Source organism: Homalodisca vitripennis, chromosome 4, assembly GCF_021130785.1.
Source record: "Homalodisca vitripennis isolate AUS2020 chromosome 4, UT_GWSS_2.1, whole genome shotgun sequence".
In the NCBI taxonomy this organism is placed as follows: Eukaryota; Metazoa; Arthropoda; class Insecta; order Hemiptera; family Cicadellidae; genus Homalodisca; species Homalodisca vitripennis.
In genome coordinates, this window is record NC_060210.1 from 130170808 (window position 1) to 130299507 (window position 128700).

A 128700-nucleotide genomic window follows, 5' to 3' on the forward strand; every position below is an offset into this window, starting at 1 on the left:
CTTTGTAAGTTAAATTGGTGAAACAATTCAAAAGATCGTGAAGAAATGAAAGAAACAACAGGAACACAAGCATTTTTAATTAAGATGCTTCAAGATACTTTGCTCGTACTTTCTTTTGATAATGTGGAGGTAAATTAAATTACATTAAAATACATTGGACAAACAAGAAGAAAAATTCATACACGATATAAAGAACATTGCTCCCACATTAAATTCAACAGAAAAGAAAAATCTGCCGTCGCACACCACTGCATCAATACCGGACATACTATATCACAGAAAAACTTAAAACTATTAAAACATGTTAACACTCCAAAATATTTAAATGCATGGGAGTCATATTACATAAATCAAACAAACACAGAAGATCTATTAAATCAAGAAGATGGACCAATTCAAAATTCAATATTACTAAAACGAAAATTACAAAAATAACATTCAAAATTTATATAGTATAATACCAGTAATAATTTAATTATATTTACACACTACGCCACCCAAGACAAATTATTATTAAATCACATATGTTAACTATTATTAATAATCAAATTTACTTTTTGTATTTATTTTGTGATGTGTCTGATGAAGGTATCTTGGATATCGAAAGGCCTCACAATAATATGTATTAAATATTGGTTTTGTATTTTAATGTAATTTAACAGTGACCAATATAAGCTCCATCTACAGCATTTCAATGTGGAGGTAGTTTCCTTTTCGTTTTTTGTATACTCTTGCGTTCACCGCTCTTATAATATAAAATACAATTATAATTCGAGATTTACTCCAAGATAAGTTTTAGAGAAATGTTGCTGAAAGTTTATTATAATCGTGGGTTAAAACTTACTGTGTTAGTTGTCGGTTAACATAATTACATGATCCGCCAAACATAAAACCTTCTTCTCTCATTTTCTGGATGACTAATCTCATAATTTCTATTATAACTAATAAAATACAATTTACATAAACTTTTTAAATTTATGTCTAAATTTATAGTTTTGAATCATATTAAAAAAATAGCGTACGTAAGTTTTACTGTACAATAAAAAGTACTTAGGTTTAATTTATTTTTATGAAAAAATTAAGGCTTTGATAGGAAGTTGACTGAAGAAGGGAAACAAATTTTGGAAAAGTAATAACATAACTTCAATTCAAGACTCAATATATAAATTGAGAACGTTATTTTAAAGGACTGAATTGAGAAGTGAGGTTTAATTTTATAATGCGTGCATACTCAATTTTTGTTAAAATAATTTTAAACGAAATGTATGTTTAATTGACTGGAAAATTTACCTTCAGGACGATGTAGTCTTATTTAAGTTTTTTTATTTATTTGTGTTTAGGTCAACCAACGCAGACCAGAAATTCGTTACAAGAAAATTCATTATAAAATTAACGTGGTTTGCTCAAGTACAAGTTTTGTTAATACGTCATTTATAAAATTTACACTACAAGCTATTATTTGCTCTAATGATTTATTATTCGTATTGAGATACTTAGGGATCCTGCTTTAGGAAGTAACTACCTTTTGGTAGTATAGGTATACTAAGTCACCATAACATTCAAATTGTTATTTTATGCATTACTGTTTTGTTTTGCATAATGTGTTAAATTTCTACATTGCACGGTTATTACTCTGAACTGAACTACAGACTGACATACACTGAGCAAAGACAACGACAGGACATTGACAGCCCTTCTAAGGAACCTCACTCCTTACACTTATAAAATGTATAACATATTAAAAATCAAAATGGTATTCATGCCGTCATAAAATTTGAAGAAAAAACTTTTTGCGACTAAAAGGTTACTACAATAACTTGGTGCCTTCACCGAATCCATAGTTTTTCTGCTATCTGAAAGCCGTGTCATAAGATAGATCACTGAAATTGTGATCGGCACCTATCTGAAGAGATGCAGTAAGATCGAAAAACGGAGTACAAGTAAGTGAACAATCTTGTCACTTCTCACAAGATTTTTCATTCCGAGCGGATTCAGTGCCTTATGGAATGGAAATAATGGTTACCACTCCATCATACTGTAAAATCAGGACAGCCAGTCGGCGTTCAACGCTCAGCGTACTCTTCGCAACACAACAAGCACATTCGGCTACTTCTTGAGTGTGATTCATATTTTAGTATTACACTTACAAAGTTGAAGCATAGTGGAATATTACTTGCTTTGGTTGCTCTTCACTGCATTCTAATGAACCGAAAAATCATTGCGACTATTGAATGATACGATTCCACTTTGTAAGTTTGGAGTCTACTGGCTTTTGAGAACTTATAAAGTAGGGAATTAACTTGGTGGTCAAAACCTGACAGTCTGAAATTAAGAATAAACGCTGATTGGTTGAGCTTTACACAAGTACAAGGTACGCTCCACCTCTTTCCATTCACCTTATAAGCGGATATGCATTGCTAATAGTACTGCCAGTTTCGGCTTAATATTTTTTGATGTATGTCTCTCCACTGCGAGGCTAAATATTCCAATATTTTAATTGCATTGGCACTTTTTCGACTAACGTGGATCGAAAACTAAAGTTAAAATTTACGTATAAATTCAAAATTTCGTCAGATAATAGTTAAAACAATAATAATAAAATGTCCTTTTTGTTAAAAGAAATTTTATTTTTAACACAATACACACGCTTGCTATACACGATATATAAGTGCAATGAAAAACGAGTTTAATATTTTATTTATTATATTAATTATATACTTCCATTTTAAGCTTAATGGTAATAATCTAAGTTAATTAACTTCAGCTTTAAAATCGCTTTTTTGTTTTGAGAATGTATAAACCGAACATGTAGTTTTTTCAAGGTTTTTGTCGTTTTATTTATGTTTATTGCCTCAAAGTGACGGTAGTTGATGCAATAATGGTAGTTGATTAACGGTTGTTGTTAACGGTGGTTGATTGCAACTACAAGAGTAGTGTTGTATGCAAAAATGTATATGCTGAACCACATTTCCTTTTTAACCACATGTTTTAAATGAGTAACTTAGTAAGTCTTTATCACCAGCCACTGTCGTTAGGACCCAGTATTTTTATGCAAGATTCAACATTTAGTTAGTACACGTGTTTAATTTATTCCTTTTAATACGTACTTACTCATTGTGTTATAAAACTGTATTGTCTCGATAGCATGAAATAAAAGCATTGCTTTTTTGTAATACAAATTAGTGAAGGAATTGAGCAAAGCTTTTTGTTGATACTTCAGCGGGTTACCGTGGATATAATATTTTGTTGACAGAGAAATATAAGCGCGGCCTCCGTGTCGCGTCGCTTCGAGGGCTCAAACAAAACAAGTGTTGTTGATTTTAATTAGAAACCTGATAAAAAAATACCGAAGAAGTTTGTGTTTTCTTCTTAGGCTCTGAATAAAACTTGTTTAGTTTACAAATAAAACATAAATTGAATTTTTATTGTCAAAGGTTCGTCTAGACAGAATGTTTTTTAAACTATATTTTTATTAATTTTGTACTTACTTTTAATTATTTATATTTCTGTATTTATTAACATAGTACTTATTGAAATTCATTTCTGTACACAATAAAATTGCAGGAAAAAGTGGACCTAGGTTAAAAGCGGAATTAACTGGTTGAAATAATATAAAATAACAAAATTGAAAAATCCTAGGAAGGCTACTAGTAACAATTAGGAATATTTAAAGGTGGTGCAATACGATATTTGTTGGTAAAATACGTTTTATAATAAACTCATAGCTTCTTCAGCTTTATCAGGGAAGATAAAGAAAAGTAGAATTGTTTATCACTACACGTGAAATTACAGGCAAGTAAAGTACTCCATTTTGTAATCAAGCCCAAACAAAAACGACTGAAAATAAAATTAGGTATGTTTTTAGTCTGTAGATGAGATATAGCTATTCAGTAAGTGATGTTTTATATTCGTTTACGACTTTTATGTTTTAATTAATTAAAATTGAAGTAAATGACATTTATTCCTTATTTTTTATTAACGATATTACCCTTTTATACTAAATGCTACTCCCTGGTGCTGTAACTCATGTAGCCTACATTCTGTAAACATTTCACATCTTTAATTGAGCCTGATTGCAAATGTGTTATTTTATCACATGTTTGAATCTCTTATATGTGTATAAAGTTTTATTATACATTTATTTATTCTATTTTCTCGTTGCCATCATGGGTTACCATAAAGCAATGCAAATATAATCGCTTACGCTCAGCCAAATCCAATGGAGTAACATACACGATCATAGAACTCAGTTTTAGATATCGTGTGGTGACATTGAAACTTCAATATTCATTTGATGAGAGTTGGATCATTTTTACTTACATCTAAAGTTGGTTCACGTAACTTGGCCGAGTTGTTCCGAAATGTCCTTAAAATTACCCAAACAACAAAGTTTGACACGTCAAAACTGCCTTTGTGCATACGAAAGTTCCTGGAATTCATTATTAATATCTGTGTTTCGGCTTTTTCCGTAAAAGGCTTAAAATATAGCGTCATAAAGTTCGAATTTACCTTCTAGAGTAACCAATATTTTCACGCTACCGTATACTTTCTTTCAGAATGTTAACTTTACAGGCATTTTCGTATTGAAATAGTAGTTGATTTGCAAAGCAGACAAAACTGTTAAGATATTAAAAATAATTTTGTATAAACCAAGCAAACCGTCTATAGAGAAATGCAACGAAGTGTAGTTTAAAAAGTTGAAAGATGTAAAACAATCGTTTTATGTAGCAAAAGTTTTTCTAGCTGCTTTCTAAAGTATTTTGTTATCTTTATGTTATGTACTCGTGCTTGATACAGATCATCCGTTCACGAAGATCCTGTTCAGTATAAAATACATTGATTTAATACCGTGCAATATAATTATGTTTTAATATTAAATTTGACTAAGTTTACACCGATTTAAAAAAAAAGATCTGTTGAGTTGAAAATTATCATATTCTTACTACGGTCAACGACTTTTATTATTCTATCGTTACACATCATATGTTAGTCAAACTAAATACTTGATAATTTTCATATTCATTTAAGAAAGAATATTCAGCCACATTATTTCTCTAAATATTAATCGGAGAGTATCCAACGAGACAAGAATTTCCAAATATTTTTTGGAACAAAATTCCCTCCTCTTTGCACTTAAATTCCACTGTCACTCACATAACTAATAGTTTTGTAAGTGTCAAATTTCATTACAAACTCTAAAAGTCTCCACTTTCGGTTAAAACGCCTGTCTTTATACTGTTCGTTGAATCCGATTATACTTCATAAAATTAATTTCTAAATTCATTTCATAAAAAACTAAGCTGTGTACGTTTACTAGTACAATGTACATTTTCTCTCAGCCCTATACTATTATTCTTTAGTAATTGTTAAGAAATCTATATTCAGACAACCAAAATTATTACAGAATCGGATGTGTTACGTCGGAACCCATGAAACATCTACCTTTTACTCAAACTACACCATTAAAATATAAGTAGTCTTAAAAGAAAACACTGGAATACTGCATATCCTTGAAGTACTTATCCTTGATCCTTGAATATTTTACAAACTGTATCAGTTAAAAATAAACCTAAATCCTATTATGGGTTAAGGTAACAATTTTTAGTGCTCTGTCTAACAAAGAAGTAAATATATGTACACTGTAACAGTTGGTCAATTACCAAGTGTTTCTCTATCTATTGGTCTGCATTGACAGCGAACTAAATATCCCGTAAACTACTTTAATCATTTTACAATATTAAGTGGTCAGATAATAAGAGAATTGTGACTCCGAAATAGACAAATGGTGTACGTGTATTACAAACGAGAAATGAGTCTGTAAAGCCAAGTTTTTTAGATTCTCTTGAGCTGTCAGATCAATAAAGAAACAAAATTAGTGAACCTAAATAATGAGTTAACATTTAAAAATCTGACGCTTTGTTCTCATATACTGCATGTATTTCCCATCAACGACTTCATCTATTTCCTTCCCAGGAATGAAAACTTTTGATGCAGTACGCAAAACGATACTAAGAAAAGTGGTGTAGAATTTGCAGGTTTCAATCCTTACAAAATCATTGAAAGCCACCTTCGTGAATTGATTCAAAACACCGTGAAAGTCATGAAATTAACAACTGACAAGCAAGCATTCTTTATTAAGATGTTTCAAGATACCTTTCTCTTAGTTTCTTTTAATAATGTCGAGGTGGTTTCCTTCTCGTTCTTTTGATGTTGATGCTTTCAACTGCTGGTATAATATACAATAATGTTTCGAAAGTTTGCTCCTAGAGAAATTTTTGAGAAATGTTAACTAAATTTAATTATAATCAAGAGGTAAATTATACTAAGTTGGATGTCGTTGAACATAATTACATGATACGTCACACATAATTTCTTCTCAAACTTGTTGAATGAGTAAGCTCATCATTACCATCCTAACTAAAAAAAACTTACACAACTTTAATAATTTATAAATAAAGTATGAGTTTTGTTTTTTGTATTAAAAAATAGCGTACGTAAGTTTTTTCTAATAAAATATACTTAGGTTCAGTTAAGGAATCATTCATGTTTATTAATACATATTATATACATGTAATATGATGTATACAATGTATATATACATTATATACATGATATATATATATATATATCAAATATAACATGTATATAATATGTATTAATAAACATGGATGATTCCTTAACTGAACCTATATATTTATATGATTCTCAGTCCTACATATGCATATATCGTATATACTAAATATTATATAATATGATTATCTTTTGTATTTATATTTCTCATCTAGACTAGGCAAACTCAGCTGTGGTGCTGGTAATGTAATCATTCATTTGAATAAGAATTTCTCATATTTGCGCTACATCTTATATAAGACTCAGTCCCTTACACTCTGATCGTCTTAACCATGAACACTCAAATAATACTTACCTGATGTATTCTTACTAACGCTAAAAACTATATAGGACTCCAATTATCTTACATCATAAATGTTTTATCTCACTAGGCTAATGACTTTAATTTTTGTTTAATTGTGCAAAGCCAAGGGTTGCAGCTAATTGTTATAAAAATATACACGGTTTTTCGAATAGTGGATTTGTAAATAATTTGTTGAAGTAACTGCTTCTTTTGTTGGGTTATAAATGTATGTTTTGCTCGGGGAAATCTTTTGTTTCGCGTCACGTATGTTTATGTTTCGCCTGCTTTCAAAGTAGAACGACAGCTTTATCGAAACGTAAACAAACAGCTATATAAAAGCCTGCTCTAAACTAACAAAATGTTAAGTTAGTAAAAATTTGTCGGGAGAGATTAATAGGCAAGTATAATCCAAAATAAAATACAACATTATATATTATAAGGAAAATAATGAAACTCTTTTCTAATCTAGTAGTTATTTAAAATGATTTTTTTCTAATTGTTCTATCAACTTACTTATATTATTATTGACGTAAATTTTGTCCGAAATACCACATCGTCTGGATCTATCCCTGCTTCTGCGGACTTTCCTTGGTTATAGAATTGTTCACGTTAGCATAACCAATTCGTCAAAATTTAGAAAATCAATTCATAATCTGCTATTAGTAGTTATGTTGACTCTATCACACTAAAAACTTCCAACGCCAAACAATTGTTGCAAAGAGACGAATATTTAAGGTAAAATACTGGTTTGAACAAATATACGAACTACTAATTTGTTTATTAATTAATCTAACGTAAAATTGATTAACTTTCTGCATCATTTAATAGCAGTATTTAAAGCTTAACGGATTGTAAATTGAATTTCAGGCCGGTAAACATTAATTCCTATTCCAGTTTACTACAAGTTCCGTCCTGAAGGGATTAAAGAAGGATTAACAATAAATTGATTAGATTAGTTTTTTCTAGCTAACAAAGCCGTAGTATGATTTAATCCAGGAAAATGGATTTGAAATCCATAAATAAGTCTTCCTGTTGATTACCATTATATGTATTTAATTAAATTGGACCTTACCTTACATTCACTAAAAATAAATTACGTAAAAACAAATTTTATAACAATTTTTCTGAGCAAACGTCCAAAAAATTAATTGACTTTTTAAAAAATAAATAAAACTTAACAATGGTAAACGAATAGATATTATATTGTTGGACTTGTAGAATGAGCTCCCACATTTCGCATAACTTTGTGAAACGCCCTGCATATGAAATGTAAAACATATTTTAAAATGTGTTTAAAATTAATGGTAGATGTTAAACACTTTTTTATGTTAAAGTGTTTAGTGTCTCGTATTATTTTAAAATATAGAAAATAACCATTTATTAAATTACGAAAAGTACTTTTTCATGATATGTATTTTACTTTACTGCCTGTTATTTAAAAGTAGTCACTTCTGTTAGTCAGTCCCACGACTTTTTATAATGACTCAGATTATTTATTGACAAACACCTTAGTGGATAGGATGCCCTAGGAAGCAACATGCCTGCCCAGATTTTGTTGGTGGTGGTACGAAAAGTAACCTTACATTTCAAATAAAAAAACTATTACTATAGCCCAAAGTATCAACAGTGTAAAACGGGTGTAAAGCTAAGGTGGGGAAACTGTCCCTTTATTTAATGTGGCCTTGCATCACTAAAAATTAAGAATTTGAATTTTGGTATAAAGAGATTTTTGTAACAAATATATCCAAAGTATGGTTATATATAAAAATATAGTTTTTAAATGTTACTTCTTGTGTTTAATTACAACAGCAAACTGGTATTACAGATATACAGGTATACAAACCAATTATACAGATATCAAATTTATTATTTACCACTAATGTTGACATAAGTTTGTTTGTATGATAATGATAACATTATGGTATTCAGTTAAGTGTACATTAATCTCTTAAAAACAAGAGCTGTTACGGTGTAGAGATCTCCTACTTAAGATGGGTGGCAGGATTGAGGAGTTAGAGGTTGTAGAGGAGGGGGTGGAGGGAAGGGGTGTATGAATATCAAGTGGAGTCAAGGGTGTGTTAATAAGTCCACAGGCGAAGGTTCCTGCCTTGTCGTCTTAACCCCCACCTTGACTTAATGATCAGCTGATAGACGGTAGAACTGCTACAAGATTTCTAAATATACACCACCTCGTTGTGTAGTTCTCTCTTTTATATTTTCTATTGAAATGTGTATATAAAAAAGTACTACTCAGATTAAATTACAGTATTAAGTGTTTCATTTTCATTTATTAAAAACCTTATTTTTAGTAATAAAAAGATATTTACTGTACATTATTATTTTACTTATACTAAATTATTTATTTAAAACTATTCTAGAAAATAACGAATACTTCTGATAGGAAATTTGAGAACACTTTAAATGTTATTACAGTGGTTTAATACTACCTTGTATACTGTAGTATTTGTATTAATACTTACAAATTCTGTTACACTAAGAGTTAAAATACACATGGCATTAATTCAAAATAAAACCTCTTAGTTTTTTAAACATTTCAAACAATAGAAGGGTCAACTAAGTAATCAGAATAAATATGATTTGCGCAATGATAATTTCTTTCAAAAATCTTAAACACAGATCTTTTAAACATAACGTAGCTATGGTGGGAAGTGTTGGTTCAATGTGAATGTTGGGTTTAACTCCAGTTCGTGTTCGTCTTAGTGAAGCTTCTGGAATCTGTGGACCTGATGAGACAATAAGAATAACTGTTCACCTAGATTACACTATGTTTTGTAGTCTAAGTGTCTATGATGTCGAAACAATGTATAGAGTTCATTTTGGACTTACGGCTTATTTTTTATATGTTCAGAGGAATATGAAAACATATTCAAAGTCAGGTTTGTGACAGCGTCAGATTCCAGAGGCTGAACTAAAAGTAAACTGGAGCTAAACTCAACATTCACATTGGACTTTCTTTTAACGTGCTATTAGGTTGTAAAGTTTAAACTTCACTGAAAATTATCATAAGAATCATAATTGTTATTCCTGTACCATATTATGGCCTGGGTGGTGCGTGCCACCAACCATGGATGTTTAGGGGTGTGATACCACGACAGAATACTTTCTCATACTTGCATGGAGGCTTATATGCCATAAAATGAACCTGACCTTGGCACAACATCACCGTCTGCATTTCCTGTTAAAAAAATGTTTGTCACAGAGCGTTGAAGTGTAGATTATGGCGGTACGTTAAATATGAGTAGAACATTAATAGAAGTCATCATTTGGACAAAGTCTTAATTTACTATTTAACTATGTGTATAACTTAATTACTATTTATTCAATAAAAATTTTTCATAATAATTACGAGTACACTACGGTTTGTGCTGGGTAATGAAGACAGACTATATTCCGGTTTACAAATATGTTGTTGCATGAGATGATACACGTCAAGTTCCAGTCTATCAGATATTCTTTGTTTTGAGTTTGTTATTGACGATGGAAGGTTTGACAGGATATCAGGATTTAGTAGGACATTTTTCATCGTTATGGGTACAAAAGGAAAAACACAACGTTTCGAGGATTGGAATATATCCTCTTTGTCAGGTTAGCAAGGTATTTATACATAAAATAAAGAACACAAGTAAGAAGAGAAGGAAAATAAAAGGGTTTAAATGCTTTAATCGGCACCATGTTAATCTGAAACAATGGTACAAGAAGGCGACGGCCATGAGGGGGAAGGGAAAAACCTTCCCCCACCTGACGAAGAGAATAGATTTCAATCCTCGAAACGTTGTTTTATACCTTTTGTAACATATAACGATGGCATCGTCCGAAATCCTGTTATCCTATCAGATATTCTTATCCAGGAAAGTTTAGTAGAAGAGTTTAGTCTCCCGCACTGTCTGTGATGGTACTCAAAAAGAGAGTGAAGCTCTCGATTGTAAACTGAGTACGCTGTGACACAGTTACAGCTGATATATGATGTCTACATGTGTCTGAAGAACCGAAACAACGTTAAAACAGTTTCAATAGGCAGATGATATACTCCTTTGCTCAACCGAGTTTCCCAAGGTAGCCAAAGTTGGATGTACCACATTAGCATAGCAAATGTGTGGTACCCACTATGGCGTAACAGCCAACTAATTGGTACCTGGCATAGTTTTTAAAGGAGACACTCCTAGAACTTGACCGGCAAGGAAGTTGAGGATGTTTCATGACCTCCTTCCCGCGGTAGCATGAGCTACTGGTGCTTGAGGGAAGTGCTGACAAAGTGTACCGCACTAATGTACTTGTGAAATTCCAGGATTACAACTGTCTCGATCTGTAGATAAATTCAAGAAATCAATAATTACCTGAAATTCGTGGAGCACGGCTGTTACTCCGTCAAGTCAAAAAGTGAGAAATTCCCAGAAGAACAAACGTTACGTTCCAGGTACTACTCACTCGCTATGCAACTTCGACTCTCTTGGGACACCTCGGTTGAGCAAAACATTAGATATCCCCTTAGTGAAGCTGTTCTGACTTTGTTTCGTCGTTCAGTTACAAATAGATACCAGATTTCAGCTGTCAATGTCTTACAGTGCACTCATGTTGTTCCAGCTAGACTGCAAAGTGTTCTTGACAGAACGAAAGATATTCTTGAATACTTTCACACAAAGCTTAGCTGTTATCGCCGCCTTATCTCCTAACATACAAATGACATTATCAATGCCATTTGTTTGTTCAACAGTCCATTAGTTCTAAAACATCATTGCTTTTTTATTATCATTATTAATATAAATTTACATTTAATCAGTATAATCCAAATTATTCTACTGTTACCTATACTCGTATAGAACACCTCACGGTGTATTAATTGTTTTTGGTTAAGAGGGTCTTAATACTTCACTGGCAGATGAACATTATGTTTCTGACAACAGTTTAAAGACAATACAAAAATATGTTTTCGATATTCCACATGTCACCTAAATAATAGGAAATATGAATGATCATTTATTTTGAACATGGTTTACAACATGTATTATTTGTACGCATTTCTGAACCTTTAGGCGTAATAAACAAATTTTACATACTGATATAATCGATCATACTGGATTCCATGTTCAAAAATATACGTTTCCATTTCAAACAAGGCTCACGTATATTTTTGTAGAATTAATGTGTATAAGCTTAAATTCGATTAAAGCAGCTGGTTGGATACCATTATATGAGTCTATTGGATGGTACAATAGTATGTAAACAATTACATATAAAATATTGATTATGCTCTTTCTTTTATTTCTAACATAACGACGGCTGGAAATCTGAGCAATGAGCAACGACGTAAGATCCTGAATTACTGGAAGTACGAAAATGCTGAGGAAGTGCGTAGGGTGTGGGTAAAGAATTTCATTTACCGCGCCGTCACGTCTTACGATTTCCCGCATCGGAGACAAGTTTGAGTCCACGAGTTCTATAGCCAATGCAAGTCTAGACGACCGTGTAAGACGTTCACAGAGGGAAATGAAAAAAGAGCTCTCACGTCAAAAAACAGTCCAAAGACCTCCACGTGTCCTTTATCTTCGAAACAGGTTGTAACGAGGTTATCATTACAAAACAGAACTGTAGTACACGGTCCGGTTGTCCTCCAAAAGAGCATGCAATACACAGCTACAAGTAAACCTTACGGCCGCAGGATGTTGCATGCTCTTCTGGAGGACAACCCAGACCGTGGACTACAGTTCTGTTAGATAATGCGCAGTCAACTGACTGAACAATCAGATCTGCTTTGTATTGATTAACACATGTTGTTATTGACAATCTCATTGAATAGGATGCCACGTAGGGATCCTGATCTAAGAAGCAATGCCTGGGCAGCTTTTGTTAATGGATATACGAAAAGTCAGCTTAAAATTCAAAGCTACAGCTCTTTGACCATAGTTAAACGCATCAACAGAATAAAGTTACGTGACAAACTAGTAAGTATACACATTTCACAATTAAAAACATGGCTAGTAGAAACATAAGTTAACATAAGAAACATAAGTAAACTATATTTTGTTCATCCAAAATCCTTAAATTAATTTATAATTATTCATGCTTTAATTGAATTTTACATTACATTTTATCAGTAATTTTGTTTTATACTCGTATTAGGTAAACGTTGTAGGTAAGAAAGTATCTGAAGGAAACACAGTTCCAAATAAATCGCAACACAGCGTTGAGCTCGAAATAAAATTCTATTGGACATTGAGAAGCTTTCAGGAAATTTGAAGGAAAGGGATTAGGATATACCTTGAAAAGACACAGTATTTTGTCAAAGGAATAAAGAAAAACTTTCGAGAGAGGGCTTGAAGCCTTCCTATTCACCAGTTGTTATTGAACTCTCGGTTAAGTACACGATTCAACTTGTCTACTCGTAGCAAAGCTTTTATAGAGACGTTATGATTTTATGTTTATCTAGTATTGTTCCTTGATAAATTAGATTTTACGCATGATTTTCAGTTACAATTTAAAAGGTTTGAAATAAATGAGTCTGAGTTTTGTAAGCTAATACAGAATTGCAATAAGAATTAAATGGAGATCTTCCGGTTGTATTCAAACATGTGATTTCTATAATAAAATTTTGCCTATTCTATAAATTGTGCACGTTATTATACTTAAAAAATTTATTTCCCATTGAAATTTCACTAAAATAGATATGCACAAGTATATGTTTAATATGCTTAATATTATAATATATATGCTTAATATGTTTAATATAATAATATGTTATATATGTTTAAGTATATCTTAAAACATAGTGTTTTATATTTTAACTTGTTCAATGTCTTGTCACTCGTAATTGCATTGTAAAAAAACACTACATTGAAGTTGAACGCAGGTTGTATATAGTTCGTTGTTAGAATCACCCGTTATAATGGAATATCGAAAGACCTGACAGAACGTTTCTAGTATCTTAACAATGTTTATCGAGTATGCGAAAAAGATGGACAGAAAGAGAAATGTATTATTGCAAGTAAGACTTGTCCTTTATAAAGAACTCTACGCCATCCATTCTGTCCTGTACAATTCGGCAAATAAGTACATTTCACTAAGGAAGAAAACTATGAAAGTTTGTATAGGAAGTAAGCAATCTGTGTAAAAAATATTTTGCAACCTTCTACTGATCCGCAATGGCCAAATCAGACATTTATCTGCTACCTGCTGACTAACATAGTTTGAAAAATACAAAAGTGTAACAAGTGTTGGAGTATTCTGGAAGTCAAATAGGCACGGGATTATACTTTTCACACAATGCTACAGGGAGACCTATACCAAGCCTGCAATAAATAATGGTATATAAGTTACGAGTTTATTATTACAGTTTTTAAACTACATTAAATAGTTACTAAAGTATTTAATAAAGCATATTCGAAATTTGATCATATTAAATTTAATTTAATTTAATACACCAAAGAAAAGTAAGTTTATTAAAATCAAATATGATTTAATAAAACTGTATTTTCATTTTTAATAGCATGCGCTAGTAATGACAGGTGTGGTGCGGCAGCATTACGACAAAACGGCACTTATTTTCCGGATCAACTATATTTAGACCGTGACATTAAACTGGGGCACTCAACTGCATATGTGCTAGGAATATCTTTCTGTGTTGTTCATACCTATTTTAGTGAAACTTCAATTCGAAAACAAGTTATTAAATAGATAAACATTCACAATTTATATTACAGGCAAACTTTTATTGTGGAAATAACATTTTTAAATATATTTTAATTTTGCATACAGTAATGTACAACGTCATTCTAAACGGAAAATTCAATTTTTTGTGACATTTCTGTATAAGCTTATATAACTTTTAACTTCATTTATTTCAAGCTTCTTACATTGTGACTGAGGAGCATATATAATTTATTAATAATATATAAAAATATATGCATAGCTTATTTATAAAGTCATAAGTAAGACAAGTTACATCTTTTACTTAACATAGAATTCAATAACAGCAGGTAAATACGAAGGCTTCAAGCCCTCTCTCGGGAGCCTTTATTTATTCCTTTCACAAAATACTCTTTTCGAGATGTATCCTAATCCCTTTCCTTCACATTTCCTGAAAGCTTCTCAATGTCCAACGTTATAATAAAACTTGTTCAGTAATTAAATTTTTACTATCAAAGGTTCGTTTAGACGATTATTTTTATTTCACATTTTATTTTTATTAATGTTTTGCTTACTTTTAGTCATTTATTTTTTATGTATTCGTTAAAATAATCTTTTTGGAAATGAAATATTTATAAATAATAATGTTGCAGAAAAATATAGTTTTTATTGCGTTCTTAAAACAAGAGGGGAATTGACTGGTTAAAATGTAAAAAAACAAGGCCACTAGTAACCATGTTAAATCTTTTAAGGTAGGCTATTTCAAGTTGTTTCTTAAATACAGATAAGTAATAAAAACTGTGATCACTCCAAGGGAAATTACATAAATTTAAATAAACAATATAGACCAATTTACATAGTTTTGTAATAAATCCCGAATAAAAATATCTGATAATAAATATGTGAAATGCATACAGTGTGCGCATGAGATGTAGCTTTCCAGTGAGAGGCGTTTTTTGTTTAGACCCTAAAAAAAATATCCTTTGTAATTTAATAAAATTGAAGAAACTACAATTTTTCATATAGCTTCCCATCGACGTACGTACATACTTTATGTATAAGTTATTTTATTTTTGTATATAGCCACGTTAGTGCAAGACTAGTGCTGCAAGCCATTAACAAATTCCTCTGATAAATTCATATAGTTATGGATATTGGATTTTAATATTCTGGCTCAAAGTGATCTCAAGCTCTATTACCTATTTAATATATGTAGGTATTGTGTGATGTACGTTTACAACATTTCTCAATGCATTAGTTGTGAAGCTACGGATTAGACAACAAATACACTTCATAGAAACTTAAATAATATTCAGTTTTAATTGCTACTGATGTAATTCTAGTTACATTATTTCTTTACCGAGAGTTTTAATAATATTAAGATCAGTTCTTTAGGTGTAAGAATAAAGTACTAAAGTCTGTTATTTTGAATTACAGTTTTTGAATACTAAACTACAATAATATTTTACATTCCATAGCAATAACCCTTTATTATTCTTTCCCAGAATCAGATGTAAATGAAACTAGTCTATTTCGTCAATCTAAAGAATTGGTGGGGTTGTTTTTCTTACAAACGTCTCTATTTCTCCATTAACGCGTTTAGAATTATTCTATACTCAAAAAGAGGTTCTTCTTTTGAAGCAACGAGACCTTTCCATTACTCTTTCGATTTCTCTTTTTTATTGAATACTTTATTGTGATATTTAACTTTTCAATACTCTACATTGTTTATTTGAAATTTAGTTATCATACGGTGACATTGAAATTTTACTATTCATTTGATAAAGGTTTTATCACCTTTACTTATATCTAAAGTTGTTTCACGTAACTTGGTCGAGGTGTTGTTCCGAAGTGTCCTTAAACTATCTGAAAAACAAAGTTTGACACGTCAAGATTGCCTTTGTGCATACGAAAGTTCTCCCCTCGTCCTGAAAGTTATTAGTAATATCTGTGTTTCGGCTCTTTCCATATTGCTTCATAAAGTCTAGAGTAAGCAATATATACTTTCTTTCAAATTTTTCACTTTACAAACATGTCCGAGTTGAATTAGTAGCTAATTTGAAAAGCAAGCTATTGGTAATAGTTGGAATAGCAATAGCTGGTTTTGTTTGCTCTCTCTTATTAGTAACCAGTTAGAATGTGAGACACATTTCAGACAACTGGATTGTGTCAAAGTGAACTGAATGTGTCTAACACATTCTTTGTTTAGTTTGTTATTTGTGATGAATGGTTTGAAGTCTAACAATATTTCGGACATTTGCTATCGTAAAATAAACATATATTTTATTTTGTTTATAGGTTTTATTTAGGATGAAATAATGTTAAAAGGAACATTTAACTAATTAAAAAATTAAACTTTAAAACGTTTTAGTAGTATTTACAAAAAGTGTATTAATTATCTTTATGTTTAGGCCAACGCAGAACAGAATTTCGTTGCAAGAGGATGTATTATAAAAATAATGTGTTTTTTCCGAATCAAAGTTTTGTAAATATTTGATTTTCAACATTTTCGGTACAAGGCAACGTTTTTTTTCTTTTTTACTTTTAGGTTTCCTATACAATGTTACTTTTTCAATATTATTTCTAAAGTTTGCATAATTAAATATGGAAACAAACGTCAAGAATTATTAAATCGGGCATTTCCACAAAATTATAAGCAACTATACCAAGTGTTACAGGAAAATAATGTTTTTCATTTATTGGTTTAGAATGTCTCACTTTGATTTTTTTAAATCTTTTAACTTACTTATAGTGGTCTTCTTCACGGTTGCCTATGAGCAAAATTGTCAATTACTTCATTAAGATCTCTACTGTTTGTAATGTATGATTCAATGTAAAATACTACCGCATAAGCAGATCAAACGTAAGTACAGTATTATATACGCGCGCGCGCGCGCGCGCGCGCGTGTGTGTGTGTGTGTGTGTGTGTGTGTGTGTGTGTGTGTGTGTGTGTGTGTGTGTGTGTGTGTGTGTGTGTGTGTGTGTGTGTGTGTGTGTGTGTGTGTGTGTGTGTGTTCAAGTTCAAGTTCAAAAGATCTTTATTCAGAGAATAACAAAGTTGAATACATGCAAAAAATTAACAGTACATGAAGTTTATACATCTGTCGTTACATTTATTTGTAACCGTACACTCCCAATGCCCCTATAATGGCGCGTGCGGGAAGTAAAGTTGGCTTACTAAAGTACATTGCTTATTTTACTTATTTTGACAGTCATTGCTTTACTTTTAGTTAGTTATTTCTGATCTTCTCCATGCACAAGTTATTTAACATTATTCCAATCAAACACTAAAAATATATATTTAAGACAAATGCATTCTTCCATTATATAAATATGTTTAGATATAATATGTTTAAATTTTACTATAGTAAATTTATTATGACATAAATTAATTGATTGAGCCCACCATGTTCTCCAATTTGCTACTGCTAACAACACGCACGAATACATACTATCTATCAATAACAACGTTTGTATATATGCATGTAAATCTACATACATATAGGCCACACACCTACATACACATATATGTATATAAATAACAACAGGTAAATAATATAATATAACAATATAAGCAAGTAACAAGGTATAAACATAGAAACAAATCAACAAGTAACAACAATAAATTAACATAACAACAATAACAGTACATATAATTTTATCAATAAATAAATAAATAAATATATCAACAACAAAGACAGAAAACAGGTCAAATTCCAGCCTTATTCCTGATACGAACTTTATACATTTTCCTTTATAAATGTTAAACATTTCATCTTAAATTTAGGCTTTCGTTCAAAATATATACCATTGCCATATCTCTCAACCAACTTATTAAACATCTTTGGGCCAACATAGGAAAACCGATGTCTGGCAATTTCTTTAAAATAATTTGGTACATCGAGAAATGTCAATTGAGCAGCTCTTGTTTCCCTGTACGTCATTTTAATGGGATAATCCTGCAAGTGCTTATAAACATACATCAATACGTTAGACTCATACACTTGTTTGAAAGTTTGTGTGTGTGTGTGTGTGTGTGTGTGTGTGTGTGTGTGTGTGTGTGTGTGTGTGTGTGTGTGTGTGTGTGTGTGTGTGTGTGTGTGTGTGTGTGTGTGTGTGTGTGTGTAAACATTTTAAAACGTTTTCTTTGCAGGCTGTTCATTTAAAACCTAAAACTGCTGGTCCAAATCCTCGTGGTCAATGGTAAAATACATTAGAACAACAGTTACTAAGATTAATTATGGCTATTTAATAGATTAAATTGAATACGATGCATTTTGGCTGAGAGAGGGAGTCTACTGACTGCATTATGTACAGGGTGAAAATAAGTTGGCTAGTCCAATGGTACCAACTGCACAGTAAGTAATGTCATTCCCTCTGTGTCTTACTTATATAAATAAAATTGAGATTTAGCTACTTGTACAGTAAACAGCTTTTTATATAATTTTGTAACTTAAATACTGAAAACTAAACCGCTATTGTTTATAAATTATTTGTTTTATATGACTAAACGCAGAAGTATACACGCTAAATTTTAATGTTACTCTTTTTATTTAATATGTTCTAGTTAGTTCATAGTTAATGCACAAACTGGGGTAAATACATTTTTTCATCCAAACGTACTAGGGTAGATGACCCGGCGGCGGTTCCCTTTAGAACATGTTGATATACACAAATCTAAGTACGTTATGGGTGCGTTTCCATAATTCATAAGTTTCACTCTGCCCTTTGCAAGACTACAGTAAAGCACGTTCCTAAATACGGCATGTATGTATTGTATTATATACATATACATATGAACTGAGAAATCACAAAACGGTAACACAAATTTATAGACAAGACCGTTTTAGAAAACTATCTTGCCATTGTAACAATATTGTAACACAATACTTTGTTGCTACTTATGTGCATAAATTCCTTGAAGACAGACTGCACTAAGTTTTTATCGTGCAGTAATAACAGGTACTTACTCTCTACGGAATTGTATAGGAAATTAAATCTCAATCAAGACAGTCATACCAGTAATATGCTTTAGTGTGATACCACTCGTCATACCACATATCGTTTAGGAGATCACGAGACAGAGTATCCACTTAGTGGCCGGTTAATGGAAATCTGTGGCCATCCTGTGACATGTCGTAATTAGATTGACGAGGTGGATACTGGTTTTAATTTCGTATATCAGCTCACGTCGACTACGTAACAGTTAATGTAATTTTTATACATATTATTGTTTCAGACCATTTGTTGCTAAGACTTTAACTGCTTATTTTGCATTGGAATAAAATTTAATTTGAAATTATTTAAAGTAAGTTATTATAATAGTGAGGTTTTATTATACTAAGCGAAAGATATTTATTGGATTTTATTCAAACAAATGCATTCATTACTACGTCAGTAGAAGGTTTTGGTTAAAATAGACTGTATATTTGAATTATATTTTGGATTGCAATATAATATGAAGTAAATATATGCCTATAAACTACATGTAAATTACTAGCCAAAGATTACTATTTACTTAAGGGTGAACTCGCTTAATCGTAACGAGCCCAAGGGAGAAATACGTATTTCTTATTTTCCCATTTCCCAAGTACTCAGTTCTTTTTTCTACTTCTATCTCAATTTTTTTCAATCTTAACGGAACAATAATGATCCGTGGGCAATGTGAAGAAACATTTACATTAATAACAACATTTAATGTAATTTAAAACTAATATGTTTGTTTATAAGACCATACTTTACTTTTAAACATGAATTTTTAAATTTCTTCTGTTGCCTTCCTTTTTTCCTTTTTGTTTTCAAATATTCATCCAGTTGTATACATTTGTCTAAGTAAAATAACAAAACAACGTTTAGTCATAACTGTTGGATTAGCACGCACTTTTCATAAAAAAACAAGAATATGGTTAGTACTTAAGTAATTAAAGACTAAACTACATTCTGATTTTCAATTCTGTGTTTTTCTAAACATCATAAATTAACTATGTATAATGTAAGTAATACTTTAATTGAGCTTTTCGTTAAGTGTTATCAGTAAATTTGTTTTTAAATGATGTACACTTTGTAAGTAAGAGAGCATCTGGAGGAAACACAGTTTTCAATAAAACGCAACACAGCGTTGAGCAGGAAATACATTTCTATTTGGCATTGAGAAGCTTTCAGGAAAAGTGAAGGAAAGGGATTAGGATATACCTTGAAAAGACAGTATTTTGTCAAAGGAATAAAGAAAGGCTCCCGAGAGAGGGCTTGAAGCCTTCGTATTCACAAGCTGTTATTGAATTCTCTGTTAAGTAAACGATTCAACTTGTCTTACTTACGACTTTATAAATACGTTACGTTATGCATTGACGTAAGCAATATTAAAATCTATTCAAACGTTCAAAGTTGTAATAATAAGAGTTTGCCTGTAACAAAAATTGTGAATGTTTATCTATTTAATAAATTGCTTTCGCATTGAAGTTTCACTAAAATAGGTATGAACAACACAGAAAGATATTCCTATCACATATGCAGTTGAGTGTCCCAGTTTAATGTCACGGTCTAAATACAGTGCATCCGGAAAATAAATGCCGTTTTGTCGTAATGCTGCAGCACCACACCTGTCATTACTACAGTTTTACTAAATCGTATTTGATTTTAATAAACTTACTTTCCTTTGTTATATTAAAGTAATTAATTAAATATAATTGAAGGTTTAAATATGCCTTATGAAATCCTTTAGGAACTATTAAATTTAGCTTGAAAAGTGTAATAATAAACTAGTGACTTATATAAAAGTATTTATTGCAGGCTTGGTATAGGTCTCACTGTACTACTCTGTGAAAAGTGTTACCATGTGCCTATTTCACTTCTAGAATTCTCCAAAAGTTGTGTTTTGTATTTTTCAAACTATGTTAGACAGAAATTTTTGCCAAAAACAGTAGAGGATTACAAAAACATTCTTTGTACGGATTGCCTGGTCCAATACAACTTTCATGCATATATTTCTTCCTTAATGAAAAATGGTTATTTCTTGGATTGTACGGGACAGAATGGATGAGGTGTCTTTATAAAGGAAGAGTCTTTCTTACAATAATATATTTCTCTTTCTGTCCATCTGTATGTCCGCATATGCAATAAAAATTCTTGATCTAAATGTATTAGAGACTTGAAACTCGTACATAATTTAACTATTGGTCCAAGAATAAAGTATTGATTTTGGGTTCAAAAATCAAAACAAAGAGTACTAATGTGGGAGCAACCTTGCCTCTCATAGATTTCGTTGTTCACTCTCATTATAGAATTTCTTGGAGGATTTTTAGATTTTCACCTCCATAATCTAAATCCACCATAATCTGAAAATGTTATATGCATACATTTATGTACTTTATGTTGAGGTTAAGTGGTAGAGAGGACTATATAGTCCTAACTTCGCCTCTAATAAAGTCATTTTTCATTTCATTTCATTTACTTATACAATATAACTTGTGAACACGATAACTGCCAATATTTTTTAAATATCCAAACTTAACGTTATTCCAAAGCAGTACTTGCACACAGCTTGCATAAGTTCGTTAGTCAGTCTTAACCACGGAAAATTTTCACGTTAGCGGCCATTCCTATTCAAGCAAAATGTTTAACAATTTATATATAATTATTAATATATAAATTTTTAATATGTATTATATATATATATATATACATATAATATAATACATCATTATTGATAATCATATGGAGTATTATATATATATATATATATATATATATATATATATATATATATATATATATATATATATATATATATATATATATAATTGGAAATTATCTGATAGTTTTAAAACACTTTTCTGTTTTGTGCTATAATGCGTTATAACGGATTTATACTCATTCTTTTTCCAACCTTTTAATATACGCCATCTTGAAACCAGAAGAGATATAAAAAATTATAGTTGTTTATAATTATTTATTATAGTACTAAATGTACCTATTTTGTTTTATATTACAATTGAAGTTAAAAAATTTGCCTGAATAGGAATGGCCACTAACATAAAAATTTTCCTTGGTTACAGCTGACTAACTAACTTATCCAAGCTATGTGCACGTACTGCTTTGGAACAAAGTTAAGTCGAGATATTTGCCCGGTAGCTTGGGAAACAAAGCGGCACCGGTCAGGCATTTAAATTTAGCCTAAATGTAGAATTGCCTTCAGGCGTTTTGTAGTCGTTACACGAACTAAGCTATAAATCAGGTATTTAGTATACCAAGAAATGAGCTTCACTTTGTATGATCTATGCATACTCAGTGTTCTCTTTTGTTTTTTATTAAGGTATTTAGGTTAGTGGAGTGGACACATAACATGGTGGTTGTGAATTTGTACTTATGCGTGTCACAACACTCCATCGATGTACTGGATGGCTGACTAAAGGCGCGGAAACGCCACAAAAACGTTCCGCCGGCCACTGCCTCCTCCCCCACCACCGTGTAGGCAAGAAGACGCGCCTACCCTCTGTTTACACACATTTGCTGCACATCTGTTTTCTAGTTTACAGTTGTTTGGCAGGTACTATTTCAAGGTCCCCTACTTGAAACGTGTTAATTTACTTTTGATGCCATGAGCATTAGAAAGCAGGTTTTATATGACCACAATGAGGGTTTTCTAGTTTACAGTTGTTTGGCAGTTATTGTTTCAAGGTCCCCTACTTGAAACGTGTTAATTTAGTTTTGATGCCATGAGCATTAGAAAGCGGTTTTATATGACCACAATGAGGGTTTTCTAGTTTACAGTTGTTTGGCAGTTATTGTTTCAAGGTCCCCTACTTGAAACGTGTTAATTTAGTTTTGATGCCATGAGCATTAGAAAGCGGTTTTATATGACCACAATGAGGGTTTTCTAGTTTACAGTTGTTTGGCAGTTATTGTTTCAAGGTCCCCTACTTGATACGTGTTAATTTAGTTTTGATGCCATGAGCATTAGAAAGCAGGTTTTATATGACCACAATGAGGGTTTTCTAGTTTACAGTTGTTTGGCAGTTATTGTTTCAAGGTCCCCTACTTGAAACGTGTTAATTTACTTTTGATGCCATGAGCATTAGAAAGCAGGTTTTATATGACCACAATGAGGGTTTTCTAGTTTACAGTTGTTTGGCAGTTATTGTTTCAAGGTCCCCTACTTGAAACGTGTTAATTTAGTTTTGATGCCATGAGCATTAGAAAGCAGGTTTTATATGACCACAATGAGGGTTTTCTAGTTTACAGTTGTTTGGCAGTTATTGTTTCAAGGTCCCCTACTTGAAACGTGTAAATTTAGTTTTGATGCCATGAGCATTAGAAAGCAGGTTTTATATGACCACAATGAGGGTTTTCTAGTTTACAGTTGTTTGGCAGTTATTGTTTCAAGGTCCCCTACTTGAAACGTGTTAATTTAGTTTTGATGCCATGAGCATTAGAAAGCAGGTTTTATATGACCACAATGAGGGTTTTCTAGTTTACAGTTGTTTGGCAGTTATTGTTTCAAGGTCCCCTACTTGAAACGTGTTAATTTACTTTTGATGCCATGAGCATTAGAAAGCAGGTTTTATATGACCACAATGAGGGTTTTCTAGTTTACAGTTGTTTGGCAGTTATTGTTTCAAGGTCCCCTACTTGAAACGTGTTAATTTACTTTTGATGCCATGAGCATTAGAAAGCAGGTTTTATATGACCACAATGAGGGTTTTCTAGTTTACAGTTGTTTGGCAGTTATTGTTTCAAGGTCCCCTACTTGAAACGTGTTAATTTAGTTTTGATGCCATGAGCATTAGAAAGCGGTTTTATATGACCACAATGAGGGTTTTCTAGTTTACAGTTGTTTGGCAGTTATTGTTTCAAGGTCCCCTACTTGAAACGTGTTAATTTAGTTTTGATGCCATGAGCATTAGAAAGCAGGTTTTATATGACCACAATGAGGGTTTTCTAGTTTACAGTTGTTTGGCAGTTATTGTTTCAAGGTCCCCTACTTGAAACGTGTTAATTTACTTTTGATGCCATGAGCATTAGAAAGCAGGTTTTATATGACCACAATGAGGGTTTTCTAGTTTACAGTTGTTTGGCAGTTATTGTTTCAAGGTCCCCTACTTGAAACGTGTTAATTTACTTTTGATGCCATGAGCATTAGAAAGCAGGTTTTATATGACCACAATGAGGGTTTTCTAGTTTACAGTTGTTTGGCAGTTATTGTTTCAAGGTCCCCTACTTGAAACGTGTAAATTTAGTTTTGATGCCATGAGCATTAGAAAGCAGGTTTTACATGACCACAATGAGGGCAAATATTGTGGTTATGTCACATTGGACAATAATGTGCAAATAGATTCACCTGAGACACTGGCTATTGAGCCACTTGTGTTTCAAGTTGTTTCATTTACAGGTAATTTTAAGTGTGGAGTAGGCTATTTTTATATTGATAAAATAAGCTCAAGTTCTCTCCAAACTAATAAAAAATGTGTATTTTAAAACTGTATGCTGCACGTATTTATGTAGAAAATGTAACATTTGATGGTACATGTACGAACATATCTGCTGTAGAAAAGCTTGGTTGTAAATTACCAGGCAAACCATTTCACATTTTTAAAACTGACAATATTCACAGGAAAGCATGTACTATCTTAGACGTATGCTACATGTTACAATTAACAAGAAACACACTAGCAGAAAAGGGAAAAATACAATCTGTAGATGGCAACGTTCATTTTTAATTTATTCACAGACTTAATACCTTACAAATAAAACAGGGATTAAAATTTGCAAATAAATTGACAAATAAACACATTAAGTTTACCAATTCAAAAATGAATTTAAAAATTGCAGCTCAGACTTTAAGTTCGGGCGTAGCTGAAGCTATTGACTCTCTCTAAAAGGATCCAGACTTTGTAAGGAGCTGAGGCCACAGTAAAGTTTATCAGGGTTATAGACAGACTATTTGATGTTTTAATTCCAGAAACCCTTATGGTAAAAACCATAAGAGACCACTAAGAAAGAACAATTTGAATGTCTGCATAAACATGCTAAATGATGGTATTAACGATTTATGTAATTTGATGATTGATGGTATATTTATTTTAAAAGACCCAAGAAAGACATTTGCTATTGTATTCATAACAAACATAAACGCAATTAAATTTTAGCTAACAGATTATTGTATTAGTCCATTTAGATTTTAGGTATATTCCAACATACAAGTTTTCTCAAGATTACTCGAACTGCTTTTTTCTTGTATTGGGTATCGAGGAGGTAATAATAATAATCCTAATGTTAAGCAATTCCAGTGAAGAAACTTATGTTTAGTGTACAAATCTCTGAAATTAGTAATTGTTTATAAATTTTTATGACGTCAGTCAAAGTTCTCTAATGAGCTTTGCTCAAATTTAGAATATAAGTACAATTGAACACAGTGGAGACGTAGAATAGATAGACAAAGTTAAAAGCTTAATCGGAAATAATGTTGTTCATATTACAAAAATAATATCCTGTGTTACATTCGTGGATTTATAGTAAACATTTTCTACAATTAAATTTGAAGAATGTTGTAACTTGCTAATGGAGAAAAGTATGTTAGATTTAAGCTCTTACACTCATTTATCTGATTGTGTATCTAAAGGAAAATTAATTACAGTCCCTTCTGATGTTATGAAAATTTTAAAATATGTGTACACCATTCTGACATGTAATGAACAACAGGATAAACTACACACTAAACGTTTAACAATATTAGCCAGTAGAACGCTAGCTGAAATTTATTTTAAAGTCGTTCTAGTTGCTATAATTATAGTGAAGTTAGTCACGAAATGGTGCTAGTAAAATTAATTGCCAGGTTATTTTTCAAAATAGTGTGTTTTGCATTTAGCTAAAGAAAAACATCAGGAGCTGTATTCGCCAGTCATGGCATTTGCCAAAAACTAAACAAATTTGTTTTGTTTAGAAATGTATAAATAATTAACAGGCTTTAAGTACATAGTTTTTATTTACGTTTGTAATATTAATTGCTAATAAATAAGTTTTGAATTCACTGTGTTACAATATTTTACCTTATATTTTACGTTTCTAATAAGACAGATCCATGCGATGTTATAGTTCCCGTTTAATAGTATTAAAATTACCCTACATCCAATTAGGTCAAAACTGTTCTATAAATTATTGCAATAATTGTAATTATGGTCTACAGACGAAGCAAAATAATAAGCTTAGTGGTTTAGGATTTTATACTAAAGCTTCTTAAAGAAAAAACAACTTTATACGCATGAAAACCCCTATAAAACGGACGGAGTGCGAGACAAATGCCATAAGACGCTATGCCTACACCGGGCTCTGTTGCCTACAGGTGGCAGGGGAGCGGCGCGGAGGAGCGGCGCGGAGGAGCACCTGGACCGCTTTACAGTACACGCAGTGCCTCATACAGTTCTATTATACATCGACGCAACACTCTGGTATGATTTGTTTATTTTAACTTAGATTGTAGTTGTGTGTTAGTACAGCTGGTCGGTGTTCAACGCTCATTGTAGTCTTCGCAACACAACAAGCACTTTCGGTGACTGCCTGAGCGTAATTCACTTTGTAGTATTACACTTGCAGTGAATCATGAACAGTGATTCGTTATTGAAATATAACTTGCTATGATTGCTCTTCACTAATTAATTACATTGTAAGAGGTGGCTTCGATTTTTACTGCAGTTACTGCAGCTGTAGGGGTCAGTCTGAATTAGAGTACAAAACTGAACACCTTTACGAAAAATATCAGCCTTTCTTACATAACTTAGTTGTTTAATTATATTCCATACTCACAAAATCAAGCATGTAACATCATAAAACTAAATAATTGAATTTGCAAAAATTCTACACTGTAGTGCTAGGATTATAAGACAAGTGTAAGAAATTATAAAGAAAGGAAATACTTGATTGTCAAAAGCTGACAGCCTGCAATTAAGAGGATACTCTGATTAGTTGAGTTTTACACTAGTACAAGTAAGCTCCGCCCCTTCCTACTCACCTTATAAGCGGATATGCATTACTACTGTTTCTGCCAGTTTCTGTTTAATGTTTGTTGACTAGATGTGACTCCCCACTGCGAGACCAAAATATTGCAAGATTTTAGTTGTGAAAGCAATGTATCGACTTGCGTGAAACTGGAATACTAAAAATAAGTTTAAATGTACGTAGTATTTCACATTTTCATTAGATTATAATTAAACTGATAATACAAAATTTACCTTGTAACAGTTAATACACATTCAAACACGTTTTGCTATTTTTAGAAGAATCTAAGGAGGAGCAAGGACTTTTTGTGATTTAATGTTTATTTAAATTAAATTCCTCTATGGTTGTTTATACATATATATATATATATATATATATATATATATATATATATATATATATATATTTATATATATATATATTTACGAGTATATAATACAAATCAAAATTTTAGTCTGTGTTCTGTTTATTAAACAACAAATGCGTTTCCGTTTTCAGCATAATACTATGCAGAGTTGATTAACTTGGGTTTTATAATTGCAGCTTTATTTTGAGAATCTGTAACACCAAACATATCATTTGTGCATGTTTATTCATTTATTGTAAATGCCATAAACTTTTACAATAGTAGTAGATTTCTAAACAACTATTTCATTCTTTAAAGAGTAGTGAGAAAATTAGTATACTTAACCATAATTGTTTATGTTTTAAACTTATAATTTTTATTTTTATTAACAGTAACTCTCACTGTCACTGTTTACCCGCTTTAACTCATATCGTTAAATAATAGTGAATAAAACCTCATTGTGCTTATAGTTTGACATTGTTTTTCGTATCACAAAATTAGCGAAGGAATTGAGCGAAGCGTTTTGTTGGTACTTCAGCGGGTTGCCACGAATAAAATATTTATATTTTGTTGACAGAGAAATATAAAAGCGACCTCAGCGTCTCGTCGCTAAGTGGGCTTGTTGACAAAACACGTGTTGTTGATTTCATTTAGAAACCTGATAGAACAATACTGAAAGAGTTTGTTTTTACTTCTCAGGCTCTGAATAAAACTTGTTCAGTAATTGAATTTTTACTATCAAAAGGTTCGTCGAGACGATTTTTTAAAATCCCAGACTGTTGTCATTAATGTTGTGCTCGCTTTAATTATTTATTTTTTTGTTTCATAACAAAGCAGTTATTGAAATTTAATTCTTTTGTATATATAAATGCAGACAAATATAGTTTTTATAACATACAAAGAAAGTGGAATTTACTGGTTACAATGATGTAAACATAAACATTGAAAACACCCATGAAGGCCGCAAGTAACCATGCAATAATTTAAGCTGGTGCACTCAATTTTGGGTTGCAAAATATGTTTTACGATAAAGTTAAAGATTCTCCTGGATATATAAAAGTATAAAAGTTTTATGATAACTCCGCATGGAATTACAGACATTTAAACTAAGCAATTTAAATCATATTGTAATCAAGCCGGAATAAAAACAACTAAAAATTAAAATGTGAAATGTTTACGGCATGTACATGAGATATAGCTTTCCAGTGAGTGACGTTTTTCATTCGTCTAGGACCTGACAAATGATGTTTTATTATTTAAATACAACTGAAGAAATTTACATTTTTTACAATAGCTTTCAATTGATATACATAACTTGAAATTTTAATTCTATTATGTTATTAACAACATCATTTTCCTAAGTGTCCTTAAACTATCTAAACAACTACGTTTGACACGTCAAGATTGCCTTTGTGTATGCGAAAGTTCTGCCCTCGTCCTGGAACTTATTAGTAATATATGTTCTTTCGGCTCTTTCCGTCGTCATAAAGTGCAAATTTATATTATAGTCTAAGCTATATTTTCATGTGACTGTATACTTTCTTTCAAATTCATGTTATAAGCATGATCGTATTGAATTATTATTTGATTTGTAAATTTTTTAACTAATTTAGAGGAGCAAGAAAAGCCTAGTTGAATTAAAAAAATGTCTAAAGTATATTTTAAATCTATATGCCATGTATATAGAACAATATACATACTACCCATTCACGAGATTCCTATTCGGTATTAGGTTGTTGGATTTATATAATACGTTAGCAAAACTTTATGTTTCACATATTTGTATACTGTCATAATCTAGAAGTCGAGAAGAATTTTTATTGTACAAGTACAAAACTCAATTTTTAATGAAATCCATACAGGATTTTGCATTAAAAAAGAATTGTCAGCCACATTTTTTTTGTGAGAAATCAAAATTTATAGAGCATCAAAACAGAGTAACACTTTATAATCGTTAAGTTATAACCCTTGAACTGTGTCAATTGAGAATAAACCTCTATCCTAATATGAGTTAAGGAAACAATAATTTTGAGCGGTTTCCTCTGTCTAACAAATAAGTAAATATGTGTACACTGTAACAGTTGGTCAATCGCCAAGTGTGCCGGTCTATTGGAGCTGTTGACAGAGAACTGAATATTCCCAACCTACTTTAATCATTGTACAGTATTATTGGTCTCTATTTCTATCAAGACAAATAAGAACAGACGACGGTTCGATTTTAAGTTTGACCTGTTTGGTCCTTCATAATACATTACTCCCGTGATTCATGCACATGAAATAAATATTCTAGGTTTAGTTTTTGCTTTGTACGGATGGATTTCAGTTTCTCTGCGTTACCATGCATAGTGTAATCGAAATTTAAATTAATGTAACATTCTACAAGAAAAATATCAAGTTGTAGTCCAAATTTCTTGAGTATTAAGCTTACGCTAGATGCTATCTATAATTAAATTGGTCAACGATTTGAGCTACACGTCCAGGCCAAAAATAGTTTCAAAACTGTAAAATAAGTTAGTTTGTTGACCATTATCAGGCCAAGATATGTATCAGGGGCGGAATTCAACAGTTCAAGAGAGCTTCAGTGGCTTCTTCTATAAAGATGATGTAATTCTTTGTTTAGTTTGTTATTGGCAATGGATGAACAATTTGAAAGGATAGTATTATTTTAGAAATTTTCCATTGCTGTACTTCCACAATAGAACACTACCTTGCCATAATTGAACTCTTCAGTATATTTAAAAATATCTAGAGGCATATGGTTAATCATAGATAAACATTCTAGTACATATGTAGTGTTGAACTCAACGAATTCTTGGATAACAACTGTAAACATTGTACGTCAATAAACGCAAGCACACATCTGAAGGTCAAAAGGTGTTCAGTGACTGGAACAACCATGTCACTGAACAGAACAAGCGCACTAAATAAATCTGTAATACAGGTATAACACGTCCGTAAGACACCAGTGACAGTAAAGGACTGGTGATGTAATACTGGCCAATTTGTGAACGTCGTGAACTATTATAGATACCCAATAACTCTCAGATCCACAAGAGGGAGAGTATCAATAATGCGACCACATGTTAGTATCGAGTTTAAGATGCACTTGAGAGTCTTGTCACTTAAGTACTGGTACACAACGGGTACATTCTAATTCTAGTGAACCTGTAACAAAAATTATTGAATACTGCGTAAAGGTCTTGTCTTATCCATGATGACTCAACTAATACTTGATAACTGCAGACACAAAGTGACAAAATATTAATCAAGCCATCTGACCATTGTGAACTCTCCTAAATGTAATATTGCTTATTAGCAAATAATATTTTTAAACACAATTGTTTATTAATACATGTTACAATATTTATTTGATAAATATTTTAATATATTTCACTTTTATCATAATATGAAAGCACTACGTATTTAAAACTTTGTGTTCCCTGTTTTTCCTAACCAATAAATAAACTGTTTGATAATTATACCTCTGTACTATAGCCTCGATATCAATTAACCTATTTAGGGAAGGTAAATATATTAGTAATTAGAGTTTCTTGAATGCCATTACTAAATAGTTTAATTGATAATTTCACTCAATTTCAACCATAAATGCAATATTTATTTCTAGCTTGGTAAAGTAAATTTTGAAATAATATTTATATTTTTTCAATTATGAAAACAATACATAATGTTTTAAGAAGATTTATTAGGTCATAGAAAAATTATTAAAACAGAAGATTATTTCGTGTATATAGCAATATTTATTAAAATAAGCATCCGCAACCCCCTTAGTAGTGTGAGATGAATAACAAAATCAAGATTATTCAACATAAATAATAAGCTAACATTTAAAAAATTTCCGTTTGATTATCTTATATTGGGTATTCGACGTCAACTATATCAATCTTTTTCTCCTAATTGAAAATTTTAATGCAACACTCAAATAGATACCATAAATCTAAAATAGAACTTGCTTGTTTGAATAGTAAGAAACTTATTAAATGCTACAATGGTGAAGCAATCCAAAACACCGTGAAGTAATGAAAGCAACAACTGACAAGCAAGCATTTTTAATTAAGATGTTTCAAGATACCTTTTCATACTTTCTTTTGATAATATCGAGGTGGTTTCCTTCTCGCTCTTTGTATGCTGTTGCTTTCACCGCTGGTGTAATATACAATTACGTTTCAAGATTTGCCCAAAGAGATATTTTATAGAAATGCTGAAAAAATATAATTATAATTAAGAGGTAAAAATTAAACTACTTAGGTGTCGGTGGACATAATTACATGATCCGCTAAACATACAACTTTCTTGTGTCTCTTGCTGGATTAGCAAGCTCATATATTCCATTGTAAATGGAAAATAAAATTTAAATCATCTTTAATAAATTATAATTAAATTAATCGAGATTATATTTTTTATTTTAAAATAGTTTACATACGTTTTATTCTTCAGTAAAAAAATACTTTTAATATAGCAACTATGCATGTTAATAGTATGAATATGGGATAAATATATTTATCATTAATAATAGACTCAATATGTATTGATCTACTACAGAAAACTAATTTTAATTCTCTCAACGTGAGATGTTGATGGAAAGTTGACTGTAGAAATAGGAAAAGGACTTAGGAAAAAGTAAAAACATAAGTGTTATACAAGACTTAATATATAAATTGAGGAATTTCTTTTAGAATTCAATTAAGAAGTATGGTTTAGTTATATTGTTTAGAAGCTCCATTTTCAGCTCAATAATTTCAAAATAAATATTTAATTTGCTAATGTCTTAAATTTAAGTAAAGATTTCTCTTGGTCGATTTAGTCGTATTTATAGAAGTTTATTTGATTTATTGCTATTTGGATTAACCAATACAGGCCAGAATTTCTTTACGAGAGAATTTATAATAACAATAACGCGTTTTATTTCAAATACAGGTTTTGTAAATAATTGGTTTTTTTATTTACGCTAGAAGGCAATGTTTTTTATAATGATTCAGAGTCTTTAGTAACAAGCTACTTGGATAAGATGCTACTTAGGCATCCTCCCCTAGTAAGCGACATTTTTGCCTGAATTTGGTGGTGCAGTCACCAGGTACCAAGTCACCTTAAAATTAAAAATCATTACACTATGACTATGATACAACATATTATCAGTACGTAGGTATAAATACCATAGATAAGTATGAATAAACAGTACCTTAGTTGGGTGTTAATCTAAGGTGTATAAAATATCACTTTATTTGTTAAAGCCTTTCATAACTAAAACTAGAAATCTGAATTTTGAGCTAAGGAAGCTTTAAAAACAAATTAGATCTAGAAAAAAGTGCTGACATGTCATTTCTTGTGTTACTTCAATGAGAAAGTAATTATAACTAATATATCAGCACACTGGTTTACCCTATTACAGATATCATGTTTACAGACATAGTGTTTACCACTAATGTTGACAGAAAGTAAATTGTATGCTAACAATGATAGCATTATGGTACTCAGTTAGTGTACATTCTAAAAATAACAGCCGTTACGGTGTAGTGATCTCCTACTTAAGATGGGTGGCAGGATTGAGGAGTTAGGGGTTGTAGAGGAGGGGGTGTATGAATATCAAGTGGAGTCAAGGGTGTGTTAATAAGTCCACAGGCGAAGGCTCCTGCCCTGTCGTCTTAACCCTCACCCTGACTTAATGATCAGCTGATAGACGGTAGAACTGCTACAAGATTTCTAAATATACACCACTTCGTTATATAGTTCTCTCTGTTTTATATTTTCTATTGGAAATGTTTATATAAAAATATTCCTTCCTGTTCAGTTGGAAGAAAGATCGATTTTATGAGGCCGCCATCTCTAAAATGTCAAATTGAAGAAGCATTATTATTTTTAATTTGCACAACATTGTTGGGACAAAAACTTTCGATGTTTCAATGTTAATATAATGATACAGGTTTAAAACTCAATATATAAACTCAATAATTATGATACCTTACAAGACTAAGGTAAATTTATTTGTAAAAAGTGGAGTTGATTGTGTTACAACTATTTTAAAATTATATTTAAAAATATTCTCTCATAACATTCCAATTTTATACTTCTATTACTCAGAATGACCACCATCTTGAAATCTCAAGAGTTGTAGCAAAATAAATCATTATAAATGTTGATTACAATTTTTTGAAATCTTTGAGAAACGTGTCAATTTTGATATATGTTGTGAAACACACACGATCAAACTGTTGCCTAAATGCGAATCTTGAATACTTTTATTGGTTATGAATGGTTAACAAACTCGACTAAGCTACATACATACATTGCATTTGTACATAATTTAGTACATATCTACTAAGCCTACATCACTTATTTCGTTCACAATTATTCCTGTACCACTTCTTGACATTTATCAGCCTGCTAACTGGAAATCTTGCGAGATATAAACAAAATATGTAAGAGCAAACATTATTTTAAATTATGAGAATTAAAAAATCTAAAACACTTTTTGGTTTTGCACTATAGTTCGCTAAAACTGACTAACGAACTCATGCAAGTTATCTACAAGACAGTATTGTCATTGTACTAAGTTTGGTCTGACTTTATTAAGAATGACGGTCTTCAAAGAACAACAGTTACGCGCGACTGACAAGAGACGGACATCTCAACACCAATCAAGGATTCCTCGAACTGGCATCCCATCTTCGACTTGACGGAGTAACATCCAAGTCCCATTAATGTCAGACAATTATTGAAAATTAAAAATGGAAATTCTGAACTCTCACAAGTACATCAGTGTGATACACTTTTTCAGAACATGCCGACGTGATCCAGCATCCTTATGCTAACGCGGCTTTCAGAGGTCATAAAACTTCTTTGCCAGTAAAGCTCCAGGATTGCTTCCTTTTAAACCTATGCCCGGTACCAATTAGTTGGCTGTCAAGGCATAGTGGGTACCAGTCACTTTTGCTATGTAACATCGGTTCCCTTGGGCAAATTCGGTTTAGTAAAAGATTAAATACACGTAGTGAAGCTGTTTCGACGTTGTTTCGTCTCTTCAGACAAAAATAGACAGCGGATTTCTGAAGTCACTGTTTTACAGCGTATTCTTGTTGTTGCCGCTAGACATCTAAGCTAAGTTCAGCTATTATCACCGTATTATCTTCTTGCTTAAAAAATATATTATTAATGTCATATTGTCATATTAAATTCATGAACATAATTTTCCTTTAGTTCAAAAATATTTTTATTTTGTTCTAACTATTGTTAAAAATTTACATTTGTCCAGTTTAATACACATTATCCTACTAGTACCTATATAGGTCACCTCGAGTTTGGTATGAGAGTCACAATACCTTTCACAGATTTGCAATATAATTTAAATTAGGAGTTTAAGCACGATTTAGAAAAAAAATCGTTTATTTTGTTCAAAACTACGTTAACAGTTACATATTAATGATTTACTGTGACCTTTCGTTTTTAGGATGAAAGATGGCTGAAAATCTGGTGGACGGAGGATCCAGAATTACAGAGGCGGTGCGTAGGGTGTGAGAAGAGGAATTTAATTTGTCGCGCCATCACGTCTTACGATTTACCACGTCAGAGACAAGTTTGAGTCCACAAGTTCCATCACCAATACTCCAAGTCTGGACAACCGAGTAGACGTTGACAGAGGTAACTGACGTACAGGGACACCTCACATTGTAAACAGTGCAAAGAACTCAACATAACGTGTCTCTTCGTAGTTAGACATACCGAGGATATCATTACTACTTTTATACACTAGCTAAACATTGAGTCTTACCGCCCCAAGCTGTTGCGAGGTCTTCTGGAGGACGATGGTGGGCTACAGTTCTGTGAGATATTGCGAAGTCAACTGACTGAACAACCTTGCTTTTAAATATCGTGTGAGCAGTAAATTATCTCGACAAGTCATTATACACAACTATGTATACTGATTACTGAGCCAATGAAAACCTACACAAGCCATTAACGGCAAAGCATTGAATCACCAGGCATCACATAGACATATCCTGCGATTGTCTCATGTGTCCTGTCTTTTTCGATGGAACCGTTGATAATCGAGTACCTGGATATATCGACCGATGCGACGTAGTGAGGCCACAACTAGAAACACTGCCACAATTTCCCGACTTCACGGAATTTTTTCAGCGTAACGTTGAGCCCCACGTGAACGAGGCATTCTCATTAATCACAGAAATTCGTTTTGAAATGCAAGAACATTGAGTGGCCGCCACGTCTTAACTTTCCTGGTTAAAGTTTATTAAGAAACAGGTTTTCTTAATAAGCATAGCTGAAGAATTTCGTCGGTGATACCTTTAATGATTTATTGTTACATGGAATTATTATAATTTGTATATTATTATAGCCTAGCTATTCATATATTATAAACATATAATACTCGTACATAAGAGAGCTAAATTGCACTGATAGTCAGTCGCTTAGCATACTGGGTTTCATTTTAATTCTGTTATTTAAAACATTTTCTGCAGAATTTTGTAAATTTTTTATTTAAAAATGTGATATTTTTACAGAGATATATTGACGTGACAACGTCTTAAATTAGGTTGCGGCTCGGAGTCACTCATGAAAAAGTGTAACGCCCGGTAACGTTACGATGCCCGTCCAGTGGGTCCGCCGCACGGGATCCGCACGGGATAAAGCAGATAACTGTGGGTCCGCCGCACGGGATAAAGCAGATAACTATGTTTATTCGTGAAAATGTGGAGTGCTTAGATTCGTCATTTACAACAACTACAACAATAAAGGTAAATAATTGTACACTGATATTTCATTATCGTAAACTATGATTGATTGATTAATTGTTAGATTGACACAAAAGTTGAGAAACTGAGTTTATAGGTTATGTCATACTATTGACAAATGTTGATAGTGTTAAGTAAATTATTAGTTTAAATCACTCTGCAATCAATCGTAATTCAGTCGATTGAGAAGAAACAGCGCGTATTGCTAGTCAAACATTTAAAATAACAAATTATAACCTCTAACCTGTCATAACAGTGCGACCAAACAAACGAACTAAACCGACCAATCACCACGCGCGAAGTTAGAATTTAACTGTGTTTAGCAAGAATTTCAAATTCCAATTTTAGTAAATGTTTTATTCAACTTTACCATTTACAATAACAAATTTTAATTAATTTCAAATTATGTACAATGTTTTAGTAAACACAATATATTTCTATAGTTAAAATTTGTGCAATTCTTATTTTCATTCAATTCCTTGTTCCTATTGTGCAATTTAATAATATTCATATCAATAAATATTCTACCGAGAAAAAGACGTTGTCACGTAAAGTCTTCGCCCGTAAAACCGACTTTACAGGCAACCATAATTTTTTTTTAGATTTTTAAATATAAATTTGGCCATCGTGATAGAAAAATATCGGACTGTTTTGTAGATACTAAAAAACATTTACAAAAATGTATTTAAAATTAATGCTTTTTTAAATCCTTGAGGAAGCAAGACAAATAATATTATGTAACGTATTGTATTATATACATTGTAAACTGTGAAATCACAAAACGTTGATACAAACTTATGGACCAGACTCTTTTGGAAAACTATGTTGTCATGGTAACAATTGTGGAACACAATGATTTGTTGCTACCTCTGTGTACATATTTCTTAAAGACAAATGCTGCTCTATTTAAATACTTGCCGTGAAGCAATAATATTTAATTACACTCTACGAAATTATGTAACAAAATAAATTATAATGAGGACTCTCAAACAAGGAAACTAATATGCTTTAGTGTGGTACCACTCGTCATGTCGGAACCGCATATCGTTTAGGAGATAACGAGACAGAGTATCCACTTAGTGGCCGGTTAATGGAAATCTGTGGCCACCCATTGACATTTGGTAATTAGACTGACGAGGTGGATACGTTATAGTTGATCAATACGTTGTACCATGGATTCCCTCTTCATGCGTGAAATAAACATTCTTTAGGAAATGAACAGTATAGTATCCAGTGAAAGGCCGGTTAATGGAAATCTGTGGCCACCCATTGACATTTGGTAATTAGACTGACGAGGTGGATACGTTATAGTTGATCAATACGTTGTAGCATGGATTCCCTCTTCATGCGTGAAATAAATATTCTTTAGGAAATGAACAGTATAGTATCCAGTGAAAGGCCGGTTAATGGAAATCTGTGGCCACCCATTGACGTTTGGTAATTAGACTGACGAGGTGGATACGTTATAGTTGATCAATACGTTGTAGCATGGATTCCCTCTTCATGCGTGAAATAAATATTCTTTAGGAAATGAACAGTATAGTATCCAGTGAAAGGCCGGTTAATGGAAATCTGTGGCCACCCATTGACGTTTGGTAATTAGACTGACGAGGTGGATACGTTATCAATACGTTGTAGCATGGATTCCCTCTTCATGCGTGAAATAAATATTCTTTAGGAAATGAACAGTATAGTATCCAGTGAAAGGCCGATTAATGGAAATCTGTGGCCACCCATTGACGTTTGGTAATTAGACTGACGAGGTGGATACGTTATCAATACGTTGTAGCATGGATTCCCTCTTCATGCGTGAAATAAATATTCTTTAGGAAATAAAACAGTATAGTATCCAGTGAAAGGCCGGTTAATGGAAATCTATGGCCACCCATTGACATTTGGTAATTAGACTGACGAGGTGGATACGTTATAGTTGATCAATACGTTGTAGCATGGATTCCCTCTTCATGCGTGAAATAAACATTCTTTAGGAAATGAACAGTATAGTATCCAGTGAAAGGCCGGTTAATGGAAATCTGTGGCCACCCATTGACATTTGGTAATAATACTGACGAGGTGGATACGTTATAGTTGATCAATACGTTGTAGCATGGATTCCCTCTTCATGCGTGAAATAAATATTCTTTAGGAAATGAACAGTATAGTATCCAGTGAAAGGCCGGTTAATGGAAATCTGTGGCCACCCATTGACATTTGGTAATTAGACTGACGAGGTGGATACGTTATCAATACGTTGTAGCATGGATTCCCTCTTCATGCGTGAAATAAATATTCTTTAGGAAATGAACAGTATAGTATCCAGTGAAAGGCCGGTTAATGGAAATCTGTGGCCACCCATTGACATTTGGTAATTAGACTGACGAGGTGGATACGTTATAGTTGATCAATACGTTGTAGCATGGATTCCCTCTTCATGCGTGAAATAAATATTCTTTAGGAAATGAACAGTATAGTATCCAGTGAAAGGCCGGTTAATGGAAATCTATGGCCACCCATTGACATTTGGTAATTAGACTGACGAGGTGGATACGTTATAGTTGATCAATACGTTGTAGCATGGATTCCCTCTTCATGCGTGAAATAAATATTCTTTAGGAAATGAACAGTATAGTATCCAGTGAAAGGCCGGTTAATGGAAATCTGTGGCCACCCATTGACATTTGGTAATTAGACTGACGAGGTGGATACGTTATAGTTGATCAATACGTTGTAGCATGGATTCCCTCTTCATGCGTGAAATAAACATTCTTTAGGAAATGAATAGTATAGTATCCAGTGAAAGGCCGGTTAATGGAAATCTGTGGCCACCCATTGACATTTGGTAATAATACTGACGAGGTGGATACGTTATAGTTGATCAATACGTTGTAGCATGGATTCCCTCTTCATGCGTGAAATAAATATTCTTTGGGAAATGAACAGTATAGTATCCAGTGAAAGGCCGGTTAATGGAAATCTGTGGCCACCCATTGACATTTGGTAATTAGACTGACGAGGTGGATACGTTATAGTTGATCAATACGTTGTAGCATGGATTCCCTCTTCATGCGTGAAATAAATATTCTTTAGGAAATGAACAGTATAGTATCCACTTGTGGCCGGTTAATGGAAATCTGTGGCCACCCATTGACGTTTGGTAATTAGACTGACGAGGTGGATACGTTTATAGTAGATCAATACGTTGTAGCATGGATTCCCTCTTCATGCGTGAAATAAATATTCTTTAGGAAATGAACAGTATAGTATCCAGTGAAAGGCCGGTTAATAGTATCCTTATTTGTGACATTTGATAATGAGAGGGTTGATAGGCAAGAATAATTTAGTTTATATTATAGTTAATTTTATCAGTGCTCTTATTTTACTGAAAAATTCATAAATATTTTTGTTTCAGACCGTTTGTTGCTGAGACTTTAATTGTGTATCATGACAGGATAATAGGACTTCGGACATTTTCCATCGTTATATGTTACAAAAGATATAACACAACGTTTCGAGGATTGGAATCTATCCTCTTCGTCAGGTGGAGGAGGTATTAGTACGTACAACAACAAAAAAACAGAAAGAAGAAAAGCAGGTAATAACATACCTGCTTATTATGTACGTATATGAAGTAGGTTGTTAAAATAGCGACATTGTATTGTAATTGATACTACATTTTATTCCAACAACTAATACATTCTGCATTATGTAAACAGAGGATTTTTGTCAATTAAAGACTGGGCTGTTTCTTTAAATAGCCTATTGTATTTGGGACTGAAATTAAATGTATAGTAAATGAGTGCCTAGGAACTCATTAAAGGGTGTAAGAAAAAGGTTAAGCTGGCTATGAATTTTCAGATTCTATGTGTTATTCTACGCTAAAAATGAGGAAATGTTTGGTTCCCAATTTCCACTTCATTTAGCAGCTATATGCCTATTTTTATTAAAACACTTTTATATTTGTTGTTATTTTTATGACTTGGTAAACTGTTCCCTTTCACAAGGTATGTTATCGCTAAAATATATTTTTTTATCAGTTTTAATATTTTCAAAATGGCGACCATTTAATTTTTGTTTTACGCAATATCTAATAAACCGCTGTTTTTATCAAAATGTAAAAAACAGAACAACGTTTTCAAATAACGTTTCCTTTTAAAGAATATCTTATTTGTAAAATTTATTAAGAAATAACTATTTCATTGGAGACTTTGTATAATCATGAAAACTAAATGGCCCATAATTTGACAATAATATGACAACATAAGCAAACATACAACCTGAGTCGCCAAATGCCAAAACAAGCTAAATCCACTCTGCAAGTTTTTTAGATAAATGCCAAAAACTGATTGCTTTTCTCACATCCATTACATTTTTATGATTTTTGTTTAAAAAAAAGGTTAAAAAATTAGTTATATTGTTTTAAAATTGCTAAAAAATGGTACAAAAGTTATAATTACTGCAGCCGATTAAATATATGGCATAGCTTGTTTTTGGAACAGTAACTATGATTTAGCTGCTTTTGGAAACTTACTCTCCGCCATTTGCTTTTTTAACTTTGGTTCCAAAACCAGTTAAATTGCGCTTACCATTCCAAAATAAGTTAAAAAACAGAACCTTATATTATTAAATCCTTTTTTTCTCAAAACATTGTAGCCTATATTGTTAGGTAAAGTTAGGTTAGGATTAATGAACACAATCGTATTCATTTTTCAATACAAAACCATGAATTTATTTATCTACAGAGTTTATAAAATAAATGTGTCGTTTATTAAAAAATATTTTCACTCAATCATAGGCTCATCCTCTTCATTTATTTCAAAAATCATCATCATCATCTTCTTCGCCTTGATTGGTGGTAGGTAGCTGGAATAAGTCCTTGAAAAACTTCAACTTTGGCTCCCGTTGCCAGTCATTTCCATAGTGGAGATTTAGCAAGCATTTCACATCATTGATTTTTACTTGTTTCACTGGGTGTCCTTCTTGTATCACTCTCAAAACTGCATTGTCAAAATTTTTCCCCCCTTTTCATTACTGACTTACTCTCGCCGATTTCAAATACATAGTTTGCTTCTCCTTGTACCAGGATGGAGTTTGGATTACTTTTACTTCTTGAAAAGATAAATTTCTTGGCCTTTTTGAAATTGAAAATGCCATTGTCCTGGTTTTTTTAGAACAGCATCGGTTAGAGTTTTCCAATCACTCACAGGGCAATCCGTCCCAAGTTTCACAACAGTACAGTGCTTTTCAATTATTTCAGTGTACTCATTGGGATTGTTGATTACACTCAGATCTTAAAATTTCCTTTCAAGTACTCCAAACACTCTATCAGGGGGAATGAAAGAATGGCCGACTACCGGAAAGAGTAGTACAACTTTAGTAACATGTTTAGGTGCATCTTTCAGGAGCCAATGAGCAATCATACCGACAACAGTTGTGTTCTTGTTTTGGCCACCACAAGCCGTCAGAGAAAAGTTTGACTGTGGTGACATTTTCCATGTTAGCGCTTGTTAACCTGTGGTAAACAGCAGATGCAATTTGACTGGACCCTTTTTGCATACTGGTTTTCAGTCCAGAGGTAAGAAAAGGTGTTTTCTGAAATTCAAGAGGACTTTAGAATGTCCCTCACAAATCACAAAATTATATAGATATAGCTGGCGCTTATAGTATGCGGCTTGGTCCGGTATTTTAGGAAGGAAGGACAAGATTTTTCTGACAATCATAGCTCAGAATAAGCTCTTTATCATTATTTTCTTGCAAAAGTTTGTAGAATTTGTCTGCACGGACTTTGTGGGCTTTTAGGTTTAGCTTTAGTGTTTCAACGCTTGCCTGCATCTTTTTCTGTGGCTAGTTCACACTCAAGCCTTGTGCAGGTTGAACACTTATCAGTGTACGGAGCGTCAAAACCAATGTTAAAGTTCTCAGAAAAAACCAGCCTGAAAAGTCATACTCACACTTTAATTCTTCAGTTGGATGCTGCTCAATATACATTTTCCACATTTTTGTAATGTTAAGCTCACTTGGAAGGTATTGCCTATGCTTTTTTTTCGCTCTGCAATAGTGTTTTTGTACTGGAATAAATGTTTTAATAAAAGATTTGATGCTGTCTTTCTTTATATTATATTTATCAACTTGGCGTGCTCCTCCACGAGTCTCCAAAGGTACGACGCCTGTTTCCAGGTACTTTTTGCAAATCAATTGCACTCGGTTTTTACTCTCTTGCAAAATTGTAAGTAGTGCTGCCCGACATACTTTAACATTCTCAGTTTTTTGTTGTTCCTCATTTTAGGTAAGAAAAAGTCAGTACTTACATTTCTTTTTGATTTGATACCTTCTGGAAGACGAGTCCTTTTTGCTGAGGAAACAATGACGTGCTGAAGAATAAAATTCTTCTTTGATTGAAGGTCAGCGTCTTTATAGTATTGCTGATGTATCTTTCTAACATCCTGCAGGGAAAGTTCTGCGCAGCGGTACTTACTTTTGGCCGAATGTTTTACAACTAGGCATCTGTGGAAATCCCTTCGGGCGGTGTCTAAAACAAAATAGGGATTATTAGTTTCTCCTATACCTTTAAAAAAATACTAACCTGTAATAAAAACAAATTATAGATCGCAAACGTTGTCAAAAACTGTTGTAGTTAAGTTAGGGCCTAAGCCTGAATTACTTTAGGCTGGTTGAGATTAAGTAGTTTAGTTGCGGTTATAGGTTAGTTTAGTTGAGGTTAGGTTAGCTTAGTTGAGGTTAGGTTAGGTTATTTTAGTTCAAATGAGTGTTACAAGATTAGGCTAGTTTAGTTTTCTTTACCAAATGTTGTTAACTTAGCTAGCAACTTTTGCAACAGTTTTCTTCCATGCTCTTTCGTTTTTCTTCCTTTTCTTTGCCAAAGGGCCAGGCATCTCTTCTACCAACTCTACTTGTTCCACATTTTTGGAGTTTCCACTGTTATGTCCATTATATTGACATTTTCTTGTTGAACAATTACAACTTCAGCATTTATAATATCAATACCAAACGCCTTCACTACCTTCTAAAATACCTCCTGTATGTTTCAGCCTCCATGTTTATGACACACAACAAATCAGGAGCTTTTAAAATAATGTTAAATAATTGAGTGCTATTGCTTCTTATAACACTATTTTAGCCTTTTGAAATTTTAAAATTAGCCAACAAAATAAACAATTAATTCAGAAGGAAAATGATCAGCAGTTTCCCTATAGGAAAAGTCTTTTGGGATTTTAACTTATTTTGACACAGAAACATGAAACATGTAAGTTATTGTAGTTTGATATAGCTGGTTTTGGAACATTGTCATCTGTGCAGATATGACTGTTTTTGGAACCGAATGGCTATAGGATATAACTGATTTTGGAACAACCTTCACTTTTAAATATTAATTTTTTAAACAGTTTTTAACTGGTTTTGGAACATTTTGAAGTGACAAATCTGTAGCCTAGGTAATACAGAACTCAATGTCATCAATATCTCAACTTTTTAAATTTTGGATTTAGCCTGTTTTGGCATTTGGCGACTCAACTAAACATAACCAAATTAACACGCTTATCAGACCAGTTTGCAATTTTGTTATGTATAAATTTATTAGATTTTGAAGGTTCAATATACAGTTTCAGTGTTTCATTTTAACTACAGTAACAGCTGGTTTAAATAAAATGTGTTCAAATATGTCAAATTATGGGCAAATTTTTGTATGTGTGATACGAAACCTTCCTTAAAACAGTTATTTCTTACCCTATTTTTATAAATGATGAATTTTTAAGACTAAGATGTTTTTAAAACCTTTTTTGTGTCATACATTTTTGATCATAACAGTGGTTTATTAAATATTTTATAAAACAAAAATTAAATGGCCGCCATTTTAAAAATATTAAAAATTATTTTAAAATATTTTTCTGATATAATGACTTCTGAAATGGACCCGTTTACCAAGTTTAGTAACAATCGTAAAGATAGCAACAAAGATAAAATGTTTTTAATGAAAAAAAATAAAATAACATATAGCTGCTAAGCAAATTAGAAAAATATTATTCCTCATTTTTTTGCTACGAATCACACATAGAACATGAAAATGCATAGCCAGTCTAACATTTTAGTTACACCCTGTATATGTAAAATTGGCTGCAACAAATTAAAAATTGCTTGTAATTGTGAAATCGCTAATAAGCGATTAGCCTTACTAATTAGTTATTAAAGGGCCAAAATACGTATTTCTTATTTACCCATTTCTCAACTGTTCAGTTCTTTTCTCTTATTAATGGCTAAATCAAAGTGTTCTAACTTAAGTTAAAAATTATGACCTATGGACAATGTGAAAAACCGTTTACATAAGTAACAATATACAATGCAATTTAAAACTCAGTAATAAACTAATAGTGTTTGTTTATGTCTGTGTACCCTGTACTTCTATTTTTAAACATAAATACTGTTATTCTTTCTTTCTATTTATTTTTATTTTATAAAATATTCATCCGAATTAATTACTTAGCCTCCGTATAATAATATAACATTATTTTGTTTTTTAACACTGTTGAATTAGTACGCAATTTCAAAAGAAACAAAACATGGTTAGTAGAGAATTAAGTAAATAGTAAACTACGTTCCGTTTATCCAAAATCCCTAAGTTAACTACAAACACTTATGGTTAGTCATCCTTTAATTAAGCTTTCAATTAAGTTTTATCAATAATTTTGTTTTTATATTAGGTACAATTCGTAAGTAAAAAAAAGTATCTGAAGGAAACAACATTTCAAAAAAACGCAACACAGCGTTGAGCTGGAAATAAATTTCTATTGGACATTGAGAAGCTTTCAGGAAATGTGAAGGAAAGGGATTAGGATATACCTTGAAAAGACACAGTATTTTGTCAAAGGAATAAAGAAAGGCTTTCGAGAGAGGGCTTGAAGCCTCCGTATTCACCAGCTGTTATTGAATTCTCTGTTAAGTACACGATTCATGTCTTACTCGTAGCATGGATTTTATAAAGGTGTCATGTTTTTATTTTTATCTAGTAGTAATCATTGATAAATTAAATTTTATCTATGTTCCTCAGTTACAATGTAATAGGCTTCAAATAAATGAGTATCATCGTATTTGAATTTAATAAACTTATTTTTCTTTGTTATATTAAATTAAATTGACATACATATATTGCCCCTGTAAATAGTTTAGTATATGTCTATTAAGTCTATGGTACTTATCTTGTTCAAAATTATTCCAGTAACACTACTTAAAGTTTATTAGCCTGCTAACTGAAAATCTTGCGAGATACAAAAAATATGTAAGAGCAAACATTATTTTAAATTATAACACAAAACTAAAACACTTTTTGATTGCAATAAAGTGCATAATAGCCACCATTAAGGCCACTATCTTAAGAGATATTGTAAAGAGTGAAAAATAAAAGTTATTTATAATTACATAGTTTGTGTATTTGCTTGAATGCGAATGCATGCCGTATTTAAACTATTATTCGCTAAAACTGACTAACGACTTCATGCAAGTTATCTACAAGACAGTATTGTCATTGTACTAAGTTTGGTCTGACTTTATTAAGAATGACGGTCTTTAAAGAACAACAGTTACGCGCGACTGATAAGAGACGGACATCTCAACACGAATCAAGGATTCCTCGAACTGACATCCCATCTTGGACTTTCCGACATTTAGACTTGAGAGAGTAACAGCCAAGTTCCTTGAATGTCAGACAAATATTGACAATTGAAAATTTGTCAGTACTGGAAGGTGCGCTTGTTTTAATATTTCAACTTCACAATAATGCCATTATAGTTGATAGGTCTTATGGTTAGTGTTGATTTGTGTTATCTGCAGCAGTATAAAACATGCATTATAAACCTTGTCTATACCATTTGTTATAAGAATATTTTGGCGAGATAGTTGTCTAGTAAATTTTTAAAGAAGTGTAGGCCTAATAATAATTATGTCATAATACTACAAATAACAAACTGGATAGATGATAAAGCACAAACCGGGAGCCCCAAGAGTGAGAGGTATCAGTTGATTGTTGCGCCTGGCTTGTGCAAGCGTATCTTTATGTTGTCTTGCTCCCTTATGCGTTGGCGGATTTCGTTGGAAAATGAACTGTTGGATTCGGTATAACAATCTTAAAATATTTAGTATCTTTTAAAATTATTATGTAAAACAGATGATGCCTATCATAAGGCAAAATATTTACTGCTACAGGATTGTGCAAGCGTATCTTTTAAGTGGTCGTGCTCCCTTATGCATTGGCGGATTTCGTTGAAACAAGAACTGTTTAAATTGTAATAAAATTGCTTAAATAGTTGGTGTTATGTAACGTTTTATAAATATAATGTATTTTTGTTATTTAACTTTAAACATTTTCAATAGACACCCTTTTATTAATATTACAGAAAACAACACAGTTATTTGTTTTTATTTTTCTCATATTTATTCAAACCTACAAATTTTGTTTCCGCTAGCTCATCGACACATTTTTCGAGTTATATTTTATTCGAATAGTTTTTGTTTGAAATGATTAATACTATCATCTAAAGAATATTGTGATACACGTTTGTGAACACACTGTATATTACTGCTCTCAAAAATATTGTTCGTACTGTTAAGTGCAAAAAACTGATCATTTTTTTTTCAACAAACCCGTATCCAGAAAGCAACGAATCTAAGTTTTGTATGTTGACAGTGTATGTATTTTAGAGAAATATTCTTACCGAATATGGCACAAAATTTGAAAAATACATTTGTGGTGATATTTTATTTTTTTTTAACCAACAGAGTGCAGAAATCCAGAGTATTGTTATTGTAAAGTCGTCGTCGATCGCTTTTCATTTCCCGTTGTGACACTGTTTCCCTAGCGACAGCATAGTGTGGGCTAGATTTTCCAGTCTGCAGCCACCACACCACATGCCAATGATAAATATTCATGAATCTATCACTTTGAACCAACAAAACTTCGTTAACTTTTCGGAATGACTAGGGAAACTTTAAGAGGTTGTAAATGTTATAAGAGGTTCCCCCTTAAATGCCTTTATGTCATGATTTTATGTGATCTTAAACATGATAATACGTCCACATATTGATTTATTTTATCAGACATAAGGTTTTATTAAACTTGTATTTTACGAATATGTATCTTACTTAGGTTACCTTTTTTTATAGATACCGTATCGATAAATAATTTGAAGCATATGGAATAACGTGTGTGTGTTGAACTTTAGTTTGGTATATTTGATTTTGTAAATCCATATTGTTGTATATAGTAAATATGTGGTATTTGATTGGTAAACCTGTATCACCGTTGGCAATGTTTAAATTCTAATTTTTTATAATTAAGGGTTCTTCTTCTTAATACGGTTCAATAGTTGTTGAATTACATATTATTGTCATATTTAATTTTCCTATAGCACATGTGCCTTATTCAAGGGCCAAAAGACATTAAAAAAGGTAATAGATCAAACAAACTTACACATTGATATCTTTTGCAGAATTTTCATTTTCTCTTCCATTTAGTTATGAAAGTAATTTATTTTAAAATGGTATTAATACATAATTTTTGTTATACGTTTACATCTTTTGGATTTAGCCTCTTATTTATGTTGCTTTAAACCAGCCAACAAACAAGATAACAACTAGGATGACAATAAAAATAGTAATTAAGATAACTCAATTGCTTCATATGAGTTGAAAAACAAGTTTATTGCTTACTCTTTGGTTCAAATATTCTGTTAAGATTTTCGGGAGTTTTAACGATTTCATTTATGTGTTTTTGTACGGTTTGACAATCGATTGTGAACAGTCACATTGCATAGCGTTATCGATTCTGATTCTGTAGATTATTTCATACTATAGGCTACCCGAGGTTTCACACGCAATTTCTTACCGAAAAACAGGAACGCCATGGTTGTCTTCATGTTAAATGACATTTTAAGCGCTCCTGGCATAAGTGATAGTCAATGAAACGTATCCCAATCTAATAATCCATTTTAGAATGAAGTTTAAAGAGCAATGTTTTGAGCCACGCAGTCTGAGAGTGAAACAGTTTTACAGTACCCCTGTGTAATAATTCGAATTTTTCTCCAATACTCCATGATATTGAATTGAATATTTGGTTTCAGTAACAATTAAATTATTTTAAGACATTGTGGAGCTTCTACAACTATCAAATAGTCAAAGTGCTTAGCATTTCAGTTAACATACTTATGATGTAATAAATAAATAGTTTTGGAATTCAAAAGGCTTATTTTAAGCGCGTTTTCGTGGCTAAGAGCTTCAGGGAGTAGGCGAAATTGGGGATTAGCTTTTATTGTAGGATTTACGCGTGTATATTTCAGAAATGATCTATATTTCAGATGCCATGGTTCAATTTGCCTTGTAGCTCTGGAAATAGGAAGGATACATATATATATATATATATATATATATATATATATATATATATATATATATATATAAAATTTTGTAAAAAGAATGTATCCTTTCTATTTCCAGATTCCATATATATATATATATATATATATATATATATATATATATATATATATATATATATGTATATATATATATATATATATATATATATATATACATGTTGATTGATTTACGATACAGTAACTGGTTTTAAATATTCTTTACGATTTATGAATTGTAGATAAGAAAACATGTATCCAGTTAGGCATAGATATTATTGTATGCTAATATTTAATTTTAGTTTGGAATTAAAGTTTATCTATATTCAAAAACCAAATAACATAGATAAACTAGGACAGGTAGGACAGGTCAATTTCCATGTGACTTTAAAGTAAAATAGTACCACTTCAAGGTCGGAGAAAATATATGGTAACTCTATTTTTCCAAGCAAGAAGTGACGCTTATTTGTTCTCTTGGAATGATAAAAATGTATTCTGATTCAAATAAAAATATATCGGAAACAGCATATAATTTCTAACAATCGTCAATAATGTTCAGGAATACTATAGAATATGAGTTTAGATCGACATCGCAGAATTGTAGGAAGAGAGCAGCACCGGAAGTGCCGCAAATCACGTGACTGGTGACATCATTACCGGTACGAGTTATCTCCCTTCACGTTCACTACGGACATTTGTCTTGTTACCTCTGTGTGAAAATTTTCACAGGCGACTGTGCATCAGTTTTTCTAGAAAGAATATTTAGAATATTGCCTGAAAGATAACAACATCAAATATGATGAATTCAGTTAAATTAGTGCTTAAGTGGTATAATGGTTAGAAGACTCGCCCATAAGTGTGAGATCTTAAATATATATAACAAAAATTCAACATTTACATTGATGGAAATTTTTTCTTTGAAATATTTATGTCTACAATACCATGCAAAATCACTTTTACTGGTATGATTTATAAATAATACTACAAAGAAAATTGCCGGGTATTCCATACTACCCACTATAGGTACAGATGTTTAGTAATACTGGAATACAAATTTTATAGGAATACTAAAACCATGATCACCTCATAATTTAAATTACGTTACCGTATTTTATTGAGATATATTCAATACGATACGTAAACCTTAGACCATTTAGTTGACTGGTGTCGAAGCTGGGTCCGGGGGTAAATAAACAAATAAATAAATATTGGCGACTAAATGCACATTTTGCATGTTTGCATAAAGGAAACAGTGGTGAAAATTTCAACTTCATCTTTGGCTTTTTCAATACAATGCACGTTATTGTCTACTGTAATACATATATTGGAATTATACTCAAATCAGAAAGTATAAAAGCATTATCCAAACTTTTTATTTGAATAACACATTTTCTGGGAATGAAGAATTCAAAATTACCATAGCTTTAAATGGTTTAAATTACTTCATATACTGACATAATATGTGACCTATTTGACTGAAAGTGATCAATTTTTCATCCCTTAATAACTCATATTTTAGAGCCATATTCTGCTTAAATACTACCTTGTCTTTCACGGATATTTTGGACTTTTACAAGTTAAAGCAATTGATATCCTAGCTTAGTCATTCCTTAATAGACCACATTTTTAATTCAGTGGCTAAATTTAACCTAAAGAAACTCAAATTAAATAAATGTTTCTTAAAAATAGATCGAATATTATTCACTGTTTTATAACTAACGATTTCAGTGTTTCAGGGTATTCTAGGTCTACGTACACCATCGGTAGCAAGCTTTAACTATATTCTGTACATCGAATGATCATACAATATAATGAAAATCGTCTCCTCTTTCACAGAAGCTATCAAGCTTGCAGTGACGTCACCCATTCGTTTCCGCATTCCCTGGTCACGGCGGTACAATAGTTTTTCCAATAGGGTAGTACTTTAATTTTGAAAGTGCTCTTTGCTATAATTTCTGTGAAGAAACAAAAAAAGTAAAAATGACTTTTTATCCCTACACAAAAAAGTTATGGGTGATCAAAATTACTTTAGTGAAATGTTGTGGCATAGCCAAGATAAAAACGGTTGCCCTACATTAAATGTATGTAACCCCTCAAGGAGAGATCAAAACCCTTTTCTACTTGTTCTGTCTTCCTTCAAATTATCTTAAAGGGCTATGCATTTAAAATAGTAACGTTTTTTCTAACTACAAAAATCGGACCACCTTAAAGCATTATGACGCAATATGGCAGTAGAGGGACAAGGTTGTATCGTACGTACAGTCAACGTATGAACAAATGTGAAAATGAGACGGATGATATATAGAGGTCAGAAAAAATAATTATGGACCTAAGGATGAAACTTTTAGTATTCCATGAGTACAGGAAACTATGGAGGTTTTTTATTTATACCAAAACACAATGAATTACCTTTTAAAAAATACGTCACCTGTGTTACAAACAAACCCATGATAATAAATAAATACAATTCTAGCTTTTTAGTTAGTCTAGGATGTTATAAAAATATAAGAGTGCGAGAACTTTAAAATAAAGCAAAATTAAGTTTTGCGCAATTGTGGACATTTTGGTGACGCGATCAACATTTCTGATGACAAAAGCCGAGTGTAAAGGTGGGGCAGGCGACCGTTGCTGGCTCGGGCCCAGGCTAAAGTTAGCCTAGAGTCTGCGGCCTGAGGCCTGAGGCCAGTGAGTGGCAGTGAGTGTCATGTGGTGGATGTTGTTAGGCCTACTGGCCTACGGCCTTGCCGTGTCACCCGTGGCTGGAGTTAAGCAGCGAGCTAACTACCAAAGGCTCAAGGATGACTTTACCATCGGTAGGTAATCAGCCCATTACACGTATATTTGTTTGTAATGTAGCAACGATGCCAATATGGACTATGCCAAAGTGCATGGTGTTGTGATGGTATTTTTAAACAAGAATGGTGGGAGTCTGCATCAATGAACTTAGACAAGCATCAGAAGTGTTTATTTAAATTATTTTAAAATTAATATTTTTCACTTAATTTATACCTCGTTTACAACAAGATCATTCAGAATGGTTTATAATTTGGAGTACTCAAAATATTGATACATGTAAATTATTTCTTGACAATCTTATTATGTATATCATATACCTTATTTTCTTTCCATGGAATAATTAATTGTTAAAATATTATTGAATGGATTACAAAATACACACACACAATGTGTGCATGGTGTTTTTGTACCTGCACTCTTTATTGTACCTGTACTAAAGTTCGAAAAACAACCAACCTATGTAAAAATTAATGTGTGACACACTAATTTAATTTTAACGATAACAATTTTAAATCGTATATTATTCCATTGCTTAGGAATTAAAGGAAAGTTTATGTAATATAAGCTGAAATTTTATTTACAACTTGCGACCAATTTTAACTGAAAAGTTCTCTACTTGCAGCTTACTTTATTTACAGGCATCTCTCAGCAGTTCTACATAACGCATGGGTTTATATTATATAAGATTTTGCATAAACTTTCTCATAATATTTTTTTATTTAAGACTATCGTAAATTATCAGCTGAATCAATTTGAAAATCAATTTATTTGTGCCTCACACATATAGTCTTTACCTCAACTCAATAAGCTGCTACTGCATTGTGTAGGCCAGCCTTATTTCTGATTTATCTACTTACTGCCACATTTTTGTAGCCTCGGTGTGGCCTATTCTAGAACATTCCCGCTAGGCGTCACTCTTTCTATTCCCGGCGATTTAAATTTACAGATGTTTACATTGTGGTGAGCATATAATTATTATTTACACACGTTTCCCATTCTCTACTACTATGGTGCTTACACTTTTGATTTTGTAACAGTCAATGACAATATTATACTGTATCCACTTTGAATATTATTCCACTCGAAACGTCATGGTTGCTCGATATCTATAAATAAACGAAAGAATTAGTGATTGCAAAATTTGTTGCAGGAAAGTATAAAACATGATGTATATTTACAAATCGCCACGAACTAGCTTACTACATCATGCCACACAATAATCATATAGAAACAAGGTCTATTCAAATTTAGAGTGAAAGCCTTCTTCACCGACTGATAATATAGTCAAGGGCTTAAGTTTTTCATATAATAATAATGCTTTATTGCAGAAAGTCTTGTCGTTTTTATGATATGATTTCAGTTCATATAAAGAATTTAAACTATGTGTAAATTTATTAACTATTTGTCAATGTTTTGAAAATTGATGTAATGTTTTTATCGAAAATAGCCATAAGCTAATAAACAAACATACGTTTGTGATACTTAAAAACCTAATTAATTATATAAATATATATGAGATAAATAACATCAAAGGCAATACTTAACCAAAATTGCAGTTAGCACAATATTCATTTTTGCAGTTAGCACAATATTCATTTTTGCAGTAGGTGATTTAATTAGAATCTTCCACATCTATTCAATAATAAGGTAATTCAGAACACTTTCTGGGGGGTTCCACAAATTCTGCAAAGGAACATTAATTCACAGATCCAATGCCGATACGAAAATGAAAACAATAAGAATTCAAAGATAACAACGTTATCGTCTGAGCTCTGAACACCATTCATCATATTTTTCACAGTTTATTAGTCCGTTGTTTTGTCTAAAAGTAGACTAATGCTTTCAACGGGATATTTTTGTGCCACCCGTTTTCTGGCAAAGACCGCTTCCCCAGCGCCGTTGTCACATTCCACGTTTACTAACAACAGAATAGCCTGGATCTTCTATCATTTCTAAAATAATAATTAATAATTATTCATTCTATTTTTAATTTTTCTTATTGCTTGAATATGAGGGTCTAAATAGTCATTTAAAAATATTTAGTAATGTATATGTTTTTAACTTGTTTACAATCAACTTGTATTAACATTTACTGTTTCCTACACATAACATAGCTATCGTAGGAAAGGTTGATTCAATTTTAATGTTGTTTTAGCTCTAGTTCACCTTCCTTTTATTACATCTGAGGCTGCCTTAGACCTGAGTCCTGGAATTTGGAGTCATGTTCGTCTGAAGAGATCCAAGGAAAGTCGGTGACAAATAAGATAACAGCAAACTTTTACATCGCTTCGACATCAGACACACCTATAAATAGGTGAAGTGGCAGACTCATTGTCTCATTAGGAGCACAATTGAGTGCACTACGATGTTTCAGACACGTTCCTGAGCACAGTGGAGCAACTCAGTTTTCTGCATATAACTCAGCTATGGTAGGAAAGGTAGATTCAATTTTAATGTTGAATTTAGTTCCAATTAACTTTCCTTTCATTGCAGCATCTGCTATCTGACGCTGTCTCATACACGACCCCTGGAAATTGAATGCACTCAATTGCGCACCTGATGACGATCATTTCACCTATTTATAGGTGTCTGTTATGACGAAACGATGTAAATGTTCGTTTTTGACCGTCTTCATCGCCGATTTCTTTGTATCTCTTCAGATAAACATTACTCTCAATTCCAGCACTCAAAATTTTCTTTATACATTTTATATAAATTATTATCACAGCTGAAAGATTCTACATGCAATTGTTTCACTCAACGATGGGGAACGAATAAATAAGAAAAGGTATAGGCATGACAATAACTTATTCGTAAACACATAAATGTATTATGCTTCGTTAATTGTTAAGGTTATATTTACAATTACTAAAACCTTGCGTACATATTCTCTGCCAAAAGTTATTTTAAAAACAACAAACAATTAAGATTGTTGTGAGGTTATTCCTAATCGGTTGTGACAGTCATTAAAGTACTTTTTTAACATAATGGGTGATTTTTCTCCTGTTATAAAGTATAAAGTGCCATAAAGTGGACTTAATAACCCTATACAAAGCTCATAACCACCGCCTATTCCTTAATTAAAAGCTGCGTTATAAGGTAGATAGCGTGCGTGACATTGTTATAAGGACATTTTAACTTGCTTTCCTGCTGTTATGATTCTAAACTGTAAAATTACGTTTTGCATCTTTTTGCCGTGAAATATTATTCAAAACGTATTACACTATTAATTTTTCACTTCTTTCCTTAATAAACAAGCAGGTCAGAGAAGCCAACTTTTGTCAAAAGACAACTAAGATGGGTATTATGACAGTCTTCTAGTAGTCTACATAGTAACTTTGTGTTTGATTTATTTTTTATTTATTTATTTATTTACAATCATTGTTACAGGTACAAAGACCTATGCATTATAATAATAAAAGAACTTTATACTTCCTAAAATCTACAGTTAAAAGTATATTTTTCTCATAATTTTAATTTTCTTATCTGGACATTGATTTACTTTGTGCCTAATAGTAGTTTCAAAAAGAAGAGTTGTTACCATTAAACTAACCCTATGCTTTCAAGACTCTAAATGCAAATAAATTGAAAATTCTAATCAAGTTAAACCAAAATATTATTGTGCTTTCATAAAATAAAGGTAACATAAAACAGTTGATTACATTTAAAATGTTCTTTCAATTAATAATATTTGTTTGCTGTAATGCAACTTTAAGAGACCAAGATGATAATTTTCGCTACTTAAGAGACCATTGGCGTATAGCTCTGAGGGCTTTTCTAAATAAGAATATTCTAATTCATGTCAGGGACCCTAAGAATGTCCATGTAAAATTTCAGTACAATCAGTTGAATGCTTTATGCGTGAAAGAGTAGCAAGCAAACAATGTCAATTTCACGTTTATAAATAGATTAGGATTAGTGATGAAAAGGGTCCATTCACTGATAAATAATAATTACCTACATCATACAGTAAAAGGAACATTTTAGGTTTGAATTTGTATGTCGATCAGTTCTGCTTTGAATAATATTCAAAATGTTGAGTCATTATTTCTCAAACGAGGTGCTCAAAAATCTAAGTAATCAGGTAATAACGCATTATTACGTACTATATTTTGTACCACTTTCTTAATTTCCTTTATAAATGTTCCAAAACTAAAATTTGAAAATTTGAAAGCTAAAAAAATAAGTAAATTACATTTTAGAATTTTGGAAAAGGTAAACTATGTGTTTAGAATTTTAAACACTTTACAATGAATCCTTGTTAAGAATATTCAACCTTTCGTAAAGGGGAATACAATTTTGGTTACCTCATTGGAGTAGTCCACATATATTTTAACTGGAGGGTTATCCTGTATTTTATTTTAAACGTATAACCTGCTTACCTTAGCCTAAATAATAGGTTTAAATAGTAATGTTTTTCTTTAAGAAATGTCGATTTTGATATTTAGACAGCTATTCTGAATAGATGTTTTGAGGTGGTTTATCTTGGCATGCCTTCCCTTCGAGAAACATTATATAATGAATATTGAATAGTCAATATTTTAATCCTATTTGCATGGACATAATCTTTCCCATATCAAATTGTGTATAAACTATTGTCTACAAATTAAAATGGGTGGTAGTTTTATCATTGTTTGCATATCATAACCTTTAGGTACAAAATTTACTATTAAATAATTTTTTTAAAGTTGGATATTGTCTTATAATTTCCTTTTTCGAATATAACGGAAACAAATGAGACATAACTGAGTTTTTAGCTAACCGATAGTAACGTTTATCTATCACTCTTGGCGCTGCAAACATTTCAGAGACTGTTTGTCTGTCTGTCCAAACGATGTCTCGAAACTAAACTGTCCAATAGACATAAAATTTTGTCTTAAAATGCACGAAAGCTTCATATCTACGCAGTAAACGCTGAGTTTGATGAGGGTGGATGTCACCGAGGGATTTGGCTGAGCGTTACGGAATATTTAACAGTAGTATTATGGGTAATCATGATGGCAACGATATAAATCAAAATAAATAAATTTTTAAACAAACTGAATGTAATTATTTTAGATTTCTAAATGTGATTTTTATTCATAGAGAAAAATAAAAAAGAGTGGAAAGTCAACTACTTCACGATTTATTTTCAGCGGACCCTTGCAGTGTAGTATCCTCCTTACGTCACCAAAACTTTTATTATTTGAACACTGCTATGATACCTAATTTAATGAACAAACTTGGAATGTAATATGTGGCAAGGTACCTCAAGAATATTTCAATTGTTGAATAATTTCCGTGACATTTTGTTTCTACATAAACAAGGAGGTTTCCTGTGATGGTCCAATTCAAACTACGGATGGCTGAGCGTCATTGAAGGTTATGAATCAGTAGGCTGACACAGTTTCCTGCCGTAAGGGATGTAAAAATTTCTGTATCACTGCCCGTCTGTCTATCTATCCAGAGGACATGTTGAGAATGAAATTAGCCATAAATTTTAAATCTTGCATGCAATGATTGCAAGCAAAGCCTGTTATGCAACACGTAGTGTGTAGAATTCCTTCCTTGCTTATTTTAAAAAGTTTTAAAAATAGGAGTACAATCAAATTGGGATATAATAAATGGATGCCCTGAATAAACCAAATACATCGATGATACTCGTATATATTTAATTAAAAACTCATTTTTATCCAAACAAATAAAATTAAATTAAAAATATTCCCAGAGTTCAGCAGGAAACTGCCGATTAAACTTGGTGAGAGCTGAGACAGTGTACCTTCGCTTGTGGACTTATTAACTCATCCTTGACTCCATTTGATATTCATGTAAACCCCGCACCACCCCTCCTCAGCAACAACCCCCACCCACACTTCCACCCACCACACCTCAGAAAACTGCCGCCTTTGTTAAGTGGCGGGATCATTACGTAGTGGAAGCACTTCTTATGAGGACTTAGTTCTTACTTCAAGAATAAACTTTTTAACTGCTTCTCTGCTACTTATGTTCTCTCTTTCAGGGTAAAAATACATCAGACATGACACGGTAATAACATTAATGTCAAACCCATTTGCCATTGTATAATTCTATACATACCACATATTTAGATAAATCTTCGTTGTTTTTCTACTTTGCGGAATTTTATTCGAGTTCACTTATGTACATGGGCCGAATATTTAGCATTAAAAACTCAGGGTTCTTTCAAATCTCAACAATTTGCACAATTATTCTACGATAATCTTTAATAACTAAGATTTTAATATATTTGTATCTATAAACTTAACTAAATTTAATCCAGGAAAATGTAAAAAAATATAAGAATATAAATATTTTTTGTGAAGTATTGATTTGGTGAGTAATCAATGTGAAATAACATTTTTATATTGCTTCAATGTTATTGTATAGTTTTGGTGTTTAATGAAGTCTCATCTCTATTATGTCCGCTGTTAAAAGGATACATTTATCATTGGAAAAAATGCTGTTCTTCTCACCCTATCCTGTCTGGTGACACACCGACAGCCGAGTGGTCTAAAAAGTCAGGCTTCGGATCTGAGCGATATCACAGTTTCATATCCTGTCTGTGATTGTAGCACTTTTTATCAGTACCATCGACCTTGTACTGTATCGACTCTGCCCCTTAAAGCAGAATGCTACCTACAAACATGGGAACAGGGAATAAAAACCTTATTCTGCACTTCATCTTTTCCCTTAGAGAAAGATCGCTAAAGGTATCCACGTAGTCTCCACCACAAGTGAACATTCTAGAAAAAATATTACATTTTCATCAAATCCAGAAATGATCGTTTCGTCGAAACTTTCGGCCCTGCAACTTATCCTGTTTCACTGTATTTTCTCTGACAATTGTTATGTGGGCTGAAACCATAATGTCACACGAAATACTATTATGAGTGGAAACGAGAAGTTCGCAAGAGCCACCATAATATTTCGTCATTATTGGAAGAATGTGCCTTATTTCATGAAATCTAGGACACGGCTTTCAATCAGCAGCGTGTCATCGGAAACCTGTTTTGTTCTCTTTGGACGAGAAGATTAGAACTTGCACCGAGTTCTAAAAGAACTTTTGCGCTACTTCCGGAGTAACAGGATAATCTGGACGGATAAAGCAAGCTTCTACTGTACCCAGGTTGACTGGAAAATACAAACGAGCCCGAAGTGGACTCTCCTGAGGCAACGGGAAACCTGTACATAAACGTCATAAGTCTGTCATCTTCTTTGACATCTGAAAAATACTTCATGCTAAAGATTATGACTTGTATTATAGTGGGTGTACTCATGCTTTAACAATCCAAATATGTTGTCAGAAATATAAATAACATTTATGTTTCGGTAAGTTATGTTTTTAATTGTGGAAGTATTATTATATGCCATTTTTAAAACAGTAAAACGTAAAATAGTTTTAGTTTATCTACCTAAATTCACATTACATAATATCATTATTGTTACTTAGATATAATAGTTCCATATATCGATAAATTATCTCGTGTAAATTTGAAGGTGAGGGAACCTAGCTAAATTTAGTAGAGTATAAACAGGGAAATGAATCACAATACGGTTTTAAACTTTTCTTATGAAACACAGTGACTTATATATACGTTAAGTTTTAAGGACGTGAAAATTACCATATAAAGGGTTGCTCGGGATTATTACCGGACATAGATGTATCATCCATACGAGAAGCTGCGGGTATTACTTGATATGTATGTCCTTGAGTTAGCAACGGACTTACCAATACATACAGAGATATCAGAATCTGAGGATTATTACCGGACATAGATGTATCATCCATACGAGAAGCCGCGGGTATTACTTGATATGTATGTCCTTGGGTTAGCAACGGTCTTACCAATACATACAGAGATATCAGTATCTGAGGATTTTTAACGGATAACCTCTCTATAAATATCACTAAAGCTACTGCTATAAGCAGATTCTTATAAAAACAACCTTGTCTTTCCTAAATGTAGCATTAGAATGTTGTATTCTTAATTTTTTTTTATTTTTGAAGTTGTATTATAGTTCCAAAAACATTTTTATTTCTCAAAATTAATGTACTTGAATACCCTGAGATGGCTGCACTTTACAGAGCAATAAAACGCAAATTGGACGATATCTTCATAGGCCATTAAACTAAACTTAATATCCTTGGGCGTTATTCAGATCTAAAAGATTTGTGTTGATGACTTAATAAATGTGATAGGTTGTTAAAGAGCCATAAACCGCTGTGGAAATCTGCCTTTAACGGCAAAAGGACAACATTTAAATACATTTATTTTATTTTAAATGCCACATTTGATAGTATTGGGTAGGTGAACTTCTTTGTACATGAGAATAGCAACATTCTGCATAATACAAACATTGAGGGTTTTGTAGACTTTGTCACTGAAGATTATCGTGTAAGAAAAAGTAAGATGTGATAACAATAATAATTTGACAGAAGTACATATTTTTGATAAATCATTTACACAATTTGTAGACTCTTCAAAAGGCCACTGGGCGAAAATTTGAAATAGGTTATATTACCTGAATTTGTAGTTATAGGCTGTCTGATTCCTTTAAATGTCATGTTCAAATGTCAAATCGATCTCACCATTCGTATTAACTGTCACAGCTTATAATTTTTGGAAGGTTCTAACTTGCCGTATTGAGGTAATTTGGTAACAATACTGTATACTTATACAGGTATCTAACTAACTAAACAATTTATTTAAGTCTCTTAGTGTTATCATTACTAATTACTATATTCTGTAGACAATAAAATCATAAGATACGTGATGTAAATGAATGTTAGCACTGGTTTAATTAGTTTATAATGGAAATAAAATCAAAAGTTTGGAAAAAGATTTATTCCTTGACGTTTTTTAAGATTTTCTTCATTTTGAATTTTCCCAAAGTAAGAGGAGTAAACTAAAACAGACGACTTTTTATTGAAATACCATAAAAAGTCTAATTTATCACCGTTTAAAAAAAACACTTGAATCTTTTTTCAAGAAAATGTGGTGGTTGTGTGATTACTAGTATTTCTTCTTTTGACTTTAACTATAAATGAAATTCTTACCAAAATATCTGACCAATCAAAATATATATTCTTGAAATAAATAATCAGAAACTTTTATGGAAATAATCAGAAATTGGAAGTTGTCAGATTCAAATTGATTATTGATCGTTAATATACTTTAAGTTAAAAATTAAAATTGGCGCTATATATTGTTTTAGATTATAGGCCCAAAATAATAAAATTTAAAATCACCCACAGTTTTGGGTCGGAATAAGGTATGTTATGTAAGTTGGTTTTTAAAACTAATCAGATTATTTTAAAACGATACATTTATGTGATCAAAAATATACTGCACAAACAATATTCATATGAGAGAAGTGAATCAGAAATTCCGAGCTGGACGGCCGAAGAAATTATTGCAGAACAGGCTACAAGAGAGATGTCACCTAGTCCTGTTGTATTTTTAAACATTCAGTCTAAAAATATTCACTCCCATATGTCCGCCATTGTCTGGTGAGACAACAAGGGTTCTGTGGGAAGAAGTTGTAGTGTGATGTAGAAAGAGGTAGCAATTAGAGATTTATCCCCGAGATAGCTGGAGTAGGCGTGGTGCCAGGGGATCGAGCTGTGCCAAAGTCTGCCTTTCGCGAGATTTATATTTACCACTGAACACCACCAATAAAAGTTCCGTAATCTCTGAGATGTCATTGTAAAACGGGAGTTTTACCCATTGCCGTAAATGTATTATTAGCAAATGCAGAAATGGAACCTTACTTATATAAAATGATGTTATATTGCAGAACAGTGTACAATGTAATGTAAGTACTTCTAGAAAAGTAACTACTGTATAAACTAATTAATTAACATGTTTTAATCTGATTCTTAACTGCTATAAATTATAATTAAAAAAAAAAGATAAATAGAACTTTAACTTTAGAAACCATAAAATATTATGTCCTATTAGTTTAGACACTCATCTCCACATCTCTTTTGGTAGCAGACTGCTTTTTTTTTTTTTTAGGAAGAAAGAAAGAAAGAAACTTTATTTCTCACAAATAAAAATTACAGATACGATTTTTATAAAATTTTACAAACTAACCAAAAAACATTACATTTACTTACACATAAACAATACATACATATGCAACTAAAACTACTATAACACTATCACTATGAGAAATAAAGAGAAAAAACTACAAGGCAAAGCCTGTTTGGAGTAATAAATATCATAAAATTAACAGAAAACTAGCAGCTTTACAAACAGTACAGTAATATTTTTAGTCAAACTTATTTATTTTTACTCTACATGAAGTTCGTGATAAACACAACTAAATTAATAAAAAATCATAACTATACATAAAATAATCAACTAAGCCTAAATGTAAAAAATTAAACAAATAAACATGGAGAACACAATGAACACAACCAGAACATAAATTAAATTATGCATTATTATCATTATTGGAAACAGATTACAAGGAAAGGAAAAATCTCATTTTAAACATTAATTTTAAAAAGTACTTCTTCAATATCCTTCATTGACAATAGCCACTTTTTAAGCTGTTTTAGAAAAATATTAATTGAATACTGACTCTTTATATGCTGTGGTAACAGATTAAAAAGTTTTGGTGCTAAAACTTTGACACCAAAACTGCAGTGTAAAATGATTGGATGTGAACAGAGAAGATATTAATATAATAAAGTAATTAACTAATTAGCATGTAAATAGTTACTGAGATATTGTTACAACTACGTCCTGTAGTAGTAACTACTTGTAACATGATACAATGCATTAAGGAATATTAGAGAAGTAGGTGTAGGTAGAGAAAATATTTACACAATATAACTAGTAAGGTGCTATTATATAATATGGTTAATGAGATATCGTCACGGGCAAATCCAGTAGTAGCAACCTGTTGTAACATTCTACGATGAATGTAAGATAAGTTGACGTTAGCAGAGTAAATATTAACTAGGTAATAATATGGCCGCCTAGGACTGCATGACGTTGTGGGTGGATGTGCCTTGAAAATATGCCTGGACATAAATCATATTGCTATGTCCACATTCCTACAACTCATCTAAAACTTTACTCGTGTTTAGTGGATATTTTAAGTTAAAATATAATATCTAGTTGTATCTGTAATTAAAGTATCGTTACGTAAACATGCCAAGGAAGAAGTTTTGTTTTTGTTGTGCCGTTTCTGTATGGAGGGGGAAGTGGGGCAATCGAGGTGTTTGGGGGCGGCAGAATAGCTTACACCGGCTCTGTCCTTAGTAATACACTAAATAATTTCAGGGATGAGGTTACATCGTTTACTGTACTTAGGTAAGGTGTGATATTATCTTCTCACTATTAAGTCCTGAATTAATACACTGTTTTAATACTGTATTAATAACTTCAGAAGATAGGGAAGTCAGTTTTTTTAAAAGGAAACGGTAACACCATAAGATATAGCAAGTTAGATAATGTCATATAATCCCTTCTCTGTGACTTGCTCTAGTAGTAGAAGTTTGATACCTGTGGAGATGGCTGTTGCTGGGCCAAATGTTTCTGTGACTTGCTGTAGTAGTAGAAGTTTGATACCTGTGGAGATGGCTGTTGCTGGGCCAAATGTTTCTGTGACTTGCTGTAGTAGTAGAAGTTTGATACCTGTGGAGATGGCTGTTGCTGGGCCAAATGTTTCTGTGACTTGCTGTAGTAGTAGAAGATTGATACCTGTGGAGATGGCTGTTGCTGGGCCAAATGTTTCTGTGACTTGCTGTAGTAGTAGAAGTTTGATACCTGTGGAGATGGCTGTTGCTGGGCCAAATGTTTCTGTGACTTGCTGTAGTAGTAGAAGTTTGATACCTGTGGAGATGGCTGTTGCTGGGCCAAATGTTTCTGTGACTTGCTGTAGTAGTAGAAGTTTGATACCTGTGGAGATGGCTGTTGCTGGGCCAAATGTTTCTTACCTATTCTAAGCTCAGAATGATGTGGCAGTTATCTGTCTATAAAGGTATGAAAATGTGCATACACTGATATAGTCGTATTTGTTTCAACCCTAGGTGGTGTTTTTTTTTTTTTTTTTTTTCATTTTTACTGTGCATTTTGGATTAAATGTTTCTTGCGAATTTGTGTTTTGGTCATGCAAGAACATTTTTGGAGCTCCTGACTTCAAATGGTATTTCACTAGCCATTGTCTACTGAACAAAGGGATATCAGGGATAACTAATCATAGTGGATATTGGAGGAAATCCCAGCTCATTCAAGCAAATGAATCTCGAACCTGAAACTATATCAAATCCAACTGGACTATCATTGAGTGATTCAGTGTGAATAGTAATGTATTTTGCCATCCACATAATTTATTGCATTCAGTAATCATATTTGGGAGAAATCTCTTTTTCGAGGCTCAGTTCATCTCTTTACAATTCGCTCGGTAGTTAATTGCTTCAAAAGCATCATCAAGCATGCTTACATGGATTTCTCAATATACCAACTCACGATTACCGATTTTAGCTATTAATATTGGTAGTAATCCAACTCCGTACAGAGTTTTACCATTCCAAGAGGCTGAGGGTCTACAAGAGAAGCGTTCAACACTTTTACAGCCACAGACTTGTGCAACTTGGCGCGGATGACCAAGCGCTAAGACAACCCACTGTCTGAACGTCGCCAACCCGAAGATTCGCACTCGACTGCAGAATGCCTCAGTAGAATGCGCTAATGAATCTGTTGAAACGATCATACATTCTTTTATACAATAGCTAGAGCTACAATTTTTGTTTAGTTATGTTAGTCTTTAATAGTTTTATATGTAAAGTTTGAAACCCCAGTTTGTTTTAACTTTTTTAGTTGTAAAACACAAAAGTTTTTTACAATTTGTGTTCTAAAAAATAGAAAAATGTAAACGTAACTTTTTATTATGTGTTAACTATATATGTTTGAACACGTAACCATCTTATTTGAATATAGCAGCAAGTAATATGCAATATTGATAAATAAGGAAATGTAAGTTAAAAAAATGTGTTTTTTTATAAAATGATTCTGTGTAAAACAAGCAATTTCCTACTGTTATGTCATAATAATGCGTGCCATTTGGTTTTTCCACCGTATATGTTTATATTTTTCATTAAAAACACAGCTTATAATAATAACAAAACTGTAATTTTTGAAAACTAACTTATTATTTTATTTTTTTATTTATAGCGTAATTTTATTACTGCTATCTCAATAACCGAAAATGTACAGAATAACTAGTACAAAGAAATAAAAGAAGTAAAAACTGAATTCTGGTGACAAATATAAAAAACATTTATAATTATAACCTGCTGACCGTACGCATTCATTTTAATCACACAATACTACAGGTTAAGCTCAAAACATAGTTTTTAGTGTATAAAAAGGCTTTGCTTAAACCGGGATTCGAACCCGGATCCCTGGAGTGATATACAGAAACTTTAACATCTCAACTACCAAGACGCTTTGGAATTTAGTACCTCTGCAGCCATCCAATACTGAAAAGATTTTGATTACTAAAACTGTAAAATTAAAGTTGGTAATCATCATTTGGTAGTCATTGTTATTGACCCATCATAATTAATACCTCACTAATAACTGGCGGTGTTAGCTGCTAACAAGATCAGAGCTAACTGTTTCAGTTTATTGATAGATTAACATACGTTACGTAATTGTTTGTGATATTGGATGTTTTAGTTGTTTGTGGATATTATGATGTACAATCGTGTCTTTGTCTGAATTGCTCTAGTGTTGTCAATGTGAGATTTATCCTCAGAATAAATCTCTAGTCTCGAGTACAGGCGGTTTGCCAGGAACTGACTTTGTGCCAAATCCTAGTTGTCTCATGAGCCGTTTTTTATCAGCGAACTCCATCACTAACGATAGTGTTGTAAGTCACGTAACTTTCAGGAAACATATATTCTAAATAATAATTTGTATACTTTTCGAAAAATATATACAATCATTACAATTGTCCAATGCTGTTTTTTTACTTTATATACTTACTATAATTTACCTGTGACTTTGCACGGGATTTCCCATGTAATAGAAAATACAACAAGGGCATATCCTTTATGAATGGCATAAAAACACTCCTGTACATAAGTTATAATCACTGAAAGATATTCCAATTTACTGATCCATTTGGAATTTGTGTTTAAAAAGTAATATTTTAGGGCTTTGAAGTCGGAGAATGAAACCGTTTGTATAAGGACCGATGAAATATACAGAAATTCCTCATTCCTTAAATATTTGAATGAATAGCTCCAGCAATTTCAGCACCACTTGAACTATTATAAGCCAGAGTAGAGAAGTCCTTAATCCGTAGTAATTTTAGCAAGAGCACTTATGATGGAGTGTCCTATGATAGATTTGAATCGGAGGTAGACATGTTTAAGATACATTTGGTTTCAGTGTTCATTGGAGGTTCAACAGTTAGAGTAAATTGCCACTGGTCGTATTTGAAGTTTAGTGCGTTAAGAATTAATTCTTGTTCGAACAGAATATATTTTGATAAACCTCCCTAGTAGAGATTTCCTTGTTGCAGATCAAAATATATTTTCACGCTCTGCCTAAGAAGCCTACGTTAGTCAAAAATTGTCTAATTTCGGTTCTTGTAATCTTCCTATCTAAGTTATTTTCGATGCCCCAGTAACGTTTGTATTGTTGCCCTTATCAAGAAAATACTTATTTTGGCTGAAAAGGTCTACTTTGGTTCAAAAGTGATTACTTTCGGCCATTGTAATCTACTTCCGGCGTAAGATATCTCTGGCGCTGTAGTAGCGTTTGCCTTGTTGTCCGGATCAAGAAAGTATATACAGGTTGTTGGTCTGAAAAGTTTACTCCGGACTATTGTAATCTACTTCCGATCTTCCGGTATAATTGTATTTCCGGTAACGGTAGTCTGTTGAATGCCCAATAGATATCTTTGTTAAATTTCACCTTCTAGGACCTATGAAAGTCAACATATAATTTCTTCTTGTTACAAAGAATAACTTCATTGATTTTAAGGTCAAAAGGTCAAAGGTTAGTTTATCTGTCTATCTGTCTATGCACCTGTCTGAGTGCGATAACTCTTGGTAGAGTAGTCATAGAGATTTGAAAATTATTAAATAGTTTCCTGTCGGTTTCTAGGCCAAAGGACAAAAACTGTATTGATTTTAAGGTCAATGTGTAGTTCGTCTGTCTATCTGTCTTAATAATAATAATAATAATAATAATAATATTGATTGATAGGGTAGTCATAGAGATTTGAAAATTAGTAAATAGTTTCCTCTTGGTTCAAGGTAGAACTTTATTGATTTTAAGGTCAAAAGGTGAAAGCGTAGTTCATTTGTCTGCCCACCTGCCCGTCTGTGCGATAAGTCTTGATAGTGTAGTCATAGAAACTTGAAAATTAGTTTACAGTTTCCTCTTGGTACAAGGAATAACTTTATTGATTTTAAGGTCAAAGGGTAGCTCATCTGTCTATCTGTCTCTTCACCTGCCCGTCTGTGCAATAACTCTTGGTAGAGTAGTTACAAAGACTTGAAAAGTAGTAAATAGTCTCCTCTTGGTACAAAGAAGAACTATATTGATTTTAAGGTCAAAGGTTAGTTCACCTGTCTTTGTTGCCAGTGTATTTTATTGATATTACACCCAAAAATGTTCCTACCTTATACTATGTATATTTTCAAATCCTCTAAATCGCCTTAAAAGGAAGGAAAATATTTAAAAAAAATATATTAATTCGAATTACATAGTATTGGTAGATAATATCGGTTATTGGTAAATCGAACATTTGTGTAAAGTAAAAATTATTAAATGATAAAGAACTTGTAATTTGCTGTTATCGATAGCTCATTCTATAACAATGTAACAGGAAAGACGAAAGTTACACTGAAGGTCTAGTTTGTTACTAGTATAGAACTGTATAGTTGTAACTCTCTTCTCGCAACTTCCCCGTTAGTCTACTCCCCCGCGGCGATAGCGCCAAATATGTTCAGTTTGGTTGCTTCCATATTTTCACTTGTTTACTCCCTTCCTCTTCCTTATGGTTGTACCGTGAGCTTGTAACTTAGCAGTTGAATAACGAAAATAATAAAGTGGTCTAATATATCAAGTAATATATGTAGTTTTAATTAATTGTCTTTTATAGAATGGTTTTGATATAAAGGACGCATGTTTTTTATAAAGATAAAAATTGTGCAAAGGAAAATTTTTGTCAGTAACCTTGTTGTCGTCAATAAACCGTTATCGAGAAAAGTGATAGCTATTTTCATTCTTTTCAATTATGGTGTGTTTGTTTTATCTGTAACAAAACAGTTAAATTTGCTTTATGCACGTTAGTGTTTTCCTTCACATGGTAGGCAAGAATACTAGTGTATATCATACGTAGGAATACCATAACATATTCTCAATTTTCTTAAAAATGGAACATTGGTAAATCCCGTTTACTGGCAAATGGGTTCAATTTCACAACCTTAATTGACTGAAAATATGTTCACTTTTATTAGATTCAACTTCTATATTTTAAACAAGTGAGGAAAAAATCAATTTCTGCCCAAGTGATTTATTTTAGAAGTCGCAACTGATACACAGTGAGAAACCCAACCAGTAGTATGGGTTGCAAAGATGCAATCTCTTCAAATAACTGCAAGCTCTTCAACGAAGCTAGGAACTGTTTTCGTGATTAGCAATGGGATTACTCCAATGTTGGAGTTTATTAAAAGTTATGGAAAAAATTACAGCATAGAATACAGAGATGTGGATATTTCGTGTACCAATAACTTACCTCAAACATGTTATAAAAGAAAAATTTCTTTTGTTTCAGAATTCGCTCCTATAGGAGGCCATTGAAACATAACATGAACAATGGGATAGAGTGCCATGGTTCCTGCTGTTTAAAATCAGTTAACTTTTTAATTTGCTTTCTGAATAATTCCAATTTTGTGATCAATATTAATTTATAACCTGGAATTATAAAATTCACAGACTGCGATTTCTTCAATTGTGCGTGACTTAGCGCTAAATATTAGGAGTAGGCTACGTCATGATTTCAAGTCCAGGTGTACAAATTATATTTTTGTGGAGTATGTCATAAAGAAGGGAAGAGCTTTTTTGGTTTTTTATAGATGATGGTTCATTAGGGAGCTTGTATAATATGATGTTTAAGCAACAATACTGAATAGGTTGCAGATATTGAATTTTTAACAACCACTGGGGAAGTTTTTAATGATTTGGAGGTTTCGGGTTACGTCGTCGATGGAAAACCATCCGAAAAATAAGAAAAGTAATTTCTTAAATTTATCATGATAGTTTTTATTTCAGTTGGGTTATATTTTGCGGTTCATGTTACAGTTAATGTTCCTTTATAAACATAGTATAAAAACAACTATAGTGCATGCCGATATGCTAAAACAAACAAATTATACAATATAGAACCCATCACTGAACTTATGGAATGAATGAAACACGATTTCACTTCTTAAACATTTTAACCCGGATTCCATTATGCTAAGGAAAATAAAAAATATATACCGAATTCTAGTATTAAACCTAAAAGGGAGCCAAAAATAGCATAGGCTTTTATTCTGATCAAACATAATGTATTAAATAAATACGAGCCAGATTTCAACTACTCTCAAAAGTAATGACATGAAAATAACAATGCCCAATAGGATAATTTATTTTAAGGTAGAGTGACATAGTGTATAAAATGTCATAAATAAGTAGAGATAAAAATTATATTTGACTTAAAACATTTTCTTTATCCAACGTTTTCATTAAGCACATTAGAATCATAATTTCACAGAGGTATGTGTCTTACATAGGCTACATAAACGCGTAGTATAACTACAATCGCTACTACTCAGCTAGTTTTGTAAACGGTATTAAAACTGTCGAAACATGTTTTATACATTTGGCAACGCATCCTAAAATTTTGTTATATAGCCTTTGAATAAATTATGTTCCTTACAATAAACACTAGTTTTACTTTTACATAATTTGTTTTACTAACTAGAATTTTTACTTTCATAAGTTGGTAAATTCAGTATACAAATTGTCTTCCTATTTAAACCATTGATACCTGCAAATGTTCGTCAGTTAGTATGGTCCAAACCCAAATTATTATTGTAAAACGTAACATATTGTTCGTGTTTAAACTTTTAATCGATTCACAAATATAACTAAACCGAGCTAACAAGATCTTTTATACGATTCAGGCCCATTGTACTCGTAACTCTGCATTTGTGTTTAGGACCCTGATCTATCTTACTGTCACTAAATAAAGTACGATATGTTAATAATTTATACTAAATACTAAATAAATTCACAATACACCGTACCGCCGCCGTTAGAAATAGGAGTAGAATTGTCTCCTTTGATTGGAATTACTTATTTGAGTAAAATAAAGATTAGCTTGTGGAGTAAAAGTTGTAAAAAGGATCTGAATTAAAAATCATGTTCTTTTTGGCATCCTAAAGATATTCACCATAAAACTACGAGTATTACTGATTGACGCTACAGAATCTGACATAGCGTACTATGTCCCAAAAAAGGATGTAGATCTTAATAACAACATTAATATATAATTGTATTTAATTTTCTTGAGACTAAAATTTATGTTAATGTTTTAAATAACAGATTTTAGGGTTTTGAAATTTGACCTTCACCGTAGCATAGGGTAAGGTTGCAGCTTTCTAATCGAGGGATCATGGGTTCGATTCCTGGAGAAGTCAATGAAAAAAATCCGCATGGGTTTGGTACGTTTTCCCTAAAATATTAGTTTCCATCACTAGGAGTAAAACATGTTATCGGTACGGAATCGAGTTTTATGAACGAAGCGAAGACGAGATCGGAAATAAGATTAAGCGCCGAAAAACACTTTTGCTCCGTTTGGTAAACGTTTTCATACGGAAATCAAAATCAAAACTTTGTTATTACAACTCTACTTATTTATACTGTCTAGTTTACATTTCCAAAACGTGTATATCAAGCAACTTTCTAGTTGCATAAGTTGTACGTCAGCTGATTTTTTCGATCCCTGTTATAAGGTAATAAAAAATAACTTCTTGGACCAACACTTGAGTTACAACAATTTGATATAAACTTTAAATTTTAACATTAATATGATAAAATTAACTATAAGTTTGACAAAGAATTTTTTTATAACGCTACATAATTCTTCCATTAAGGTATACGTTAAATACTTTACTATCATCATAACAGTTAATACAATTTCTTTAAATTGTTTAAGAAGCTTAGACTTCATTGATTCTTATCATATTGAAACACTTGTTTAAAGTTTAGAATACCACAATATATATATATATATATATATATATATATATATATATATATATATATATATATATGCAGGGTGTTTGAAAAGTATGGGTACGGCTTAATATTTAAAAAACCATAGGAGATAACATCTATAAACTTTGCAGTGTCATATGGCTATGTAAACTAGTTTTCCTTGCTATTACCATGACATGCCAACCATGGGGGGACGGCCCACAGAGGAAAACATGGAAATCTTAAATTGAAGCATACTTCATTTGAAAGAGCTCACTTAGTAGAGTTGAATGCCGCAAACCGCATCTCAAAAGGTTTATCCAATCAGAAATGGCGGGTTGTTTTAGGTACACATTGTGAAGTACATTATGCGCTGCCATTTCTGACTGGATCGTCGTATTCTGATGCAGGAGGCGGCGTTTCACTCTACTACCCAATCTGTTTTCACTGACTTTTATTAATTAGCAAATTTGACATAAATTTATAACACAATAAATAAAACTAAAAAATATCGGTATTAATTGTGTTTTATTTATTATGTCAGAAGAAAGATAGATTTCACATGATGCTGTCAAATTTAAGATGCATTATTAGTTTATGAACTTAACCCTGTGGAAAAAGGTGATGGATGAGACATTAGTTGCTAAGGGTTGATAATATTAATCTACAAAGGTATCTTCTTGACTAGCATCTATCTAGCATATCTAATAAAAATATTTGGTCGACTTCTAACAATTTTACCTCTAGCAAATTTATTCGTCTGGTGAAGTATTATACCCTCGGTTAAGTTAACCATCCGATAAAACTTTGATGAACCAATCCACCTGTTCTACTTGTTCTCATAATTGGCTCGACTCGCTCAAGGAAAGAACTCGCCTGTTCTTTTAACCCCCGGCAACCTTAACTGGCATAGGAATATTTTCTAGATTCTAGAAGATTTCCTAGAAGAACTATCTATATGAAATAAAACATTTCGACCATCTTATTCGGCAGGTAAAGGTTACAATTTGTGTAAGTGTTTCCAGATATTCCAAACACCGAAATCGTTAAACCCTCTGTGTTACTGTATAGCATACAAGGTCAAGCTCACTTTCTGATGCACTAGAAACTTGAAATTTGGCAACATTCTTGCATAGAAAATGTTGTCAATGTATTTTATGTTAACAAATTCAAGGATAAGACGATTCGTGTGATAAGTTGAATTCAGAGGTGGGATTTCCCAGGGAATTAAAAGTACCCAATGTTTATTTATTTTCTGGGTTTTAACAAAGTTTTAACTTTGAGTGTGTTTTGTGGATTAACTGTATTCACAGTTATTCCTTCGATGTTATATACTGGTTGAAACTTTCTACGCCCACTATCTGGAAAGCAAACGTTATATAAAAACCTCGCTGGAAAATACATTATTGTAAATGGTCTGAGAGTTTTAAAACACTTTTTTTGGTTAATGCATAATAACTTATATATAGCCAATTTTCCAAACTAGGAATGGCCGTCATCTTAAAACCTTAAGGGACGTCGATAAAGTGGACAAATAAAGTTGTATATAATTACATATTGTGTGTAAAAATGCAAGTGTTTGGGTCTATATTGTGAAGTAGTTTAGTTTAAATTTTGACGTGGATGCGAATGGCCGCCATCTTGAAAGTTTTCATTTGTTAAGACTGACTAACAAACTATCGTCGAATGAGCTATGTGCAATTGGTGCCTTTGTACCACTTAATGGCTGGATATTTTAAAAATAACGGCAGTGATCGAGTTCATATACTCGCATTATATTATATAAACCCATTCACACAATTATATGTATAATAATGGATTATGATCGTTTTGGATTCTGGGGCTTATAACCGAAGCCAATTTTTATTACACTAAGTATAGCGCTCGTTCTAAATATTTGAACAAAAAACGTAACTAGTAAGAATTTATAAATGGTTTGTCCAAAAATTAATAAATATACAAAAATTAAATCACTTGAATTCATTTACGAAAAATCGTTTTTGCACTTCATTAAATACTGAAGTATGCGGATTTAAGGTGTATAAAGCTCACAGTGTGAGGAAAGGTATTGGGTATTGTGTGACTATTGTGTAAAAAAACGTCCACTCACCGTCCATTAGGACAGAGTTCAGATTTAGAGGAGATGGTGAGAGCGAGGGTGAGGGGAGGAAGTAGGGAATGTCGGGTGAAAAGCTTGCAAACCAGTGTAAATGTATTCATAGCAGGCGTGCCGGGGACAACTACCCACGCTCTGAAATGAATGGCAGAACTTAGCATAAACAAACTCGGGCTACTTTACAGAGCTTTCCGGGTTCAATTCTATTATCACCTCGCTTATGCATCCTCTACCATAGTTTTCATATTTATTTCTTGAAATAAAATATTATTATTCTTTTCCTATAACAAGGTAGGAGTGTGACAATCCACCTCTCGCTTTGCAAGCTTCACAAAAGATAGAGTGAAGGACATCTTATGGAAGGTCATACATACACTATCATAAAATTATATATTCCTTACTTTACACAGCTTTCCGGGTTCAATTCTATTGTCACCTCGCTATTGCATCCTCTACCATAGTTTTCATATTTATTTCTTGAAATAAAATATTATTATTCTTTTCCTATAACAAGGTAGGATTGTGACAATCCACCTCTCGCTTTGCAAGCTTCACAAAAGATAGAGTGAAGGACATCTTATGGAAGATCATACATACACTATCATAAAATTATATATTCCTTACTTTACACAGCTTTCCGGGTTCAATTCTATTGTCACCTCGCTTATGCATCCTCTACCATAGTTTTCATATTTATTTCTTGAAATAAAATATTATTATTCTTTTCCTATAACAAGGTAGGGGTGTGACAATCCACCTCTCGCTTTGCAAGCTTCACAAAAGATAGAGTGAAGGACATCTTATGGAAGGTCATACATACACTATCATAAAATTATATATTCCTTACTTTACACAGCTTTCCGGGTTCAATTCTATTGTCACCTCGCTTTTGCATCCTCTACCATAGTTTTCATATTTATTTCATGAAATAAACGATTTTTGTCCTACACAAATAGGAGCAGTGGCGTAGCTACCTTGGGTGGCACCCGGTGCGGAAGTTGGTGGTGTCACCCCATCGAAAGTAAAAAGCAATACATTTTATATGATAAAGGTCATGGATATAATGTTTTTTTTTCTTTTTACTATCTATCACTAAAGAATAATACACGTTTAATAATTCACACCAACTATACTTTACAAAACAAATGATAAATGTTGCAACTGAAACGTCAAAGATCGCGAGTATGGGACGAGGAATTCCCAGCGTCAGGCTCTTTTGCGGGAATCGCCGAATTATAAATAGAGCTGAGCTAGTGCTAGTAGAGGATTCCCCGAAAAAGAAATTTTTGTGCTACCGGCTTAGTTTTTGTTTGTTTGTACATTATTCTTAAAGTTGTGAGACCGGGTGTGTGTCACCCCTAAAAAGGTGACAACCAGTGCGGCCCGCCCCCTCCGCCCCCCTTTGCAACGCCACTGAGTAGGAATACGATAATCCACGTCTCGCTTTGAAAGCTTCACAAAAGACAGAATGAAGGACATCTAATGGAACGTCATACACTATCATCAAATTATATTTTCCTATTATCGTCAAAATAAAGTGTAATCCTGAATTTCAAATCTGTTTCTTGATTTATTTTCGAGATATCCTGTGAACAGACAAAGAGGTAAATAAATAGTCAGAAACGAAATTTTTCTAGCCACTTAAGTGATATCTGGTACTTTGGTAATGCTCAGCCAAATCCCTTGGAGAGACTTGCGCCATCATTGAACTTGATCTTGCCTATTAAACATTTCAACTCCATGGGCCATTCATTCTTGAGATAACCGAGAAATTGGCTTTGAAAACGTTCAGCCAAAACTCTTGGATAGACTTGTACCATCATCAGTCTCCTGTCTGTGTAGAAATGAGGTTTAATTTAATATTAAATGTATAGGTCAAAACTTTCTCGAGATATCCTGCGGACCGACAGATAGACAGAATAGAATTTTTCCCGGTGTTTTTAATGATAGACTTTGCTAACGCTCAGAAAATTATTATTTACATATTTTTTTCTCCGAGGACAAAAATCTGAGAAGTCACTTATTGCACTCAAAGAACCTTTTCGCTGTCTCGTAATACCTATCTAAAAACTTTCAAAAAAATATTTTGAAAAAAATTACAATTTTTACTTTTTGATGATTAAAATCAAATACAAATAACTTTGTAATTTTGATTATTTTGATCCGTGCTGCAGAGAACTACATTATGAAATAATACAAGTTTGCTGTATGTTTAAGCTGGGTTTACATGGGTACCTGTATTAATATTAACTGAAAAATATATGTTTTTTAATATCAATAAAAATAAAGTTAGTAGTGGTAAAAATAATACCTCTTTTTATTAAAAATCTAAAATTGACACACGAATGATTGTATAAAGCGTATATTTAATTTCGTTTACATACTAGAAGCGTAATTCCAGTGTTTATAGAACACATTTATGTCATTAAGGCGCATATAAAACGCATTACTATTTGATAAACTACATTTAAAATTAAAAAATGTAACATTCCAGGTAAACAGATATGGAATATGGTCTATTTAAATGTGAGTTCCAATAGGTAAAATTTGATAAAAAGAAGTTTGCGAAAAAAACCAGTCAATAATAGTTTAGCAACTGGCAGGTTAAAAACCACACTCACCACAATCCATACGTGTATTCCATGTGTCAAGAGAGACTCCGATGCAAAATTTAAAGCTTGTTCAGTAGTTTTATCGGTTAGCTGTTACTGTCCGATCACGGGTATGGACTCCAATCCTATTTTACGAGAACAATCTGTCTGAACCATGTATGACCCTTACTTGTGCTCAGCCAACCAACAATATCGATAAAACCCTTGATTGCATTAGTTACACAGGAGATAAATCATTCATACGAACGGGTGTGTTTTGGTCGGGAGATTATGTCATTTAGCTCAGAGATCCAATGCTGAATGTGTGCCACGTATTAATTGTTACAATTCGAATATTTACTACCTGAGCTACCTTAGCCCCTCACTCTACAGAATTTAGTTCAGAGATCCAATGCTGAATGTGCGCCACGTATTAATTGTTACAATTCGAATATTTACTACCTGAGCTACCTTAGCCCCTCACTCTACAGAATTTAGTTCAGAGATCCAATGCTGAATATGCGCCACGTATTAATTGTTACAATTCGAATATTTACTACCTGAGCTACCTTAGCCCCTCCCGCTACAGAATTTAGTTCAGAGATCCAATGCTGAATGTGCGCCACGTATTAATTGTTACAATTCGAATATTTACTACCTGAGCTACCTTAGCCCCTCACTCTACAGAATTCAGTCAGAGCGTTCAGTTTTTCCGTGTGTCAATTTATAGGATTGGATCAGTTATCTATATGTATCTAATACAATCAAAGATATAACCAATCGGCAATATTCTTCGCTAATAAGATATTCAGGGGTGGAGAGGCCAGATGGATAACTAGTTCTAAAAATGTCCGATTAAATGATAAAATCCGCTGATTGTACCAATAACTTTAGTATTAAGATTGTATATTTCAAGCATACTCTGTTTGTAAAAGGCAAAAAAGCAAGTATGGTGCTTTAAGAATGATGTATTTGCAACTTCTGTGACCATTTAGGCCTAAGACCAGGCCGTAACTCCTTCAAGTTGTGTCAGCGAAGGAGATATTACGGTTATAGGAGGGGAATTAATGGTAATCGGTGTGTCGAATCGTAATATTTGGAAGCAATATTGGAGTGTTCGTAAAGTGCACGAATTTGCAACGAATTATTTTTTTCAAAATTCAAATTCTATGTACACAAATTTTAATACGAATACTATAGAAAAATATACAATTGCTTATTTTGTTATAACTTACATTCGTTAGATTAAAGAATGGTATTTACAACTAAAGCTCTTTACTGTAATACTTTACTCAATACTTAGTCCTAATATAAGATTAAGGAACAATATGCTACGTATTTCATATTCATGTGGATACCTTATGCGCATTACTAATTCGATGACAAAGAGAGTAATAGCAAAGCTAGAAGAAACGGTCCAACTGCGTCGAAACGTGTATTTTCACAGCTTTCGTCCGATATCACAGAATTTGCATTCGTCTCCGTAATCAAAATCAAATCAAATCAAAATCATTTATTTCTCATAGACGTTAACATGTATCGAGAATTGTCAATATGTATAAAATAACTAAATACTAAAAATATTCTTATTAAAGTTATTGCTATATCTGTTAAAACTACAAATTAAAAATATATTTAAAAAGACAGTACTAATTATATTTTTACTTGTAAGGTTGGGTGGGGCACAAAAATTCAGAGAGTGAGTAAAAACAGTTTTTTACAAGAAAGTCTTTTAGTTTGTTTTTGAAAGATGCAAGTGAAGTGCTGGCTTTTAAATAATCTGGCAATCTACTATAAATTGTAGGTCCTAAATATTCTATTGATTTGCGGAACATATTATTACTATGGTGGGGTACTGTTAAACTATTTTTATTTCTGGTGGGATATATATGATTGTGGGTAGGAAAATCGGTAATGTGTTTAAAAGTGTAAATTGAAACGGAATAAATAAAAATCGAGGGGAGGGTTAGTATACGTTCTTGGTGAAACACTTGCCTACAGCTCTCCAGGCCCCTCAACCCAAACACTAAACGAATAGCCCTCTTTTGCAATTTGAATACTCTTTGTAACAGAGAAGATGAAGCAGTTCCCCATGACATTATGCCATATGACATCACAAAGGAAAAGTAACCATCATATACCATTTTCAGTGCACTACTTTTCAGAAAATTTGAAAGACATCTTAAGGAAAACAATACAGAGTTGAGCCTAGAGCAAAGGACCTCTACATGCTGACGCCAAGAAAAACCAGCATCCAGATGAACGCCCAAGAAACACACTGAATCAACCTCAATGATGTCAACCTCGTCTAAAGCAACAAAACCCTTAGAAACTGTCTGAGATCGAAAGTGAAGAATGGATGTTTTGTCAACATTAAGGAATAAATTGTTGCGAATGAACCAAGAGTTCATTTTTTCGATTGTAGTGTTTAATTGAAGATTTAACGCTATTGAAGAGTCTGCCCGAACAATGACCGTGGTGTCATCAGCATATTGAGTGACGCGAGCCTCAGGGACACAAGAGCTTAAGCCGTTTACATATAAGGCAAAGAGAAGAGGTCCCAAGATAGAACCTTGAGGAACACCCATGAAGACCTCAACGAAATCTGACTGTGTCGTACCAAAGGTGTTGGTAACCTGGACACTCTGGTAACGATTTGAAAGGTAGGACCTGAACTTCTGATGCCGTAGAGTTCAAGCTTATTAAGGAGTTTCAGATGGTTAACTGTATCGAACGCTCTCGTGAGGTCGCAAAAAACACCAGCTACGTGATTCTGATTGTTAAGATGAGTAAATACATATTTGGAAAATTGGGCAATAGCGTCGGCGTGGATTTAGAAGGAACAAATCCAAATTGGGTGTCACTCAGAATGGAATTTCTGATTAGAAAGTCTGTTAGTCTAACATGAATGAGACGTTCGAAGACTTTGCTGATGGTTGGTAAAATTGATATGGGACGATACTGTTGAGGCGAAGACCTACTGCCTTTCTTGAAAAACGGAATGACCTTAGAGAGCTTCATATCCGACGGAAACTTCCCCTGAAGAACTGAGTTGTTGAACAATTGAGTTAAAGGAGGGCTTAAGGGTGAAGCAACCCGTCTAATTACTGAAGGACTCATTCCAAAAACGTCAGGTGTTGAACTGGTTTTCAAAGATGAAATAGTATTGTACATTTCAAGGAGCGTTGTTGGGGCTATGAAGAAACTTGATGGACAGTTGTTTATTTTAGAAGAGCTGTTAGTGCAACTAGTAAGAATCAAAACATTCGGCGTTATAGGACATTATCATTTTAGGTCTTAGCGGACGATTTTACCATTTGGAGCTAATCAACTACGTCATTTTTTTATAATTGACACCTGCTCTGAGGCTATATGCTGGGTGACATTTAGTACTGCCGTTCAGCGTGCCTTTGAAAAATAATATAAGAAGGTCATAATTTATGAAATATTATATCATGGATTGTTTCCCCAACGTCCGAATACTAATCTGGGAGACGGTACTGTCCGCGGAGATACTTTCTTAACTTTTTATTATCTTGCAGATGACGACCACCTGGAAACTTTCTGGCCTATTTCATGACGATCTGACAACAGAACATATGTTGTTACAGTGGGGCTGTTCCATCCTGAACAGAAGCAACAGGAGTTCGCCTTCTCGAGCGCTATAGAAGCAGTCAACATGGACTCTCAAGTGATCCCCTACACCAACCTCGTGCCTAGGATAGAGTACTTCTCTCACTTTGACAGTTTTAACACTAGCAAGAGAGGTAAGATGATCTGGATGAAAAATATAACTATCCACGAACCTCCTTTTTTAATATCTCTTGAATTTTTATATTTTGGACATGTTTTATTTGCACATAGGCGAATCAATTCCCTACATTCCTTTGTTTAAATTTTGTTATTAACAACGGAAAGTTTGAAAGGATAGCAGGATTTCGGAAAATCATCGTTATTGGTTACAAAAGGTATAACACAATTTCGAAGATTGAAATCTATCCTCTTCGTCAGGTAGGGAGGTATTAATACATACAAAAATAAAGAACAGAAAGAAGTAAAGAAGGGAAAGAAAAGGGTTCAAACATACCCAAAAGCTGCTGGGAGTCCGGTCCACGATCAGTATCCTACTGTAGCCCGTGCTGATTGTGATCCTCGTACTTATGAATTATGCTCGGGGGTTGCATCCTGTTCAGTGACAACGCCTGGACTGGAATCCAAGCAGCTTTTCGGTATGTCTGGACCCTTTTCTTTCCCTTCTTTACTTCTTTCTGTTCTTTATTTGTGTATGTATAAACTCCTCCCCCCCACCTGACGAATAGGATACATTCCAATCCTCGAAATTGTGTAATACCTTTTGTAACCTATAACGATGGCAAATGTCCGAAATCCTGTTCTTTCAATTACTGCATTGTATAGTTATGTAAATCATTATAAGTCCTAATGTAAAGATTACAGTTTGAATATTATAACTATATTTTCATTATTTATATTAAATAGGTCTGTATTATTTAATGGAAAAAATAGATATTTAACTCTATAGTCGCTTCTGTGGGACTATAAAATAAGCTTTCATTAAGTACATTGTTTGCCATGTAATATAAATATTAAACATTGTGAATATAACAATATGTTTCTAGCCTTTTCTCAGTGGCAAAGAAAAAATCAGTAACACTACGTCTCGAATCAGATTACTTTCTCAGTTGGGGACAATCCTAGTTAAAATAAACAAATCATACCAAAACGTTGTGATGTAAAACAGTGGTGGCTAATAATAAATGGAGATCGTCACAGTGGAAAAAAGATGGTGACAGATCAGGGAACTGAGATGAGGTTTTTGGGTCATTCTAAATGAACTTTTTAATATTATGCAGTTATTTCTTATGTGTTTAAATTATACTTTTCAGTTCTGAGTTTTCATAATTTTGTTTCTGCCGTGGCGATCGCCATTTTCATTGATCGTAGGACAATCGTCAGTGATGGTCATTGGCAGCAGATGTATTATGATTATATTTATATATTAACAATTTAAAAATAATAAAAACTATACAAATTTAATAATTGCAATTGTTCATGTTGTAATAATTAGTATTAATTTTATTAAGGTTGTTTAAGAAACAGTGTTCATGGAGTTGACAAGATGTTTGTTGTTGCTCCTGAACGTTGTGTATCACAATGCTTTGGTATGATTATTTATTTTAACCTAGTTTGCAGTTATTGGTTAGCCATTGTTCTGAGAAAGAGGTCAGATTGCAGAGATCGAAACGTAGTGTTACATAATATCTTGAACGATGGTCATTTACAGATCCGAAAACATCACGTTCCCACCATTAACATTTTATCTTCAAACAATTTTTGAACATTAAAAATTAATTTAAAAAAATATCTCTAGTATTTATTCCATTTGAGGTATTAAAATGAATGAATGATCGTATAAGTTACATTTTACGATCCATTTGGAAATTGGTTTATGGACATGTCACGTGGTTCGTTATTAATGGAAGAGACCGACACGCAAGTGTATGATTTAATTGTTTCCATTGAACAGCCATGAATTGTTAATCCACAAACGAGAATATCAACCTCTGGAATAAATATGAAACCTGTTTCAAATATATCTATTATCAGGATGCATTTAATATTGTTTCACTACTGCTATGCATATCCATACTTTTCGTGCACCTCCATAGCTAAACGGGCTAATTCAAACTAGGAAGATTTAACTAGGTTAAGCTGCATTTCAGTTTTCTGTCCATACAGACACAATAGACTGACATTATTGGCACTTGACCAACTGTTAGACTGTTCACATATTTATTTGCTACACAGAAGGAAAGCTCTCAGAGTTACTGTTTCCTTAACCCACATAAGGATCACGGTTATTTACCAACTAACCTTCAAGGTTCCTAGTGTATTCAAGGTTTACTTCAGTGTAAATGTACTAGAACCTTAAATATTAAAATATGTCTAAAGTAAAATTATTTCTTAAAATATTTTGATTAATTTAAATATAATTAAATTTTACAAGTTATTACTAGGTGATCAATATTAAGTTATTGGATTTTATAGGCGTGCACTGTTTACACATACTTTAATGAAAGATAAGCAAACTTTATCAGACTACTGTAATGAATTTATGCAGTTAAGTTTTATTAACAAAGGATTATTTGGAACAGGAAAGTATAGTTTTGGATTTAATACCTAAAGACAAGAGCAGATACAACTTTTCAAAATGTCGTGATTTTGTGATAGTTAACTAACGATGGCAAATCTACTTAATTCTTTTTCTTTTCGAACGAATTAATTTTAAACTGTTTTCTAAAAAAATTTCAGAACTGATTTTCTTTAAACATTTGGGCATAAAACTTAAATTTAGACAAATTTAAATTATTAATTCAGCATTTAAAATTTTTGTTCAATAATTTAACTGGATCCGGCGTTGTTTATATTTATGTATTTTATGTTTAATTATTACATTTATCTTTAAATAATACAAAATCCATGTATAACCTACGGGTTGGTGCAACTTCAAATAGTATACTATCATAATAGTAGTTGCCGAAGTCTAGATCAACATAACTTATTATTGTAATACAGTCGCAGATCAAATCATTCACTTCTATTCGCCAAAAATAGTTTTAAACATATTTTTCTCTGCACGTTATTTTTTTTAATTTTCATCCACAATACGTACACATGAGGACAGAATAGAATGGACATAAAGGAAAGAATACATATAGGAGGCTTGTAGTATTTAATTAACGTACAATTCGAAAATTGACTCCCATTCATCCCGCTCTCACACAATACAATCACGTGTTCTATAATCCACCCTTTATATTGTCTCCCTTATGTGGGTACAAAAAGCAGGTATGAGAACCAACTGTAGTGAAATGTCCTTTAGGTTTTCTCCATTAGAACAATGTAAAATCTCATGGACTCTGACGATTTTATTTTTTATCATAGCGTTATGGAATACGGTTCATTTTGAGAGGTGTTACTACTCGTATTAAAACACTAAATAGTTATAGTTTTGCGTACTTTTGAATATCCAAAGAGCGAAGCAAAAAATGAGATTTTTCTCAGAATAATCTACAAAATATTAAAACAACTCAAAATTGTTTAGACGCTTATTAATTATATATTTATAATATAATTAAATATGGCGCCCGTCTTCCACTTTTCATCATCAAAAACAAGCTCCTAAAAGTGCATGAGGTTTAACATTGTTGTTATGGGGCTAAAAACCAAATGGCCCAGCTGGTTCTTAAAGATGATCATTGAAATGAATTTGATTAAGAAGTAGGAACAGTTAAACAATATTTAAGTTTACAGATTATTTTTGCCTTCACGCCATACCCAAGCTGTCTGCAATCTGAAAGCCGTGTCGTAAGATAAATCCCTGCAATCTGTGATCCACACCTACCAGTGAGATCGAAACACCGTTTACGAGTTAAAGAGCAATATTGTTTCTTTTCACAAGTTCACAATTCGAGCGGATTCAGTAACTTAAGGAATAGAAGATGGTTCCAAACCATTCATAATGTGTGCAACAACTAGTACAGCACGACAGTATAGTCTGTCAGCGCTCACCGCTCAACGTACTCATGCAACACAACAAGAACACTTCGGTGACTACCTAGTTAGAGGCAGCTCATGGTCTAATGCAATTCACGTGTGTACCATAATCGCCAGAAGGAATATTTTGTGGCTAGTTCTTCTTCTGAAGCAATTTTTCAAGACAATTCATTGCTATGTGGCGATTCATTCGATATCTCTTCAGAGATGTGACTGCTGCCGAAGCAGAGCCTTCAGTCAATTGAATTGACTTTGGTAGAGGTTCAAATTTGAACTGTTTGAACCGCCTTGTTACATCGTTTCGACATCAGAGACACCTGCCTTATAATAAAGCCGTTTTGGTATATCCAGAAGCTATCCAGTGTAGAACTAAATGATAGGGTGTTCTCTTTATCTAATCATGTGCACAGCTGAGAGCCCTACGAAGTAGTAAACATGTGTCAATTCTCTGGGGCAAACCAGTGTTGTTTGAAATACTGTGGTGATTTTATGGCAAATAAGTATTGAAGGTTACAAATTCCTGTGTATTTGCGCCATTCTTTCTAATACTCCGTGCGGTGGTCTTTCCTATGACACGGTTGTCAGATTGGAAAAAGCTTGGGGGTGGCGTGAGGGCTGGTTTTTTAAAAGGAATAATTTCTGCTTATGTACCTATTGATTGCCATAAATTTCAGACAGTTGTTGAAATATTTATGAAGCAATGAAAATATAATTTAATTTATCACATTGTTTACTTTATGAAACAATGTAATCACTTAATTACTAATCACATTACTCTTAGATAGATTCCCATATTATATTTTAATGATGCGTAAATCAGCTAAGATAATTTGTTTTCTGTCTGTCGTGAACTTGCAAATCTACAAAGCTAATCGATAATTGTCTAGAAGTTAGAATAAGGATTGTCTAGAACATCTATAAGGATAAAAGGATTTGACAAAAAAGTTGCATTTCAAAATATATTTCTATTTTTACATTTGTACCAGGCTGTATTAACTAATTTTGCTGTTGCAAAAGTTACTTGAATACATGTTAATGTTAACCAAACATAGCTATAACATGAAATTAGCAATTAAATGGTTAATTATAATGAGATGGCACATCGAGCTCTTCTTTTTGTATCACAAATATAATTACTTATATTGCTACGGATTTAATGGTGTTGTATTCTAGAGATGTTCTATTCTATACTATGTCTAGAGGGATCTACTCCTTGAAGGATTATATACACTTACCCCTACACATATACTCTCCAGCAGCTAGCCGCCGCAACCCTTTACCTAGCAGCAGTCATGATCTACAACATAATTTACAGATCATTCTTTGCATCAATCTTACTGTCTAAAATATAATATTTGAATGAAAGAATTTACCAGTACAACGAAGTCCTTGACACAACATAACAAAGATCTCACCAACCCATCCAACAAAGTAACGTCTTGTCACGGGGTAAAATGTCATATGATTGTACTCAGTTTGTGTACAAGTGTTTTGTTGTCGTGACAATCTTGGTTACCCATAAAACCAACACATAATTTATTTTTATATTTTTACTTTTAATTTTTATCTTTTGACTCCAGAATCCATCGTTCTTTGGCTCAAGAGGAATTAGGTGTAAAATTTCAAATCTGTATGACCTTTTTATCCTGAATTATCGCACGGATAGACAGAGGATGACAAAAGTTTAAAAAGAAAATGTCAATTTCGTAAGAGCCGGTAATGAAACTACCGAAACTACCGTTTTACACGTTAAGATCAATGTTAAACTTCATTATGCCCTTATTTTGTCGTGAAATTTCTAAATATTCAAATAAAAAGAGAATAAAATTATTTTCTGAATAACCATTGAACTTTTTTAAATAAAAAACGTTTAAGTGCTCACTAATTACAAATAAAATTAAATATCTTGCATAAATCTACAGCTAAAAATGAGATAGAAAACTTTTTAAAGTTTAAAACAGTTCTTAATGGGTTAAAATGAAGTTGGCTACCAGTACAGCCGGTTCCTAAAGACAGTGGGTCTAAATGCGAAGTAAATATAACCCGGAGTGATGATTTAAATATTGATCATATGCATCTAAATGTTAACGTCACTATTTCAAAAGTACATAGTATTTAAACACACTTACTCTATGTTTATATAAAGATTGCGTGCATGATAAATTTACTGAATGAAATAAGGATTTAATAAAAACGTTCAGTGAACATCTAGAACACAACCAATTATTCAGAGTGAGGGTCGACCATTAAAACTGTGTGTGCGCGTGTGGAAACGTCGAGTATCAGTAATATTTCAGGGCCCTCAGACCTTTTGACAGAGTTTCGTTTTGCCAAATACTGCCAAAAACTCAATTGTGGTATTTCGTTTCTTAATACTTTTCCTCTTCTCTGTCCTTGGAAAACAATTTTTTTATGTCGAAGAAGTTGGTTACGTCCAACCACTGTAATGACATTGTTATTATGAACACTTTGTGACAGCTTTTCTGGGTCACTTCCTTTCTTATGTGCAGGACACAGACATTGTTAATAAGTTCCAAGACTTGAGAGGAACTTGCTCGCACACAAAGCACTCTTGCCTTGTCAAACTTTGTTGTTTGGATAGTTGAAAGACAGTTGAACTGAGCAGCTGCTTGATATCTGCCATGTTAAATAATAATGTGTGCTTTCATGTAGCACATAAGAATAACGAATACTACAGTCTCCAAATGTTTTTAAACTAAAATTCTAAATGCGAGAATAATTCGCTTACAAGTGTTTATTCGAATCAACATGTATATAAATGTTAGTAAGGAAACACATTCGCTAAAAACCTTTTGGTGATTTGCTCATAAGTTTTTGCTATTATTGAGCAAGAATCTATGTGTAAAAAGCCCTTTCTTACCTAAAGGTAAAGTTTAGGTATGAAAGCAACATACGTGTTGCCCATACATTTAGTCTCAATCCAATAACTAACTCAATTTTAGTTTATTTCTTTATGATAATGTACACTCGTATGTTAATTAATATGATTATATAAAGTACTTTTGCTTGAGCATTATACGTTTTATTCAAAAACCCATTAATTATAGAAAAACCAATAATATTCATTGTATTACGTTACCAAATTACCTCATCTAAAACAGTCAAGATGTACCTATGTACCTATGGGAGTGCCGATGGCCGAGCGGTCTAAGTCGTTGGACTTTGGGTCTGAGTTAGAGATAGCGCAGGTTCAAATCCTGTCTGTGACCGCTGCACTATTTATCAGTACCATCGACCTCGTACTGTATCGACTCTCCCCCTTATTCTGTTTGATAAGATCCTCGCACAGGCCAGTGGCCCATGAGGACGGACAGAATAAGGCCTGAAAGGGGATCGGTCTCTCCTTTAAAACAAAAACAAAAAAAACAAAAAACAAAAAACCTGTACCCGGACTCAAATCTGTTTGCGACAGTAAGATTATTTATAGTTTATATGTGCAGTGTGTACTCTACTGGAGGAGGGGTGGGGCGATATTCGGCGATAACATGGAAATACCTCACATTGATCTGCGCTGGGACATCTCTGCCAAACCATCTGGGTGTGTCATCAACCTGTAGCCGGACTCGAAACTGCTTGCGACAGTAAGATTATTTATAGTTTCTCTGTGCAGTGTGTACTCTACTGGAGGAGGGGGTGGGAGCGATATTCGGTGATAACATGGAAATACCTCACATTGACCTGCGTTGGGACATCTCTGCCAAACCATCTGGATGTGTCATCAACCTGTAGCCGGACTCGAATCTGCTTGTGACTGTAAGATTATTTATAGTTTCTATGAGCAGTGTGTACTCTGCTGGAGGAGGGGGTGGGAGCGATATTTGGCCCCCAGTCCGTAGGCACCACGGGGATTGTTCAGTCCATCTGCGATAACATGGAAATACCTCATATTGACCTGCGTTGGGACATCTCTGCCAAACCATCTGGATGTGTCATCAACCTGTAGCCGGACTCGAATCTGCTTGCGACAGTAAGATTATTTATAGTTTGTATGTGCAGTGTGTACTCTGCTGGAGGAGGGGGTGGGAGCGATATTCGGCCCCCAGTCCGTAGGCACCACGGGGATGGTCCAGTCCATCTGCGATAACATGGAAATACCTCACATTGACCTGCGTTGGGACATCTCTGCCAAACCATCTGGATGTGTCATCAACCTGTAGCCGGACTCGAATCTGCTTGCGACAATAAGATTATTTATAGTTTCTATGTGCAGTGTGTACTCTGCTGGAGGAGGGGGTGGGAGCGATATTCGGCCCCCAGTCCGTAGGCACCACGGGGATGGTCCAGTCCATCTGCGATAACATGGAAATACCTCACATTGACCTGCGTTGGGACATCTCTGCCAAACCATCTGGATGTGTCATCAACCTGTAGCCGGACTCGAATCTGCTTGCGACAATAAGATTATTTATAGTTTCTATGTGCAGTGTGTACTCTGCTGGAGGAGGGGGTGGGAGCGATATTCGGCCCCCAGTCCGTAGGCACCACGGGGATTGTCCAGTCCATCTGCGATAACATGGAAATACCTCACATTGACCTGCGTTGGGACATCTCTGCCAAACCATCTGGATGTGTCATCAACCTGTACCCGGACTCGAAACTGCTTGCGACAGTAAGATTATTTATAGTTTCATAATTATATCCAGAAACCAGATTAATGTTCGTATCTCATCATTAAGACAGTATTTGGTGCTTGGATTTATCCCACATGAGCATCAACGAAAGTTTTTTTCTTGGTGAAGAAGTAATAAGGAGATTAAATGAATCTGAAAAATCCCACAATATTGACGCATTAAACAAAATATACCGTCGTTTAAGTTTTAAATAAACATAGAAGTTTCAGCTTTAAAGTGAACTAAGTTCACTTGTTGTCCATTTTAAACTAGCAGTAACCCAATATACTAAAGTAATGTATAATATTTTTCGTTGTAACAATAAACCTGATTTCAGTTTAGTAGTATTCCGCTAGAATGGAGAAGTTCTTATAGAGAATCGAGATCGTCTGACCTTTTTTCAGAGCAGTACTGAATACAGTCCTTGTTTTGTTTTGTTTACACAAACAAAGAGTTCTGTCCTATAGAAAGCATTGTGTTTTTCACGTTTATAGTGATGATGATGATGATAGTGCATATCTTAACTCTTCAGTGATTAATTTTTGACAGTATGTATACTTTGGGGTATGAAGTATTAAAATATAAGGTGACTAAACACAGATTAGAGTCCGCCTTAGATAAAGATACCTACACGTAAGATCAACGTCTCTGGGTAATAAAACCCGTAGTCTTCTTTCGATTACTATCGGAGTTGCTACACAGGAAAGGATAACGCCTATGGCTTCCCGAATGAAATATTTTTAAATGTATAATGAATTTGTTCGTGGAAATAATGAACCTCTGAAAAATTATTACTGTAAACTTTTTCAACACCTTAATTTACACTTCACGTGCTAATTTAAAACAAATGTAGTATGTTTGTCAGGTTACCACTTTCAGATGAAACTGATGAAAAAAGCTAAAAGAATTAGAGAATGACAGAACTGTATTCAAGACTCCCCTGTAAAGAACTGTACAGAGTATGTGTACACGTGAAGTTTAACAGATTTTACCAACTGAGAATGTTAATTTTCAAGATAGTAGTACGAGTCGCATAATAGGCTTGGCTGAGATTGCATGAAAAACTCATGTCTATAGGTAATGTCATTCTTGAGACGACCTGTGGAAATGAATGACAAAGAATTATATACAAAACACATTTTTAAATCTCCTGGTAGACAAAAGGGAAACTGTACCACCTTACTGAGCGGATATTATCACTGAGTATACAATTTCAAGTCTATAGATCAATTCGTTCTCAAATGTCGTGATGACAAACATACGGCAGAAAATACCTAGGGCCAGTCGTTATCGTTGCACTGGGAATCTGTCAGTGATAGTAATAAATTTGATCAGATCTCGCTGTGAAAATTCAATCCACTGACGCTTTTTTTATTTATACTTTTTGTACAATTGCCTTTTACGCCCTTGTTATGAGTGGAATAGTTTAGCAGCATGAAAATCTCTCATAGCAAAGTGCCATATCTTGAGCAACAAATTTTGGTTATTGCAGATTTGAACTGAATTGCAATGGCACTCACTCTCTGAGTAGTGTAAGTTGAAGCCTATGTGATGGATGAGATCTAACTTTCGAAGGAAGCATTTAGATTAAGATTAAGATAGCCTACTAGTTTGATCACCACAGCTTACAAGACTTAAACGAAATGATTATGATGCACTTAGGCTCTCATCAATGTGATCCGGGACATGGACTGGAAGTCATACACTGTTCTCTACGAAGACTATGACAGCCTTATTCGTCTGCAGGAGGTGTTCAAGGACCACGAGGGTCTGTCTCACTCTGAGGGTTTCCCACCCTTCACAGTCAGACAACTACCCTCAGAGGATGACGACTATAGGTGAGGAGGAAAAAACCTTTATGGTAACGTAGATTGTTCTGTTGCTTTCTAAGGTTATATATTTGTGTGAATGTAACAGTTAAAGGATATCTTTTGATTTGTATTGCTAGCAATTACGATTTCAGTAATTAATTCCTTAGAATGGTTGAACGAGTATCCATTCATTTAGAGGAAATATAATTTATTGTAATACCATTCTACTCGTACTAAATTCATAAAGAACATCTATTAATGATCTGCGATCCATGATTTAGAGAGATTTGTACTTGTCGCAACGGCGTAACACTTTGAAACACATGTGTCTTTACTAATGACAAATTTGTTGAATTTATATACACATTGAATGAAATAAAATATTAAAGTCATGTTTACAATGATTAGGTAAATGACAAGGACTATAAAAAATGAAAATATTTCAAAGTCTTCATTTTTTATTTGCTACTTAAGCGGCAGCGTTATTCAAAATCGAACAAGGGACCCTCAGGCAAAATTACCACATTTGAGTTTAATGATGGACCGTTGTAAGTTTAATGTAAATAAAGTGTTAGGTTCCTCGCACACGTTACATTTAATTAACGTATCAGAATTCTAATAATCATCTCTTTACAGTAATGGAACCGATAGTATCCATAAATAATATTTATTATGCTTAATATAGTAGTTATTGTTAATCCTTGGTTCTCTGTAAGCGTCAATATGACGAAAAAAGTTGAAGAAAAGTATTAAAAATCTGTAATAATTGACAATAGTTTCGTATTTGAAGTTAAATACTGAAATAAATAGATACTTCTGGTTGAGCAAAAAGAGACATTTGAGAGGTAAGATGAATTAAGTAATATTCCTAAAGTCACACTGTACTTTGGTAAGGTTAAATGTTATATTCTATATGTCTATTAACTTATATTCAATAGGTAGTTGTTAGTTAATTGTTCAACATTACAGGCCATTGCTCAAGGAATTAAAAACGGCCGGAGAATCTCACATTGTCCTTGATTGTCCAACTGATAAGATTATGACCATCCTTACGCAAGCCAACGAGGTGAAGCTGATGGGAGAATATCTGAGCATCATACTGACATCTCTGGTAGGTTTCAGAAACATTACAAATTTTAAGTAGCACCCGAAACTCTAAATTAACTACGCATAACAATTACAATTCCTTTAAACACTGTGCAATAACTGTGTTCAAAATTTAGACAAAAGAGTAAATCTCTGAACAATGATATGTCTACTAAAATGGCCACCATATAGCAGCACCTGCCGTCTAGTATGACGTGTTGTAGCCTCTAGTGGCAAAATATGAAACTAAATTTTAAACACGCTACATCATATTAGATACTGCCTTCCCATTTGGTCATAATAACATTATAGAGATTAATTATATTATTGCCAATAAGACAAGGGAATCCAATTGCCACATTATCAAACTTTATTGCAATCTATGAATTATTTTGATTTAATACATTTAAGCTATACCTAATTAAAATAGTGTGGGAAATTAATAAGTTTTAGTGGTAATGTTCAAAATCTGTTTTGGTAATTCATTAATGGTTTATTTGTGTTGTATATACAAGTAAATGAAATGAAATGAAAAATGACTTTAAGACGAAGTTAGGACTATCAAGTCCTCTCTACCACTTAACCTCAAAGTAAAGTTTGATATAGCCATTGCGAGTATCAAGTGTTAATTCATTGCCTTCTTTTTGGAATATTTCAGGAAATAAACAGGAACTGTTGTGGTTTATCAATTTATTTATTGTTTAAAACTCGTTTCTAACGATGGGATATCTAAGTCCTCCCAAGTAACAGGAAATTTTCCGCAATATGCCATCGTTCAGTGATACAAAAATTAATTTGTAACATTAAGTTTTTAGATGTACTATCTGAGCTCTTCCTCAGTTGGATAACTAACACAACACATAACTACAATCAAGGTTAAAATAAACGTATCGCGCTAAGCGTTGGGACACTCATAAATCAGGAATTGCATCAAACGTGTATTGTGTCAACTCCATGTACACAGTGTCTAAAACACTAACTTAATATTAATTACAGTATTGTATCTGAACTACAGAATGCAAGTAAAAATAGGTTTGAACTCCCCATCCAACCACTGACATCTGCTCTAGTTCATGTTTAATTATTAGTTAATGTTTTATTAAAAGGCGATATTGTGTTTAATAAAATATAGTATGCATGGATTTGACACTCAACAGTGTGGTTTGTTGTAGTTATGTCTTAGGTTAGTTATCCATCCACCTGAGGGAAAGTTAAAGTCACTTAACAATTAGGAATATGTGAGCAAATCCTGCTACCTCTAATTATGTATTATTCCAGCAAATATATGTTTTCTTCCTAGACATTTCATAAGGTTGCTGCCATGTCTGGATCATTTAAATGCTACACTGAAAGTAGCAAAGTACTGCTACAGGCTGATGGTGTGTTTAGGACGCGCACACCATTGACTACGGGGTGTTCCGGTACGACAGGACGAACATCACGGCACTCCGACTGATAGATCCCAATTCAGCTACAGTGATGGCGACCTTGCACGACTGGGAGTACGAGGCCCACAGGAAACACCAGACTTTCAACCTCACGGCCACCGATCTCCAGGTGACTCTCTCTCCAAACTATCCATATTACTACAGGATTCCAGGATAAACCACTGCAGTCAGTCCTTATGAAAGTTTCACAAAAACATGCAGAAAATAATTGTCTTTGGTCAACGATGTCTGTCAATCAAATAGTGTTCAAAAATAATTAATTAAAACCTCATAATTCTGAATAATATTGGTTGAATATACTGATGAAACTTTAAAATGCAAGTTGATCGAATTTGATTTTTGATTGTCCAAATTTTCAACATATTTCACTATTGCTATATATTCTTTATCGTGTTCACAAATTTGTGTTAAACATTTTCATTTGGGATGTGTTGCTTATATGGTACACAAATATCGGAATATATAACTAGATGGATGATCATGGTAACAGTTGAGTAACAGTTGACCAATAAAAACTGAGTAGTATAATGTTATCATGTCCTCCAGCGTTGCATTAACTGTCTCGCTAGCTAAGCGGGAATGAAACATGTCTATAGCACAATAGACATGAAAGGGTTAAGTCAAAGTATAAATGACTCTTAAGGTTCAGTGTTGTCAAAGTTCCCGAAATTACTTCTTTTCCAAAACCCCGAATTTAACTTGACTGCATAATTTTATTTTGAATCTCGATTCAACGTTGAAAATTTATTTTAACGAAGTATAAGCTATACTAGCAGTTGCCCGCGGCATCGCACGCAATTTCCCGTTGAAAAACAGTACATTATATTCACGTATTCTTTTTATATCAAATTCTAAACATTGCTGAGATAATTGATAGTCGTTCCTTCGTGAGCCTCTTGGGCGCATTATGAAGGTATGTACCATATTTCCTGCCTCTATCTTTCGTGGATTTTGCTAGGTGCTAGGTGCTAGGTTATTCAGAGCAATTAATTTATATGGATGAATCTCAATAAACTAATTAGGTTAAAAAGAATCAAATTCGGTCTGTTAAAATTAATTTTCTGTCTAAGATATTTCCAGTGTTATTGAGGAGTGTGGCTTCAAGAAAATATATCAACGGAAACCAATTTCTATCATAAAGCGTCTTCTTTCGGCTCTTTTCATTTACCTTCAATCTAACCAAATTCAATTACCTTATGTGCAAACATTTACGGATTTGTAAAATGAGGTTGTTTTCATAATAGCGTTTAATAGTATCTCCATTGCATTAGATAGTTTATTGATCATTGGTGCAATCTAAATTTAAAATTAGGCAATGACGTCTTCTATGTAACCTGCATTACACTACTGATCAAGCACTTTACAATAACAGTTTTCTAAATTTTAAATGTAAACAAATGTTTCTGCTACTTTGACGAACTTCAGCTAAAAGTAGTAACAGCTTTTAAGTATCAGTTCGCTTTAATATTACGTGTCGTAGCACAGTCTGTCGGATCCAATATAAAACACTCCAACATCAACAACAATTTATAATTAAAAAATTAATTAAATAAACTATTTAAATTGGACCAAATTGTGAATCTCAACCATTCTCGAATCCCCTTTAACACACACAACAAATGTCATCAAAATCGGTCCAGTCGTTTAGGAGGAGTTCAGTCACATACACACGAACTCAAGAAATATATATATATTTACTAGGCAGGCTTATTGACTCCAACAGTCTTGTAAGTGCGTGAGAGCGTTGATAGCTACAAAATGTGTAACCATACCGGTTATTTACTGGATAGAATCTAATTCATATTGTCACCTTTGAGCTTGAATGTATAACATGTAACCTGCTACATGGACATATGACGTGTGTTGAAAGGCAGATAGAATCCCTGTTGATGTTTGACGCGGTGAGGCTGTTCGCTCTGGCATTAGACAAACACGGAGGGAGACTGCAGCCTGAGCGCCTGGACTGTCACTCAGGCAGAAAATGGGAACACGGCTTCGGCATAATCAATTTTATGAAGAATGTGAGTATAACATGATACACTCAGACTATACTATCTTAAATTATAATATATGTTAATCTAGTAACTCTACTCGACTGACACTAGAGTATTATTTGTATTTGGGGACTTTCGAGAAGAATTATGTTATGTGTCAATCTAGTAACTCTACTCGACTGCCACTGGAGTATTTGTATTTGGGGGCTCGTGAGAAGAATTATGTTATGTGTCAATCTAGTAACTCTACTCGACTGCCAATGGAGTATTTGTATTTGGGGGCTCTTGAGAAGAATTGTGTTATATGTTAATCTAGTAACTCTACTCGACTGCCACTGGAGTATTTGTATTTGGGGGCTCTCGAGAAGAATTATATTATGTGTCAATCTAGTAACTCTACTCGACTGCCAATGGAGTATTTGTATTTGGGGACTTTCGAGAAGAATTACGTTATGTGTCAATCTAGTAACTCTACTTGACTGCCACTGGAGTATCTGTATTTGGGGGCTCTCGAGAAGAATTATTTTATACTCTCGCTTGTAATGCCAACCTTGGAAACAAAAATCTGCAAAATATGAAAGATATTCATTTGAAAAAGAGTATGCTGATTGAGCGTTTCTCAGGAAATTAGTTACGGTTGTGATTTTGAACCAGAGAGTCTGAAGTAGTCGGAGCTTTTGGAAGCCAAGAAGACAATTTCTTAGTTGAAAAAATAGATTTTCTCGCAATCCGTCCAGTATTACTTTCCCTTTACGCCAATCTTTTTTTGTTCTCTTAGGACAAGAAGTTTATAAATTGCACTTAGCGCTATAAGGACCTTTGCTCTGCTTCCGGAGTGACAGGCCATTCTGGATGTGTAAGGTCCCCAGTAGGGGAACCTATCGTGATCCGTGATGAAGAATTAGGGCACTAATCTACAGTCATGTCCCCCTGAAAGAAGGGGGTGCCAGCTCTGAACCAGCCTCTCCAGTCAAAGCAGGCAGGGGATGGCACATCCTTATGTTGAGGCTATCAAGAACCTTTGAGGTTAGGGAACGAAACCCACCAACTCCAACAGTACGCCAGTCTTAATTATACGTGTCGAGATGAGGATGTCAATTTCAGTTTAGTTCAAAATAAACCTACCTCTAAACAACACCAGTTTTATAAGTAGGACACAACATTCTTTCTTCAAAATTAAAAAGTGAAGCTCATATTGACCATCAACAATTTCTGTTCAAACGGCTTTATGAACTTGTTCATGAAATTGATAACATAGTTAAAATATGAGATATAACGACCTCAACGTAGAGAGAAATCTTCAGTCCAAAATAATAACCAGAAGTTATCTAATGATGCATATTCACTTATAATAGAGTGGAGGATTGAATCTGACCCGTTATTGGCACTGACCTTAACCAATCAGCGAGCAATATCGCTTCTTCATCTCATGCTGCTATCTTTTCGATGATATGAGACTGTAATCTGTTGAAGGTATTTTCTTTCTTGATTATTTTTAAGTTTCTCATGTTTTTAATTGCATCAGCAATTTTTTAACGCTGTTTATACAAAAAATCTGAAATGATAGTGGTAACACTGGTCGGGTGAGCTTGTCGATTAATACAGAGGAATGTAATACTGTACCTAACCAGCATTATTCAGACTTAAACAGTTTCCTAAGTTTGGCATTAATGCTAATGATCACGTGCAATTTTATCTGTGTTGTTATTCCATTATACAGTTTAAAGGTCATTTGCATTGCTCAGAGTACTCATAATACACCGTTTTACCTCAAGTAACAAAAAACGTCTTTCTTTTTGTCTTATAGATAGTGTAATTAATATTTACATAGTACCTTCACCGTGATAAAATATTACCCTATATTAAAAGCAAAATATTTAAATTGCATCAATAATACAATTAATTATAGTTACATTATTAGTATTTATGGTAAAAGTGTTAAAAACAGTACATTTCCTTTATTTAATTATAATTGATATACAGTATATTTATTGAATATTTTTACAGGCATACTGTAAACTTTAAAAAATCAAATGTCTAAAGATGAGTAAAATTATTATACAATATTATAACATTTTCTTTCTTACTTTATTAGTAGATGTACAATATTAGCTATTGATGCAACGTTAAATACACAATTCCTACGAATAAATTTATTTTATTACTATTCAAATGACATTACATAACGTAGATTAGATTATAAAATGTTTTCCAGATGGAATACGAGGGGGTGTCTGGGCCGATGAGGTTCAATGAAGAAAGTGGACACAGGGATTTCTTTTCTCTTGAAATAATTGAGTTGGCTAATGAAGGCTTCAAGAAGATCGGAACATGGGATCCTGAACACGGGATAAACTATACCAGAACCGTCGGCCAGATGTACAGTGACATCGTACAGAGTATTACCACTAAAAAGTTCATCGTCACTTCCAGAATTGTGAGTTTATTCATTTCAACAGTCCAAACAAAAATTAAACCACATTCTGTGTATTAAAATATCATTCAAAACATCAATTCAGTTGTTAGGTTATCAAAACATTGGATAGTTAATATTAATATTGTATAATGTGTATTATTGTTCTCGTAGTTAAAAAGAGGGCTCTACCAATCGTATGGGGAGTAGGACCTCCGGATTGTCCTACAGTGAAGTTCCGGCTGGATAGCATGCTGACTCATTTATCATTCCTGTTATTAATTTTTAACACTTTTTCTGATCTCTCAATCATTATTATAGCACGTAAAACATTTAGTCTTAGATAGGTTTAGGTTAGCTGTTTTTAAGAAATCTCGTTTTTACTCTGGATGTAAACTTTCCAGCCCTTTGCTACATGATATGCCTCTGCTGAAACCTGAATTTTTTAAAGATTGTAAATTTTGCGACAGGCTGTGGGGGGGATTGTTTAGTTAATTGACCAGCTGTTACAATGCCCAATGTCATTATCTTTAATCTTACGTTTTTCATATTGTTGGATTTGTTAGTGGTGAACGTATTAATAGTGAAATATGAATGACTTGATACCACTAGTAAAGATATCACAACTTTCTAATATTTATTTTTGTTTTTGCAAGATCTTTTTTAATCAAAGATTCCATCATCAGGCGACTTTACAAATAAAAATGTTTTTCTGGATAGAATCTTTGACTTCGAAAGGTTTCTCAAAAATAAAAACAAATATATAAAATGTGTAAATATTTAAATACTAGTGGTATTAAATTAAAATCAACTCCAAAAATCTTCATATGAACTTTATTATTGTATTTTCATGAAGTTTTGACTTGCACAGGTCAAATTGTATTATAAACGTATTGATTGAAATAGAACTATTTCAAATTCTAAAAATAAAATGTAAGGTGCAATAATTTTATTTTTAGTAAGATTATATCTAATAATACTATCAAAATTTTGTATATGAGATTTTAATAAGAAAATAAAAATGTTATTATACTGTATTATATAAACAAACCCCATCTATATTTAGTGCCAATTACTCTTGCAGTTTTAACGAGGCTTAGAGGAAATTGTAACGTTGTATGGCTAGTTTAAGTTAGTTGTTAAGGCTAATCACATTCAAAGGTGTGGGAGTCTCAGGGCCAAAGCTGTATTACGCACAATTAATCTATATTGCTCGTGACTGAATCGGCTTCAACAATAATCTACATGGAAGCATTTGTGTGAACAAAATCAATTCTTGAGCACCTTCAAAGCCAAGGGAATAGATGGACCAAATATATTTTTAACACAATTATCCGGAATCTTGTGGACACTCTGCATTAATCCATGAATTAAATTTTAAACGGTCACAGACGTTTTATGTAATTAAATTATTTTTAAAGTTGTTAAAGTTCAATATAATCCGAAATTACATGTCCAAAACTAGTAATTTAGTAGTAATTTTCTTAGCAAACGTTTTTATTAGTTTGCTTCATTAAATATATATTTGAATAGCTTTCCTACATATCCAACAGATTGACAAAGCACCTGAAGGCCTCGGATATACTTAACTAATAAGAACTGCATGTGAGACCGTAGCAATGTTTATAATGCTATACTACTACAAGTTCCTAACTTCAGAGCCTCGGTTTCAGGGCCGACCGTACCTCGAGTACACAGAGAACCACCAAGAGAAGGAGGGCAACGCCAGGTACGAGGGATATTCCATGGACCTCATTGATTCCATAGCAAAGGAACTCGGATTCAAGTACGAGTTTCAACTAGTTGAAGACAAACAGTATGGAACTCTGGATAAGAAAACGAAACAGTGGAATGGTCTGATAAGAGAACTCAGAGAAAAGGTCAGAGACACACTAGCACAAACACATTAATTAATGTACGAGTATGTAGCTTTAAGGAAATATAGGAGTGCCGTATTATATTATTAGCTTTAATATTGACAATAACCATTCCGGTACGTGATTTGGAACGTCAGTTGATTAAATCAGCCACTTCGAAATACTAAACTAAAGATGCAATTTAGTTTTGAAGTTAATTTTTAGAGCAACAATTGTATGTGTAATTTTAAAGTTTGGCATGTTTAAAAAAAACTCCGTTACGATTTTAAAAGAATTAATCTCGTCATCTTAAAATCTTACAAGTTAAATTGTTATGACCGTATAAATGATTTCCATAATTATTGTAGACTTAATTCGGTTGTAATCGATTATAAACAAGGTACGTGAACGATAAGCTTCGTATCACAAGACAGGGTTCACTGCGAATAAGGTACATTCAATTGTGAGATGCACCATAATTTAACTCAAAGTGCCTATATAAATTTCAATAAATTTTCAATTATACAGCTCAATTAGTTCTTGAGGTTTCCTGCAGACAGTTATGTTTCTCCAATACTCAGGCAAGGGACATGGGCCATCATCAAATTCCAATACTGCTTAAGTAAAAATAGTTTCAAGCAAATTTTCAATTCTACAGCCCAATTACTTCTAAGTATCCTGAGGAAGGCAGACAGATAGACAAGAGAAAAATGTTAACAGCCCTTCGCTACGCTCGGCCAACTAATTATATTTGTAAATATAATCACCTAAGATTATGTAAGAGCGAAAATTGTTGTAAATGGCCTGATATTTCTAGAATACTTCTCTAATCCTTCCCAGTTTCTTCTCTGCAATATTTAACGTCTTGAATAATAACCACAAACATTGTTGTAAATGGCCTGAGGTTTCTAAAACACTTTTCAACAACTTTTCCAGTTTAGGCTACTCTCTGTAATTCTTAATACATTAAATATAACTATGCATTGTTGTAATAGCCTGAAATTTATAAAACCCGTTTTAACTCCGTTATAACCTTTCCCAGTTTACTTTGCAATGATACTTTTGAAATATAACCACTACTTTTCCAAACCTATTACAAATAACTTAAAACATTTGTGAAGGATTATTACATAATACATGTATAGTATGAATATTATATAGTAAAATAATTACGGTATTGAAAATATTTAATATTATGACAATGATTAAGCTACTGTATTTTTAAATACTGTTTATTATTATTTTTATGCATGTTTCAACTCTGAAACTAAATTAATATTTCAGTTTAACTTTTGTTCAAACATACCTAAATCGTACCTAGATTATTTTTTATATTTTAGGCTACGCGAACAGTTACGTGACTGACATCGTATTCCTGTCCACACCGCGTCAAAATATTGCCAATCGATTCTTCAATTGAAACCTATAATTTCAATGTTTAAACAATATTTGGACTTGATGTGAATCATTAATCCTAGATTTTAACGGTTATTTTCTTAACAGTAAGTTATTTCCCCTCCCCCTTTAGTTTATTATTATCGTACTTCAGTAGCATAACTGTAGAAGTTTTAATTATATTTTTTGCATTACAGAAAGCTGATTTAGCTATCTGTGATTTAACAATCACTTACGACAGAAGAAGTGCAGTAGATTTCACTATGCCGTTCATGACTCTAGGTAAGCATTCATCTGACATAAGTTTTTATTGTGCAGTGTTTTATGAGTAAAGTTAGAGTTTAAAGTAAGATTTTGTTTTATTACGGGGAAGAATAAGAACCCTCACTCCTGATATTCTGATTTCATACTCTGCGCTTAATTAATCTGTAATCAGTCGTAAAGAGGTAAATACTTTTTTGTAATATGAGGTGACAATCCTTCTCAAAATTATAAAGCTTTTTGAAAGAAAAATATTTAAAACACCATTATTTCTCATGTGGATTTGGCTAATCATAAAATAAATGAGTAAATTTATATATTTAACTAACTATATTATTAAAATAAATTAACTTTAAACTATTATATATTTAGTAGTATACAATTGTATTTAACTAACTAATTTTAAAATATATGCATTCATTACATTTTAACTAATTAAATGTTATTAATTCAGGACTTGTCATGTCCCAAACTAAGAAAAAACAGGAAAAAGTGTGGTTAATTTCCCTCCTAAATATAGGAGGATTTGTTAAAAAAAACTTTATTATTTTAGGAGCTGAGAGCCAATTTGCACCATACAAACATCGTTATTCGTAAAATCGATAAAGTTTTCCTAAGAAATAAATCTAAGGTCAGTGACGCTAGTTCTGGTGGGGAGGGGGTCTAAATTTGAGAGGGTTCAAGTATGAAACCAAAAATGTTATCCCAATTTATAATTTTCATAGCTTGAAAACACTTAAAACTGACCTTCGGACCAATACGTAATAGTTATATCTGCGTCAGATGACAAGATAAAAGGTGAATATCGCCACTTTAAGGGTTCTATACATTGATTAGCGCTGATTTTATGATGTTTCACCTGACTGACGGTTGAATAAGAAAATCCTTTGTTACTAATTAATTCTTCTAAATGATTGCTTTTTGTGCGCAATTTTCTCTGTGCAATAAACATTTTTTATTAAACTAATATCAAAATTGTATTACATGTGTATAATATACTAGCTGTTTCCCGTGGCTCGCACGCTTTTCGTAAGCTTTGCCCGTGCATAAGCACTAGTTTAAGTACAGTATATTTCCAACACCGGTGTAAAGTTTACTTTGTTGTCACGATCAAACAAACTTTTGACAATCTGTCAAAAGTGTATGTTTATAGCCATTGTACACGTGCATGTACTTTATTATAAAGTGGTCTAACAAGCAAGCTTTAAGTTCAACCAGAAATTTATTTTAAAGACAAATAAACATCATTACTTAGCCTTCAATTAGTATTTGGCTATTTAGTATACGCAAATGTCTCTTAATTGCAGTTTATAATATGCAGGCGCTTTGAAAACTTAGATCTTTTGCAGCGCCACCTGGTGACGAGTTACATCATTAAGTATATCTTATAAACCTTCTCCGTGGAAAAATAGATATACTTAAAAAGTGTTATGTATTGATCGGTCAAATAGTTACTGAGTCTATCAAATGTCATATACACAAACATTCTCTTTTATGGATACAACATATAAAGCAACAATCCAGAATCTCATTATCTACATTTAATAATGAACAATTATAGTACATACATAACGTCAATTTTCAGGAATCAGTATCCTCTACAAAAAGCCGGAAAAGCCAGATGTGAAATTGTTTTCCTTCCTGTCTCCTCTCGCCTTCAATGTGTGGGTTACCATGGCAACAGCATACCTGGGTATCTCTCTTCTACTCTACATCCTGTCAAGGTTATTCAGTAGTTTACCTTAGTAGAGATAGACTGATTTTGCTATTTAACAAGCTTATGCTGAATACATATTTTAAATCTCAGTTTAAGTTAATACTTTAAAAAGTAATAAATAAATGACACTAAACCGTATATAAGTAACAATATACAATTGTAGCGTTTGAGCCTGCTTAAAACAAATAACCGACTGTATTAGAAGCCATCTTAATTTTCGTCCCATACGAACAATGTTACTCCCATAACTTTAACGCCCTTAATTTAAATATAGAATAATGAAAAATGTCTCTTTTGAAATATGTAATTAATATGCATTCAAATGCTACATAGTTTTTTTTTTACATTTCCTTGGTCATTGAGTAAAACGTTCTCAAACTATTTTATACTTCATTATTTGAATATTCAAATATCCACTTCAACTCATTCGGAAAAAAGTAGATTTCACGTAAGGCATACATATCACAAGAATTTGTCGTTCTTATAAAGTGAAATTCATTGAAAGTCAGCATAAGTTGCTTATATTTTCATTGAGGTACCAGCACATGACTTGTGATAAAAGTATTTTATACCTCTAGTTGTTTTAATAAAGTTCTGACAACGCAAATTTAACAGCGTTCTTGACAACAAAAACAGAGCGTACTTCCAAATTCTACTACATAAAGCGTTTTTTTAACTTTAGGGTTTCCATAAAATTTATATTTTCTTGCATAATACTGAAATACATGAAAGTCTGCAGAGGTGATATCAAAATGGAAGGTGGGGTTTTCTGATCATTTTAGAATAAAGGTTCTGTCAGGCATAGATCGGTCTAGCACTGCTATTTAATAAAATAATGGAAAATACACAGGTTCTATAAAGACATATGAAATTAAACAATTCCTTTATTAAAGAAGCCTAAGTTAGGGTTATCAAACCTTCTCAACCACCCTCATATTATCTCTCTATGTGGTATTATGAAAAGTATGTAGTTGATAGAATTTTCCTACAAAAGTCTTGCTGAAGTTAAAATGAAATTGGATATATATCGAAGGAACATTGTTAAACACTGGGATGCGTTATTAACAGATTAAGCTGTCTCAAGTTGTACTAGCTTGTTTATTACCCTTGTTGGTACTTAGTTTAAAATACATTTTAACATTACAGTAACATACTATAAAGTGCACTAACATGTTATTAATGCAACAATTGTAATAATATTTTTAAAACACGGCTATTAATAAACTTTGAAATAAATTTGGTTTTTTATTAATATTATGGATACAATTTTATAGTTATTGTTCAAGCGTTAACATAACTAAGCTAGTTTTCATTTTAGCGATTGGTTAGATGACTGTACCCTTAGGATTACATTTTTTCAAGGCTATTACCTTAATTTATTTCACAAAAGTTTATATTTTGGCATTGGAAACAACTTTTTAATTGTCTTAAATTAAGAGTGAGTGATTTCAGGTTCATTCCTGTTTGACATTGTGATATCTTTTGTAATGATAAGATAACACTATCATACTTTAGTATTAGTGTTATGACAGGAAGAGTTATGTAAAAATATTTCCAACCTAAAGATGATATTATTTTAAAAATTTGTTCTAGACTAGTTTTTACTCAATCTTTCCAGGAAATTTAATAACAGAGTCCGTAAGGAACAACGCTTACGTTATTTAGAGGTTAGAGAAAGTTTTATAATAAGACACAAAATGTTGTATTGTACCTTATCGTAAACTTCACTTATATCTTGTCATCTAAAGTATTGTACTATATGAAATGTTAACACTTTTGTTGGTCTCATTAATTAAATTACATTGTTATTACACTGAAATTACTGCATTTAATGTAATTAGAACATTGTGTACACATATACTTTACTAACTCATACAATTGGAAGATAGATTAACGAATCATTCCAATTACACTTAACTTGTTATGATAAATGTTTGTTAATCTCAAAGGAATATAAGCGAATCGAGTCAAAAGTTTAAAGACGATCGAATCTCAAATTCAAGGACCAATTCCAGAAATGTAAAATCCATTTTAAGATTTTTTTAGATGTCGGTCAATATATGTGGCTTTCTACACCACTCACGTACAGCATCATCACTCATAATGTTTTCTCCGTAAACACGGCACGTTCTCCGATGGATTTCTGCTGCACTATTCACTTCTGCTTGTAGTTAACAAGCAAAACTCCTCAATTCAGTAGAGGCGGCAATTATATGACTGCAGCTAAGCGCTAACTAGCTACTTGAATTCTGTAGTGATTAATGTTGTAGCGGTTAATATGCGCAATCGTCTATTGCCCACACCGCGGAACTGACAAGTGTCTATCCGTCATTGTGTGAGTTCGAAGGTTGAAAAAACGGCCCTTGTTTTAAAATAGACAGTCTTTCAGGAAAAATTGTAATAAGTTGCGAAATATGGAGTCACTCACTGACAGCTGTGTCCAAAGGACTGAAATATGTTGGCCACCTTTGACCACTTTGTTAAGCAGTCCATAAGAAGGTGTGTCAATAACATAAGTTAGTAGCACAATTTATGATCAATCCGACATTGAACAATGTTCCCCGCTAAAAATAGAAAAGGGGAAAACTTTCTTAACCATTAGGTAGATTTTGATAAACTGATTTAAAAAGACCCACTAAACCGCTAAGCGAATGGAGAATATTTAACATTGCACTAACTCCACCGTGTTGTATCCACTGAGCGACAACAAGCACAACTCTGAGGTTGTAGTATTCAGAGTTAGTTCAGTGATAGTGGGAAACCCCAAGCTCAAGTCGTTTGCCATCGCTATTAAAAAAAGTGAGGATGAGTGCCTTTTACACTGTGGACGCTGCACTGCTGCAGAGTGTGTAGATACTCCACTTTCCATCTCCATCAGATTCACTGGTGAAAGCCTTGAGCAAGCTGGATTTGATTCAAGCAAATGATTGAAACATCCTTGAGGTTCGGTTGATGTTTTAAAGAACGGTAATAGTGAACTAGTCGTTGTCCTGGAGGTCTTAAGTGTGAAAGGGAGTGGAGGAAGTGGGCCAAAATTAACATTTTCTTCAATGTGAGTGAAGAATCCATGAGGGCATACTTGATCATATCCCGTACAAAGATGGCTTCTAATGGATTTCCCTAAAGCCCACCTTGATTGGAATTGGATTACTTGAGGAACCATAAATTATCGGTTTTAGCTTAAGAGTTTGGAGAATAGAGAGTAGCTTAAACTACTTTACGAGTGGGATACGTCCACACCCATAAAATAGACACCTCGATCAGAGTTGCGTACAAAACCTAATACACAAATTGGGTTAGATTTCCTACTCACATTAGAAATTAGAATAAATATTGGTAGAAATTGAAATTATTAGTCGATTTCAAACCACTTTATCAACCAATTAACAAATTGTCGATTAATTATGGATTTAAATAATATGTGTCAATTTTAATAAGTTAAAATGTATTTGACTTTATAACGATTCACTATTCTTTTTAATATTTTGTCTTTTCGTGGGAATAGGTTTATACAAACACGATGTTTATTAGTAGATAATCTTTATTGATATAAATAAACATTCACCTTTTGGGATTTTAGATTTGCAGTTTTTATAGAATATTAATAACTGGCAGGCTGAGTAATTTTTTACTTATAGACCCTTACGTGAAATACTTTTTAGCGAATAGGAAGAATTCCACAATTTTACACCAATAACTATTCCACAAACTAAAACATTTATCAGAAACTACAGTATTAGAATCTTCTTACACTGCCATAGCTATATAGTGACTTAATACTTTTTATTATAGACTTTTTGGATTAGAATAGTATGTAGTTGTGTTAAAATTCTTAGTCAAAGTTTGCATGGGTTTGTACAGTTACATATTTATAAATGTTCAACATTCAGCATAATTTACATTCATATCTCTCTCAGTTTTCATATGAAATTAAATTTTAAGTCTAAACAATTGTTTTGTGGAGTCAGTTATAGCTTTCATTCAGTTAAATCTATAGTATCGTTAATAAATTTGCAACTATCAGAAAGTAAATATTACTTCTTATTATCTAGTATATTAATTGGAAAATTACTAATTTGATGGTGTATTGCAAGATACATAATATAATAACTGAGATTCTGCCACAGCTAAAATGGTAGCTATGGGCTTATAACAAATGCATATCGATATGGTGGGAAAGGGTTGATTTAAAGCAAACTTTTAGTGAATGTTCATTTCACCTTCTGCATAGTGCAGTGTTAGATTTCAGACGCTGCTCTAAGCGGATGGTGAACTAGAGCTTTCCAAGAGATCCAAAAAAGATCGGCGACGAAGATGTTCAAAACTAACTCTTTGTCGTCAGAGCCACCTACACTACCAAAGCGGCCTGTCTGGTCGAGCCGATTCAAGGAGTTTCCTTTGAACATCTTCGTCGCCGATTTTTGTTATCGCTTCACACGGCCTTGAACTCCAGGAGTCTGGGAGTCCTGTGACAGTGTCATATTTTAGACGCTGCACTAAGAAGAAGGAGATATACTAAACATTCTCAATGGTACTGATTTAATCAGGTATTATTGTAAGGGCTCAGCAAGTTTTGCACTGGTTCTGGAGATAATGAACTGTAGATGGCTGTGGCATCATTTGAACAGCACTGTTACAGGTGTTCACCATATCAGTGGGAGAACCCTCACCCTTGCAACTCTGACCCCGAGGAGTTAGAACTTACGTTCAATCTGTCCACTTGCTTGTGGTTTTCTATTGGCTCTCTCACCACGCAAGGCTGTGACTTGTTGCCGAAGTAAGGGAATCTGGCGGAGGTGTTGCATGGCATTTCACCTAGTTTGAGCACGTCGGTTTTTGCTTGCTTTCTGCTTTTTTATAAATACTTTTTCAGTTTTTTTAGTGGTTTGCTTTTCTGTGCTCGTTTGTCAACGCTTCTGGTAACAATCACACTAAATCTCTGTGAAGGCTTACTAAACTTTGACAGAAACTATTAACTGTCTATCTAAACATAATTTGGATTGTAAACCGAAATACTAAACCGGTTTTAATGTTTTGAAACGACGGTACGTAAAGAAAACGGGATTGAATCTGATACATTTTGAGCATTATAATGTAATAAAACATGTTCAGAATGTACAATTTTGCTAATAAAATTACTCAGTAAAACTCGATAAAACCCATTAATATTCACATAATAAAAATAAAGAGCCGTTAATATATTTACAGAATAACTGCTTTTTTGTGCTAAATAAAGGATCATTCAACTAGATAATTTCATATTTAAAAGATTACAAACATGTTAGGAGCTGGAAAATTTAGACTTCAAATAATAAGTGTTCACAGTAATTGAGATTATGAAAGAAATTTTTCTCCTAACATAAATTGTTCACAGGATCACACCTTCAGAGTGGAAAAACCCTCACCCGTGCCGAGAGAGTCCTGAATTCCTTGAAAACACTTTGACAATGAACAATTTAATCTGGCACAACTGCGGGTCTCTGATGCAACAAGGATCGGACATAGCACCCCAGTAAGCCGTAGCCTAGCATGTCCAGTAGCTGTAGCATAGCAATCTCAATATCAATTCCAACAATCAAGCTATTAAGTTTACTTTAACTGACTTTACATAAAAATAACTTGCATAACACTGCAAATTCTAATAATTATTTTACATGCTACTAAATAAAAGTTTAGTTGAACTAAAAATCTTTATTTACAATTTTATAGAGATTATTAGCTTATGTGTAATCTTGCTTCAATAATAACATTGCTATAATCTTAACACGTTTTAAATGTTAGTTTAAAGATACTAGGCAATCGCCCCTTTCATGGAACAAATATAGTCAAAAATAATAATATCACTAAAACAATTTTGTTTTTCAATTTTTAAATAGTTATTTGAACTTTTCAACGGTGCTCCATTCTTATTTTCATAAATAAGTGTGAGGTGAAAAGCAGTTATTTTTCCATCTTCCTTTTATTAGTGTACTTGCTGCAATTCGGATACGAACGTTTATAGAAACGTTCAGAAGTTAAACGAGTTCTTTAGTGTAATATAAACTGTTTATTGGTATGAAAAATAATCGAGATTCTTACATTCTTAGCTTTTTAATTAGAAGAATATGTGCATTACTAAAAACCAATTTTGTTTTAATTTGCTTGTTTAAGTACAAACGAGATGATTTATGTGCAAGACAAGCGTTCTACAACAGTAAGTAGCTTTAATTGTGGGTATAATTTTCAAATTAACCTGCATCCAACCCTGTAGAACATCGTATTATGTTCTATTAAAATTACTCATTTCCGTTTATTGAAAGGGATGGTAATAAATGTATTGTAATAATTTATTTTTTGTTTCAGCTATTATTTTAATGGCATTTTGTTCACAAATAATTTGTTTGCATGGACTGTTCTTTTCTAAAGCATGCTTTTTATAGTTAATTATAAGAATTATATACATTTCTTATATTTATTATTTCTTATTATTTCTTATAATTGAATCAAGTGTTCTTAAATTTGATAGTATATTCAGAACATATACTATTTTGTATACAGTAGGATACATTAAAAATTAATATTGTACCCTCTTATCCTACACTAGGTACAAACTAACGGCAATTTTCAAGCGTAGTGTTGGTAATACTGTTTGACAGCATTGGTTATTTTTCCACCTTATTCCTATTAACCACAATGGTTTGTGGTTTACTAGCATTAAGGATTCACAATAACTGTATACTTGTTATTGTTTTTACATTTCTCTGAAGATTATAACAATGTGTCGTAAGAATGCTATTTAATTCTTTTAGAACTCTCATTGATACAGTTTTGGAAGCTATTTAAATTGTATTTTGTATATTGTATACAAATTTATACAATGCATACACAAACCGCTATAAGATACTGTAGGGTTTGTTCATTTGCCAGGTATATTTAGGCCTGTTTATAGATATATGGTGCCAAATATGACTACTTTCATATATTAACACAGAAGAGAGGACAAAAATATGTTAAATAAATAATGCATAGTGTAATTAAGATGATTAATTTGTTTTACACTGTGAATAATATCTGAGGTTACTAGAATCTCTTGATTCCAAGGAAATACCAGTATACATGTAGTCTGTTTGTGACTTATTTTGTTGTAATTTCATTTGATTTAAAATACGCCGTAATAATTTAATTTTGAAGTAAAGTTTAGTCACAAACTTCAAACTTCATATTTCATAATATAAAGAGTAGGAATGGTGCTTATACACACCATTACCTTAATCCATTTGACTCTTGTATCTGGGTTGGATGGAAAAGCTTCCTGATCCTGGATTCATCGAGTGTTCCCGTCCACACCGTGGCAAGCCTCTGGGGTGGTGACCGGTTGGGGAGAGATATCGAGGAAAGTCCATGTGCACTGTGGGAATTCCTAAAATTTCGATGCCCTAATTTCCCAAACAGTTTCTTGCTAAAAAAAGTGAGCCTTGACCTGGTGGTGGAGGTTCTGGCATTACTATTATTGATCCACCGGTCATGTCAGTGATGAAACGTTAACTAACAATATAACTGATCAAGAAGTTAAGTTGGCGATTCTATTGCCTGCACTTTAACCGGCTTTCATCACGTGTTGGTAGTGGAAGGTGGCGCGTTACTCTCGATACTCAGTAAATTCAGTATAGTTTAATGGTAGTCTTGAAGACGCTTAGTCGTTATTGCTTGAAATTTCGGGCTTATTTCACAGGAACTACAAGCTCTGAAACCATGTAACCCACTGATTGTGAATTATGAACATTCAACAATACTAGTCTTAATAGTGACCAATGTATATCCAAGACAGAGCAACCTACAATCAATAACAGACTAACTCTATATTTAACCATTTCATGAATTCATTTAAGTTTATAAATGACCATGTTGCAATCCATACATTTTTCTATGTACAGGCGCGTCCTAGTTCACAAATACAGTACCTACAATCAAATTTGAGATGATAATAACATCTCGGAAATTTGCCATTACAAAATATTGAACACAATGTTCCGAGTATTGAAATATATTCTCTTCATCAGGTGAGAAAATAATAAATTACAAGATAAAGATAAAAAGAAAATGGATGAAAATCATCCGAAGCCTGCTTTTATTCCAGACAGAAGTATAGTAGAGAATTTATAGCATGACCGGTGACTTCGAGATGCGCCGTAGGCAAAGACGGAACTAAAGTAGTGGAGGGTGGAGCGGCTCAGTCTGATGCCGTATTTAGCCTTGTGAACTTCGGTCTCCAATCTTCTATACGTGCCGCCCAAAAAACATTCGCTTGTGCCAATTCACGAGTTGTAATACAATTTGTGAATTAATTGCGTTGTGCTCATTACGTTTTAAGTAAAGAGTTTGAGATGGATCACAATGTAAAAAGTAAAATTGGAGGTAGAAAGGTTATACACGGCCAAGCAAGAGAAGTGCTTCCCATTTTATGAAACGGGAAGCAGAAACCAACACACTTATAAATTTGAAGAAAGTTCAACAGCGTGTCGTAGAGGCAACTGGAATTTCTGAATGTACGCTGAGACGAATTTTGAAGGAGGAAAAAAATAAGTCCAATTGGCAATTCTTTTAGTACGCCCAACAAAGTAAGAAAACGCAAACATACTAAAAGTAATCTGGACAATTTTGATTTGGGTGTAGTTCGAAGAACAATAAATAATTTTCATCGACAACGGGGTTTTGTTATGTTAACTATTGCGTGTGGATCGTTGGCGTTATTGTTATTTTAAGTATACATCAATTAATTAACTTGATACAAGATGGTAGATAAAACTGAGTTTTTTCTTATTCTACTGTGTATATTGACATTAGTTTAACCAGTTTTATATTAATTTTTAATTTAGCAGCTAGGCTATGTCAGTTGAAAATTTTGTAGTGTATAATTGTATCTACTATCGTAAATCCTGAAGCTTACACGGTTAGTATATGATAAATTGAATTTTAATGGCTAACAATTCTGAACTGTTGTCGTCGTTGGAGATCAAGAACGATCTACTCTTTCCCAATTTATGAGAACCCTTTCTTACCACCAGGTATCTCTACTGCGAACTCATTTAGAAGGGTGAGCTATGAACACAATTTCGGCAGAACATAGTCATTGTTAAGATCACGTACATCCGGTCCCAATATTTCCAGGATTTCCTGTATTGAATTCCCCATCATAAAAGTCCATCGCCGTAACTTCCAAAGAGTCTAGAAATGTTCAAATATTCTCAAGGTCTCCTATACTAAATTGCTCATCATAAAATACCACCGTGGTAAGAACATAAGGGTCTAGAAATGTTGGCAAACACTACAATATTCGGCTCCCGCCACCACTTTGAGCCGGGAGCCGAAAACTCTCAGTAGGGTTAGTAGCACCGTATTCACTCCCCTACTTTAGATTGTGCCCCCACGCGCTCAACTCCTCCACTCCTCACGCGCATCCCACCGGTCATGCTATAACTTCCCTAGAGTAGATGACCCAGGCGTTGTCACTGCTCAGGATGCTAGTCACGAGCACAAGTCGAAATCTTGTGTTATATATTTTGTAACATATAACGATGATAGATGGCCGAAATCCTACAATCCTTTCAAACTGTCTATCGTCAATAACAAACTTTAAACAATTAATCCAATTTGTTGGTGTCAGTAACAATATGTATAGCCCATACAATATACATTACAATATAACATATATTAGTATATTACATATATATTATATGAATTACAATATATATATATATATATATATATATATATATATATATATATATATATATACTTAAGACTTAAAACTTCTTCACCTTGTTAGGTGATCCTGATATTTTTAAAAGTAAAAGTGGCAAAAATATAAAATATTTTCCAGTATATGTTTGGATATCACATTTGAATACAATAAATTTAAGACTAACACCAATCTGAACCAAGTTAGCAAATCCTGTGTTGATACACACAATTATAATTTTAAGAGACGTGGATTTTTATTTTTATCCAGAGTCTCTGAAGTATGTATTATATAAGTAAGCTGCACAATGTGCTAATAGTCAGAAAGTTATCACACATTTTACTTGTTCAAAATGCACTCAAAGGCTGCTTTGCACGTTATTCTTGTGTTCAAATCAAATTAAAAATCCCTCAACCAACATTCGTCCACACAAAAATAAATAACCAAAGTAAACAAGAGCAACATTTTCTCATCGACATGAGTACAGTGACTATCTGCGAGGTACAGTGTCTGACCAAATATTATTGGCAGGGCAGTGTCTACTCGGATAGTGGCGGGCATGTGGTGGTTCTTCACTCTGATCATGATCTCGTCATACACGGCCAACCTTGCTGCCTTCATCACCCAACAAAAGATGGACAACACCATCGACAGTGCTGAAGATCTGGTCAACCAAAACAAGGTCAAGTACGGAGTCATGGCAGACGGGTCCAGCTACAACTTCTTCAGGGTGAGTTCTCAGTTAAATTATCAGTATCTGGCTGCCGCACGGTCTCTGGCGCCTGATTTAGATATTTTAAAATTGATATCGCTTGAATTTAAATCCTGCCCCGACCGGTGCATTTTATCAACACTTTTTAAATCATTCTATACCAAGTCTCTTATTCACATGTTTTGTTAAATATGTCAGGCAGATCTAAAGTTTTAGGGAATTAGCAGAATAGGAATACAATGACATAGTTGTGGAATATCAATGTATCGGAGAGTTGTATTCAATATTTATGTAAAACATTTGTCAGAGAACTATATCTTTATTCAATTCAGGTTGGACTCTGCCTAAGGTTAATAAGTAGTTCAATATTGATAAGAGAAGCCGTAAGATTTTTTCTTTCACTTAAGAGTTCACTATAATCTGTTGCACTCTAATTATTATTAAATGTGCTAACCCGTTTAGGAGAGCAATGACAGCTTGTACCAGAAGATTTGGAGCAACATGCAGTCAGCAACACCGTCTGTGTTCACCGACAACAACGATGAGGGTGTGGACCGAGTGCGCAAGGCCAAAAACCGAGGGTACGCCTTCTTCATGGAGTCTACAACCATAGAGTTCCAGGTAGAGCAGTACTGCGAACTTACCCAGATAGGCGGCACACTGGACTCTAAGGGATATGGCATCGCTATGCCTTCAGGTCTGTCATCTACTACATAAAATACAGTGTTGTGTTCTTTTGAAATATTATGGAAATCAAGCAATCTTTTTAACTACAAACTTGAACTACATATTTGAAATATTATGGAAATCAAGCAATCTTTTTAACTACCAAAAAACAGATACCTGATCAGGTATCTGTAATCAGGTCGTCCATATTTTTAGACAGCTCACTTTCTCTTTTAGAGATCCACATCATACTGGAAGGATATATTTAACTAAATGTTATCTTTTGTTTAGGTTTAGTATGGCAATGAACAGTTTGAAAGGAAAATTTATTTTTGAATATTTGCCATAGCTTATTTTTTAAAAGATGTAAAATTTACAATGGCAAATGTTCCAAAACCTGCCATCCATTAATGTCTTACCTAGGAAAAGGGACAACAAATTGTAAATGAGCAATAGTTTTTAAATTTCCTTTGTATATTTGTGCAATTATAAAAACTCAAATTCAGTTTAATTTAAGTAGCACTGTTCTGATTGTCAATAGATAAACGAATACAAACATCATACGAGTCATCACATAACAGTCATAAATATTAGCTTATCTTATATCACATGTTTTGGTAAAACATAGGTCACATCAAAGAATATTATATCTTTGTTACAAAATATGTTCAATATTCCTAATACTTATAAATGTAATGTAAACACATTGTTGTTATGTACAATCTAAGTTTATTACACGTGATAATTTAAAAAAAATTATTTCATTTTCCTGTCCAGTAACAAACTAACCGTTGGTGTCATTAAGTAATACATTGAAAATCTATAATTTAATTAAGCACAGATACACACACTGTCCATACAAACAGATACAAGCAACCAAAAGTCTCCTTTTACATGTTTTAACCCTTACCCATCTTTATATGTTTTTAATATTCAAAACTAGTCATTAAAGATTACAGTGCTCATGCATGTCTATCCAACGATGAGTAACCCACATTCCATGATTATAGAGCTTTGAACCACCAGCAAACTTTTCAACTGGGGGAGGTTTATTTTTAGACGTGATATCACGTAATAGCTTTTATTATCGAAATTTACTTCCAAACGAACTGCTTATGAAAAAAATGCTAAACACAAATAAAAGGGTAACTTTAACAGAATAACTGTTTCAAATTGATATTTTAGTGCTAGTAATTAAAAAAAGCTTTGAAAGAGAACTTTTTTCTTCCAGTCACATCTACTTATCCCTCTCCACACTTATTTAAAGTTTGTTTTACAACATAACACATCTATTAAAAGTTTCCATAGCTAATTTTACGGGGAGGACCACAAATCTTTTTAGAAACCCTTTCATAATAGACTTAACAAATGAAAACCTTCCGTGTTACATGTTAATATTCATATATGCTTATACCAGTAACTTTTTTGTGTACCTGCAACGTACGTTATTGCAGATTCACCGTACAGGACAGCCATTAGTGGAGCGGTGCTCAAGCTGCAGGAGTCCGGGAAGCTGAGGGATCTGAAGACTAAGTGGTGGAGTTCTTGGAAACCGAACAACACTTACTATTGTAATGTAAGCTTTACTATAAAACAACAAAAATCATCGTTATTGCAATATTTCATGTTTTGCCTAAACTTGAAAGTAATTATTTCATATACTATACAAAATGTATATAGCCATTTACCAATATTTGTATAGACATTTTTAAATTATAGTAAATGGTTTGTTTCGACCTAGTAATAGGGGAATGGTTATATACTGTATAACTTATATGTACAATGATTATTTGTTTAAGCATTAACAGGAAACTTAGATCATGTTTCATAATTAAAATGAATACTTAGCTACTTGTAGTTTTACAATGAAAATGTTTAAAACACATAGAATTCTCAGCCAAAACATTTCTGGTACACATTTAATAAAATATGTTACTTTTCGATCTGTTCAACAAAAGAGTACGTGTTTTTAAATCCTATGTATCCTAATCTAAGTTTTGTTTAATTTTCTCAAGAAATTCTTGTCTTCGAGCGCTTCGTCGAATGGAGAGTTCGACATGGATAATGTGGGCGGAGTGTTCATCGTCTTGCTCGGAGGCTGCTCTCTGTCCTTCCTTGTGGCCATCTTCGAGTTTCTTTGGAACGTCAGGAAGGTGGCTGTCACAGAAAAGGTACTCCAAAGCAATACCAGAAATATCTATCACACATTCTAAGGTTCACTGGCTACAACATTAAGGTAGTTCGTAGTTAATAAAATCTCATATTTTCAAACCCACGGACACTGAACCACCTGGCTTCTGAGTATAGTACTCCACCTCTTGATAGTCTATGGCAGGGCTGCCCAACCTACGGCCCGCGGGCCGAATCCGGCCCGCGAGTCAGTTTTATGTGGCCCGCCTTGTTGCCAAAACAACCAAATTTGTTTACAAGCATTTGAAATATTAAATAAATACAAATTTTGAGAACCAAGCAGTCCAGCCGATTTCACGTAGAACGAGCCGTATTCATTTGGTGGAGTATGAGTGTTGAAAGAAGTAAAGTAGTTGCAGACAGATTTCACTGACTACGGTGGTGGCTGCCGGCTGGCGAATAAAGCGCGCGTAAAGCACGGCACAGCGCGCGCGGTGCGGCGACGTAACCCCTACCCAACTCAAGATCACCACTCGCCACGTAATTTTGTATATCCTAGTAGGATTAATTAAAATCAATGTATTCAATTTATTGGTGACTTTTTTATTGTTCCCTCAGAATTAGAGCAAACATCCAAAAGTCTGGGTTTATATTTATTTCTGCTAAAAGAACCTAAAAACATAATATATTATAAACCTTTACCTAACAACTAATAAATAATAAGAAATTACAATAATCAGGAAACAAGGGCCAAATAACCTTAAAACTCATATTTTGCATAAGATTTCTGGAACAAACCCCGGACAATACGTTTTGTTTGGGGTTCCAAATCCCCTGGGATGTTGGCCCGCCTGGCCATAAAGGCTTTACAATGTGGCCCTTGGGTAAAAAAGGTTGGGCACCCCTGGTCTATGGAATTGCTCAGACTATACTACCCACTGAGTTTTAAGATCACATATGTGGATCGTATTAGAATAGTTTTAGGATCACATTGCTCTATTAAATTCTACATACCTCAATCATCTAGCAACTTTCATAACTGGATCCGATATCAAGATCTATTGATATTTGTTAATCTATGGAAAAACTGACTAAGAATATTTTCAGTCTGCTGTTCCACCAAATCTCTTGGACCCTTCGCTCCTTCACGTTCAGCTACTTCCAACCTCTAACAGGCCTTAACTTATGAAAGCTTCCGCCTTTGTAAGCACTCTGAAGCTTCCAAATTTTAGAAACTCACAAACCCAAAATTCTCGTGGTTTTGGATCATCTACCTTTTAGGACTCAATGGTCATTTATGAATTTCAAGCATCTGAGATTTCTCGAATTTCAAACGTTTGTAGCCTCTGGAAGCTTTTACTCTTTAGAAAGCCTCGAGCTAGAGAAGTTCCTGGCCTGTGGGATGTCCTGACGTTTGAAGCCCATAAGCTTTGGTCTTAGCCAGCTCCTGACCTAGAGAAGCTCTTAGCATCTGGAAACTCTTAGATTCTAGGAACTTTCGTTGAATGGGAATTCTCAACCTTTGAGAGTTTAAATTCCTCCAAAGTCCCCGACACCTTCCAGCTACGTGCTTTCGGTCTACAGAATTGCCTGGCCTATGGGAACTCTTCTCCTCAAAACTGGATCCACAGTTTCTAGTAGTTACCGGGCTACGAGCGAATAATCCCAGCCTCTAGGAGGTTTTCGCTTTTGAAATTCCCAGACTTTGTTAAATGCCAGCCTACAGAAAATATCTGACTCCGGATCATTTGGCCTTCGATAGCTTCCTAGGAGTTACTAGTCTAGAGTAATTAAAACGTTCATACCAGTTATTGTTAAAAATCCATGAATAGAAATGGTTGAATCGAAAATTGCCATTGCCCTCTCGCTAGGCTAACGAAGTACCCCTAGTTAAAATGTGTTGATCCAAGAAACACAAGGTTTCTACAGTAGCTTGGAGTTGCTCAGGAATCTAAAACTGTCTGTTTGATTTTCCCCAAAATTAAACTTGATCTTTTCATTTTCGTGAAGAATATCCATGTCGATCCGAGAAGGAGGATTACGATTCTGATCTTGATGATAAGAGGATAGAGATTTGTTTAAACTAACAGTACACTTCTAGTACATAACTTGAGAGAACTTAACTTGTTTTGTTCTTCGAATTGCTACTTTAAATTACAAATTTACCGACAGATATCGCCAATGGAAGCGTTCATGCTGGAGCTGAAATTTGCAGTAAGGTGCCACGGCACGACTAAACCTGTGAGGTTGTTACCTTCCGAATCCTCCCCCAAGGATAGCCTCCACGGCTCGTTCCTCCAACTGGACATGTTCCCGAACAACAAGGAGCCGTCACACGCCCGCACTCCAGCCCACTTGGCTGGCTGGACCCCAGACCTTGACCTTCCAGGGAAATGACTCCAGGTGGAACTACAAAACTATCGACCAGATCCGCTTTTAGTCTTGTGTGAATTCATGTAGTATAATATTAGTTATAACAGAGGTTGTAGTGTAATTTGCTCTATTGCTTCAAAGTCATTAATTTAAAAATAAAACTTAATTTGTTTTAAAGTGTTTATTAGTACTTTATGAAACATTTAAGACAATAGCTTTTCAGTTGAAATGTTACATATACTTATTACATGTTACATGTTGTTATGTTACATGTTACTTATTCGAATAAACTTTTCCAGCACCCTTAATTCCAACGTAGTACCTATAATAATTTTCATGTTCAAGGTTTATGAGAGATTTAGCTAAAAATATTTGATTGTAATTTAAATATCATAGTATAATCTGGTTTGCTGCACATTCCAGTAAAAATATTGCTATACTCCTAACAGCAGAATAACCGTTTGTTTACATTTTGTAGACAAAGTTATTATTTCACTACGTATATTGGTACTTACAGTTATAATCTGTACAACTTATTTTCGTAAGTGGTTTCAGAAGTACAAGAAGATAGGCACTTTACTATATCCCGAGACCGGTAAAATATCATTTGCCTTCCTGGTACTTTGGGGCGTGTAATAGATTACAAATTAATAAGGATTACATAGTAAAGGGCAATAGAACTTTTACCAACATCTTCAATTCCCACTATTGAATACCACTTACAACTAACAATTGGGTTTTCAAGTTTGCAGTTTTCTATTCTTCAGGTGAAATAAATCTAACCTATTAGAACGGTTGTTTTTGAATTAGGATACGTTTTCTGATGCACTAGTTTTTGGGCTAGGGCATTTAGGCTAACTAAGGTTAAAAAAGTTAACAGGAAGAATGATTATTAAAGGAAAAAGCAAATGAAAACAATTAATAAATTAAGTTGGTGATATTCTCGATACCTTTTATGAAGAAGAAATATTATAAATGTTTCTAAATTTTACCATTCCACGAGGATTGGTAGGCTTTTTAAAGATATCATATGGGAATTTAAAATAAGGTTTAAAGAATAACGGTTCAAGAAAAGAATATAAATCTATATATATATAAATGAAACTGTTCGTGTGTAACAGCATCACTCACAAACGGCTGGACGGATTCGCCTAATTTTTTTTTTAATTTGTTCGTCTTGATCTGTAGAAGGTTATAGGATACTTTTTATCCCTTTCCCGATTCAGGATTCCGCCCCACTGGTTACAGAAATACCCGTAAGAAATGCATTGCAGCAAACATATGTTATTAAGTGAAAGAGTCTTTTCAAATTTTTAATCAGCTGTTCTTTGTAAACATATATAATGCGACAAAAAATTGTTGTTATTTTTGACAGTAACTAAGTAAACATAAATATTTTTGACGTTTCTATGTAAACAAACATTTCGGCAGATTCTGAAAAGTACAGCCTAATCAATATTAAAGATGAATAAATGAATGTTTTTGTGTTTGTCCTTTATGGAATCGTGAACTATGTGGCCGGGCATTATTAAAATTTGTATGTTTATGTATTTTTCCGCTGAGAAGGTTTATATGCTTCGCCCATTGATGTAACTCGCCACTTGACGGCGTTGCAAAAGATAAAAGTTTTCAAATCGCCTGCACATTATAAACTGCAATTGCAAGGCAGTTACGTATATTTAACTGCCAAATACTATTTGAAGGCGCTAAGTTATGATGTATATTTGCCTTTAAAATAAGTTTCTGGTTGAACTTAAAGGTTGAGTGTTAGACCACTTTATAATAAAGGACATGTACGTGTACAATACACTTTTGATAGATGTTCATGATTGTGACATCAAGGCAAACTCTACATTGGCGATGGAAATATAATTTACTTAAACCAGAAATGCTCTTACACGGGCAAAGCTTACGAAAAGCGTGCGAAGCCGCGGGAAACAGCTAGTTGTTTACAACGAAAACTTCAAAATCACCAGGAGAATAAAATTATTTTATTTCTTTTAATTATTATTTGATTATGAAACTTCTGTTTAAAAATTAGTTATTTTCTTAAATTATAATTCATTAATAGCTGTAAAAAAGTTCATTTCAAATCTGGCTATATATTTTTGGTTAGACATAGATAGTAAAAAATAAATGAAATCATGGTTTACCAACGCAATAGGACACCTAGTAAGGTACAGTACGAGTTAGAACCTAAGTAAGCAAATGTCCTAAGGTTAAAACTGCTAGTTGTTTGAGTACCATTCTGCCTGAAGACGAGGTTATATTTCACGTTTTATCACATGTTTTGGTTATTCCTGACTGTAACGTTTTCCAAATAACTAATTCAGTAATTTCACATCTACTATCAGCAACTTAAACAGAGCAAACAAAAGAACAATGACAAAAGAATATGAGCATATGAATAATAACTTTTTTGTTTACTAATAAAAACTTATTTCATCTAAGTATGTGATCAACTTTCTTATTTATCTGTTTATTTCGAAGGTAATTTCCTGAATATATGGAAAATAATCAAACACAATTAATAATAGTACAGCAGATACTACTGTATAAAAAACATGTACTTTAATTAATAAAACGATTTAATTTTAGTATAGCTTTCAATATTTAGCTCATCATATGAATGAGAAGGATATATGACTCTTTTTTTCTCAACAATACTGGTCCACGAAGTATTGACAGTTTAATGTTAACGTAAAGAACGCTTTGTTATGCATAGTACAATTTCTAGTTTTACATACCACTTCCGTTAATATTTTTCAACCTTTTATCAAAACTATTACATTGTTACCTTGACAATAACATGTAAGAGTTTAATTTTGTATTTAGATGTTAAGTAAATGTGATATTTTTATATTTTTACCCCGAGAACTTGTATGTTCTTGGGTATATTTTCCTGGCAAACCTTTTTATTGTACAGACAAACATGTAGTTTTGTTTTAATCATAATGAACACATATGATTGTTAATGTGAAAAGTGTTATTACATTAAATATATGGCGATAACCCAATAGCTGTGTAATTTTACCCTTTTGCTTTTCCCTTTACTTAAAATACTCTATCCAATCTTATTTTGAAACAAAAGGTGTTACCTAGGTGATTTCACGAGTTAGTAGATGCACAGACAATGGATACGTTTCTATATAGAAACGTATCCATTGTCTGTGGTAGATGGTATGAGTACATATTCATAGTTCAGGTTTATTGTTAAAATTGAAGCAAATTCAGTTTCCAACATAGTCTCCGAGGGAGAAGATCCAAGGAAATTCAGACACCAAGTCACCAAGATCTCGGGAATACCAGAAAGTAGTGTAAACTAGAATGCTTGTAGCACAAAGGTAAAATGAGGATAGAGGAGAAGTTTATGAGGAAAAAAGGGTAGAAGAGAATTTTGGGATAAAGAAATCCTATTGGTAAAAAAGACTTATGATCTGGAAGTCCATATGACTGTATAAGCCTTGATACGAGATGACGTAACAATCAGATCTATTTTTAAAAGCGAACATAGTAGAGATTTTTTGGATTTTCAGACTAAGGTTCACATTCTTTATTATTTTTAAACACAATCATCAACGCAATGTATTGATTAAAACAATTGATAGATTACTTTATTGGGTTGATTGACGATTGATTAGTAGATGACTGAACATTTCTTCTTCGATTGATTAAGTCCTTTCTTATTCGATAAAGGCAATCAGTTAGAAAAGATATTATGGCTTTGTTTGCATACACCAAAAACTACCTTTATTGCATAAGATCTTATCTGAGGATAAATCTTACATGTCTAAGTCACGGTTCTCCAATATGAAAGCACTCCGTGTTTATTAGCTGTTTTCCAAATTTAAAATTATGTTAATGAGGTTCTTCATTGTCCTGGAATGGTCAACTGATCAATGATCCCATCCCTGGAAACATTTTTCAAAACAATGGAAATTTGTGAGAAAACATTAAAAGCCGTAATTTTACAGGCTTCTCTGAAATTGGCTAGTGCTTTTCTTTTTAGGTTATCTTGAAAGACTTTGCTAACCGGGGTTGTTAAATAAAGTCTAATTGAGTAAAAATAATCACAATTCTTTAAGCTTTAATGAGATTATTAATTATTGTTCAACTTATTTCCATTTTAAACCCTTCAGGATATGCCTACAAAAGATTTCCAAATATCCTACATACTTGGAAATTAAAAAACAAGAAAATTAAGAGTCAAAAAGCAATGCCAAGGGAGGAGTCATGGGGTCCATGGCCACCTACAAGATTAAAAAACGTTTTTGTTAAAAATTAATTACACTCGTATTGTAACCATAAACTACAAAAATTATCTTAACTAAATTTTAATTCTAAATTTAGGCCTAAATTTTACAAATTAGGCCTTGAGCAGGAGTAAAGTTCTTTCTAAACACTTTATTTTTTGTTGTATCGAAATGCAAGTTTTTTTCTATTTCGGTAACGATAAAGGTAAACTAAAACCAACGTGGCATCTCCCAAAAATATGTTCTGGATCAGCCCTTGGTCTCATCAACTTTGGCACTCTAATATTTAATTTTCGTGTTTTTTTATTTTATGACTGCCTGATCATCATACTAAAATATAGAAGAAATTGAAGTTGACTCAATAACTGCTAATAGTTATAAAAACTTTTGTATATCTTTCCTTTTTCAGTAAACGAGGGTACTATATGAAGTGTTTTTGGTTGTGTAACATACACCAAATTTAGCTTCTCAGTTATTTTTATAAGTTCCTTTAGAAAAAGCGTACCAAAACAAGGTATTAGCTAAGTGTCCAACTATTTAATATTTATACCTTTAAATTTGTGTCAAATCATGTTTAAACTAGGATATAAAATTATATTCACTGATCAGTATTTACTTAACGTCAAAACGTTGTGTGTAAAATTGTACTTCAACAGTTTTTCTGTATGTTCTTGCATTTAGGAGTTAATTAGCACCAATCACAAATAATATTTCTGAAATTTAATTCGAATCTCTTTAAAGTTAATAATGAATACACACACGCCAGTGCAGTAGTCTCATAGTTGTGAAACTCGACATTTACGCCTGCATTTGAGCATATACTGCTAGCAACGCTTGACCGTATTTGGAGTAGCAGTCATAATTTGAAGGCATCAATCAAAACCCCTCGCTAAGATTAAATTTAATAAAATATCCATAAATACTGTATTTTTAATATTGGTCTGGTGAGATTTTCTGTTATGGTTTCTGTTCCTTTAAAGTATGCGCAACAAGATTTGCTACATCGGCATACTATAGCAGGTTTAAATAGTCGATGGTGCATTTCCTGTGTAAACATAAATAGTAATCGTTTTAGTAATCAATTCTATTTGAAGGTCAGGATTGTCTTAATAGGCCAATAATAATAAATATTACTATTATTATCTGTAATATAAATACAATTGCAACTGTTACAGTGAACAGAAGTGCCAGACTTTTGCATTTGATCACGTTATAACATCATTATACATATAACTTTTTCATTCACTCTAATTTTCTAATTAATTCTTATTTGTTTTCTCCAATCTTGCACCAGTGTCAGTCAGTGAATCATGTAGTCTCCCAAACGTATGACATAGACTCGTCAAAGCCTCTGACATCAGAGCAGATTTCAGACTAGTGAATTTTAAATGCCTTGGATATTCTAGCACTTTTATGGAATTTGGCAGTTTTTTTACAAAATTATCTCCTGCTCGAAAAGGCAAACGTTCATAAGCTGCCGCTCTGTGCCTCCCAGTTCGGTTATCCCTGCCTTTAGTTTCATAAGAGTGTCTCATTACCTCTTATGCGATTACACTTTTACTTGAAAATAAGCGACTCATACCCAAAAGATAATACATACATTTCTATTTATATTAAACCGGCTTTGATTAAAGATTTGAAACCAAGCGTTTAGTTTATGTGGCTAACTATAAACACCACAATTCCTCAAGTTAAGGAGCAATTTTTCTTAATGCTCGGTCAACAATATTGAACATGTCGAGAAATATGTTTAACGCTGAATCCAATCCACCATTCCACTTATTCAATTTATTGACAATCGAATGTTCTAAATTTGTGCCTGTGACTATTGTGGATACATATTTTGTGAGTGCAAATTCTTCTGAATTCTAAATTCTAAAAATAAAAAAGTCATTAAAAAAAATAGTATTGCACAAATGTTGTTGGTAACTGAAACACTCTCAATGTCCTTTAAATTACTTTATGTCAGATTAAAGCCTTATGTTTTGTAATTGGAGTTAATTTGTAGTTTTAAAACTAAAGAGGAAATGATTTCAAGAGTATTAAACTAAGCTGTAGCGTAAAAATGTGTTTATGACAAAGTGTAAACCTCCATACAGATTTGAGATATACATGTGTATGTCATTTCGGTGAAGATTTTTTTAGTAAATATTCACTTTCAGCCTGATAATAATAATATAACAATTCCACGCATAAAAACGTGTATTTCGAAAATGAAGATTTATTTGCACGGTGTAATACAAATTAAAATCAAGTCAATACAGCTAATTGTAATGAATTATTAAAACATTTTGAGTTTTTTAATCATTCTCCTGTAAGGAGCCCTACACAGCAAAATAATGTATTTTTAAAAAAATCTGCTTATTTAGAAACTATGTAGCCTACGTGATCTTCTTGCATTGTTTCAATAATATTCCTAAAGATTCTCAAAGATACTACATTAACATACCAGCGATTAAAGATGCCATATCACCAGCTTTATACAAATTGGCATTCGGGCTTAGTAATGAGTCTTTAATTTAGTATTTCATGATCTTTTACAATCTAAGTTACCTTTCTTCCGAATGAGCGGGAAAGAAGAGTTTTGCTCGAAATGTCTTTAAATTTCCTTTAAGTGTATTATATTTTTAATAATTATATCCCAAAAACTGAAATTTGTGGGGATGTGTAGGATAGTCTTCAATAGCTGTCGCTACTTTATTTATTTCTTCTTTGGCGACGGCACTAAGGCCATGTTATTGGATCAAAATAGATAAATTTTAAATGTTACGAAATCTTGCGATACATTTGTTTAAAGAGCTTCCATTCTTATTTATCTAAGTTATTTATTAACAACGGTACACCATCAATTCACTAACAACTAACATTATCGTTTTTGTTAATGATATTTCTTAAGAGGAAGAAGAAGAAAATTTAGAGCAATTTAAGGACGAGGAACATACCAAATGAAAGTTACAGATCGGAATAGTGAGTTAACAAAGAAATTAATAAATATGACAATAACAAGGATATAATACAAATTTGGAGAAACTGTATTGTATTGTTGTAAGAATGAACGAATTTGTAATAATCACAATTACAACAGCACATATGTATACAAAACAATATCAGTACAGAATACAAAAATCAATGACGTAGCTCCAATAACTAGCAATAAAAGCATAATATTACTAACAGTAGGGAAATAACAATAAGACACAATAATACCAACAATAACAGTGTAATAGAAGGAAGACAGGACTGTGGGCATTAACAATAATTTCAATATCTGGAATCTCATAAATTAATCCTGCTAAGTCACTTTTTCCAGCAATAAAAGAACTAAAATCGAAAAACATAAAACTTACGGGATAATTACAATTGTATATTAATATTGGTTGTTGAGGCTCGGAATGTTATATAGCAATATCTGACTAGATAAAGTACACAATGTTAAAGTGTTCATTAATCCAAGGGAAAACCCCCGAGGTTTGGTGATAATGTTGTAAAACATTGTAGACTCTTGGAGCAATTGGAAAATTCTTTAAATATTACTATATGTTAATAAAAACACAACTTTTTCCAAATTGTTTACTTTGGAGTTTTTTGTGGAGTTGCCTGAAGATGAAACCTTTGGTTTTGAAAGGCCTCGCCCAAAAAGTAAACAATTTGGAAAAAGTTGTGTTTTTATTAACATATAGTAATATTGTAAAACATTGTTTATTAAAATACACTACTGTACTTTTAGCACATTTGATTGTAATACTAAGTACGAGTGTTGATATTTTCTCACGAAATGTACCTAAAGTGTAATATTCCATTTTAAACTTTGAAGAAGTTAATAAAAGAATATTTCAGAAAAAATTCGGAGATTTTTGAGAAAATTAACCTAGAACTGTAGGACACCAATTCCTCTGAGGGTTTCAGATTTTTTTTATGTCACTTCTTAGTTACAGCAGCCTATATGACTTTGGATAGAAGTGGTAACCCTTGATGTCGAATATGGGGAGCAGTGAATAGCTTATTTTTACAAAACAAGGGTAAAATAGAGAATTACAATTTCACGAGATTGGAATAACTACTATTTCTATATTAATTCTGCATATACCAAAAAATTTGTGTATTTTTTTTTTAATTTGTTCATTTTAACAAAATTTGACAATTGTCCTCTCATTGTCCTCTATTGGAGGACTCATTTTTCTGTTTTGGAGAGGATTGATTGAGCATTTTATAAACATACTTACATTTTCACGGCAAACCTAATTTAGTTTAGTAAAATTGTTTCCTAAACACAAATTGTCTGGACTGTATGATCTTTCTTGAATACTTGCTTATTTTTATTTTGTTGTTATGGTTTTTTAACGCAATGAATCTATCACACTTAAAAATATCATGCACATATTAAAACAGGACAGGGGCACCCTTACTCACAAAACTTTACATTAAGAACTCTTTTGGCGTAAAAGTTTCATTCAATTTAGTTTCAGTATGAAATAGAATGAAGAAGATTTCCATCATAGTGGTAGTAAAAGTACATTAACTCCAGAGTTCTTTGCATTTATTCCATTAATGGCTCAAAAATTCGGCTTGACATAAAACATAACAACATAAAATGAGATACGTTTTTCCCTTGGTGCCAAATACTGGAAGGTAAATTGGACAACCCAGACCCTGTAGCCGCTCGGCCTAAGTCGGCCAGGGCCCAAGAGACGTCGAGTCATCTTCTGTTTTTGCTACAAATATTTGGGTTTACGTTAATGTATTTTAGATGCGAAGTTCATTACGAAGCAATTTCGTGAGCGGTCGGGCTCCGAGCGGAGAGGCGACATTATTGCTTTCCGCTCCGTCGCTGTCCGACATCCAGCCACAGTCTCTCGCCTGAGCTCGCCTGCTCTAGACACTGGGCTACTCGAAACACGTTAAAAACCGTCCTTATTGATCGTGTATATTTGATGATCGGTTCATCCCTGTTAGTCTAATCAATTGGCTCACTACTCAAATAGGACACTAGTTTTATGAATCATCGTCAACACTAAGAGATTTGAGTTTAAAAGCATTTTCCATGAAACACTTTGATTCACGCTTGATTTCTTTATTAGAACAAGAATAAATTTTTAAGGACTTAAAGGTTTGAATTCTTTGATTTCAATTATAATTTTCTTATCATCGTAAAGTTCAAAGTAATCCATGCATGATTTACTTACTGCCCCGACCTGTCCTGTGGATTACGATATACATGTAAAAAACTAGAGTAAGTGATATTACATTTGATATTACAAATATATTACTTTTTATATTGTGTTAGCAAACCGGAAGTCAAAAAGGACCTTCCGTCCAGACTGCTGCGTTAACGAGACTGACGGACAAACTAAAAAAAAAACAAAAATAAAACTATAACTAGAAACTAGAAACAAGAAAAAAACTGTTTAGTTATATGACCCCATCATATTCGCCGTTCGTTGTAACAGTCGTTAGGCATCGGAAAACTAAACTGATAGTTCAGTAATTTGTGTTGCTGAAAACACATGCTTTGGTACGTTGTAACAATTGATATTCAACAGAAGACTACAGTGATTGTTAAATTAATATATTATAGTAGGCTACTGAGAACTAGTGCTGTTGCTTCGTTGCGTTGAAACAATCGATAGTCAACAGAAGACTAAAGTGGTTTTGCAATGTTTGCTGCTGAGAACTCATGCTGTTGCTTCGGTGCTTTGGAACAATCGATAGCCAACAGAGACTAAAGTGATTGTTCAGTATGTTTTGCTTCTGAGAACCTATGCTGTTGCTTCGATGCGGTGGAACAATAAGCAGGCGACAGATGACAAAAGTGATTGTGCGATGTGTTTGGTTACTGAGAACTCGCGGTGTCGGTCCTCTGCATCGGTACAATCGGCAGGCGACAGAAGACAAAAGCGGTGGCGCGAAGGGAACAGGAAGACTCAATAGCTCGCCTTGATAGAGTAAAGACGATGAAAAGACGCGATAAGAGGAAGGGCGAGGGGTAAAAACAAAGGCGCGGGAAATGATGGATGGACAAAGCGGCGGCGAGTTGAAAGCAGGCCCCCGGTGGCGACCGACATGACCGGAGATATATTGAAAGTTTCGTACGCGTTTCGGCCTACAATGAAACGCCGTTTGCGACTAACAATTTGAATAGCGGTAGAGGTGACTTATGACTGCCGGGGAGCGGGCGCCAGCGAGCCACTCGTCTCCGCGCGGCCATCTCCGGTCTTCACGCGTTTTACCAAATTACCGAGAAAAATTATAATTTTATACATTTCGTAAAACGGCGGGTAATAGAAATAGTGGCGGCGCTCTTTTGAAGATGTCCTAAAACAAGGTATTCGAGTGAGCTGGCCGCCTAATGAGTCAGTGACAGCGGATAAATCTGGAGGCTGTATCAGTCGGCCGTGATCTACGCGGAGCAGCGGCATTCCGCCCGGCGCGGCGGCCCGCTCGAGTATGTGTATGTGGGCACCCCCACGAGTTATGGCTGATAATGTCCAAAATCCCTCCGATTTACATTGGAATTGAATCTCTTTCTTTTAATCGGACTTAATGCTCTATGAAAATGAGAATCTCGGCGTCCCTCCGGTCTACCTACATCTCCACCTGTTCCTCAGCAACGCGCAAGCTTCATCCTTTCATTTGTTACAGCTGTCTGAAACAAACACCTCAGCGCAGCGTGTAGTTTCATTCTAGCATAAAATTTTCAGCACCACAACACTTTGGAGATTAAGAATGCTGTATGAATTAATAACTAACAAGATAGATTTAGATAATACATTACAACAATTTCACATGTTTTAACGGAGTCTCAATGTCACTAAA

At 33.1% G+C, this 128700-nt stretch overlaps 1 protein-coding gene across 3 annotated transcripts; it reads left to right on the forward strand.

Annotated features, from left to right (window-relative positions):
• Nucleotides 1-51749: 51749 nt before the first annotated feature.
• Nucleotides 51750-118835, forward strand: LOC124360161 (glutamate receptor ionotropic, kainate 2-like). 3 transcript variants are annotated; one of them, XM_046813535.1, is made up of 17 exons: nucleotides 51750-51881; nucleotides 79460-79615; nucleotides 87869-88053; nucleotides 89717-89892; nucleotides 90835-90976; nucleotides 92341-92508; nucleotides 94274-94420; nucleotides 96609-96830; nucleotides 98480-98686; nucleotides 100255-100339; nucleotides 101904-102042; nucleotides 106675-106812; nucleotides 112285-112483; nucleotides 112928-113162; nucleotides 114586-114707; nucleotides 115147-115302; nucleotides 117434-118835. In XM_046813535.1, exons 1-17 carry the CDS (start codon nucleotides 51773-51775, stop codon nucleotides 117656-117658), a joined length of 2811 nt encoding a protein of 936 aa, XP_046669491.1. In that variant the 5' UTR covers nucleotides 51750-51772; the 3' UTR covers nucleotides 117659-118835. The 3 variants fall into 3 exon arrangements, with proteins under 3 accessions (XP_046669491.1, XP_046669492.1, XP_046669493.1); XM_046813536.1 differs by lacking the exon at nucleotides 106675-106812 and adding an exon at nucleotides 107410-107547; XM_046813537.1 differs by lacking the exons at nucleotides 51750-51881; nucleotides 79460-79615; nucleotides 87869-88053 and adding an exon at nucleotides 87008-87025.
• Nucleotides 118836-128700: the final 9865 nt, after the last annotated feature.

Coding starts and splice junctions, on each gene's coding strand:
- LOC124360161 (XM_046813535.1), top strand. CDS start 51,773: ATGTGGTGGATGTTGTTAGGCCTACTGGCCTACGGCCTTGCCGTGTCA. Junction 98,687..100,254: donor TAAGAGAACTCAGAGAAAAG/GTCAGAGACACA, acceptor TTTGCATTACAG/AAAGCTGATTTAGCTATCTG. Junction 115,303..117,433: donor AGGTGGCTGTCACAGAAAAG/GTACTCCAAAGC, acceptor ATTTACCGACAG/ATATCGCCAATGGAAGCGTT.